General features: G+C 35.9%; 8 protein-coding genes across 12 annotated transcripts; 2 read left to right on the forward strand and 6 right to left on the reverse strand.

Annotated features, from left to right (window-relative positions):
- Window positions 1-23,659: 23,659 nt before the first annotated feature.
- Window positions 23,660-33,567, forward strand: LOC113732480 (uncharacterized). Of its 4 annotated transcripts, none has more exons than XM_072080465.1 (7): window positions 23,660-24,122; window positions 24,463-24,595; window positions 24,869-24,960; window positions 29,225-29,330; window positions 32,164-32,282; window positions 32,568-32,689; window positions 32,975-33,567. In XM_072080465.1, the coding sequence occupies exons 2-7, from the start codon at window positions 24,478-24,480 to the stop codon at window positions 33,270-33,272; spliced, it is 855 nt and encodes a 284-aa protein (XP_071936566.1). In that variant the 5' UTR covers window positions 23,660-24,122; window positions 24,463-24,477; the 3' UTR covers window positions 33,273-33,567. The 4 variants fall into 4 exon arrangements, with proteins under 4 accessions (XP_071936566.1, XP_027114059.1, XP_027114060.1 ...); XM_027258258.2 differs by having other exon boundaries at window positions 23,661-24,122; window positions 24,458-24,595; XM_027258259.2 differs by lacking the exon at window positions 24,869-24,960 and having other exon boundaries at window positions 23,662-24,122; window positions 24,458-24,595.
- A 2,388-nt stretch (window positions 33,568-35,955) lies between these two features.
- Window positions 35,956-38,968, reverse strand: LOC113732482 (uncharacterized). Of its 2 annotated transcripts, XM_027258262.2 has the most exons (3): window positions 37,293-38,920; window positions 36,240-37,214; window positions 35,956-36,119 (listed from the first exon to the last, which is right to left on the reverse strand). In XM_027258262.2, the coding sequence occupies exons 1-2, from the start codon at window positions 38,656-38,658 to the stop codon at window positions 36,250-36,252; spliced, it is 2,331 nt and encodes a 776-aa protein (XP_027114063.2). In that variant the 5' UTR covers window positions 38,659-38,920; the 3' UTR covers window positions 35,956-36,119; window positions 36,240-36,249. The 2 variants fall into 2 exon arrangements, with proteins under 2 accessions (XP_027114063.2, XP_027114062.2); XM_027258261.2 differs by having other exon boundaries at window positions 36,240-38,968.
- A 6,937-nt stretch (window positions 38,969-45,905) lies between these two features.
- Window positions 45,906-46,679, forward strand: LOC113729015 (uncharacterized). The gene has a single exon (XM_027253345.2). It carries the CDS (start codon window positions 45,906-45,908, stop codon window positions 46,677-46,679), a length of 774 nt encoding a protein of 257 aa, XP_027109146.2.
- A 31,572-nt stretch (window positions 46,680-78,251) lies between these two features.
- Window positions 78,252-87,195, reverse strand: LOC113732483 (uncharacterized). Its single transcript, XM_027258263.2, has 7 exons — window positions 86,540-87,195; window positions 85,791-86,125; window positions 84,369-84,521; window positions 83,374-83,466; window positions 80,711-80,769; window positions 79,050-79,143; window positions 78,252-78,709 (listed from the first exon to the last, which is right to left on the reverse strand). The coding sequence occupies exons 1-7, from the start codon at window positions 87,051-87,053 to the stop codon at window positions 78,488-78,490; spliced, it is 1,470 nt and encodes a 489-aa protein (XP_027114064.1). The 5' UTR covers window positions 87,054-87,195; the 3' UTR covers window positions 78,252-78,487.
- A 23,405-nt stretch (window positions 87,196-110,600) lies between these two features.
- Window positions 110,601-111,338, reverse strand: LOC140036259 (uncharacterized). Its single transcript, XM_072077600.1, has 2 exons — window positions 111,139-111,338; window positions 110,601-110,937 (listed from the first exon to the last, which is right to left on the reverse strand). The coding sequence occupies exons 1-2, from the start codon at window positions 111,336-111,338 to the stop codon at window positions 110,601-110,603; spliced, it is 537 nt and encodes a 178-aa protein (XP_071933701.1).
- Window positions 111,339-111,602: 264 nt separating this feature from the next.
- LOC140036260 (uncharacterized) lies at window positions 111,603-114,592 on the reverse strand. The gene is made up of 3 exons (XM_072077603.1): window positions 113,775-114,592; window positions 112,919-113,364; window positions 111,603-112,477 (listed from the first exon to the last, which is right to left on the reverse strand). Exons 1-3 carry the CDS (start codon window positions 114,590-114,592, stop codon window positions 111,603-111,605), a joined length of 2,139 nt encoding a protein of 712 aa, XP_071933704.1.
- A 6,052-nt stretch (window positions 114,593-120,644) lies between these two features.
- On the reverse strand, window positions 120,645-123,634 carry LOC140036261 (uncharacterized). Its single transcript, XM_072077604.1, has 3 exons — window positions 122,817-123,634; window positions 121,961-122,406; window positions 120,645-121,519 (listed from the first exon to the last, which is right to left on the reverse strand). Exons 1-3 carry the CDS (start codon window positions 123,632-123,634, stop codon window positions 120,645-120,647), a joined length of 2,139 nt encoding a protein of 712 aa, XP_071933705.1.
- A 6,052-nt stretch (window positions 123,635-129,686) lies between these two features.
- Window positions 129,687-132,677, reverse strand: LOC140036262 (uncharacterized). Its single transcript, XM_072077605.1, has 3 exons — window positions 131,753-132,677; window positions 131,003-131,491; window positions 129,687-130,561 (listed from the first exon to the last, which is right to left on the reverse strand). Exons 1-3 carry the CDS (start codon window positions 132,675-132,677, stop codon window positions 129,687-129,689), a joined length of 2,289 nt encoding a protein of 762 aa, XP_071933706.1.
- Between the last annotated feature and the right edge of the window lie 11,502 nt (window positions 132,678-144,179).

The raw sequence follows: 144,179 nt of genomic DNA on the forward strand, positions 1-144,179 counted from the left end.
GGAGGAAGAACACTTTTGGAGACAAAAAGCTAGAATTAGTTGGCTTAGGGAGGGGGATAAAAATACTAAGTTTTTTCACACCTATGTCAAGGGTAGAAGAGTAAACAATAGAATGAGGAATTTGAAGAGAAATAATGGTTCTTGGACTAGTACTGAGGATGAGGTTGTGAACGAAATTTCTGATTACTTTAAGGATCTGTTTAGTAGTGGAGGGAGAGGTGACATGTCTGAAATTCTAGATGGTATTCCTCACTCCATAACTCAGGAAATGAATAATAATCTGACTAAGGTAGTTGAGGAAAAAGAAATTCATGATGCTCTCCTTTCCATGAACTCTGAAAAGGCTCCAGGTCAACATGGGATGACTCTACTTTTTTTTCAGAAATTCTGGAGCACCATCAAAAGGGACATTATCCCAGCAATCCAAGCTTTCTTCTCATTAGGCTTCATGCTTAAATCCATTAACCATACGGTTATATCCCTCATTCCCAAAATCCAGAATCCTATCAGTTTAAAGCATTTCAGGCCTATTAGTCTTTGTAGTGTGCTTTACAAAATCATCTCAAAAATCTTGGCTAACAGATTAAAGATCATCCTGGACAAATGCATAAGCAAGACTCAATCAGCCTTTATCCCAGGTAGACAGATTTTAGATAATGTGATGGTTGCTCATGAGTACATGCATTACTTGAAAAATAAAAGACAAGGAAAAGATGGATACATGGCTCTTAAGCTTGACATGGCAAAAGCTTATGATAGGGTGGAGTGGCACTTTTTGCTTGCAATGATGGAAAAAATGGGTTTCTGTACTAAATGGATTGAATGGATAAATAGCTGCCTGACAACAGTCAATTATTCCTTCAATTGTAATGGAGAAGTTAAAGGTTTTGTCTCACCAGGGAGGGGTATTCGACAAGGAGATCCACTGTCACCATACCTGTTCTTAATATGTTCTGAGAGATTTTCCAATTTGTTAAGGCAAGCTGAAGAAAGCAAGAGGATCACAGGATTGAAAATCAGCAGGCAAGGTCCTCAACTTACCCATTTTTGTTTGCTGATGATTCGCTCATCTTTTGTAAGGCAAACAAGTAAGAGGCGGCTGAAATAATGAAAGTCCTAAAAGTCTATGAAGCAGCCTCAGGGCAGTTGATCAACTTTGACAAATCTGCAGTCTTCTTTAGTAAAAATATGGAAGATGAACAAAGAGGAGTGGTATGCCAAGCTTTGGGAGGGATGGTGGAAGCCAAGCAAGGAAAGTATTTGGGTCTTCCTATGGTGATTTCTAGAACAAAGAATCAGATTTTTGGCTTTATTAGAGAAAACATTAAGCGTAGACTTCAGAATTGGAAGAACAAATTTCTGAGCTTGGCTGGAAAAGAGGTCATGTTGAAGGCAGTTGTAATGGCCATGCCTACATAAATTATGTCCTGCTTTAAGTTGCCAAGAACACTCTACAAAGACATTAGCAATATGATGTCCAATTTCTAGTGGGGTGAAACTGAGGGAAGGAACAAAATGCACTGGATCTCTTGGGATAAAATGGCAGTACAGAAGAACACAGGTGACCTTGATTTCAAGGATCTGGAAGCCTTCAACAAAGCACTTCTGGGTAAGCAGTTATGGAGGTTACTAACCAAGCCAAATCTTCTGGTCAGCAAGGTATTAAAGTCTAAGTATTTCTCTCAGGAATCCATACTGCAATGTACCCTCCCTAAGAATGCATCATGGATTTGGCAAGGATTACTGGGAGCAAGAGGTTTACTAGATGAAGGACTGATTAGGAGAATTGGAAATGGTAGGAATACGAAAATCTGGGACCATAAATGGTTACCAGAGACACTCACGGGGAAGCCTTCTATATGCAGAACAAGTAACTGTGAGTTGAAGATGGTAGATAAGCTCATATGCCAGCAGAGATGGAACAGGAATGTTATCTTCAGAAACTTCAACAAAGAAGATGCTGAGAAGATTCTCTGCATCCCTCTAAGCCTATCAGGGAGGAAAGATAGCTTTTACTGGAAACCAAAAGTTGGAGGGGAATACACAGTTGACTCAGGATACAAAATATTGATGGAGAAAGGCAGAAGCAAAAGGAGGTACAACCAGGAGGGAGCTGGAACAAGCGTTTCTAAAGGAAGCCAGCAAATGGTACAGATGTGGGATACATTATGGAGGCTCAACATTAAGCATAAGATCAAACACTTCATTTGGAAGTGTATTAAACGAGCTTTACCAATCAGGGAGGCAATGAGAAAACGAACAGGAGTAGGGGATCCTATCTGCTCAACCTGTGGTAAGGCACAGGAAACCATAGAACATATGTTACTAAACTGTCCACACGCACTGGAAGTATGGAAATCAGCTCCCATTCAGTGGGATAGAGCAAATGATCAGAGGGGAGACTTCAAGAGATGGTGGCTGAGAATTACAGAGGCAAGAACTAGACAGGAAGGAAAGGATCATATTGGCCTGACGGCAAATATATTATGGCAGGTATGGAAAGATAGGAATAAGAAGGAATATGAGAACTCAGTTAGATTAGCACCATTGAGAATAGTAGAACGTGCGCATAAAGAGTGGATGGAACAAGGGGTAGAGTTTAAACAGGGGATAGAAAGAGTACAGAAGAAACAGTCCATATGAATGATCTCCAAAGCCAGAGCAATGGAAATGAAGGGGCCTTAATCATACAAGTGGCAACAGCAAAGAAACAAGGACAGAACGCCTTTGGCATAGGAGCCACAGTAAGGAATGAGGCAAACACTAAAATTGCAGATTGGATGCTGAAAGAGAGAAGTTTGGGGAGTAACATTTTAGATGATGCACTGGCATTAAACCTGGTTCTATGCAAAGTTATACAACAGCAGTGGAGGAAGGTACAACTCAACTTTTGCAACAAAGAACTATGAAAACAACTAACACAGCAACGACCAACAGATAGCAAGATGGCTACTTTGCTGGAGGATATTTTAAATCTGAAGAGACTGTTTTGTATGTGCTCTTTTGGCTTGGAAAGGGAGGAAAATATGTTAGACAGTAGACAACTGAGTGCAAATGCTTTAAGCATAATTGTGGATGAGGAAAGAATTTTCCTCAGTGTTCGCTGAACACTTTTGAACAGTTACTTCGAGCCGTTGCTTGTACATGTATTATGGTTCTTTTGATAATGAAATTTCCTATCATTTCGACAAAAAAAAAGAGGAACAAGAACTGAGAGAGAGGAGGGGCATCTGAGCAAAGGGAGAAAGAGAGGAACAGCAAAGAAAGAAACAAAAAAGGAAGAAACGGGCTGAACAGAAAAAGGAGCAAGAAAGGAAGCAAGAAAAAAGAAGAAAAGGAGCTGCGGGGGAAAAAGGAAAGGAAAAGAGGAAAAGAAAAAGAGGGAAAGGAGGGAAAGGAGGATCTGGGAGAGTGAGAGGGAAGGTGACGGCTGAAGGGAGAGCAAGAAAGGGGCAGAGGGGTGGCAACTGAAGAAAAAAATAGCAAAAAAGAGAGGAAAAAGAAAGGGGAAAGGAGGAAAGGATAAGAGGGTTTTGGTTGGGGGAGAAAGAGAGGAAAATCTGGAATAGAACCGAAAACAGACAAGAAACAAAAATGAAAGAAAAAAGGCAAAAGAAAGTGAGAAAAATCAGCGAGGGAAGAAAAATTTTCTGCTAAGAAAATTTCAAGATCAGGCTGATTCATCAGCCCGTTTCATCTCCAATTTCCGATCATATTTCGGATTTTTAGAAAGGTTTCTTCATTTCTGCAATATCCTGGACTGCAATGGAGAAGTTTTCTTTCAGGAAAAGTTTGGGGAAAACAACTCCAGACCATTGAATTGAAGCTTCAAGTTGCGGTACCATCAATCCCTGAAGAAAATTTTGCAGCTTCAAACTTGTCATCTAAACTCATTTCTCCAGATTTCTCATGTGGATTCAGTCCCAAACTGCTAGCAGGTAATGCCTACCTTTAAAGCTTGCCAATGTAACGTTTTTATGAAGTTTCGATGGACCATCGCATGAGTTTTTTTGTTGTTTCGTGGTTACGCTTGCACCTGTCATTTCCTCCTTTTGTGATCCTAGTTGCTTCAAAGATTTGAATTTTGATGATTTTAAGATGTGCTAAAACAGTGTTAGAAAGGCTTTAATGTTTAATGTTTGGGTGATGTGGTTGGATCCTCAGGTCTTGATAAGTTCTACGATTTGTTTCACCAAAAGCTAACTTTGGTTTCCTTTTCTCGCATTGTTTAGCTGATTTTCTTTTGATCTTCGATGGTTTAATGTTCATGATTGGGTTGTGTTAATCAAAGGGTGTTGAATTTATTAAAGGGTTTAGGTTGATAGGTTCTCGGGCTTTAGTTTGAGTTTGCACTGAATAAGCTTCCAATTGCAGAGCTTTCCGTTGTAGGAAGAAGAAACCTTTTCGAAGCTATGCATGCAAAATTTCCAAAAAAGTTCATTTTAGCCCCTTGAGTTATACATAATTCTGTTGTTGCCCAAAAATTTCTGAAAATAATCAATTTGACCCTTTGGAAATTCAAACATTTTTTTGATGTTTTAACCATGTTGTGGGCAAGTTCATTTTTTGGGTTTAGGAGATAATTAGAGTTTAATTAGTTTATTAGAGCTTTAGTTCGCTTTGATTTTGACCCCTAATATTTGTAAATAATAATGATTTGACCCCTCAAACTTCTTTAATTCTTTCAATTGGGTCCTTGTTTGTTTTAATATGTTGAATATGGGTTGTTTACTTTCATTTGAATGCTTTGATTGATTCAATTTCGTGTTTATTTCCATTTCTTGTGATTATTTGTTAATTAAAATGATGCCTTGACCTTTTTCTTTGTTTTGGAGGGTAAATAAGAAAAATTTCATCACTTTAGATCACCAATTCAAGGGAGGTACACTCTACTCCTTTATTTTGATTTTGCTTGATCCTATGTGCTACTATGTGATTTTATGTATGAAATTGCATGCTTTTTTTGAATGTTTTATTATTTCATTTATTTCTTTATTTACTTTATTTATTTTAATTTTGTATATCTATTTAATTTTGGTTATTTGAAAGGCATTTAAATGCCAAGATGTAATAGTTAGGTATTTATTTTATTATTTATTTTATTTTCCCCCTTTAGATTATAGTTAGGACCCCTAATGTAATAGTTAGATTTTTATTTATTTTATTTGCTTTGTGTGTTTTGCATGCCTATGTGTTTACGTGTTACTCGCTTTCTTAGGGCCTTGCATCTAGATATTATGATTATGTACTATGTGTTTTTTGTGATTTATGTGTTTATTTGTTTTATTATGTTTTATATGATTTATTTGATTATAATAAATGCATGACGTCACCATACTAGTCCAACGCTAGTTGTGGCCCTTTTTTTCGATTTCTCACTAGTCCAATGCTAGTGAGAACTTATAGACATTGGCTAGTCCAACGCTAAATCCTTAGGGACCGTCCATACGTTAGATCATGTTTGTGTGACAAATCACTACATCATGCATATTTTCCCACTTTTTAGGATTCTTATCACTTTTGCATGATATTTCCCTATGTATATCCCCTATCCCTATGCATAAAACATAACATTTAGATTTGCATCTCACTTAAGGAAAATTAGAACTAGGTTAGATCATTTGCTTGATTAGATAGGAAATACCTCTCGAATATGGGATATGAACGAGTATGATTTTTTTTAGCCTTAGCACACTCGTATTCCCTCTATCAAAGGGAAAATTGAGTCATGAATTTTAGCCTCCCCGCACCCGTTATGATGCATTCCTTTAGGTCATGTATATTTGTATAATTATTATTTTCTTTTCTTTTCTTCGAGTATCATATTTTTGCATATTCATGACCTCTTCAAAAAGTCACTCTTGGGCATCACAATTAATGTGATTTGTACCAATTAAGTTTTGAAGAGATATTCCGACCCCCCGATATCCTCCTAGGGTTAGGTTTTGCATCCATATAGTGACATCCAAATGTAATAAATTCTTAGATTAAATTAAGAAAATTTTTTACTAAATCATGCAACTAGCTTTGGCTAGATTTAAAGGGTGCCTTGGATTTTATCCTTGCGTTCCCTTTCTTCAAATGTGATTCTCGACCCCTTTTCTCCTAATTTTCGCAGACTTGGAGTCGTTTAAAAGGGTTTTCTCTACTTTTTCTTTATAAATTCATTTTAGGTGACTTGGTACACCTTAACTCAATACCAAGTGGCAACTCCTATTTTTAATTAAAAATCCTTTTTAAACTATTATCTTGGGTCAAAATCGTCACACTTTAAGTCCCATTTGGGCCCATTTTCTTTATTTATTTTCTAAAAATCAAAAACTCCTTTTTACTCAAAATAAATCAAAAATCATTTTCAATCAAAATTAAATCAAAAATCATTTTTTATAAAACCCGTGATTTTATTTTTCATTAAAAAAGGGGCGCGATAGTAATAGATAGGGTTGATAGGATTTTTTATTTCCCCATTTTAGATTGTAGTTAGATTCTCCACTGTAATAGATAGGTTTTTGCGTGTTTATATGGCTTATGTGTTATGTGCTTTATCCGCTTTCCTTAGAATTTTTGCATCTAGATATTATATTTATGTGTTACGTGATACGTGCTCTTATGTGCTTAACTGCTTTAATGTATGCCTTATTTGTTTTACTATATATCATGAATGCATGACGTCACCACACTAGTCTAACGCTAGTTGTGACTTCTCCCTCCGCTTACTTGCTAGTCCAACGCTAGTAAGGATTTTTAGAAATGAATTAGTCCAACACTAGACTCTTAGATCGTTCATGCGTTAGATTTATTTTTGTGTGACATTCATTACATTTTCATGCATATTCTTATTTTAGGATCTTTTCTCATTTGCATGATATTTCCTATTATATTATCCCCTACCCTCTATATGTGTTAATCATATCATTTAGAATTGCACCTCATTTAAGAAATTGTAAAAAATAAGTTTGTTCATTTGCTTGTCTAGATTAGGAGCATCACTCTTTGAACATGGGAAATGGGCGATTATAACTTTTTTAGTTTAAATATCTCATTAATCCCTGTATAAGAAAATTATGTCATGAGTTTTTGCCTCCCGTACCCATTATACTGCATTTTTTTTCCTTTGCTCACATATACCTATGTATATAATTTAATTTAATTTTCTTTTCTTTTCTTTTAATTTCATCATTCGCATACTCGTGACCCCCTTTAAGAAATTATTTTGACCTTCACAATTAATGCGATTGGTATCAATTAAACCCTTGAATGGATATTTTGCCCATTTCGATACCTTCTATAAATTTAAATTTACATCCATGTAGGAATCATCTTAACGTGATAAATTTAAGGGTTAGATTAGGAAAATTTTGACTAAATCTCGCAACTAACTTAGACTAGTTTGAAAGGGTGCCTTAGGTTTGAGTTAATCGAACATTTACCTTCCCTTTCTTCAACCGTGACTCTCGAACTCATTTTCTCTGGTTTTCAAAAATCTAGAGTTGTCGAAAAGGTTTTATTTTATTTTATTTTTAAATTTTATTTAAATTTTGTTAGAAAAATATTTTGGGTGACTTGGTGCACCCAAACTCAATATCAAGTGACGACTCCTATTTTCCTTAAAACCCTTTTTAGACTAAATTTTGGGTCCAAACTGTCGCATTCTTTAAAGTCTCATTTTAAGCCCTTTTTCTTTATTTATTCTCCAAAATTAAAAACGCATTTTTTCACTCACCTTTTAATAAAAATTCATTTCTTTTGTAAATGCCTAAATCTTATCTTTCGAAAAATGGGATGCATAACTTAAAAAAAAGAAGAAGTTTGGAGTTTGGAGGAAGTCAGGAGAATCGAAAATAGAGATGCAAACTTGATAAGAAGCAAAAAATGAGATGAAAGTGAGTGGTTGTGGCATTTGATAATTAGTTTTTAGGGTTAAAGAAAAATAATTCTTTTTTTAATTTTTTCAATTTAGTAGACAAAAACAAAAGATGGAAGAAAATTTCAATAAATTAAATCTAAAAAAGTTGGATTAAAGAGGGGGTGACAAAAGAAAAGAGGAGAGAGAGAGAGAGAGAGAGAGAATTGAAAACTAGAAAAAAAGAATTATGAGAGGATGAGATTTTGTAGGGAAAATGGAGGAAAGAAAGATGGAGGTTTGTTATATATAAATGTGTTATCATAAGAAATTAATTGGATGTGATGGTGCAATGGTTACTATGCTGGACTTCAATAGCAAAGGTCCCAAATTTGATCCTTAGCTGCGTTTTGCAAAATTTAAAAAAATATTGAAGGGAAAATTGAAAAATTGGGAATCACCGGTTCGATCAAGTTTACCAATCTTGACCAGTTATTTGACACTTTCAACTTTGATATAGAATCAGACCGGTGTCATTGCCGATTCGCTGTTCAACGGGTCTAACTGGCCGGTCCGGTCTAGTTTTCAAAACATTGGTTAGGTGTCGCCTTCTCTTCTCTCACTCACTCTCCATTTATTCCCTCTTTTCACGTAACTCTCTCTATAGTCTTTTCTTTATTCTTCTCTCACACTTAGGACTTAGGAATGTGTAAAATCGAAAAATTTCGATTTATCTACTGAATTCAGAATTTTCGAAATCGGTAAATCAGAATTTGGAATGAAAATTGAAATTTTCGTTTTCGAAATTACCAAACATGATACAGTTTACATTCAGAGAAGCCCTTTGGCAACCCTTACACCAAAAGAAAGAGCTTTCCTTCTTCAAAGAGAGATTCAGAGAAACACTATTAGAATTCAAGTTCTGCGAAAAACAGGGAGAAATGAAGAATTTCTTCAACATTACAAAGACCAAAATAAACAATTATCTAACCAACTTAAAGATGTTGTTTATTGATTTTGCAGGAAAATGGATTCAAAAGCAGGAAGTTCTAGACCCAAGACTCCTCAAGATTATGAGATGAGTCTTACTCCTGTAACTCAAAATAAATTCCAATTACTATCAGACTTTCCAGCACTGACCTACAGTCAAGCTGCTTGTACTCCAATTTCCTCTCAAATTAGACCAATCCAACAAATACCAAAATCCCCAGAAAAATCCACAGAAAATACCTATTTTACAAAACCATTTCCTCAACATATTACTTTAACCAAATTCCAAGAAATACCAATATATTCTACACTCAATCAGCTTACTCAAAGGATCTTTCCTCAAAAATGTTTATTGGCAACCCGATGATCCTTCAAAAAATTTGGATTATTATGAACTAATTCTTACAGATACTCAATCTGTAGAAATATTCCCCATTCCAGACAAAAAGAATCCAAATATAATTAGCCATTCTAAGTGTATAATAAAGAAAGTTTGTTCACCAAATGAATGGACTTCTCTTTATTCCAAAAAATCATTCTCAGTCAGATTCATTCCAGATGGATTCACATATCAAGATTATAAAATGGCATGGTATCGTGCTTTTTTATACAGACCATTCAATCATTCATGGTTCTTCACATTCAAAGAAAGTTGTGCCAGAGAATTTCCAATTTGGTTCAATCATTGGTGGCAATGGTTCGGCCCTCAAACGGAAATACTACCTCCAACTGTGTTAATGGGATTTCAGACTTATCTCAAAAGAGCAAAGGGGGAAGAGTATATAAGACCTATATTATTCCATATGGAGTTCAAAGTACCATGGATATTTTGCTTGTAAATTTTCTCCATTTGCTGCCATTAATGTTTCATTTGTTCTTTCACAATATTTAGTAGGAATTATTCCTTCTTTAATACAACTTGAATCAGCTCCACTATCTATTAGAGCTACATGCGTTTCTTTAAAATCTTCTACAGTAATGGTTACTAAAGCATACCATTTTTGAAATGTCATTTTTTCTATTGTATTTAAATATTGAACTTCATCCACTGGTTTTTCGGATATAAATATTTCTTCTGTTTTAGAATTAGAAGTTGATGGTTGATTATCTATTAAGGTGATTTTTGCTTCTATTTCTAAATCTTTTATTTTTAATTCTATAATCTCTTGTTGCAATTGTTTTATCTGTGTTTTAAGATTATTGATTTCTGTTTGAAGATCTTTAGTCGTTTCTTTTTTCATTATATTTATATTTGGATATTTATCTATTAATTTCGAAATGCTAAAGGGTTCTATTATCTTTGGCATTTTATCTTCTTGAATAATTAAACTTTTTAATCTTTCCAAGTATTCTTTTTTAGCTATTGGATCATTAATCTTTTCTATTATGTCTAATAAGAATTCTTTATCTTCTTTTTTAGTTATAACATTTATATATTTTGAAATATTAGAACAATTACAATCTTTTTCACTTTCTGAACTAGTTAAATCATTATAAAAATCATCTTCTGAACTTTGATCTTTTTCATTTATTAATAAGTTTATTAATTTATTTTTAATCTCTTTTTCTTCTGCACAAATTTCAGTAATTTTTTCTTTTAAATTACATTTATTTGCTTTATGTCCTATTTTCCCACATTTGTAGCAAATAATTTTCTTTTTAATAAATTTTTTTTTCAGGTTTATTTTCTTCAGTTCTTTTGTACCTTATTTTCTTATTATTATATTTTTTAATTTTCTTTTTGTATGCAGAGGGTGATTTAATTCTTTTAATTCCAAATGCATCACAAAATGATCCTACTTCTTTTGTTTTTGAACCATATTTTATTTGTAGTTTTAATTCTGAGCATAACATTAATCCTTCTTTTTTCACAAAAGCAAATAATTGTCCAAAAGTAATATTTTCAAATGAAATTACATTTGTTCCCATTTCCTTTTGTAAACTATCCATTATTCTTTGTGAAAATAAGCTTGGTAATTCTGTTATAAATCTTTCTTTCCAGAATGAAGCATTACAATCAGGTCTTCTTAATACATTTGTTAAAAACATATCTTTATACCACCTAAAATCTGATAATGTTGGACATCTTAAATTTGTTAAAAATGTTTTATTTGAATTTAATTCTTCTTTTGGATTTCCTATGAAATACATTACTATTGTTACTATTAAAAAGGGTAAAAAACAAAAAAGCCCCCTGTGATAAACCTAATACACAGAAAAACTCCCATGGTTTCAAAATATACAACACGACCCCTCATGCTTTGAATTAAATTGTAAAGGTGACGGAATCCGTTAAACTTAACAGAAATGGTCAAAATGACCAAAATACCCTGATATAATTCAACAAAAAAATAGCTCAAAAAATCATTTATTTTATTTTCTAAGTAGAGAGAATTGAGAGTTAAGGGGTAGAATAGGTATATTTGATAAAAATTAGGTATAAAAAAATTTTTTTAGGTTCCAATATGTCATTTCCGTTAAGTTTAACGGATTCCGTCACCTTTACAATTTAGTTCAAAGCATGAGGGGTCGTGTTGTATATTTTGAAAAAAAGCCCCCTGTGATAAACCTAATACACAGAAAAACTCCCATGGTTTCAAAATATACAACACGACCCCTCATGCTTTGAATTAAATTGTAAAGGTGACGGAATCCGTTAAACTTAACAGAAATGGTCAAAATGACCAAAATACCCTGATATAATTCAACAAAAAAATAGCTCAAAAAATCATTTATTTTATTTTCTAAGTAGAGAGAATTGAGAGTTAAGGGGTAGAATAGGTATATTTGATAAAAATTAGGTATAAAAAAATTTTTTTAGGTTCCAATATGTCATTTCCGTTAAGTTTAACGGATTCCGTCACCTTTACAATTTAGTTCAAAGCATGAGGGGTCGTGTTGTATATTTTGAAACCATGGGGGGCTTTTCTGTGTATTAGGTTTATCACAGGAGGCTTTTTTGTTTTTAACCCTATTAAAAATTCTGCCGCATCTGATTGAATTTGAATATTTCCTTGATCATCTTCAATTTCTTGTGTATGGTCTAATATTGATAACTTATCTTCAAGTGTTAAAGCGTTATCCCACCAATTTTTTAATTGTCCAGTAAATCCTGAAACTAATAATGTTGCAATATTTCTTTCTTGAATATTTTTTATTTTGTAAGCTAATCTAGCCATTCCCATTTCTTGTAGATTATTTAATACTTCATATTCTGTTTTGCCATCAATATTCCATTCATAAATTGAGTCTCCATCATATTTAGTGGTGCGAAATTTTGATCTTTCTTCATATTGAATATTTGGAGGGCTAGGTTTTGGATAATAATTCTTTGTACTTACCATTTTCCAATTTTTATTATTATTTCTATTATAAATTCTTCTTCTTTTAATTTTATTTATTTGATTATCTTTGGTTTCTTCAAATTGTTTTTCTATTGGTAAAATTATATTTTCTTCGATTTCTGAATTTATTGATTCTTCAGATGAATTATTTATATCTTCAGATGAATTATCTTCTATTATTTGGTCTAATGTATTTATTTTAGGAGTTTGAGGCTTAGATAAATTCTGTAATAATTGTGATATTTTATTTAATATATTGTCTGTAGTGTTTATTTTTTGATTATTAATATTTTGGATTAACTCTTGTTCTTTTTCTCTTGTCAAACTTCTAGGCTGGAAATGTGGTGCTGAAATATCATTAGGGAATTTTAATTCTGGTTTCTTTAGTGTATCTATTTTTGTATTTAATACTTCCATATGTTGAGATATTGTATGAAGAATTTGATTTGTATAATTATTTTGTTGGTAAATCTTTTTGATATCTTCTAAATTTATTGTATTATTATTTGTACTTGATTCAGCTTCTCTACCCTTTTTAAAAAGTGAGGCTATTATGTCTCCTTGACCTATATTTATTTTTACTTCTTGTAATGGAGGATGTATAGATGTTATTATTTGATCATCTTTTAATTTCCATTTTTTATATAAATTAGTTTGAACATTAATTTGAGGTGTATGAAATATATCATTTATTCCTAATTTTGAAGTATAGAATGATAACCAAGTAAAGAAAGGAAAATCAAATTTTTGTTTTTCTAATTCATTTTTCCATTATATAATTAATTTTTCTTTATACTTAGGGTCTAATTGAAAGAACCAAATTCTCTTTTCAGTATTTTCTTCATCTTCAAAATCTTCTTGCAAATATTTATGATTTATTTTATATGGTTTATTTATAACATTTATTTCTCCTTTCATTTGTGAATGGGTTGGAGAATATTCTGATTGAGTCTGATTTATAACCTCTGGAATAGGTGTTTTATATTTAAAATTTGAGGTACTTTCTAAGGGAAAATTAATTTCAGTAGATTCATAATTAGAATGTCTTGCTGGTAACCAAGAATAAGTTGAATCAGGTTTTTCTCTTAATGATGAAAATCTTATTAGGGTATTACCATCAGGTTTTTCTATAATATCTTCTGCAGTTGTTTGTTCTATATTTCTTGCTATTTGTGGATTTTTAATTTCAAATTCACTAGGTATAGTTATCTCATTCCATTTTAGTCTTTTTGGAGTATAAGTTGTAGGTCTATCTGCATCTACTTGTAGTAAAGTTGTTTCTTCTTTAAGAGTTGGAGTCATTATAAATTTAGGATTTAGATGAGAAGATAAGGGTCTATAATATATTCTATATATTACTGCAAAATTCTTTGTATGTTTTTCAAATTCATTTCCTTGTAGGTGAATATCTAATATTACTGAGTTCAGAATATGTGGGTCTGTTAAATCTATTGAAAAGTTTGGAGCACAGTTAAAATATATGGGTCCATTACATACATTTGTTTGAATCATAGAAAGTAAAGAAGTTTTATATCTTTTGAGTCTAGTATCTCTTAATGCTAAATATATTGGAGCGTCTACTCCTAAATGGAATAGAGGTTTTGCTGCAATTTGTATTAAACCTATATGAATATATCGATATCCTTTACTTAAATATTTCTGAATTGTACTATGATTTAGTAATGAAATTGATTGATATTCTTCTTGAATAGATATTGTTTCTTCATGTGTTTTAACTGATAAAGCTGTTTTGAAATCTAAGGGGCCTATTCTATAAATATGTTCTATTATTTCTTCTGGGATTGTCCAGTCTGAATTATTTATAGGCATATGATATTCGTGACTTTGTACTATATTATCTTGCTTTGAATTAGATCCTATTTTTAATTGTCTAAGAAATGCAGCCATGTTTAATATTTATTTAAAGTTTTACCTAATCAGGAACAACTGAGCACTATGCCGGGAACATTCTATCCTGGACTTACCAACGGTCTCACAAGGCTTCAAAGTCTTACCAATGATTTTAGTAAAAGTTTAATAAAATATGTAAACATAAATGCATGAATTAGCCAAATCAAAATAGAGAATAATTCAAATAAGGTAATAATAATTCAAAGTCTTAAATATGCATGATATGTGTGGCTCTGATACCACTTCTACCCAGGTTACTTGAAATGAGCATAGACTGTTATCTAAATAACGGAACTTACAAAATTTTTGAGTTGCTAACGGAAGCTTGAATCTGATAACTGTGGAATTCTTCCAAACTTTGTTCTTCTTATTAAAATATTGAAAGGATACAAGAGTGGTTGAATACAAAGGGATTGAATAAGAGAGATTGGGATGTTTGCTAATGGTTTAACACAAGAGGATTGCTTGGTTATTCACCGATGCTTCTTCCTCTGATTTTGAATCTATTTATAGGGACGTCTGCCTTTGCATTTCATCTGCATTTGAATTTCATTCTCTTTTCTTGAATTGTGGCCGACATCTTTTTTCAAAAGTCATTTGGGTCTTGTCCGCATGGTCCACCAAAGGGATCAAAAGTGGATTCGGATGACTCCTCAATTTTGTCAGTTTCTTCTTTCTTATCTTGCTTTTGCAAATAATTCAAATATTCTTTGAGCATCTCGGGATTCTGCATCATTTGCTTTATCAGAAAGTTGCTTGCAATTTCCTCGGATGCCATATCTGTCATCTTTTCTTTATCTTTCTTTGGAGTGGTTGGAGTAGGTGTAGTTGTTGGAGTAGTAGTTGGCTGTCTTGTCCCTTTTGGAGTAGTGGTTGGCTGATTTGTCCATTTTAGTTTGTCTCCAGTAGTCAAGAATCTTATCACGTTGGTTTGATCTCCAAATTCTTGATTGAATCCAGTTCACCATTTGATTTTGAATTCTCTGACTAGTGACATTGGAAGGGGTTTTTCTAATTCTTGATAAATTTTGAAACTCCAGCAAAATATCCATGGTACTTTGAACTCCATATGGAATAATATAGGTCTTATATACTCTTCCCTCTTTGCTCTTTTGAGATAAGTCTGAAATCCCATTAACACAGTTGGAGGTAGTATTTCCGTTTGAGGGCCGAACCATTGCCACCAATGATTGAACCAAATTGGAAATTCTCTGGCACAACTTTCTTTGAATGTGAAGAACCATGAATGATTGAATGGTCTGTATAAAAAAGCACGATACCATGCCATTTTATAATCTTGATATGTGAATCCATCTGGAATGAATCTGACTGAGAATGATTTTTTGGAATAAAGAGAAGTCCATTCATTTGGTGAACAAACTTTCTTTATTGTACACTTAGAATGGCTAATTATATTTGGATTCTTTTTGTCTGGAATGGGAAATATTTCTACAGATTGAGTATCTGTAAGAATTAGTTCATAATAATCCAAATTTTTTGAAGGATCATCAGGTTGCCAATAACATTTTTGAGGAAAGATCCTTTGAGTAAGCTGATTGAGTGTAGAATATATTGGTATTTCTTGGAATCTGGTTAAAGTAATATGTTGAGTAAATGGTTTTGTAAAATAGGTATTTTCTGTGGATTTTTCTGGGGATTTTGGTATTTGTTGGATTGGTCTAATTTGAGAGGAAATTGGAGTACAAGCAGCTTGACTGTAGGTCAGTGCTGGAAAGTCTGATAGTAATTGGAATTTATTTTGAGTTACAGGAGTAAGACTCATCTCATAATCTTGAGGAGTCTTGGGTCTAGAACTTCCTGCTTTTGAATCCATTTTCCTGTAAAATCAATAAACAACATCTTTAAGTTGGTTAGATAATTGTTTATTTTGGTCTTTGTAATGTTGAAGAAATTCTTCATTTCTCCCTGTTCTTCGCAGAACTTGAATTCTAATAGTGTTTCTCTGAATCTCTCTTTGAAGAAGGAAAGCTCTTTCTTTTGGTGTAAGGGTTACCAAAGGGCTTCTCTGAATGTAAACTGTATCATGTTTGGAAATTTGATAGGCTGGAATGCTTTGTCTTCCATTGCTGGTTGGAATAAAATATTGATATCCTCTGGATTGGAGAACTGCTTCTTTGTTTAGAAGTTTAGGAGAATCTCGTTGGGTTCTTAAATAATTTGTATATTCTCGATCAGTTCTTTGGGTCATCATTTCACGATCCATGTCCTTGTAAAAATTCTCTAGTAAGAAAATCTGGTAATGAATTATTTTCTCCTTTTATAAATTCAATTTGAAAATCGAAAACAGATAAAATAGCTTGCCATCTAGCAAATATTTGTTTTGAAACTATATTTTGAACGTCTTTTTGTAAACTTTCTTTTGCAGATTTACAATCTATTCTAATTAAAAAAATTTTATTATACAAATCATCTTGAAATTTTGATATGCATAAAACTATTGATAAAATTTCTTTTTTAATAGTTGAATAATTCTTTTGAGGGTCAGACCATGTTCCTGAATGAAATCTAACTAATTCTTCTTTTGATTCTTCTATTCTTTGTTTTAATATACCCCCATATCCTAATTCTGATGCATCTGTTTCAACTATCATGAATGCTTTAGGATGTGGTAAACATAAACATGGTAATGATTCAATTTTTTCTTTTAAATATTTTATTTTTTGAGTATGTTCTTCTATCCAAGGTTTTGGGTTTTTCTTTAGTCTATTAAATAGTATAGAACATTCTTGTCTTAATTTAGGAAAGAAATCTGCTATATAATTTAAACAACCTAAAAATCTTTGTAATTGATTTTTATCTTTTATTTCATCTGGAAATTTAGTAGCAAATTCTAAAGCACTATCAATTGGTTTTATTGTTCCTGGACATATATTGTGTCCTAGAAATCTTATTTTTGTTTGGAATAATTTCATTTCTGGGGCTGATACTACTAATCCATTTTTCTTAACTGTTTTTAGAAATATATTTAAATGTTTAAAATGTTGTTCTATTGATTCAGAAAATATTAATACGTCATCTATATATACTATGCTGAATGAACTATAAGGATTAAAAATATCATTCATTATATTTTGAAATTCTGATGGTGCATTTTTTAATCCAAATGGCATAACTTTCCATTCATAATGGCCAAAAGGTGTTGTGAACTCAAACTTCCGTTAGCAACTCAAAAATTTTGTAAGTTCCGTTATTTAGATAACAGTCTATGCTCATTTCAAGTAACCTGGGTAGAAGTGGTATCAGAGCCACACATATCATGCATATTTAAGACTTTGAATTATTATTACCTTATTTGAATTATTCTCTATTTTGATTTGGCTAATTCATGCATAACTTATTACATATTTTATTAAACTTTTACTAAAATCATTGGTAAGACTTTGAAGCCTTGTGAGACCGTTGGTAAGTCCAGAATAGGATGTTCCCGGCATAGTGCTCAGTTGTTCCTGATTAGGTAAAACTTTAAATAAATATTAAACATGGCTGCATTTCTTAGACAATTAAAAATAGGATCTAATTCAAAGCAAGATAATATAGTACAAAGTCACGAATATCATATGCCTATAAATAATTCAGACTGGACAATCCCAGAAGAAAGAATAGAACATATTTATAGAATAAGCCCGTTAGATTTCAAAACAGCTTTATCAGTTAAAACACGTGAAGAAACAATATCTATTCAAGAAGAATATCAATCAATTCCATTACTAAATCATAGTACAATTCAAAAATATTTAAGTAAAGGATATCGATATATTCATATAGGTTTAATACAAATTGCAGTAAAACCTCTATTCCATTTAGGAGTAGACGCTCCAATATATTTAGCATTAAGAGATACTAGTCTTAAAAGATATAAAACTTCTTTACTTTCTATGATTCAAACAAATGTATGTAATGGACCCATATATTTTAACTGTGCTCCAAACTTTTCAATAGATTTAACAGACCCACATATTCTGAACTCAGTAATATTAGATATTCACCTACAAGGAAATGAATTTGAAAAACATACAAAGAATTTTGCAGTAATATATAGAATATATTATAGACCCTTATCTTCTCAACTAAATCCTAAATTTCTAATGACTCCAACTCTTAAAGAAGAAACAACTTTACTACAAGTAGATGCAGATAGACCTACAACTTATACTCCAAAAAGACTAAAATGGAATGAGATAACTATACCTAGTGAATTTGAAATTAAAAATCCACAAATAGCAAGAAATATAGAACAAACAACTGCAGAAGATATTATAGAAAAACCTGATGGTAATACCCTAATAAGATTTTCATCATTAAGAGAAAAACCTGATTCAACTTATTCTTGGTTACCAGCAAGACATTCTAATTATGAATCTACTGAAATTTTTGGTTTCCATTTCTCGCATTGTTTAGCTGATTTTCTTTTGATCTTCGATGGTTTAATGTTCATGATTGGGTTGTGTTAATCAAAGGGTGTTGAATTTATTAAAGGGTTTAGGTTGATAGGTTCTCGGGCTTTAGTTTGAGTTTGCACTGAATAAGCTTCCAATTGCAGAGCTTTCCGTTGTAGGAAGAAGAAACCTTTTCGAAGCTATGCATGCAAAATTTCCAAAAAGTTCATTTTAGCCCCTTGAGTTATACATAATTCTGTTGTTGCCCAAAAATTTCTGAAAATAATCAATTTGACCCTTTGGAAATTCAAACATTTTTTGATGTTTTAACCATGTTGTGGGCAAGTTCATTTTTTGGGTTTAGGAGATAATTAGAGTTTAATTAGTTTATTAGAGCTTTAGTTCGCTTTGATTTTGACCCCTAATATTTGTAAATAATAATGATTTGACCCCTCAAACTTCTTTAATTCTTTCAATTGGGTCCTTGTTTGTTTTAATATGTTGAATATGGGTTGTTTACTTTCATTTGAATGCTTTGATTGATTCAATTTCGTGTTTATTTCCATTTCTTGTGATTATTTGTTAATTAAAATGATGCCTTGACCTTTTTCTTTGTTTTGGAGGGTAAATAAGAAAAATTTCATCACTTTAGATCACCAATTCAAGGGAGGTACACTCTACTCCTTTATTTTGATTTTGCTTGATCCTATGTGCTACTATGTGATTTTATGTATGAAATTGCATGCTTTTTTTGAATGTTTTATTATTTCATTTATTTCTTTATTTACTTTATTTATTTTAATTTTGTATATCTATTTAATTTTGGTTATTTGAAAGGCATTTAAATGCCAAGATGTAATAGTTAGGTATTTATTTTATTATTTATTTTATTTTCCCCCTTTAGATTATAGTTAGGACCCCTAATGTAATAGTTAGATTTTTATTTATTTTATTTGCTTTGTGTGTTTTGCATGCCTATGTGTTTACGTGTTACTCGCTTTCTTAGGGCCTTGCATCTAGATATTATGATTATGTACTATGTGTTTTTTGTGATTTATGTGTTTATTTGTTTTATTATGTTTTATATGATTTATTTGATTATAATAAATGCATGACGTCACCATACTAGTCCAACGCTAGTTGTGGCCCTTTTTTTCGATTTCTCACTAGTCCAATGCTAGTGAGAACTTATAGACATTGGCTAGTCCAACGCTAAATCCTTAGGGACCGTCCATACGTTAGATCATGTTTGTGTGACAAATCACTACATCATGCATATTTTCCCACTTTTTAGGATTCTTATCACTTTTGCATGATATTTCCCTATGTATATCCCCTATCCCTATGCATAAAACATAACATTTAGATTTGCATCTCACTTAAGGAAAATTAGAACTAGGTTAGATCATTTGCTTGATTAGATAGGAAATACCTCTCGAATATGGGATATGGACGAGTATGATTTTTTTTAGCCTTAGCACACTCGTATTCCCTCTATCAAAGGGAAAATTGAGTCATGAATTTTAGCCTCCCCGCACCCGTTATGATGCATTCCTTTAGGTCATGTATATTTGTATAATTATTATTTTCTTTTCTTTTCTTCGAGTATCATATTTTTGCATATTCATGACCTCTTCAAAGAGTCACTCTTGGGCATCACAATTAATGTGATTTGTACCAATTAAGTTTTGAAGAGATATTCCGACCCCCGATATCCTCCTAGGGTTAGGTTTTGCATCCATATAGTGACATCCAAATGTAATAAATTCTTAGATTAAATTAAGAAAATTTTTTACTAAATCATGCAACTAGTTTTGGCTAGATTTAAAGGGTGCCTTGGATTTTATCCTTGCGTTCCCTTTTTTCAAATGTGATTCTCGACCCCTTTTCTCCTAATTTTCGCAGACTTGGAGTCGTTTAAAAAGGGTTTTCTCTACTTTTTCTTTATAAATTCATTTTAGGTGATTTGGTACACCTTAACTCAATACCAAGTGGCAACTCCTATTTTTAATTAAAAATCCTTTTTAAACTATTATCTTGGGTCAAAATCGTCACACTTTAAGTCCCATTTGGGCCCATTTTCTTTATTTATTTTCTAAAAATCAAAAACTCCTTTTTACTCAAAATAAATCAAAAATCATTTTCAATCAAAATTAAATCAAAAATCATTTTTTATAAAACCCGTGATTTTATTTTTCATTAAAAAAGGGGCGCGACAGTAATAAATAGGGTTGATAGGATTTTTTATTTCCCCATTTTAGATTGTAGTTAAATTCTCCACTGTAATAGATAGGTTTTTGCGTGTTTATATGGCTTATGTGTTATGTGCTTTATCCGCTTTCCTTAGAATTTTTGCATCTAGATATTATATTTATGTGTTACGTGATACGTGCTCTTATGTGCTTAACTGCTTTAATGTATGCCTTATTTGTTTTACTATATATCATGAATGCATGACGTCACCACACTAGTCTAACGCTAGTTGTGACTTCTCCCTCCGCTTACTTGCTAGTCCAACGCTAGTAAGGATTTTTAGAAATGGATTAGTCCAACACTAGACTCTTAGATCGTTCATGCGTTAGATTTATTTTTGTGTGACATTCATTACATTTTCATGCATATTCTTATTTTAGGATCTTTTCTCATTTGCATGATATTTCCTATTATATTATCCCCTACCCTCTATATGTGTTAATCATATCATTTAGAATTGCACCTCATTTAAGAAATTGTAAAAAATAAGTTTGTTCATTTGCTTGTCTAGATTAGGAGCATCACTCTTTGAACATGGGAAATGGGCGATTATAACTTTTTTAGTTTAAATATCTCATTAATCCCTGTATAAGAAAATTATGTCATGAGTTTTTGCCTCCCGTATCCATTATACTGCATTTTTTTTCCTTTGCTCACATATACCTATGTATATAATTTAATTTAATTTTCTTTTCTTTTCTTTTAATTTCATCATTCGCATACTCGTGACCCCCTTTAAGAAATTATTTTGACCTTCACAATTAATGCGATTGGTATCAATTAAACCCTTGAATGGATATTTTGCCTATTTCGATACCTTCTATAAATTTAAATTTACATCCATGTAGGAATCATCTTAACGTGATAAATTTAAGGGTTAGATTAGGAAAATTTTGACTAAATCTCGCAACTAACTTAGACTAGTTTGAAAGGGTGCCTTAGGTTTGAGTTAATCGAACATTTGCCTTCCATTTCTTCAACTGTGACTCTCGAACTCATTTTCTCTTGTTTTAAAAAATCTAGAGTTGTCGAAAGGGTTTTATTTTATTTTATTTTTAAATTTTATTTAAATTTTGTTAGAAAAATATTTTGGGTGACTTGGTGCACCCAAACTCAATATCAAGTGACGACTCCTATTTTCCTTAAAACCCTTTTTAGACTAAATTTTGGGTCCAAACTGTCGCATTCTTTAAAGTCTCATTTTAAGTCCTTTTTCTTTATTTATTCTCCAAAATTAAAAACGCATTTTTTCAATCACCTTTTAATAAAAATTCATTTCTTTTGTAAATGCCTAAATCTTATCTTTCGAAAAATGGGATGCATAACTTAAAAAAAAATGAAGTTTGGAGTTTGGAGGAAGTCAGGAGAATCGAAAATAGAGATGCAAACTTGATAAGAAGCAAAAAATGAGATGAAAGTGAGTGGTTGTGGCATTTGATAATTAGTTTTTAGGGTTAAAGAAAAACAATTCTTTTTTTAATTTTTTCAATTTAGTAGACAAAAACAAAAGATGGAAGAAAATTTCAATAAATTAAATCTAAAGAAGTTGGATTAAAGAGGGGGTGACAAAAGAAAAGAGGAGAGAGAGAGAGAGAGAATTGAAAACTAGAAAAAAAGAATTATGAGAGGATGAGATTTTGTAGGGAAAATAGAGGAAAGAAAGATGGAGGTTTGTTATATATAAATGTGTTATCATAAGAAATTAATTGGATGTGATGGTGCAATGGTTACTATGCTGGACTTCAATAGCAAAGGTCCCAAATTCGATCCTTAGCTGCGTTTTGCAAAACTTAAAAAAATATTGAAGGGAAAATTGAAAAATTGGGAATCACCGGTTCGACCAAGTTTACCAATCTTGACCATTTATTTGACACTTTCAACTTTGATATAGAATCAGACCGGTGTCATTGCCGATTCGCTGTTCAACGGGTCTAACTGGCCGGTCCGATCTAGTTTTCAAAACATTGGTTAGGTGCCGCCTTCTCTTCTCTCACTCACTCTCCATTTATTCCCTCTTTTCACGTAACTCTCTCTATAGTCTTTTCTTTATTCTTCTCTCACACTTAGGACTTAGGAATGTGTAAAATCGAAAAATTTCGATTTATCTACTGAATTCAGAATTTTCGAAATCGGTAAATCAGAATTTGGAATGAAAATTGAAATTTTCGTTTTCGAAATTACGAATTTGATTCGAATTCAATAATGGGGTTTTCTGAAATTGAAATTTTTTATTTCGATTTCAAATTATATATGTATATTATATGTAATATAAAATTTATATATTATAATAATATATCTAACTAATAATTATATTGTTTAACAATACAATAATAAGTCTTATTAAGTTCATTGTATATTATATATGTATATTATATGTAATATAAAATTTAAATATTATAATAATATATCTAACTAATAATTATATTGTTTAACAATACAATAACAAGTCTTATTAAGTTCATTGTATTTTATGTTATAATTATAAACATCTATTATACAAAAGTTAGCATTTAGTTCAGCAAAATTTTTATATAATTATAATAAAATTAGAAATACAAAACAAAACTTCAGAAGGACAAAAAAGCAAAACCTGCTTTTTGTGATGTGATGTATATAAGATAAAAAGGTAATTGAAAAGATAAAAAGGTGTGTTGGAAATTGTAATGGTGATGTAAGCAAATAAATTTTGGTAAATAATATGCTGTCCAAACACACTTGTCTCTAAGGGTCTGTTTGTTTGGAAGGATAATCTTTTCTAGGAAAACATTTTCTATATTTTCGGTTGTTTGATTGTCAATTAATTTGGGAAAATAATTTCTGACAGAAAATAAGTTACACCCAGGGTGAAAATAACTTCCTGATCTAACAATGTGAAGTTATTTTCCTCAGCTTCTTTTCACAGCCTCGCAAGGGAAAATAACTACTCCGGCATCTCTCTCTCTCTCTCTCTCTCTCTCTCTCTCTCTCTCTCTCTCTTATTTTTTTTTCCTTTCATTCCCGAAGAACCCCATTCCCGCTTCCTCCGGCGTCAGTCCTCGGTGGCGATCACCTCCTCCGGCGACACTATCTCGGCGGCTACCACCACATAATCTATATACTCACAAGCAATCATCCAGGCGTATCTAATCTGGCCTTCTCCCTCTCTCTGGAAAACTTGTCGCAGGCGTATCCCCTAATCACTATCGGATCTCCCAAATTTCGCGTCATTCCAGCAAGCCCTAGCTCGGATCATCGGAATTTTGTAGCTGTAACCGATTACAATTGCTGCCAATTCGAATTGAGGATCGAAATCTACATACCTTCCACATACGTTTACGTCTACCCATTGCGGAGCCGCGTATGCGTATGAAAAGAACCTGATCGACTCACATAATTCAGGCTCAGGTAATGGATGCTGACAATCCTTTTGTATTTCCTTTTTTTAATAAATATTTTTTCTTCAACTCAGTCCTGCATCTTTTTGGTTTTAATGCTGTTATGATCTGTCTGAAGTGAAATAAAACTAGTTATCGTTGTATAAACTGAAAATTAACATTCCTCGCCGCTGGATTTTGTTTTCTGCTTCAAATCGACTGATTCAATTCAAAGGATCGCTTTGCCATTGTTCTTATTTAATGTTATTTTATCTTAATTTTAAAAAAATTCTTGAGAAGAGGGCTATTCTGGCATTGTTGTTAAAGTTTTACAGAAATAACGTTTGTAGGTCATTTGTCTTGTAGGATAGAGTTCCAGAAGAAAAATGGTGAAATTGACTATGATTTCTCGTGTTACTGATGGCTTTCCATTAGTGGAGGGGCTGGATGATGGCCGAGATATAGAGAATGGGCAAGGAAAAGAGACACAATTGCACATGCTATGTATGTAGATTACATGCAAAGAAGACAAAGTAGATAATCTAGATAGTGGTTGTAGTTTCTTTTTTAGTTTTGTTTTGTTTATGATAATGCTGGTTCGTTGGATGCCATGTAAGGTTGTCTTTGGCTCTATATGAGTGATTTATCTATGTAGAGCTCTCGGCATTCTGCCTGCATATATATGAATAAATCTACCTGATCATTGAAAGATTGCAGAAATTTTACATCCCTGATTGTGATTATTTTCATTTTTCGCTTTGGATGAATGACTTGAAGCTCTTAGAAACTCTTACAGTGTTGACAAGAAGCTCTTAGAAACACAGGATCATCAAACTGCAGCAGACATAACAGTTTCAATTCAGTTTGAGGTTGGTGATTTTTGGCATATATGTTTTTCTAAGTTTTTGAGTAGTAAGGGTCATTTAGGTCTGCAAAGATTAGAACATGCATTTTGGCCAGCAGAGATGTTGTCACTGTCAAATGGTGGTACAATTGTTTAACTACTCTTGAACATGAAGTGAATTGAGCTTTGCTAGATTCCAATATTTATCTGCTAGGATAGAATTCACAATTTTCTATATTTTCGGTTGTTTGGTTGTCAATTAATTTGGGAAAATAATTTCTGACAGAAAATAAGTTACACCCATGGGGGGAAAATAACTTCCTGATTTTGTATTGTAGTAAAAAGCTAAGACTATTGAGAATTTTGCTACAATCTGGTTTCCACTTGCTGGTCATCAGATTATAAGAGCAGCTGCTTATTCCATGGTACATGGGTTTAGTATGCAATCTGAAGTGCATGTAACTGAATTTTGTTTTCTTTAGGAAGAAGTTATTGGACAATTTTTGCTTATGGCCTTTAACAGATATGGTGTGGCATTATGAGGTCCAATCTAAGATCTGCAATAGTCGCATGCATTGCTGTTTTGGGAGGGGGTTGCATCTTAACAGGCTCTGGCACAGGTTAACATTGAAAATCCTCTATCCGTTAGTCTCTTGGCTAGTTCTAGGCTGGGAGATATATGGCCATAAGCCAGTCATGGAAACATGAGAACCTTGAGCTGAGAAGTAACAGCAACTGGCTCTGTACCCACAAATCCTCTGTTTTCTGCAAGTGCTTTGTGTCTTGGCGTTCAGTGTTTTGGTTTTTGGGAGGGGGAGGGGTGGGCTATGAATTTTCTAACCGAGTTTGCTGTTATCTGTCAAATACTCATATGCTTGACCTTGGACTTTGCTAATCGAAAGATCCATTGGTCGGCAGCAAGAATTAACAAATTATGAATAAATCCAAGATTCCATTTAAGAATTCATGGTATAATATGAATAAATATTTATAAAAATGATAATATGATTATAATGGATAGAAACTAAAATTAGTTTGTAATGAAATGAATGTTTTGAGAGTAAAAAAATATTTGCAACATATCAATAAATATATCAGAAAATATTTTCATTGACAAACCAAACACCGGAAAATTATGAAAAAAGAAATTTGGAAAATATTTTCACTTAATAACCAAACACTGGAAAATTATGGGGAAGGAAGTGATTTTCCAGGAAAATAACTTCGATGGAAAATATTTTCCTAGGGAAAATATTTTCAGTCCAACCAAACAGACCCTAAATCTCATTGGCTCACTGGTAGTCTACTGCCGTCCTAGTTTCCACTTTCCTCCGCTGCTTCCAGCCGAGAAGGAGCTTCATCTTTTCTCGGCCTTCATCTTCTCTCTCTCACTCTCAGCCTTCATCTTCAAGCCATCATCAGCTAGCCATCTTCAGCCTTCATCTTCAAGGTTTGTTCACATATTGAAGAAATTTCGGTACAGACGTACAGTTTATAGGGAGTGCATTCATTTTACTTAATCTTTTCTCGGCTATTAATCTGTGTTTCTAGTTTATTTCTTTTAGGCATTTCATCGAACAGCTTCTGCATATGTATTTTTTATTAAATTGTTGTTGGGATCATGGTAAAGTTTCCATTTTTATGGGATTGTTGTGACTTGTGAGTATTCCAGTAGTTGCAAAATTTACCTACGACTATTTAACTGGTGAGTGAATGTTAAGTCACTAGTTATGATTAGATTGTGACAAATGGTTGTATTTGATTCTCATATGACAGTGGCTATGACTTGTGAGAAGTTGTTTTAAATGGTTTAGTTTATATCCATGTTTCTATGTTTCAAATCAAGTAAAGGGAAAAAAAAAGGGTTCCCCGGTGAAATCGGAAATTACCGAATTCCAAATTGAATTCGGAATCGAACTTGAATTCGGAATTGATGAAATCAAAATCGAATTCGGTCGGTTTTCCTGATGTCAAAATTTCAAAAAATTCCGAATTCAAAGTTCCGAATTACCGATTACGATTTCGATGCACACCCTTACTCCTAACTGAATTGTAAAAGGCATGTTTGTATGGAAACTAGGAAGAATTAAACTCCATCTCTATAAGTCTTGACTTAAACTGAGTTTTTTCCCTTTTTTTCGTATTTTTTTGGGTATCCAACCGTCCTAATCCTACGTCTTGCCCTCGCAGTTTTCCCATATTTTTGTTCTTCCCCCATCTCCAGTTCTCCTATTTTACTTCCCACTTGTCTCTTCCAATCTCGACTTAAACATTGCCCTTTATAGAGCTTCTCTTCATGTACGCTAGTTTTTGTTAATAAACTTCTTGAATTTTGTATTCTAATCATCATCTTATCTGTACTTGTTATTTGTCCAATTTTATTCTGTCAATTCCATCTATCAGATTTCTTTGGGTTGACTAGATGTTGTTTTTGAGGCTTTACCAAGATGGCTTCTTGATTAATATATAATTCAGTTTGATTAATTTCCATTATTTATAGTGTTATTGTCCTCATAATGCTGTTTATTCTGTAAAATTTTGATTTCTTGAATAATCTCTGGTGTATTTGTGTTCCATGTAAAGGAAAAAGGAAACAGAAAAATGGAGAATGCATAAGTCTTTGAGTAAAAATTTTCCTGAAGATTTTTTTTGGTTTTTTTTGGTTGGGGGGGGGGGGGTTGGGTTGTCTGGCCCTATTTAAATATTTTGAATCTATACTCTTAGCAGAAACAAGGATAGAAATTAGATGTATAAGATGTCTGATTCCCCATAGAGTTCTGGTAAGGCGTGCAAAGTCAAATGAGAGTAGGGGGATTGTGGCTACAAAAATTGGCATATGCATTTAGGTCTCCATTGCAGGGGCGTCGGAGTATTCCTTGTCTTGCATATCTGAGCTTACAGTGGAATTTTAATTGAGAATTTGAATGTCATATGGATTATCAAAGAGTTTTAAATGAAGGAAAATAGCGTTCATTCTTATTGGTGGAGAGAGATTTTTCTGAAAAGTGATGAGTCTGTAAGCTAGAAGCAGTACTTGCATATGCTTATAGCAAGTGGAGCATATTGGCATGGGATCATTATTTCCTTTCTCATGCCATTGCTTGCTGATTTTCCTCTTCTCCTCCCAACCTTTTTTTGCTTTTTGTTGTTTTGTGTTGTATGTAGATCAGCCACCTTTTCATTCAAAATTTCTTTTTTGGCATGTCTGTGCGTATCCTCAGAGTTTCTTGGCTTAACAGAACTATTCATGGTACTCATATATTTGGACTGTCTTCTCAACCTGATGATTGATATGCATTTTAGACTGGTTTCCTCCAATTATTCTCAATTTGTTTCAGGGAGATTTTTCTCAACATTCTGGATTCTTTTATATCTATAGATGGATTACCATGCAATAAAGGAATTCTCATGTTTTCTAAACCTAAAAAACGAGTTCTAGGTTGCAAATTTCTTGTTTTTTCTGAATAAAATGAAGGCAATAACGTTTGATCCGATAGCCAATTTGGCCTATTAGCTTGTGTAAGATATATTTACAATCATAAGTCCGATTCAAGATTGTGTATTACACACATTATTCCTTGTTGTTCATATTGGGCATTTTGAACTTCAGGAGTCATTTTGTCTGATTTTGTTTCTAAGTTTGTGCAATGGCAAATAGGTACATGGGGTATGTGTAGTTCTGAGAGAGTACTGCAACTCTAGTAGAGCATGATCGATAGTCTGTCCTAGGTTCTTCCTTTTTATATAGGTTTGATCAAGCCGAATTTCTTTGAGTTCTTACACTTTGTCTGTTCTGAGCTGACTTGGGATCACGCTTTGAGTCTAGGATACAAGACTTTCTGCAACCATGGATTTGTTGGACTTGATGCAGTTCCCTTGTTCTTGCCTTTCCAGCACCCACCATCTCCCCACCCCCCGGCCCAAAAAAAAAAAAAAGAAAAAGAGAGGATCCCTTCCTCCTTTGCTATAATTCTCTCTATCACTGTGCATGTTGGAGTTCAGATATTTTCCTAGAGATGCTGTTTTGCCCTGAATCTTCTGAAGTCTTGGTCCATCAAAAGTTCTCTTCATTTTTTGTATTGTTGTCTTTTTCATTTATGTGCTACTTTCTCCGCATCATGCCATTTCAATTATATTTAAGTCCCTTCCTCCCCACTCCCCTCCCCTCCCCCCCACCCACACCCCCCGCACCCCCCAAAAAAAAGTTGCATTCATTCCACTGTCTCGTTGGCAACCCTGATTTTCAATGTTACATAAAATTTTTAACATTTCACCTACTTGTTGAACAGATGGAAAGAAGCATAGCAGATGAGCTCTACTGTGATCTATTGAATGTGTCCAATATTCATTTAGATCCCAGGTCAAATGTTGATGGTGCAGTACATAATTCACATGGTATGTTTTTTACTCTGAGCATTTTTCTTCTGTTAGCTATTAGTCAATCTGTTCATGTATTCTGGAATTGAGAGCCACTTAATTAGTACAATCAATTCAAAATTCATGATAATCTATTGGTCTTGTGTTCTCAGAAAACAACCTAGGATTGAATGCTTTTGTTGTTTTAAGAAATGATCCATGATGGGGGGGAGGGATGGGTTGGGTTGTTCAGGGCCCAAAATTGTGCCCTCCCACTTACACTATAAATATAAAAAAAAAAGATCCATGATAATGTTTGTTGAAGGGTATTGTTAATGAAACCATTCCCGAATGACCTTAGTATGGTTACTAGGAAACAAGTAAATGAAGCCTAAAAAGAGAGATGAGTGTTCCTTGTTTTCTTGCATTCTAATCTATCCAAATAGCAGTTTACATCATTGAACAGGTAGATAAAAAGTCCCATGATAAAGATATATTTCATTAACTTCTTTGGTAAAAGTGTTAGTTTTGTCTTATACGGGATATGAAGTACAGTCCCTTTGCATCCCAAAACGTGGGCCAGTTCTACTCCTGCACCTGCTGGAATCCAATTATTTTTTCTTGAAGTTCAGTTTCAGCCTTGAAATTGCTAATACCTCATAGGAACTTGTCTAAACTATGTAACGTGTTCTCCTCCTGCTTCTTAAAACATTAGTGTCATATGCAGTGACTATGCGAGATACTGCTGCACCTTCATGATCTCTTTCTATATTGGGCATTACTGCACCTCTATCCATTCTTAAATTTTCTGAGGAAACCTTTATATGTCCTTTCTTTGATAGTTTGAATCAATTTGACTAGTGATCAATTGACTATACCAGCAAAAGTTACGCTTGACCTGCTTAATTAATTACTCTATCTACTTCTAGCACCATTTTTTTCATTTATGTAAGAAACATAGCGGCCAAGCATAGGCATTCTGAAAGTCTAGTTCAAATAGCGCACCTTTCTCAATCTTGCCTATCGAGAATCTACTTTTCTAATCAATCGAATTGCATCTAGTATCTGCCTTCACTCATGAAGATGTTTTGAAAGTAGGAATTTCCACTCTCCTGCAACCTCTCACCCACATACTTCGAGTGCATGCTATTATCCTTCGATGCTGTGAACTGGTCTTGGGGCCTAGTAGTTCTTTTTATACAAAGATGAATGCTATTTGGGAGTCGCTTTAATAGTTTTTTAGAAGGCATTTTCTTTAGAAAACTTCTGATATTTCTGTTATATTTTCCATCAACCTCCCAGGAATTCTGAAAAAAGGCAATAGAAACAATGACACGGTCGTGCTTTCTGTATCATCAGAGCTTCCTATAGATTCAAATTTATTCTTATCTGGAAATAGTCCACTTTTGCATTTTGGTGTCAGATAGGAATCATATTGCCGTCAGATATGTGTTATAGGTCAAACGATATGCTAAACCCTTGAATGGTTCTTATGTACCAGCAGACCCTATCTTTTTAAAAAGCTTACTCCTGATGTGCTTGATTCCAGTTCCATTTTTCCAGTAGAGTTCCTTCTTCTTGTTGCATAATCTTGACAGTGGTATGGTTCTGAAGCAATACTAGTAGGATGACATATTACAGTGGAGCCGGATTTCCTATAAAAGTAACTGTCTTATTTTTATCTCTGTGGTATTTATGCTTTAAAAATTGGTGGACACTGTTGAGTTGTTGAAAAAACTAGAAGAGAATTCATGTACCTCGAGTTTGCAAAACTATGCTAAAGCTTGGAGCTTAATCTGGTTTATTTGATTTTTCAAGCGCATGGTTCATTAGTATTTTCTTTGGACTGCGGGATAGGTCATGGCTGTGCTTGGGTCTGTAAAAGCGTCATGCATTTGGTGCTTATATTTCAGGTTACGAGTTGAATATGTTTTTGTTTGATTAGTATTTTGCATGAGCAGACAAATTAGTAAGGATTTAAATATAATAGTTGGTGGAGGTTAAAGATGATTGAACAGTTCCCATGGTTTGATTGATTCGCCATTTCGATGGATATATTAACTCTTCTAAAGAGTTAATATGGTTCATGCTATAGTCCGTTATCAGATTCATCTTTAGGAGCTAAGCATGATAAATAGACAAGATCAAACTCTTGTGGTTGGAACTTTTGTTGTTTCAGGGATGTGCAGTTTGCTGAACCATTGAGTTTTGCTGGTGCGTGAAATCCTATTTTTCAATTGTGAGAGCAGATATAATATCAAACTAAGTTCTCATTGTCGAAGCCCTTGAAAATTAGTGTTTTTTAAAAACACCACACTTACCTTCAGGCTGCATTGCCTTTGTTTACTTGGTGGTCCTACCCTTATATAAAGATGCTTGAAAGTTGAGATGCCATCACCATCAGGTTAGGCAGGATCATTATGGTTGGTAATTGTGGTTTTGGGGCTTTTGTTGCGCTACGAGGTTCTGTGATGCAGGAAATAGTGGCAACTGCTAAGGATAAAGATTAACGAGGAGAGAACACATTAATCTACAAGAAAAGGAGGATTAGTCAACCCCGGAGAGCTTAATTTGATACCTGAATCACATGATGAGGAAAACGTATTGCTGCAGTACACAAATATGTCCATTAACTGGGGGGCTATAGAATCTAATGTTGCCCTAGATTGTGAAAAGTCCAAATAACTTTTTTAAAAAATTCCTGCCTAGTGGTCCAACTGTTAAGACTGGCAATTCTAAATAGCTACTGCAGCACTTAAGTAAACCCCTGAGGAGAACTTCTTGTCTAAATAAAATCAAATTAATTGCTTATCAATTAATAGTGCATCAATGTGTTCTGTGAGCCTGACATTTTATCAGTGTCTAATTTCAGATAGTGATGGGGATGAACTATGGTATGATGATGGAGCTTTACCCTATGAGACAGACAAAGTTGAAAAAGCATTTGATATGGAAAGGGAGTGGCAGAGGAGGCGCGAGCAATTTCATACAGTATCCTTGTTCTAATTGGCACGTTAGCAAGTTTGTGATTGTGCCTCATTTAATGCTGATATAGCCTGATAACCGAAACTCCTAAAATAATAATCATGTGGGAAGTCTGTTCATGACTTTAAATAAGAATATCAGAATAGGTACATGGAGGTGAGAATGAAATTTGATGCTATTGAGAGTTTGGGATTAAGAAATATGATGAAGCTATTTCACATCCAGTTTATGTGTGTGTTCTATTTTTTTTTAATAGATAATAAATATTTGTCAATCCTGATGAACTGTCAGATTGGATATCGTGACGGTCTGGTAGCTGGAAAAGAAGCATCTGCTCAAGAGGGATTTAACATAGGCTTTAAGGAATCTGTATTTGTTGGCCAAGCATGGGGTCTTGTCAGAGGCGTTACCAGGTAAATATAATAAGACAGAAATTATTGAACTTTTACTGCACTGCCTTTAGAGGTCTTGGGTTCAAATCCTCATTCCCAGCCACCACCCCTCCCCCTGCTCGAGCACTTGTTAAATCCCACCCCTCCCCTGCTTTTGCTTTTAAGTTCCCTTCCACCACTTTTAGCATCCCAATTCTTTTTCTTCCTCACCTCAAGGAGGGAGGGGAGGGGGGGGGTGACGAAGAAATGGAGTATGAAATGAAAGTCTCCTAGAACTAACAATTTTCCTTCCATCTCTTGATGAAGTGCTTGGGTTTGTCTTCCTGATGGGGTAAAAGAGAGGTTGGTTGAGACAGAGGAGAAAAGAAACAAGTTGCGGCAGTTGCATGAATCAGTGCGTGGTATTTCGGCAACAGATGCACTTAGGTTGTTCCATGATCACCTTAATAACAATTTGATGGAGCATGGGGAGAATGCAGAAACCAGTTCCAATGCAGGAGATTTGCATGCCCAATGTTCTGGTGCAAATGTTATTGAACATTATGTCCGGGAGTTTAACTTGCTTCTTGTTCAATGTTCTGCAATGGATGTGCACCTAGAATGACTTAAAATTGTCATGTAATGCGTGGAATATGCTTAGGTGTATGTGCATCCAAAGGAAATATATTTGGCGTCTTTTGGATAGCGACGCAAAACTAGGCATCTGTCGGATATATCATTTCTGTTTTGAAGGGTTTCTCATCTGCCTATATTGAGCCTGGACGTTGAAGCATTCCTTACAAGCCAGCTGCTTGATTGACTCTGCTTGATCTCAATAGTTGAATCGTGTTCTTCTTGGCAACCTTGAAACTCTGTGAACTTTGACAATACCACTTTTGTAACCGGAGCTTTTATGGTTAGTATTGTTGTATAGTAAAATTTGTTTTTGGTAGGACTGTCAATGGGGTTGGGCCAGCCCGAGCTCAGCTCGTTTGGCCCGACAGAAAGCCCAATGAGCCCGACTATTTAATTAGCCGATCTGAGTTCGAACCTAAAAATTAGGTCCGAATTAAATATGAGCTAAGATTGGACCTTATTAGTCTCAAACTCGATATAGGTCCCGCCCTTTAATCACCTATATATATAATATTTATATTTTGATATTATGTATAATTATATATCCAAATATATTATTACTAAATACTAAATATATATATAAATTACAAAATACAAAAATACATCTAAAGACTTTCATGAGCTTTCTTGAGAGCCAATATTAGTATTGCATAACTAAATCTCTAACTTTTCTTATTGGTTGAGTAAATTTTTGTATTGGCATAATATTGGTTGATTTCTTTTTGGTCTACAAACACAAAAATCATCAAGCATATTTGGATTTAAATCACAAGATTATAAAAAAAGTTTCAACTTTTAAAGATGTATTGGCTTATGATCGCATGTTTTATTACTATTTTTCATGTATTTTGAACGAATTAAATATAAATATTGTTGAAAAAAATTTTGGTTTATATACTTTTTAAGAACTATTATTTGTTCATGTTTAGTTTTAATATTATAGTCTTGCAAATGTTAAATTAGTTTTACAACTTAATAGTTATAGTAATTATATTAAGAAAATTAAGGGGTAATAAGTGAGCTTGAGCTAAACCCGATTAATGCTTACAACCTGAATATTATATAAGATGAGTATGAGCTTTACATTTATGAACCCGAAACTCATAGCCCGAAACTCGAAAATGTTTCAAATTAAATGGGCTGAACTTGAACTCCTCAAACCCCGGCTCATTAGGCCCGATTGACAGGCCTAGTTTTTGGAGATAAATGAAAAACATATTTTTAGGGTTAATTACACTTTACTCCTCAAGCTTTTGCCTGAATTGTACTTTACCCCTTCTGAACCAAATTAATGGGCACTTATCTCCTTTGAAAAATTCCACTGTACAAAAATATACAAATACATGATGTGGATTTTTCCTTTAACAAAAATGCCCTCCTTGAGAGGGTATCCCTGACGTTATTATTTTTTATTTTATTTCTATTACTGTTTTTACTCCTTTCGTTCTGCTTCTTGACTAAAAAGATGTTTGTAGATGTAAACATTTTTGCCGTTCAACTTATATAGCATTTCTGTTCGTTCTTTTCAGCTAAATGCATAAGGCCAAAAAAAAAAAAAAAAGAAAAATTCAAATGTACTTTCCATTAGTTTTTGAGTGCTCAGTAGCCAAACAAGGTAAATTGAAAATTAGTATGCAAAATATTTTGTATGGTATAAATGTTTAATCAAGAATTATGTCATTTAAGTAATGTGTAAAATTAAGTGTTTTTTTTTTGTTGGTCACATAAGTCCTGTTTGACAAGTAAGTTTTTTAGATGTTTATCTAAAACTTTACTGTAACTTACTGTAGAAGTTGTAAAAATTTTTTTGAAGTGTGTAAATTTTTGGATATTTTGAAGTGTATAGTTTAAAATTTTTTAGAAGTTTTTTGAGATTACTATAGTTAAAATTATTGAAAAAAACGTGTAGCAGACAAACTTTTTCAAAAACCTGCTTGTCAAACAAGTCATAGTCTGACGCACGCACAATTATTTATATATCAAATGTTTTTTGGTGAGTATATGATGTTTAGTAGCTTTTTGAAATTTTCATTTTATTAGAAAGAATCATTTTTAAAAACTTAAACTTTTTATTTAGCCTAGAACTAGTAAGATTCAACCTTCTGACTCATTTACATATCCAAGCATTGAACTTATCACATTTCACTAGACGTTGCCAATTTATTACATGTTTGTTTATTTTTTCTTGAATAATTTATTTGGTTGCTGAAAAAATTGAAACAAAATGAAAAGGGTCAGTTCATTCTCGGGATGAGTTTAATCGTACTTATGCTTGTTGAAATAGATATAAATGATAAATAAATTAGAAAAGGCAAAGTGGATGAGTTTTAGAGTATTCTTGGGGTCACTAGAAGTCATGATAAATAAATAAGACCGTGGGGTAAAGTTGATAATTTCTGTTATATATTGGCCTGAAGTAGAAATTGATCATTTCTGTTCATGTTTATTTCACAGGAGCAAGAGGCAAGGTAGTCTAGCGATGTAGTAATTGTTATGTGAAGTAGAAATTGTGAATTGCCATAAGATTCAGTTGTTGAATTTTTGGAAGACGCATAAACTACTCTTGCACATAAATAAAATGGTGAAATTACCTTTTCACCAACAACAAAAACACTGATAAGGCTGTTTAACACAATAAAAGTACCACACGAACTTCAAACAAATGGCTCAACTTGAAGAAACGGTGATATATCATTAATATTCTGACCCAACAATTCAAGATATGAAGCTGCTGCTTCTCTGGTAAAGCTGGATCAATCAACTACTAGCTTCTTGGTGTAAACCTTCTTCAGTTTGTCATCTCCCAGGAGTACGTATAATTGCAGATGTTTCTTCTCTGTTCACGAGAATAAGAGAAATTGTCATACGTTAGCAGAATTTGAACTGTGAATGGATCTTTTATGAGTAAATTTCAGAGATGAATAAGTTATCAAAGAGAAAAAGTTTTAATCGTCACCAGAGTGGTATCAACTGCAAGCTTGAATTGATCTTGCATGACTGAATGAGAATGAGCTGTGACTCGGTTGGGTATCATATCTGGGTACTGGCATAACTGTTTCAAAAGCTTCAACAAGCAATGCAACCTTCTTCTTGCGCGCTGGACCAAGTTTGTTGACTGCCTTTTGAATAGCATAATCCAGCATCCATTCGTCTGCATTTCTCCTTTCATCGATTGTTTGATGCCTGAGATCAACCTTCTCTGCTTCCGGGTCAGGCTCCAGTGGCAGAAAATTTGGTGCTTTTGGATTGAATTCTTTCAATTCCTGGTACTCTTCAGTAGATCTTTTGCATCCAGTTCTCCAGCTCCTCCTTTTGCATGTTTCAGCCAATTCTTGACATGAAAGGCTTCTCTTACGGTCATTTTGTGTACCGCCACATGCATTCTTGGGTGTGGGGTTTGCTTTTTCTCCTCCTAAATCAGCAGATGCTATCGTTTTGAAGTTCCCAGCTTCATTTTCTTCCAAGCAATTTAGATTTTCGCAACCACTGCTTATGGAGTTGTCATGAGCTGATTGATCTGGAGCTCCTTTTGTTAGTTCCATATTTGCCAAAGTTCGATCTGATTTTCCACCAATTCGAATGTCCTCCAGGTTATTGTCCTTGCAATCCTTTGCTGACATGTCCCCGGTGGCCTCAGCTGAACTATGCAGAGAAATGCAAATTTCAATCTTGGTAGGTGCTTTAAAAGGATCACCTTGCTCATTCTCTTCCATCCCATCTTCACAACTTTCTTCAATCATATCATGAAAATCTTGCGAATCTGGGCCCCGTACCTGTTCGGCTTCAACATCATTCTGCACAATTCCATCCTTGAGATAATCAATGAGATCCTGTGTCTTGATAGGCTCGAAAGATTCATCTTTAAACTGAAGACCTAATTCATCATGACTTCCATCATCAAGCCCTTCAACATAATCCTCTGCCCAATAATCTGAAAATGAACTTGCTTTAGAGCTCACACTTTCTCTATCAATGGATTCTTCATCAGATGATTGTTTCAGGATCGTACCTGCCTGAATTTCCCCAAAGCACCTATTTGTAATAGCTGATTTGAAAATGGATACTTCAGGAATTATACAGCTTCCAAACTCAGGTGAATCTCGTCCTAAATCAGAATCTTGGATGCTTTGCAGTGAACTGTCAGGTTCATAATCAAGATCCATAGTTGAGTAACTCTCTGCCTCACAATAATCAGCCACTTCAATGACTGATGAAGCAGCATCAATGATTTTGCTGCTATCATCATGAGAATCCATCTCAGAGAAAGGGGATTCATCTGATGGTATTGCAAGAACTTGTCTGTTGTCAACTTGTGTTGGTGTTTCACCACCACTTGGTCTTCCCTCAACTGCAGGCCTGATATGGTTGAGAGAAGAATCAGTGATATCAACTTTAGTTTCCCTTCCTTTACCGTAAATCTGAACGAAGAAATCAGTTTGCTTTTCTTCTATGACTGGGCTACTCATTGAACTGTCCCATGGTTCTTGAGATGAAGATTTCTCATGGTTCTGCTCAACCTGAATTTCTTCCGTACTGCTGCTAACCGGCTTTGATCGTCGTGGGGAGAGACATCCCAGTTTGAAACTTCTTTGAGTATTCAGCAGGCGCCTTCTTGCAGACAAGAAGCTTTTTAATGGTGGTAAAGGAGGATGATGATGACCATTCAAAGAACAGTAAGTATAGGGGCAGACTTTCATGACAGAGGTTCCTTCTGCTTCTGTTGCTCCGGAACTAAGTGCAAGGTAAGCTGGAAATTTTGAGTCCTTCAAAGTTGAAGAACAGGTTGTTCTCTGAACATTTAGATTTTCACTTAGGACAAGAGGGGAGCATTTTTTGGCTGAAGCTCTTGCTGGTTTAAAACTAGTTGTTTTTGTTAGTGTCCTAACTAATTTTGAACTGGATGTCCTACCTAAAACTCTTGCTGCCTTGTGAACAGAACCTGAGCTCATTTTTGAGCTATTTGAATCCTTCCTGCCTGAGCTTTGACTATCAAAGAGAGTTTGAAGGTTCCTGGAACTCACCTGAGAACGTTCTTTCCTTGCATCAGAACTGGTAGTTGCCTTCATATAGTTTGGTGTTGTTTCTGATGTTTTGACCGGGGACTTCTGTGGGGATGCAGAGGTGTTTGGAAATACTGGAGGTGGTGGTGGCTTTCCAGGCTGAGGTACTTGCCTTCTCATATTTGGCGAACCAAGGCGTTCAAGATCAGAAAGCTTGATTGGTCTTGATTTCTTCATTTTCTTCTTCAAATCAGCTCCTTTGTTTTTGGCATCCTGATGCTGCAGAGTTGATGGTTTGAGGTTCACCAACAGCTTGTTGGATTTATCCTGATCAGCATGGATACCAAGCTTGTTGCTCACCTTTCTTTGCACCATCTTTAGAGGAAATCTCAAAGCAGAAACATGAGTTTTGATAGATTTCAAGGGAATTTTTTCTTCCCCTTGAGACGGAGATTTCTGCCTCCAGAAGAAAAGAAAACGGGTTCCCTTTTGGTTTTCTGTTGTCAGCAGAACATGAATAGAGACATCTTGAAATCCCAACAACTGGAGATTCCAAGTCTGCTGGTTTACTGTGGGTGGCTTTTCTTTAGGTGTATTTCCAAGTTGTTTTCTCTGGTTTGGCCTATGAAATTTGAACAAGTTTGAGATAAGTTTATGATGGAGACCTGGACTATAAGAAAATGTTGGGGTCCTTTCTTAATGAGCATTTTCAGGATTAAATTGTTGTCCTAGATGACGAGAAAACTGTACATTTGGCACTGTCTCAATCTTCATTGCTTAAGCACTCATTAAATTAAATATTATTACCCAGCCCCATAGAAGCAATTGCATTAAAAAGTAATACCTTTACCCTGCGTGCGGATCTGTCTAAGGAAATCTATTAAACGCTCGTTAAAATATGTTTCACATACTAAATTTTTAGAAAGGTAAGATTAATTAAAATATATATCTAAATATAAGAAAGAGTAATATTGTTAATATATATATATATACATAATAGGTTACGTGAAATTGACGCCCACTAAAAAAACTCATATATAAAAAGATTCCAATGTATATGAACATATGAAGAAAGGTATTGGATGGCAGTTAGAAATAAAGTTGATGGCCTGACACTAAACCAACTCCATTAATTTGTGAGTTAGAATCTTATCCCAGTAAGGAGTTAATAATTAGGGGTAAAATTGTGTGTATTCTTTACAAGGTAATGATGGCTGAAACATTTGATGAAAGCTTGCACCCAGTAAGTAGTTAAATACTGTTTCATTGTTTGTTGGGTTCAATTTCCAGGGTATGATTGTGTTTCTTCTAAACTGAAACCAAAGAGCAACAAGAATACCTTAGAAGTTCATGTAACAAGAATGACTTAACTGAAATGACAATGATTCATGTTATCTTTCATCTTTCTATGGATTATTGCCAAATTGCTAATCACTTGATTAAGAGAAAAGCGAAAAGATTATTTATGGGGGTTAAAAGTACTACTTAGTACGTAATGCTGTGAAATGTTATTATCAAATCAAGAATTATTAATTTAGGTGAAACATCTAGCCCCACTAAGCCACATATAGAAAGATTACATCAATTTATTAAACATAATCAAAATTCGATTTATAGTAAGACTACTATGTAAATATATACATTCACATTTATTCTCCGATTCCTGGCATTTAAATATTCCCTTCGTATAACTTCAACTTTTCAAAAAAAAATAGTATTTTATAACATCTCTAAATGAGATAAACTCGGAAAAATTTTCTAAATAAAAAAAAAGAAAGAAAGAAAGAAAATTTTCTTTTTTATTTTCAGAAACACACGAACCACGTCTATTATACCCATATAAAAAGAAAAAAAGAAAGCAAAAAGAAAAGTAAAAAAAGAATATGCAGAGGACAAAGTTTGTATTCTGTGGTACATTGTTGATCGTAGACCGACTAGACCGAGTAGCCAAAGTGGTTGGTCTAACGTGTGCAGTGCTTTTCCAAAAGTCTGATATCATGGTCGGCCAAAAAGGAGTCGGCTGTAGGACCTCCAGGAGCGTCCGGGTGCAGTAAATGATACGCTCCTCCTTCTTAATCTTAACGCCATTTTTTTTTTTTTTGAAAAGTATGTTGTTTGGCATTTGGAAAAAGGAAAACAGTTTGAGCACTAACTCGTGTCTTGTAAATTGTAATTGAGGTCCTTCACCCGTGTAAACTGGAAAAGTGAAAGCACCACTGAGATGACTAATTGAGGTATGAACTTTTTTGGCTTGCCATTCATTAATTACGGAGAATCTTTTTTATATTTTTTAACGTTTAAAACTTTTTGGCACTTAATTTTGTACAGAAGCAATAGAAAATTGACTTATTTGTAGGCAAATTTTTATTAGAGAAAATCGAAAATTTTACCAATAAACAAGAAAATTGAGCTCAAAAGTCAAATCCGCCTACTATTGGATGTTCGCTTGTTACTTTGCTTCCTAGCAGGAAAATGCCTTTATTGGTATGAAATTTTGCTTTGTTTGGATTGTGTTTTATTTGGAATATTTTTACTGTAGCACTTTTTGTGACGTGATGTGTGTGAGATAAAAAGGTAATTGAGAAGATAAAAAGGTGTATTGAAAATTGTAATGATGATGTAAGCAGATAAAATTGGAGAAATAAAACACAATCCAAACAAATATTATGCAGCAGGGGATGAGTGTGACAAATTAAAGAACTGTCTCTTAAATTGATGGCTGTGACTTTGCCATAACACAGGAAATTTCAAAGTAAAGCTTAAATTACGTTACAAAATTTTGGCATAATTGTATATTTTGTTAGGAAAATAGTAATAACTACAACAATAAAATACGGCTTTGACGTGAAAATTCACTTTCCTTAAGGAAATTTGTTCCCACTATTCTACTACCGGGTTTGCAGCAACTCCCTCTAGAAATAACAAAGCCAATCAGAATTTTCACACAGTAGTGTGCAGAAACTCTCCCAAGACGATTTAGAGAATATTGTCTTGAACGAAAATAGAAGAATAGTAAGAAAGTAAAAGTGAGGCCTCTATGATCTGGACACTATTATTTATAAGATTCAGATACCTCAAAAGAAATGTCATGTCTTTTGAAAACGTATTTCTTCATGAATAGGTACCTTTTGCAAATGAATGGACACTTAACGGTTGTATGTGTTGTATCATCAGATGCAACCCCTAAAAGGAAACCGTTTAGTTAGGAAATCCCAAGTGCCAATCTTTTGACCATTAAATTTATATTTTAATTTAATAGTCAACATGACAAATGCATATGAAATTTTGAAGTTTTCCTCCAAAATTTCCTATTATCCAAATTGATTTGAATAGGTGTGCACTTGATTATAAATCTCTTATATTCTTCATGTCTTTTCGATGTGAGATTCATTACTAACTATTTCCAACATATTTTTCTCATAAAATTGCATCCATTTTACAAATTTTTACTAATTATTTGTGATTAATTACTACTTTTAATCTATTTAAAAGGTTGCAGGTTGTTTGTAATGACTGTCAATGCAACCGTTTACTTCCTCCCCCTCCATAGATCACAATCGACTGGGACAGTTTGACCCGTCGGCATGCCCTAAGCGCAAGGAAGGTATAACTGAATTTCGCCATCGGAATTGATATCTCACGGCCCGCGGATGGTGAGCCAAAAGTACGAGGTTTTAACAAAGTAGTTTTCAATCTCACATTTGGAACTTCGAAACTTAGAATTTATTTGAAATTTGTAAATTTTTTCGGTTGTAAAGAACAAATTCTTTCTAGAATAAACTCTTATTGACTTGCGTAGCTCAGTAAGAAAACAATTAATTCAATGTCAGCCAAAGGATTAGAAAAATAAAAGAATTATCATTCTACTTCTCCCATACGGTAGCATCTATAGTTGAAAAAGGTTGTAAATATTTATTTAACCAAGTAATATTACCATTCTTTCTAAAACTTTTTTCTCTCCCTTCTCTCTAGAACGCTTCCAATCAAGATTTTCTTCATCTCTCCCATGGGAGAGAGACCAAATCTGATCTTTCTGCATGGGAGGAAATACTCTTTATAGTTTTTAGTTTCTCTTATTTGAATAAATTCTCTTCTAAAATTCCTAATGAGAGATTCTTCTCTTCTAAGATCTCCTAATGAGAGTTTCTTCTCTTCTAAATTATTTTAATAAGAGTTTTATGCTCTTATGAGTTTTTTCCTTGTGAGAGTTTTTCATGTTTTTATCTTTGTGAAATTTGAGATTTTATAAATTTAGAATCTAGTTTCTCAGAACTGCAATTTTTCCATTATTGTCAAATTTAAATTTCTTTTTGAACTTGAACCAGTTTTAATCAGATCTGATTATTAGCAAACATATACTGATGTATTGGGTTACAGTGATTCATCCGAATAGAAGATATATAGGAGTATAAATATTATCTTTATTTGTATTATTTTCTTAGATCTGTTATATCAATATTATCTTTATTTGTATTTTTTTAGATCTGTTATATCTATTGATATCAGATCTATATGTATATGTCTCATATTTGTGGACTCTTTTTCTGTGGCGGATCTTCTTTATTCTCTTATCTATATCCAAACGGTTTTGGTGTGGTGGTGAAATTTGAGATCTTAGAAAGTTTTTGGTCCAAAAACTTCTTCCTCACTCCCATTTCTTAAATCCCATGCTAAAGTTTAAAATCTCAAAATTTAGAGATTTTGGATCCAAATCCTCCTTCGTCCATTCCTTTGTTTAAATTCCATCCTTCCATTGCTTAAAAATTAACAGTATGGATCCATTGCTATGGATTACGTGTTCCATCTCTTAAATCCCATCTTTTCACTTGTTTAAAAATTAACGATATCGATCCATTACAATGGATTGCGTGTCCTAGGTTTTCTCGGATAGGGATGCGACCGACAATAAGATATCAAATGAGAAAAGAACGTTTATTATAATAATAAGAATTGATGTCCAATATTTCTCATTCATGATAACATCAATTCATCTAATTTAGAGAAGGGATTCAGTTGGGGTATCCATGAATTGACTGGCCTTGAAGCATTTTTTAAAGGACTCATAATAAAGCAATTAAGAACCAGTATACCATACGCAAACTATTTGAAAGTTATTCCACATTTTCACTTATTGAAGGCTACAAATGATCAATATCTGATATTTTATCACTAAAATAAAGTCACAATTTTTTATCTCTTTTTTTTTCCTTTTTTATTTTAACCTTTTTGAATGTCTTTTATAAAGCAAAGAGAAGGATAAGGATGTGTGGGAAGCGAAAAATGGGTAATTAGAAAGCATAGAAGATAGAATATTCGTTTTAAACAGATTAATGAATTAGTGGTAAGGACCCTATAAATCTTTCTTTGGATGTGTCGTAGTCCTTAAGCTTTTACTTTTTTTCATTTGAAAAATTAACGTAAGTTTTATATGGTTAAAAGATGGTTCCCCACTTGAAATTTAGGAGCTATCATGTTTGTATTTATCGATTAAACATAACTGTCCTTGATTTAAAATGAATCAAGCACTTTAAACAAATTTCCAGTATACTAGCTATCGCAAACCGTCTATGAAACGTCGCTAAAAACCAATTCCAATCTTTTACTCTACTCTTTTCACTATATATATAATCTCTAGAGAGCTAAATTGGCATGTTATGGAATTTGTGAAGCTTACTTGAGAAAAATGGAAGTTCAAATTTATATTTAAGTAGGATAACTTTTATACTTTAATAACTGAAATATAAGATTTCATACTTTTAAAAAAATTGAAGTAGGATAGCTTTTATAATTTAAGAACTAAAGTCAGATGGTCTTAAAATGGGACGCATTTTATATTTTCAGAGACTAAAATATCTCATTTTAAGTTTAGAGACCAAAGTGCAAATTCAAGTATAATGGAAGGGTGAAAAGTGAAATAAATCCTAAACTTATTTATTTAGTTAACTTTTTGTCATATATTTGCAATGACATGTGGATTTGACATACATCTTTGGCATGATGAAGTAATCCCATGCATAATTATTGTCTTAAATAAATGAAATCAACTTTGAAGAAATAAAAACGCACGCAATCAGTGCCACATAGTTGACGACACGTGTGAACTAAGTACACTTCTATCTTAATCATCATGCTTTAACGGGAGGGAAAATAGAGGTCCATTGCATGCCCCAACTAAAGCAGTTGAAAGGTAAAGGTTGTTGACCTAATGACGATTAGACAGCTCAATTGACTTTTAATTATAAAAAAGCAAGCCAGTTTTTACGACAATAGTGAAATATCATCTTCTCCTTTTAATGACAGCTGAATCACAGAAAGAAACTAAGAAAGTACTTCAACGAAAAGTTTCAAGTATCCTTCGCTAAATTTTTTTCCTTTAGTGGTCCAGTTTAGTTCGATTTGGATTCCTAAAAGTCAATATTAAGAATCACAACCGGTAAAAACCTAATAACTCTATTGAAAAATGGAAAGAAAAAAATTATTAATTACCGATTTCATGTTAAAGATTAAAAATTTGAGGTTCTAATGTCCATTGTCCAAGTTGACAAACGAGTAGAAAATTGCATGTATGTGTAGAGGAAGGGATGAAGCAAGTGATTCAAAAAGAGAATGTAAGTGAGAGATTTCAAATTCAAACCTCTCCACTTATGGTAAAAAAAAAAAAAAAAAGATTGTATATAGGTGCACTAAATTATTGATAGGAGGTCTTGAAAGGTTTACCATGCCTTTCCTTCTAATTAATTGCACAGTATTAAGCACCATTCACCATCCTTTTCCTCAATTGCTCTTTTTGCTTACAGACCCTAAAATAAACATCTTTATATATATATATATGTGTGTGTGTGTGTGTGTGTGTAAAATTCTCCATCTTCTCTTGTTTCCCTATCTTCTTTAATCAAGTATTTCATATGCAAATTTTTCCAAAAAAAAAATGAAATAGGTAATTATCGTACTCAGAATTCAAAGAATGCCCACAAAGATTGCATTTCTTAGAGTTTCACTATCCAGACTTCGAACATAAGTATGCAAAATATGAAATAATTTGAATTAAAACAAGTCAGTAAAAGAAGCTTAAATGGCTTAAATTTATGCTTGTTAGACAATGGGCCTGCATGGCCAAAAATTTGTATTTGGAATACAAATTTACAATAATACTCACAAAAAACACCTCAAAATATAACCCCACAATTCTCCAATACAACCCATCTCTTCCCTCCCCACCACTGGACCGCCACCCTCCACCCTTGTCTCGAGCACCCACCAGTGGCTCCTCTATATGGAAAATCTCTCCATTTCCCTCAATACACTTGTAAATGTGTTAGATATCTGTTGAATAAGTCTTTTAGTCGTTAGCAGTACTGGAGGTTTGTTTCCTTAGTTCTAGCCGTGTAGTTGCTGGGGATCAGCAGAGTAGTTTAGATATTGATTTGCCATCTTTTTAGGATTTGCAGTTGTAAGTTCTCCTATTTATATGTTTATCTGGCACATGAATAAGACACTCAATTCCCTCAAACACATACACTTCAGTTACATAAGGCTATCTTCCTAACATTCTGGTACCAGAGCCTGGTTCAGGCCTGATACGTCATAGCAGCAGCTAGGTAAAAATTGAGTGAGAAAAAGTGATGGCAATAGAAAGTATGTTCGTGCAACCTTCAATTCCCAAGTTCAATGGATGCTATGACCATTGGGCAATGCTGATGGAGAATTTCCTAAGGTCAAAAGAATACTGGCACTTGGTGGAAAAAGGTGTACCAGAAGTACCTTCTGAAAAGGCAATCACGGAGGAGCAACAGTGCCAAATAGATGAACAGAAGCTAAAGGACCTGAAGGTGAAGAATTATTTCTTCCAAGCCGTGGATCGATCCATTCTTGAGACAATCCTCAAGAAAGACACGTCCAAGGACATATGGGACTCTGTAAAGCAGAAGTATCAAGGTTCAACGTGCGTTAAGAGAGCGCAACTCCAGGCTTTGAGGAAGGAATTTGAGACACTTCACATGAAGACTGGAGAGACGGTGAATGAATACTTTGCACGAACACTTAGGATTGCAAACAAGATGAAGGCCAACGATGAAAACAAAGGCGACATAGCAGTGGTGGAGAAAATTCTGCGATCTATGACTCCGAAATTCAATTATATGGTCTGCTCCATTGAGGAAGCACAAGACACCAGTAACATATCTATAGATGAACTGCAAAGCAGTTTGCTCATGCATGAGCAAAGAATGAGCAGCTTGGACGAGGAACAAGCCTTGAAGGTGACTCACGAGGGGATTGCAAATCGAGGCCGAGGTCGTGGAGGCTATCGAGGACGAGGACGTGGACGTGGAAGGACAAACTTTGACAAATCCACTGTCGAGTGCTACAACTGCCACAAGTTAGGGCACTTCCAGTAGGAATGTTAGAGCAAGGAAAGCAACCATACAAAAGTTTCTGAAGAGATGCCACTGATGGCCCAGGTTGGAGACAAACAATTCAAGAGTGATGTTTGGTTCCTGGACTCCGGCTGCAGCAATCACATGTGCAATCGAAAGGAATATTTTGCAGACTTTAATGAGCAATTCTCTGATAACGTGAAGCTCGGGAACAATGCAAATTTGGTGGTAAAAGGAAAAGGAAATGTGCGGCTGCAAATCAACAATCAAGTACAGGTTATAACAGAAGTATTTTTTGTGCCTGAATTGAAAAACAACTTGCTAAGTATCGGACAGCTCCAAGAGAAGGGTCTAGCCGTGCTTATTCAACGCAACAGTTGCAAAGTATATCATCCTGAGAGATGTGTTATTATGGAATCAGCCATGTCCTTCAATCGCATGTTCAAGGTTGCAGCAGTGCCTCTACCAACAGGAACGACTTGCTTCAATACGGTAACGGAAGATATTGGCCAACTATGGCATTGTCGATATGGTCACTTGAGTTTCAAGAGTCTTTAATGCTACAACAGAAGGAGATGGTGTTGGGGCTGCCGCAACTAACAAAACCATCAAGAGTGTGCAAAGACTGTCTACTCGGGAAACAACACCGGGATCCCTTTCCTAAGAAGAGTACATGGAGAGCAGAGCTGCCACTACAATTGATTCACTTCGATTTATGTGGTCTCATTTAACCAATCTCAAATAGCAACAAGAGATACTTCATCACCTTCATCGACGATTGCAACCGAAAGACATGGGTGTATTTCTTGCATGAAAAATCTGAAGCATTTGCAATCTTCAAGGAGTTCAAAGTCACGGTTGAAGCAGGACTGCCAATTAAAGTCTGCGTACAGACCATGGTGGCGAGTTCACCTCATCAGCATTCTTAAATTTCTGTGTTGAACATGGGATAAAAAGGCAGCTTACGGCTGTCGCGCCCCATTTTTTTATAAAAATAAATATAATATAATAAGTGAGTGAGATATGGTTTGAAAAATAGTGATGTGTGTGAAAAAGAAAAAGGCCATGGGATTTTGAAATGCGACGGTTTGGCCAAAATAGTAATCTAAAAAGGTTTTGATAAGAGTGTAGGAGTCGCCACTTGGTATCGAGTTAGGGTGTACCAAGTCACCCAAAAAATGTGAATTTAAAAATGTAAAAAAAACCTTTTTAGATTGACTCCAAAATCTACGATAAATCAGAGAAAATGGTTCGGGGGTCGCGGTTGAAGAGAGGGAAGGCAAAGACAATGTCTAAGGCACCCTCTCAATCTAGCCTAAGCTAGTTGCATGATTTAGTCATGATTTTCCTAATTTCTAGCCAAAGATGCATCGCATTTGGATGTGACTAACATAGATGCAATCCTAAATCTAATGATGAATCAAAAGGGACAAATATCTCTTAGAGGCTCGATCGGACTAGATCACATGAGTTGTGATAGCCAAGGATAAGCCCTTTAAGAGGTCACGAGTAATGCTAATGACGAACAAATGAATGAAATGAATGTACGCAATGTGAAAACATGAGCTTGTGTGAAGTGAGCAAAATATAAAAGATAATAGTGTGTAAGTGGGAGTGTGTAAATGGGTGTGCAAGGTGAGGTATGTACAGTGATAACGTGAAGTGCATGTGTGCTCAGTAGTAGTATGTAAAGTGCAAGTGCTAAAGTGAAAAATGTGCAAAATAAGAGTTGTGTGAAGTGAAAAATATGGGAAAAGGAATAGAATATGAAGTGAGAGTGCAAAATGATAGTGGATGAATGAAATGCATGAACCCTAGAGGAATGCAAGCAAGATGGGTACGGGGAGACCCTAAATCGTGACTTTTGATTTGCCTTTTGGTTAGAAAAAGAATGAGCGTGCTAAGGCTATATGTAGCCAAACTCGTCCATTCCCCTTACCAGAAGGGTGACTCCCTAATCTAATCAGGCAAATGACCCTAATGACTGGAGTGAAATGCAAAATCCTAAAGATCATACTTTGAATGTGGGAAAGGGGAAAGGATCACGCAAAAATGTAAAAATACTAAGAAAAATGCATGAAAATGTAGTGAGGGCATGCGAGTATGTTCTAGCGAGGGACGGCCCTATTGGGTCTAGCATTGGACTAGCCTTTTACTAACGCTCTCTCACAAGCATTGGACTTGTGAGCGATCGGGAATAAGTAACCATGACTAGCATTGGACTAGCCACGATAACGTGCATTCCATCCACATAACAAGTATAATACTAAAAGCAAGTAGACATGCAAAACACCTAGTTCCACATAGCACGTAGCATATAAGCATGCTTATCTAGATGCAAAAACCTAAGGAAAGCGATTAAACACATAGCACATAAGCATGCAAATCATGCAAAGCAAATAAAGCAATAAAGCCCTAACTATTACATTGAGGGGGGGGAGCCTACTACAATCTAAAAGGGGGAAGGAATTAAATGAAATGATATAATAGCCTAACTATTACAATTGCGGCATTCAAGTGCCTTTCAAATGACTTGCTTAATTAAAGCAAGCGAAATAACGAAAACGAATCAAGCAATTAAACCATTAATAAAAATAAAAAAAATGAATTAAAGCATGCATATTCACACAAAAACATATAGGAGCACGTAGGAAAAATAAACTCAAGGAGATAGAGATTACCTCTCCTTGCAATGGTAGCCAAGTGAAGCGAAATTACTTTTTACCCTCCAAAAACAAAGAAAAGGTCAAGGCATCTCAAAAAACCACGTAACTATGAAATTGAACCATTAAAAGCATTTAAATAACCAAACAGTCCATATTCACAAAATGGGGATCCAATTGAAAGGAAAAGGAAAGTTTGAGGGATCAATTTGATTGATTTTTTCAATTATTCGGGCCATAGTGGAATTATGCGGAAATTGAAGGACCAAAACGAAAATTCAAAAGGATCATGCAAATCAGAATCGAAGCTTTCTTCTTCATTCTACTTTCTGCACTTCCGAACATGTAAGATTCAACAGCTTTACATGGCCACACCACAACATTGCAAGATACAAGAACCGCAAAATGGACGAAATCAATTTCAAAAAGCTCATGGCTACTCTTCCTCTTCCTGACTGGCAAACGCACAGATTCTGGCCAGCTTCAAGCTGGCCAGGTTTTCCCTTAAGTCGCATACAGAAAATACACACGACTCATTTTTTTTGGTTCAAAATTTTCATTCGGACATTCTATCAAACAACCAATGGGCATTAAAATTTCAGCAATTCTTTGTTCAAATTGAAGGTTGCGACTAGCCCAAAATTTGTCAGAAACGCAAGATAAATCAGTCCAAATGACACATAGAGCCTATATACCATAAACAATCAACAAGAAAATTGCATTAACAAGGACACAAAAACATGCTTTGAAAGCTCCGACATTTGTGCTTGAATGGAAACTGAAGTTCAACAAATCGTCTTTCAAACACAATATTCGGTTGGGCATTTTATCGAACAACAAACGGGTATTAAAATTTCACCAAATTTTTGCTCAACTGAGGTTATAATCAGCCCAAAAATTGTTCAGAAAACAAAGATTTCAGTCCAAATCAAACACATACATCGTGTGTATTCAGAAATTGGGACCAATTAACAGGAAAATTACACTAAAAAAATGCCATGGCAGACCCATTTCAAAAGCTTGACAAGAACTGAAATTTGAAGAGGAAAAACTTACAATGCTCTTGTTCGGTGAAATTCTGCAGGCGATGATGGTAGATTCTATGAGGTGGCGGCAGCTATGAGCGGCGGCGGTTCTGGCTGCTATTCAGATGGAGTTCCCTTGCTCTGTTTTCCCTTCACTTCTTCCCCTCTGTTTTCCGTTACTCTGTTTTAGCTGAGGCCTTTTCTCTGTTTTTTCCGTTCGTTTTCTTTCCTCTTTCATCAGACGAAGCCCCCTGTTTCTTTTCCAGAGGAAGCTTTCTTCTTGTTCTTCCTTTTTCCTCTGTTTTTTCCTCTTCTTTTGCTCTGTCATTTTTTCCAGCCGAAGCCTCCCTCTTTTCTTATTCTTTCCTTTCTTTTCCTCTCAGACGAGGCCCTCTGTTTTTCCTATAGCACGGCCGAAAAACCCCTCTTTTGCTCCCTCTACTTTTTCCTTGTTTCGCCGTCCGCCGCCCGTTTTCTTTTCTCTCTTTTTTCCAATTTTCCTTGCCTTTTCCGAAGCCTCCTCCCTCTGGCTTTTCTTCCTTATTTCTGTTTTTCGAAGCCCCTTCAATTTTTCAGCACCCGCTGCCCTTTTCTTTCTCTCTCAGATATCCCGCCGTCACCCCCTCTATTCTTTCCTTTGCTCCCTTTTCTCCCTAAAACCCTAGCATCCGTTCCTTTCTTTTTTCTTTTGATTTTCTTTTATTTCCCAATTGATCCTAACACTACAAGTGTCTAGACACCTCACCCTCTAGGTAATGTGTTGTCCAAGACAAAAATGGACACTTGTCCCAAAGCATGCCTCCCACTTGCCATTTTTATTGTTTTTTCCTTTTTTTTTTCTTTTTCCTTTTCTTTTTCCTAAAATTTAGTGTAAAATGCTCTTAAATCGATTAAAATAAAATGAGAGACACGAAACATAAATAAAATAAAATAAAATAAAATAAAATAAAAAGCTAAAATTGAATCAAATAAGTCTAAAAATCAAAATTTGGTGTCTACAACGGCTACATATTCACCACAGCAGAATGGCATTGCCGAGCGAAAGAATCGTACCTTATGAATATGGTTCAAAGCATGATGTTCGGGAAAAATATCCCAAAAATATTTTGGCCGGAAGCTGTTAATTGGGCAATACACATTCTCATCAGGAGTCCGACGCTTGCAGTGAAGAACAAGACACCAGAGGAAGTTTGGAGTGGACAAAAACCTTTAGTTGGATATTTTAAAGTTTTCGGATGCATAGCCCATGTGCATGTGACAGATAACACTCGAGGGAAATTGGATCAACGAAGTACAACCTGTGTTCTATTGGGAGTCAATGAAGAATCCAAGGCTTACCGACTTTTTGATCCCATCAGCAGAAAGATAATTGTTAGTCGGGATGTTATATTTGAAGAGGATAGATGCTGGAATTGGGAAGAAGAATGCGCACCATCGATTGCAGCTGATTTGGATTGGAATGAAAGTAATGGCGAAATGTGCGATGATCAGGAGTAGGAAACAGAAAAAGACGAGGCACAGCAGCAGCAGGAAGCTCCAGAATCGCAGCTTCCACCCACCATATCGCAGCGTCCTCCCTCAATAAGGCAACGGACTTCACCAACATGGATGCAGGATTATTTCACAGGTGAAGAGCTATCTGAAGAAGACCTTGAATTAATAGCGGGAGAGATGATCCTGTACATTTTGAAGAAGCTGAAAAGAATCCTATATGGAGGAAAGCCATGCAAGAAGAAATTGAAGTTATAGAACAGAATGGTATGTGATTTTTAACTGATCTCCCAGCTGGGGCTAAAAGGATTGAAGTCAAGTGAATCTTCAAAACTAAGCGTGATGAGAATGGAGAGGTCAGCAAATACAAGGTACGATTGGTGGTCCGAGGATATACTCAAGAACATGGTATAGATTATACAGAGGTGTTCGCCCCAGTAGCTCGCATGGAGACTATTCAGCTAGTCATTGCCGTAGCTGCTCACCATGGATGGCCCATCTACCAATTGGACGTAAAATCTGCCTTCCTACATGGGGAATTAACTGAAGATGTCTATATCGAACAACCACAGGGATTTGAGCGGAAAGGGGAAGAAGGTAAAGTATACAAGCTGAAACGTGCTATATATGGATTAAAACAGGCCCCTCGGGCTTGGTACAGTCGCATTGAAGGGTATTTTCTCAGCCATGGGTTTGAAAAATATGAATACGAACCCACATTATTTACTAAGGTGGAGAAGACGAGTATCCTGGTGGTAAGTTTGTATGTGGATGATTTGATTTATGCAGGGAATGATGATAAGTTGATGATGGAGTTTAAGAGGTCCATGAAACTGGAGTTTGCTATGACCGACTTAGGAAAAATGAAGTTTTTCCTCGGTCTTGAAGCAACACAGAAGGATGATGGTATGTTTGTGTGTCAAAAGAAGTGCATGGCAGATCTTCTACAGAGATTTGGGATGGAAAACTCGAAATCAGTCCATAATCCAATGGTTCTAGGAGGTAAACTAAGCAAGGATGAAGACGGGAAAAGAGTAGACAAGATGCTTTACAATCAAATGGTCGGGAGCCTAATGTATGCCACTGCCACGAGACCAGATATCATGTATAGTGTGAGTAAAGTCAGCCGATTCATGGATAATCCCAAGAAGCTTCATTTCCAAGCAATAAAGCGAATCATTCGCTACCTCAAAGGAACAAGTGAATATGGACTGTTCTATCAGAGAAATAGAGGAAGAGAACTGGTGGGCTACACAGATAGTGACTATGCCAGTGATGTTGAAGACAGGAAAAGCATATCTAGCTACGTGTTTATGCTAAGTGAGGCTACTATCTCATGGAGCTCAAAGAAGCAGCCTGTGGTGAGTCTATCAACCACCGAAGCAGAATTTATAGCCGCAACAGAAAGTTCATGTCAGGCAGTATGGCTCAGAAGAATACTTGAAACTGTAGGAAGAAATCAAATAAATCCCACAGTTATCTACTGTGATAATAGCTCAACTATCAAATTGTCAAGGAATCCAGTTCTGCATAGGAGAAGTAAGCACATAGACGTACGCTTCCACTTCCTGAGGGAACTTACAAGGAACGGAACGGTTGAGCTACTACATTACAGTTCACAAGAACAAGTTGCAGATGTCCTGACCAAACCACTCAAGTTGGAAGACTTTGTAAGAATGCGAGACAAGATGGGAGTCGTAACAAATGTAAACTGAATGCATGGGATAATTCAGCTTATGGGAGGGAATGTTAGATATCTGTTGAATAAGTCTTCTAGTCGTTAGCAGTAGTGGAGGTTTGTTTTCTTAGTTCTAGCCGTGTAGTTGCTGGGGATCAGCATAGTAGTTTAGATATTGATTTGCCATCTTTTTAGGATTTGCAGTTGTAAGTTCTCCTATTTATATGTTTATCTGGCACATGAATAAGACACAATTTCCTCAAACACATACACTTCAATTACGTAAGGCTATCTTCCTAACATTCATGTTCGAGTCTCCCTGGCTGTTGTTGGGGGAGGGATTGTTGGCCTAATCAGCAACATCCCTCAGATCTCGACTCGAAGGGACTAACCACCCAACCCGTGGCGCCCAGGGGTGTAGCTCCTCATGATGGCCGAGTGTGGTACGGTGCTTTGCGCTGCCATTGTGGTTAAGGAAATAAAGTTGCACTTTCACTAATAGCTATAGCTTTTGGTGCAATGGTAAGCGCTTGATCCTGACAAGTGGTATCAGAGCGAGATCATGGGTTCGAATCTCCCTGGCTGTTGCTGGGGGAGGGATTGTTGGCCTAATCAGCAACATCCCTCAGATCCCAACTCGAAGGGACTAACCGCCCAACCCGTGGCACCTAGGGGTGCTGGCCAAGCGTGGTACCGTGCTTTACGCTGCTATTGTGGTTAAGAAAATAAAGTTGCACATTCGCTAACAGCTATAGCTTTTGGTGCAATGGTAAGCGCTTGATCCTGACAAAATGTGCAACATGTGTCACACTTATGAGGAAGGGTCAGGATCATTTTGAGTTAACCATATCTAGTAACCTTGGTTATTTGATGTTAACCATATCTTGCTCTCTTGACTGTCAAAAAACATAGAAATCCAAATTTTTCAATATGCTGCCAAAAGCTCCAGCCACGGAGTAAATTATCAAGTGCCAAAATCAGAAATTTTTATAACTTATTATTTGTAAAATTTTCAATTTTCAATTGCCAAATGCATTTGTTACTCGTACTCATAAAGGGAGTTTTTCATGAACTTAAAAGTATTTCATTCACAATTCATATTAAGAGACAATTTTTATAATTGAAAATAATTAACCTTACTGAGAAACTCGTGTTTGATTGTGAAACAATTAAATTTGTACTCCTTTTTAATATAAAAGGTACCATATTGGAAGAATAAACTTTTTTCTTGCTTCCTATCAGGTAATTGTAATTTGTTGATTTTAGTCCCTAACTTTTGATATTTACAAAACAAATAGATGATACTAATATCTCTTCAAGATATACTTTCAGTTATGAAACAAATCAGATTCAAAGATCAAGTGCAATTGAAAGAAACAAAAGTTGCTGAAAACTGTCGGACGCTTGTGAAGACAGGATCGGACGTCCGATAATCATTGCGCAATTTCGGACGCATGAAGAACTCCATCACCGGACGTCCGAAGGAAATAAGACATTCTCCCTAACTCACTGACCTCGATCGGACACAAGCATCGGACGTCCGAAAGAATCTTTCAAACTTTTTGTTTGCTATCGGACGGAAGTACCGGACGTCCGATAGGATCTTTCAAACTCGACGAAAGCTGTCGGATACTCACAAAGACAATACCGGACGTCCGATAGAATTGAAGAAAATTTCTCAAACTCATTCCCTGCTGTCGGACGCAAAAAACAGGAGTACCTGACGTCCGACACTCCCAACAGCTAGTTGACTTTTCAACTACTTTCTATTCGTTGAAAGCATTAATGAAGCACTTTCTTGGTTTCCTATAAATAGAGTATGGTCAGAAACTCCAAATAACTTTTTCACACTGAAGATACAAAAGATCTAGAGTCATTTTAGTGAGAAAATATTCTTCAAGGAAGATTTGTAGTTTTGGTGGTGTGGAGTTCGTTGTAAACTTTTCATTTGTGAGCTAATACTTCAATAGTGTAACTCTGTGAGGGTTGTCTTGAGGGATAATAAAACTTCCTAACTTGACCAAGTGGAGATTGGGGCAAAGAGGAAATAAACCTTCATTTATACACAAGATTGGTTATATTTCGTTAATTTGAAGAATCTTGTTTGAATTGGTCTACAAGTTCAAGAGGAACTTGGTAGTCAAATGGTTTGCAATTCTTCCCTTCTTATTTATTTATTGTTATGTTGTGATCCTTAAATTGCTTATCTCTTCTACTTCTCTCAAATGATATTGTTCATTCATTGATTGATTCATTGTGTAATCATTTAAAAAAAAGGGTAAATTTCATATTAAGCAAAAAGTGCCCCCATAACTTGATTAGTTTTCTAATCAACCTAATTCACCCCCCTCTTAGGTTGTCTTCGCGTCTTACAATTGGTATCAGAGTTTGGTCTCCTAGAGATTAAGTTCAAGCGGCTTAGGAGTAAAGATGACAACCAACAATGCCATATTTTTGGAAGGACAATCTGTGATTAGACCACCTATGTTTAATGGGTCGAATTATGTGTGTTAGAAAGAAAGAATGATTATCTTCTTGCAATCGATTGATATTGAATTATGATTTATTGTTAATGAAGGTCCATATGATGCCTCTATAGTAGATGATATTACTCATAGATCAAGACCAAAAACTAAAAATGAATTGACTGCAGTTGATAGAGCTCATCTCACCTTAAATATAAAAGTCATGAATGTGTTATATAGTGATTTAAACTCAAATAAATTTATTAGAGTCAAAAGTTGCAAGTCACCTAAAGAAATTTAGGACAAATAGAAAGAAATTCATGAAGGTAGTGAGAATGTTAGATAACAAAAAAAATTCATCTTAGTTACAAAATATGAGTCGTTTAAGATGAAATCTCATGAAAATATTGATAAAATGTATTGTAGATTCAATGATCTTATTAAGGATTTAGAGATTTTGGAAAATGAATATATCTTAGGAGAGAAAATCAGAAAAATCTTGAATGCTTTGTCTAATGATTAGGAAAGTAAAGTGACTAGTATTGAAGAGGCAAAAGGTTTGAATTCTATGCCTATTGAATCTATTATTAATTCTCTAATATCTTATGAGTTGAAACTTAAGTCTAAGGTACAAGAAAAAGAAGATGCAAAGGTAAGAAGGAGCATTGATCTAAAAGCATCTCAAGATGTAGATGATTCGGTTTCATTAGATGGAGAAGATTTGGATGTTGATGACAATAATCTTGATCTCATCACACAAAGTTTCAAGAGAATCCTCAACAAAAAGAGATTTACAAGAGAAGGATCTAGCAATTCAGATTCTAATCAATTCAACATTGTAAGAAACAAAGGAAAGCATAAGGCCAACATTTGATAAAGTGACAAATGCTATGAATGCGACCAACTTTTGATACATGAGTGAGTGTCCAATGAATAAGAAAAAAGAAGGAAGAAAATGAAGATTCAACAACTTCCAATTCACATGGAATGAGTGCAACTCCGATGGTGAAATTGAAGAGGAAGAAGAATCTGCTCAATTGGCTTTTATGGCCATTGAAGATAATGAGGTAACAACTTCTAACTCTCAATTTGAAAGTGATGATGAAACTGATGATGAACTTGAATCTTTCGTTAAAAAGTTTCATGATAGTTTGAAAGAATCTTTTGTTAAAAACAAGGAATTAAAACACAAAATCAGTTTTCCTCTTCAGGATAATACATGCCTTTTTAAAAAAAATAAAAATCTGAAAACTGAAAATGATTTCTTGAAAAAGAATGAGATTGATTTACAAAATAAGCTTGATAGAAAAACAAGACTTTGTGAAATATTCAAAAAGGAACAAAGTGATTTGAAAAAAAGAATAGATAATTTAAATGAGTTGTTCCAACATAAAAAATAAGACTGTTTTCAAAGGAATGAATCAAAGACTCATCTTGGCACTTATGAGAAGAAGATAAATTCTGGTGCAAATGATTTTGCTGTTTATAAGAGAAGACAAGTAAGATTTATTAAATCTGTTTATACAAATAACTCGTTGGTTATGTGTAATTTTTGTTGTCAAAAAGGTCATATGAAAAGCAATTGCTATGTGAGGAGGAACATGAGAAGAGACATGAAATACATGTGAATAATTAAACATGATACTAACTTTTAAGAACCCAAAAGTTTTTGGGTACCATATATTAGTTCTTGAACTCTTGAGTAGGTGAACTTGGTGAACATTATTAAGGAATCAAAGTGGTTCATAGACAGTAAATGTTCAAGACACATGACCTATGATCCATCACAATGTATCAAAACTTAAGTCAAAGTCTTGTGGCAAGTGACATTTGGAGATGCATGAAAACTAAAACAATTGAAATAGGAGATATTGGTAAGATTGGTGAGATTTTTGTTCATAATGTTCTTTGTAATTTTCTTTTGATGTTTCTGATGCTTTGAACTGAATTTTCCTTGATATTTTTGGATATTACTGAATTTTTACGATGAAAAAAAGGGAAAGAAAAAAAATAATGTTGATCTAATGATGATTTGCTTTATAATTATTTTGATTGTTATTTCTCTGTTTGGTATCAATTTTCTATTTTTTCGCTGATGATTGTTGAATGTTAGTATGTTGATAATTGCTGAATTCTGGTATCATTTTTCTATTTTTGTTTGGAATATTGGATTCTCTGTTATTGTTACTGGATTATGGTTGCTGTTTTTTACTCTCATCTTATGATGACAAAAATGGGGAGAAATAGATGCAATGAGTAAGGGGGAGCTTATACTCAATCTTTTTTCTTTCTTCCATTTATTATTTTGTCATCATAAAAAAGGGGGAGAATGTTAATTTTAGTCCCTAACTTTTGATGTTTACAAAACAAATAGATGATACTAATATCTTTTCAAGATATACTTTCAGTTATGAAACAAATCAGATTCAAAGATCAAGTGCAATTGAAAGAAACAAAAGTTGCTGAAAGCTGTTGGATGCTTGTGAAGACAGGATCGAATGTCCGATAATCATTGCGCAACTTCGGACGTATGAAGAACTCAATCACCGGACGTCCGAAGGAAATAAGACATTTCCCCTAACTCACTGACCTCGATCGGACACAAGCATCGAACGTCCGATTGAATCCTTCAAATTCTTTGTCTGCTATCGGACGGAAGTACTGGACGTTCGATAGGATCCTTCAAAATCGACCAAAGCTGTCAGACGCTCACAAAGACAATACCGGACGTCCGATAGAATTAAAGAAAATTTCTCAAACTCACTGCCTGTTGTCGGACTCAAAAAATAGGAGTATCGGATGTCCGACACTCCCAACGGCTAGTTGACTCTTCAGCTACTTTCTATCCGTTGGAAGCATTAATGAAGCACTTTCTTGGTTTTTTATAAATAGAGCATGGTCAAAAACTCCAAATAACTTTTGCACACTGAAGATACAAAAGATTTAGAGTGATTTTAGTGAGAAAATACTCTTCAAAAAAGATTTGTAGTTTTAGTGGTATGAAATTCGTTGTAAACTTTTCATTTGTGAGTGAATACTTCAATAGTATAGCTCTGTGAGGGTTGTCCTGAAGGATAGTAAAACTTTCTAATTTGATCAAGTGGAGATTGGGGTAAGGAGGAAGTGAATCTTTCTTTGTACACAAGATTGGTTGTATTTCGTCAATATGAAGAAACTTGTTTGAATTGGTCTACAAGTTCAAGAGGAGCTTTATAGTCAATTGGTTTGCAACTCTTCCCTTCTTATTTACTTATTGTTATGTTGTGATCCTTAAATTGCTTATCTCTTCTCCTTCTCTCAAGTGATATTGTTCATTCATTGTGTGATCACTTAGAAAAGAGGGTAAATTTCATATTGAACAAAAAGTACCCATAACTTGATTAGTTTTCTAATCAACCTAATTCACTCCCCTCTTAGGTTGTCTTCGGGTCTTACATAATTATTTGAATTTGTAAAAAATAGAAATTCTTAATAATTTGAAAATAATTTCATTCAATTCATTCACCATCCATATCAAAAATAAAATTATATTAGTGCATACCAACTTTGCTTAGTGAAAGAAAGTGTTAAATTGTATCATCATTTAATACGAAAAGTAGCATACTAAAAATTTAATACTTTTGGCTATCTAACCAAAATAATTTTGTCTATCCATTTTTTTAAAAAAAATTTCTAGTAGAGAAGGGGTGAAATTTAAAAAGCATGGAATTGAAAGGCAGATTTGAATGCAAGACCTCTTTGTCCTATTATCAACACATGTGCCTATCTATACTCATAAATTTAGCGAGTTTTTAATTGGAAAAAATGTAGTGTTGGCCTCCAAAATTTGACATAGGAACTATTTTAGTCAAAATTCAGGATCGAGTTTTTTGTTACTCTAGTTTAGTGAGTGAGTTTAAAAGAGAAATTGAAGAGACATTCTTGCACTTTACTTATTTAAGGGAACAACTTATAAAGGAGTTCAAGAATTCAATTTCAAGAAATTGAATAAGAATTCTTCTTCCTATACTCTTTTCCTCTTGTGCTTATTTTCAATGTTTAGTTGCAAGTGTTATTCATGTTTGGACGTGCTTAACATGATGTTTAGCTAAACTTTTCATATTTAATGGTAAAAATGAACTTCTTGTTTGTGAGACCCTAAAAATTTTCTTATTTTCTAGGCATTTATTTTAGGCTTTGGGCTTAATTTTAGTGTTTTCTTTAATGTGTGCATTTTCTGGAGATTTTTATGAGAAATAGGAATTTTAAATCATTTTCCTGAAATAAAACATTTTCTGTGGTAATACGGGTGTACAAAGGTTGGTGCAGAAAAATGGGTTGGAGGAAAATTTTACATACGGAGATTTTATTATCTTGTATTATGAGCTAATTAGAGGTTAGCTAGTGTAATTAAGTATTGGAAGACAAAGGAATGAGATAAACACAAAAAAGGCCACTTGTCATAACCCTAATGGAAGTTGGACTTTTGACTACTTTCTTTACCTTTCTTATTAATCAATTTTGACCCAAAAATCCCCTCATTTTCTCCTTCTCTTGGCCGAACATCCTAGAGAGAAGAAGAGAGAAAACTTCCAACCTTTGTTCTTCATTTCTTGCCAAATCTTGAAATTCAACCGTTAATCTTTCAAATTTCTCCACAAAAGTGAGTTGAGAGGTGAGTTAAAGAGGATTGGTGGAGCCTTTTGGGAAGAACAAGCCCTAGCTATCTTGTTTCTTGAGGTTACAAAGGTGAGTGGTTAGGAAATTGTCCCTTTGTTGGTTATGATGTGAAATTAGTAGAGGTTGGTAGTTAAAGATGCAATTTTGTGGAGTATTTCACGAATTATGGTTGTGTTGTCTAATTTTCCTATTTATTGGGAATTTTTCTATTTTATATAGTTTCTTATGGTTAGCTAAGGTATGATAGCCTTATATTGGATAATTTAGAGCTTCTATGTGTTAATGGTGGTTAATTGCGAAAAATTTTCGCTTTTGTAGGAAAATTCCAGATTTTAGGGGTTTAAACATTTTCATTCTGTCCGGTACGGTTTCTCCTAGTTAGAGATCGAATTGGCCTTGCTGTAAAACATGAAAGTTGTATAGAATGATGTTTTATAGTTGCTTGCAAAATTTCAGCTCAATCGGAGCAACGTAGCCTATGAAAAGATCGAAATACCCCTGCTGCCCTGTTTCTGTCCGAAACTGATAATCAGCTTGTCTAATTGGTTAGTTTGACCAGGAATATTACCGAATTGGTTGTTGGTGTCTTCTTAAGAATTATATCCTTGTATCTTAGCTTTCAAATGGCTTTGGAATTACCTGATTTGGAGTTGTGTGTGCTGAGATAAGAGTGAATGAATCAGGACTGCCAGTTGAATTCCGCGGTGAGTTTCGAACTGGAAAATCTGGAGTTGTTTTGGTGAATTTGATCTAGTTAGGGTGAGAACTGGACTTAGTAGTCTTCATCAAAGTTATAGCTCTCTGTCTTAGCTTCGAAACGGTGTAGATTGCGCCCTAATCCGATATGTGTAACCCCAGTTGTGCCCGTTCTGATAAATGACGTCAAAACTGTCTTTTTGTTTTAGGGCATAAACTTCATTTCGGATTCTCCCTAGCTTGGTTAGGCACTTATACGTTCTATTGGGCCTTATTTTTTTGTAAGGTGTGGATTTGCTTTGACTAGTATTCGAGTCTTAATTGTGATGTTCTTGTTGTATAGGTCGTACCGGTGCTTCGACGCCTACGCCTGAAGCTAACTTGTGACCTTGTTTACTTACCTTGGTGAGTATACCATTATATGGTCTACTGCTTCATTGGTTGATTATACTTGCTATGTGAACTTGAATGGGTTGAATGAGACGAGGGTGTACTTTATCGCTCTCGATCTCTTATCTGTATTCCTGTTACTGTCAAAGTGTGAAATTGTCTACATGTATGTTTTCACATGGCTGAGGGCTTTGCCCGACAACTTAACTGTGCTATCTGAGCTCATACCCCATTGGTCCTTAATCGAGTCGAGCCGGCCAGGGCTTGGGCGAATCGATAATGGACCTTGGGTTCACTGTAGTCGAGTGGAGTGTTAACTCCTCGACCTTATGGTATACTCGAGTATTACCCTCTCTGTTACTGTGAAGTATTCGGGCCCGGTAAGATGGTGACCGGTGGAAGGGATATGGAGTAAAGTGGGGTTCTACGGAATGTTTTTCGCTTTAAAGGTTGACGGAGTGTCAACGGGTTGGTGATCAAGTGCGGCAAGTGGAAAGTGGCTCTTGAGAGCCAATTGTATCCTTTTATATTGACTTGTTGTATTTATGAGCTTTGGGGTCACTATGTGATAACATGTGGTTACTGGTGTGTCGTGTTGGTACCTCACGAGCGTAACTCACCCTCGTTACTTTGTTTTCCTTACAGGGAATAAACTTTTGAGATCTATGATGTGGTGAAGCCGAGTTGAGCTAGTTTCCATATTTTTTTTTTGTATAGCTCCTCGATAGTTGGGAAATCCATACATGTACTTGGATCCAACATTTCTTTTGGAATGTAAATTTGTAATTATGCGTATATAAAAGTGTTTGGTAATGTTCATGTGCGGCCCCATTTTTTTTTTTCCATTTTCGTTTCGTGACTTTGATTTATTTGAGCGCGCTAAAATATTCTGGAACGTTTTAGATTATGTTTAATCGTCTTTGTAGTTCTGGTGAGAGTTGGGCAGGCAGTCCGCTAACCCCTTTGGTATGCCCTAGGGAAAAGTGGGGCTGTCACATTGTTGCTTTGATATGAAGTAGTTAGAAATGATTATGCTATTTCATGGTTTGACTAGTCTAAGAACTTGTGCTTACAATTTATGGTTGTTGGCCACCAACTATGAATTATTCGATGATTGTATGAACAATGAAAGTTGTCTATATATAAATCTTGGTTCTTAGATCCTAATTTTATTCTCACAAAAGTAGGGAATAGAGTTGGGTGGATTTTCATGTAATAATTTCATTGAACTTATTCAACTTGTATTTAACCTTTTCTCTATGAAAATAGGTTAAAAAAGGGTATAAATAGTTGAGAAATTGGAAAAAATAATTTCCAACAACATCATGTTCATTGGCTAAAGTAAGGACACGCATTAGGAAGTTATTTCCTTGGTAAATCATGAAAGCCAGTGAACAAAATCCTAGTGCTTTCCTTAGTCCCTATTCAAACGACCTTAATACTATATATTCGTTGACCCGTATACTTGCGGATAGGGTAGTTAGGTAAAGTTTTGAATTCTAACTAGCGATCAGATTCACTTTGGCTCAAATTTTAGGGACTAAAATAGGTTCTTAGCCAAACATTGCGGACCAAAACTACATTTTTTTCATTTTTCATTATTTGAAAAAGTCTCACAATCCTATCCATATTTAAATCCAAAATAATTCATACTAATTTTTTATAGTACAAGAAAGTGAACAATCAAAAAATCATCTTGTACTATGAAGTAGTTGAATTATACCATTGCTTATTATAAAGGGTACCGCATGAAAAATAAATTTTTTGGCTATTGAACCAAGTGACTAAGTCTTTAACTATTTCTATCGGTTGGAATTTTGTATCATTTGAAAAGCTTTTATTTACAATACATATATTTAAGAAAATTACAATAGTTTATAGCAATTTTCCTTAGTAAAAGAAAATGTATAATCGACAAGCCTTATTATGTAATCAAATAGTTAATTAATACCCACGTTTTATGTGAAATGTACCATTCCAAAAAAGTAATTTTTTTTTGCTGCTCATCAACATAATTTTGCATATCTATTCTCATAAAACTAAGAATTTGCTATTATTTGAAAAGCTTTTATTCACTAGCCATATCAAAACATGCAATTATAATAATTCATATTAACTTTTTTCAGCTATAAAAGGACAAGATGAAAATGACATATCGTACTACTAATCACAATGAATTGACTCTTAGAAACACGTTGCTAATGTAAATCCTTAGCAACTATTTGTTTTGATTTTTAGTAATCCAAAATTTTTGCTAATGTAAATCTTTCAATTGTTGCAGTAATAATATACAGTCAGCTTCCAAATCAACTAATTTCACTACAATTTCAAATTCAATAATACCACTGCTTTCTAACAATATCTAAACTAAGTGAGTCAGTTTTGAAATTTGACAGTCAGCTTCCAAATCAACTAATTTCACTACAATTTCAAATTCAATAATGCCACTGCTTTCTAACAATATCTAAACTAAGTGAGTCAGTTTTGAAATTTGACAGTGAACATCATCTGGAACCTCCCATCCTTATGTTTCACACACCATGAGAAGAACCCGATACATTTCATTCCATAATGACAAGTGAAAGCAAAGGAACAATGAAAAGGAAAAACCAAATAAATAAAAAAGAACCTCATTCTATTGCATGTAGCATGGCATACCCTAAAACACAACTAAAAGCGGGAATTTTTAAGTTAATTTACCTGTAAATTTCTAAATCTTATCCTTGTAGATTTTTATTCAGACCATAGCATGAAAAACCCTACAAATGATACACAAAAATCTATTTATATATGCTAGTTTTCACTGTTGTGAAAAATCTCCAATTATTTTAAAAATTATTTGCATAGACCCTTAGAAGTAGAGAAAATTCTCCTTCACATGGTAATTGACATGGTTTTGAAAGCCACCAAATGTACCCTAATTCTTTGTCTGCATCATCTATGGCATTAGTCTCAACATCAATAACAGCTGTCTTGGGACTACTCCAACTACCTACAATCCAAACATTCAATTGATTAGTTACTAAAATGTATTGAGAATTGACTTATGACATACTAAACTTCCTTAAATACAGCAACAAAAGATTTCAAATTTTTAAGATGAGATCCGGCAATCTAGAGTCACATATTATCCTTTTGCTATTTTATCCACATGGAGACAATTTCTTGATCTCTCTGAATATATTAGAAACTGTATTGTAAACCAAGTAAAAAGGGAAAAATCACTTAAAATTATGAAACTATTAAATTATTCAAAAAAAAAGAAAATTATTGCAATACATACCCTGGAAGAACCTTCTTTCTGAACTTGACAAGTACTATTAGGACTTTTGTAAGAAGCTGATTGCTTGACAATATTCTTATTTGCAGGTACCTTTGGAATTTTCTTGTTTCTTTGGAGCTCTTTCCAAGAAATTCTTTGTTCATGTATTTCCTCAAAATTTTGGCTCCTTTCTTTTCAGACCTTTCACCTTTCAGCCATCTTTAGTAATAACATCTACTTCATCCCTTTCAAAAGTTTTTGACAATCCCACTACATTATTTCTGTTCTTAATATCCTTTAATTCAGTCGTTAAGATACTTACATACTTTGCAAGCAATTGAGATCCTTCTTTGGATTGAGATGCTTAGCTAGTTAGTTAGTATAAGTAGAGTATAAGTTTTGATACCTCATGTTAACTTCCAATTCTTCATTGAATTCCTTGATATGCACTTGATCAATGTTGGTTGCATGTTTGGTCCATCTCTCTAAGATGTAGTGCCTCAAAACTAATAATTTAATATTCATTGCATCTAACACCTTCAATGTATGTCTATAGAGTATTTTGAGAAACTCAAATAATTTACAACTGCAGGTTACCTTTGTTTTACATGGTTCCACTATTACGGTATACCCTCTAGTGTTTCCCTCTATGCAAACTTTGCACAAAAAATGGTCCCTTCAAGTTTGCAGTCAACAATCTTAGCAAGTAAAGATTTATTCCACTACTTTTGAAACTTATCAAATATTTTGAAAGTGTAAATATCCCTATCATATCTCAAAAGAGGAATGTCAACTTTCATGGCAGACGACCTTTGTGACATGTCAAAATTTGATTCTTTGTCATTGCACCACTTCTCATCAACTATCCTCTCAAAATGTTCAGAGAGTTGTACCACATCCAAGTTATACCTTAAATATTTTCTTAGTGAGGCATTGAAACTCTCACTTAATTGTGTACTCCGCACGCCAGCTAAAAATGTACTTCTTTCATATGCAAGAGACCACTTTTCTGTAGTGGTAAATTTTTCCTTTAGCTAATTATTCTCTTCAAGGCCACATGTCTAAATCAAATTATTCCAAACATCTAAAAAATCTTCCTCATCCTATCTGGACAGCACTAGCGATTACTGAACATTCATATGGAAGAAATGTCTTCAGTTTCTTCTCACCCATTACTCTAGTAAATGCCTCAAAAAGCCATTCGAATGACTTTGTAGATTCTTCATACATCAAAGTATCACCAAAATGATCATTTCTTTGTGATTATCATACCAACAACTAATGCCAATGGTCTGCAATCTTTGTTTGTTCTGTAGATTGTGTCAAATGATACCACGTTCCTAAAGATTCTGTAATCATTAATCATTTTTTAATATGCCCAAAAAGCATTAGCAATCAAATTGTTGTCATCCAACTAAAGTAAAGAATGAAATCTAGGATCTTCTAGTGCCTTTCGAAGTAGTCTAACATACTTCAAGCTACTCCGTGTTTCAAGTCATTTTTTGACTTATCACAAATGTAATTTTTGTGATCGCTTCTAGTATATCCTTGACATTCTCGACCTTCAGCTTGTCAACAAGCATACTCAAAAGAAACTTTAACTAGTATTCCTGAATCATCAGCCAAGTAAATGCCAATTGCCTGAACAATTTGAATCTTCCTTAATGATGATAACAAGTGAGCAAGTTTTGGTGAAACAAGATGATGATTATGTTTCTTTTTTTTTTCAAAAGAAGTAACCCAATATCTTGCATTCTCTTGACACCTAATAACGACATGTGCTAGACATCCCGTTCGGGTTTCTCTTCTTGGTTTCTTTACAAAAATACCACATTTGTCTTTCCCTTTGAAACCTTCCTTCCAACACATCAACTTTCTTGATATTACACAACCATGCACTTTATTCTTGTTAGCATATTCTTTTTGAATACTAAAAGCAATAGCACAAGCATATCTATTATAATATGTATATGCATCTTCTTCTATTCTGATTCCATTCCTAAACTCATTAGCAAGATGTCAAGATCATCGTAGTGTAGTTCATCGAGTGGATCAATATTATCATGGACTAGTTCATTTGATGGATCAATGTCATCATGGTCAAGTTCATTTGGTAGATTATCCATGTACCAAGAAATAAAGCATAAGATGATTGAAGATTGTCACACGTCATCTCCTACATAAAATTTTAATCAAGGAGAAAACTTTGTGATTTTGCACATAAAAGACAGGACACAAGTTATCCTCAAATGACTAATAAGCATGAGACATAATACAAATATACCAAGTTGCCATATACAGAGTGAAATAAATTTGCTACCCTATTATTAAAAAAAAAAATTCAATGTAGCAACTTCTCATATCAGATAATTTAACAATCAGATACCTTTGTTAATATTCATTCTATGTTAATGCTTTTGAAAATCATGTTCCAAAGACAATATCAATACCTACTTTGTCTCATAGAATTTTAGCTTAAATGTACACAAGGAATTTCAAACTAGAATCCTTTGATAAACCTGGTCAAATTTAGGTTTTGTTATTTTTTAACTCTAGATGGATTAGGTAGGCCTCAACTAGCGTACAATCCCAAACTCTTTTTTGTGGGTAGACATATATTAGCTTCTAAACTCATACATATTACGTCTGAAGTACAATTTGTTTGAGAAAATTAAGTAGAGCTATAGTTTAAGGCACTATAAGTTATTCTAATTATTTTGAAGAAAATCTAATGAGCAATTCATGTTCTAGTTCCTTGACGATACTGATTTACAAGTTTATCCTTTATACTTTACCATTTCAACTAGAACTAGCATCCAAATGCTTAATTATGCATAGCCATTATAAACAAATGTACTAGTAAAACCTTTGTATTCATTAACATACTCTAGATAACAATTTTTCACCTAGGCAACTTATCAAACATCTTCTAGGCAACCAAAAAACAAACCTCAAATTTTCTATTTCTTAGTTCATCGATCACAAGTGCATGCAAGCCAATACATTCTTTATCCAACGGAATTTCACTTATTACATATAGAAAAAATTAGAAACATACCATTACAAACCTATTATTTTGCAAAATAGGCCAAAAATCTCCTTCTTGCTCTCTTTATTCTTATTCGGGTTTCTGCACTTGGATACTCTTCTTGTGATTCTGCTTTGTGCACTTGAATAATTTAGTTGAGGTCCTCTAATTTTTTAATTTTGGTGGCATATTGAAAATTTGGATTTTTATGTTTTTTGATGGTGAGAGCAAGAAAATAAGAGTAGTAATGGTGTTAATTTTTAGTTATTTAACATCAAATAACCAAGATTACTAGATGTGGTTAAGTCAAAATGATCCTGACCTTTCCTCATAAATGTGACACATGTCGCATATCTAGGAGTGTATTGAGGGAAATAGAGAGATTTTCCAACGGAGATGAGTTGCTTCCCCCACCACCCCTATCACTAAATCCAATCCACCTCTTCAAACCATCTCTCTCCCTCTACTGCCTCAACCAACTCTCCTTCCTCCTTTTTACCTTTCTCTTTCTTTTCCCTTTTCCTTTTCCTTCTTCCTCCTTTTCTACCCCTCTCTCTGCCTTCCCTCCCTATCTAGTTGAAACTTGCCACCTTCCTTACTCTTCTCCTTCTCTCTCTTTTTCCAACATCTCACTCCCCTGCTTCCCTCAAGCCCACTCCTCCCTTTTCCCCTCTAATAGATTAGGGCTGCAAACGAATGAGCGGCTCCAATACAAGCTCGATCAATATTGAGCTTGAGTCGAGCTCGAGCTAATCAAGTCGAATTCGAGGTCGAGCTCAAGCTCAAAAACATAAAGCTCTACTCGCGAGCTCGATTATATTTTTTTATTTTTTATTTTAATAGTAAAATAATTATATCCCTAATATTTTATTATTTATTAATAAAATTATTATTTTATTTATTTTTAAAAATAAAATAATTATTATTTTTTTAAAGCTCGAACTTGACATTTTGAGTTTGTCGAGCTCGAGCTCGAGTTCGTGCTTCATAAAATTAACTGGAGACTCGACTCAATTAGATCAAAACTCAACTCGACTCAACTCGTTTGCACCCCTAATTGAGATATCTAAAAAAGTGAAGGCGTTGATGTAATTGATATACAAACACACAAAAGTGTAGAAATTTGTATTATGCAAATTTCAATAAGATGGTGGGGTTGAAGATGATGCTCTTGAGGTGTATTTAATACTATCCTTAAAGTTTTATTTGCCCCCACTATCATAGTATTTGTTACAGGATTATGGCAAATTACCTCTAAGATATAACAAAATTTAGAGAAACTTGATAGGAAATGTCAAGTTTTCTCTTACAAAGAAAAAGATTAAGATTCTGGTTGGTTGATTTGTTAGACTTATTATGTTATAATGAAAGACACGACCCAAGAGTCACAAAAATTGTTCAGCCATTATTTTACACGTTTATGGACATTAAAAGTTACCATTTAAGTTTCTTCAATGGATAGAAAATGCCAAAAATGTTTACAGAAACTTTTTGACTCTCAATGGACCATTAAGTTTCTAGTTTCTTTGTTCTAACAAGCCTTATTTCTATTTTATTCACAAACTATTCCAACAATCCCCACTTAGTTTGTAAATGAAATAAATAAACTAACACATAAATACCATGCATAAAAAAAGTATCGGTAGATTTAAACTTTTCTTTTAATGTAAGTACATCACCAAATCTAACCAAATCAAGGTTGCACATAGTATTAAATCATGACTTGAAAAATAAACTAAATATACTACACACATGGTATTATAAACATTGATCAATTCACAAAGGACTTTAGCACTATTACTGGCCATGTACTCCATCTTAAATTCATGATTATAAACAAAAGCAAACCCAACTTTTTCTGAAAGTGGCATCATTTCTAAGATCATGTAGGTGAAGAAATTTTCAAATTTTATAGGACCAAGCACGATAAGAGGATTTACACTTCATTAAGAGTATAATTTCAGTATATACTTATCCTCTTATAACAACATGCATTAGTGGGATAAGAATGAATATAATAGTACCTAATGCTCAAAACCACTTAATAATTTGTTATTACCCCTTTAACCTTTTCATCTAGTGGTAGCGCAAGAATCAAGGTAGGGTTTCTATTACTAGTGATTTTAGATCAAGATTTTCAACCTCATACATAATGATGTTAAATTTACCAAATTCCTTGACAATCGTTTAGCTGACAAATATCCTTAATTGTTGCATGTTCTTATTTATACAACTAGCACAACATCATTTTTATGACGTTTGCTCAGATACTAAGGTATTAGACTTAAAATGTCTAGATTTACTATTATTCACCTTGTTCAAGACTCTAGATATGCATGGTAGGTGCACATTACAAAATAAAGAGACAAGAGGCATAAGTTGCGCCATAATTTGTTATCAAGTAACAAACCCTAAACCACTTCGCCTTTTTACATATGCAGTAGCTAAAGTTTTAACTTCAATAATTAGCATGTTATGATCACAACATAGTCTCGACTAAATTTAGAACAAATGCATTATCAGCATTTGTAGTACCTGAATTCACTTGAGAGTAACATAGATATGCATATCTCATGCTATTGTTTAGGCGTTTTGCCTTAAATACACATGCACAAGTATTGAGCAATTATTAATCAAGATAATAAAATACTTATTACTACATTTGACTGCATGTTTTACACTTCTTTTCTTAGGTTATGTTTTGACATAAAATACTATATTCTATATTCACATGTTATAAACTATCATGCCACAAAGAATAAGAAGATTCAATCAAATAAGTACAATTATGACACTAATTAATATCTAGGTTAAACATGTCACATAATCTTGCTTGACGAATATGCTATTCTTGGACAATATTAATTCTCCTTGTCCTTGAATTTAGTATTTGGTCTAGAAATTTTTTTTCTTAGACCCTCCAATGAAGATGTTGTTGGTATTCTTCTACTTCTCCATATTATTCATCACGGGATCAATGGCAACTTCCCTTTTTAGAGAATTCCAGCATCTTCCTCTATACAAAAATGATTCTGAGCATGATCCACCATAAATGTTTTAGTAGTGTAGAGTGATTTTCTTTGATTGTCATTTCAACTAGGGGTAATTTTCAGTAGTTACCCCCACTATGAAATAACACAGAAATCTCCACTTTATGATTTTCAAATTACATATAGATCATTACTTGGTCAAGGAGAGAAGAACCATCATAAACACAAAATTCAAATCATGTATTACAAGAATTTTTTTTTGCATCTTATTTGAGTTTTCTTGTACTCCAATGCAGTCCAAACTTCTCTAGGTAGTTTGATGGCAGTGAATAAGTCATAGAAACAACTCAAGTTAGTGTTTATCACTTTGTCCTCTTCATGTTTCTTTCTCTCTGCCTTCAAGACCTTTCTTCAATGTCTTGTTATCATCATCTTGTCAAATAGAGATTGGTGGCTAGATTAACACCTTGATTGAATTTTCGATAGCAAGCCCATTTGCACTAATAACCCACAAATAGCACTTTAACATTGTTAATGTAATTGATACACAAGCATATGAAAGTGTAGAGATTTGTATTATGCAAATTTCACTAAAAAAAGTGGGTTAAAGATAATGATCTTGAGGTTGTTTAACATTATCCTTAAGGTATTATTTGCCCGCACTATACCAAGTTTTTGTTATAGGATTTATCTCTACGATATAACAAGATTTAGAGAAACTTGATAGCAAATATCAATTTTCCCCTTACAAAGAAACGATCAAGATTCTAGTTAGTTGATTTGTTAGAAATTTATTATTCTATAGTGAAAGACACAACCTAAGAGTTACAAAAATTGCTCAGCCATTATTTCACACATTTATGGACATTAAGAGGCATCATTTAAGTTTCTTCAATGGATAGATAATACAAAAAATATTTCAGAAACTTTTTGGTTCCTAACAGACCCTTAAGTTTTCAGCTTCTCTGTTATAACAAATTTTATTTCTATTTTATTCACAAAGAATTCCAACAGAAGGAAGTATAAGGGAGATAGGGAGAAGAGAGGGGAGGAAAGAGGTAAAGGGCTAGTGAAAAAAAGGGATGGAGAAAACAAGAGGTGACAAAAGAGAGGAGAAAGAGGAGGTCGAGGGTAGGGGTAGAAAAGAAAGGTAGGTAGTTAGGGAAGAGAAAGGGAAAGGAGTGACGTTTATCACATAGTTAAAAAACTAAAAAAAAACCCCTAAAATGTATTTGTAGTAAAAGCTTGTACCAATATACACAGTTATAATAAATTTTTTGAAAATAACCCTAAAAACACATAAACTTTTGATTAGAGGTCATCTACATCAATATGTAAACTTTTGCTTATTTGAGTTAATAAAAGAATAATTCTCTACTTTTGTCTATTTCTCTCTTGCCTATATCTCTCTATTTTATTCTATTCTACATTTTGTTATTTCATTACTATTCATTTTACAACACCATATCAACACTAGCCACTACTTTTGAACAAAAGTGTAATAGGAGTTTCTACCTTGAGCAAAAGTAAAGCTCAAGATTCTACTTGTGAACAATCAAGTGCAAGTGTCTACTATTGAGCAAAAGTATCATACAATTGGAAAACTTTGGGGTAACATTTCCTTTTGAGTTCAATTTATTTCGTTATCATTTATATTACGAAAGTGTACTTGTGCATCTTAATATTTTTTAGAAGAATTTTTCTTACTGAGGAATAAATGGATGCCAAATACTTGGGACCAAAGAATGATGATGATGATATTTGTCTCATTGTTAGTGCAACTATACACACCATACTTAAACACAAAATAGGAGAGACAAATATCAATACTATAAGTGGTAGTATCAAATTGATTGAAGGCTCCAAAAAAACCATTGTATTTCTCCCTAAAGGAACAAAATTTTTCATAAATAATGCACTGCTCTCTTTTAAGTCTGGAAGAAATTTGTTGAATTTTCAAAATATTTGCTGAAATGGATATCATATCAAAACACTAAATGAGACAAATTGGCATACCTATTAATTACAAGTACCATTTATGGGAAGAAATATGTATTAGAAAAGGTGCCTAAAGGTGCTTTCACTCTCTTCTGGCTTATATTATGCAAAGTCAAAAGTTTACTGATCTCAATGATTTTTTGAATTGGCACGATTACCTAAGTCATCCTGGGTCGATAATGATGTGAGGAATAATTGAAAATTCACATGGCCATTCATTGAAATGTCAAAAAGTGTTGAATTCTAATGAATTTTCTTGTGTTGCTTGCTCCTAAGGAAAATTAATTATTAAATCATCACCATCTAAGATGGGGACTGAATCTCCTGCATTTCTAAACCAAATTTATGGTAATATATGTAGACCTATAGATCTATTATGTGGACCATTTAGATATTTTATGGCACTAATTAATGCATCGACAAGATGATCACATATATGTATATTATCTTCTCGCAGCCTGATATTTGCGAGATTGCTTACTCAAATAATTAAATTGCAAGTACAATTTTCGGATTATCTGATTGAGAAAATTCGTCTGGATAATGTTGATGAATATTCATCACATGCTTTGATGATTTTTGCATGTCCATTGGAATAATTGTTGAACATCCTACCGTTTATGTTCACACACAAAATGGTCTAGCCAAATCATTTATTAAACAGCTACAATTAATTGCTAGACTGCTGTTAATGAGGTTCAAACTTCCTCTATCGATTTTGGGGAGATGCTATATTACATGTAATAATACTTGTGAGAATTAGGTCAACAATTTATCATACTTATTCTCCCTTGCAATCACATTTGGTTATGACCCCAATATTTTCTCATTTAAAAAATTTTTTATTTTGAGGTTTATGTTCCAATTGTGGTGCCTCAACGTACTAAAATGGGCTGCAAAGAAGATTGAGGATATATGTCCTGTACGAATCACCTTTCATAATTAAATATATTGAACCATTAAATGGTGATTTATCTATTGCAAGATTTGCAGATTGTTATTTTGATGAATTATATTTCTTGATATTAGGAAGAGGCAAAGATGTGAACTAAAACTTCAAAGGATTATACATTTGCAAAAAATTGCAAATCAATTACTGGATGCATTAATGACTCTAGAAGAGTTATTAAATCAAATATTCCTACAAGAAATACTCTGGTTAAAATTGATGTCCCTAAATGACATATACAAATACTACAAATGAGTTTAAGGCTAGGCCACCTAAATTACGTTGGACATTTTGATTTCCAATATCTTTGGAGATTAAATAAATGTTAATGGCAAAATTCAACCTCCTGAAAAAGAATCGGTCCTAAACAGCTAGGTCATGAAGAGTATACTCTTGAAGAGGATGAAAATATAGAAAATTCAAAAATGTTGGAGCCTAAACGATCAGAAATAAATATTTTTACATATAGTCTAGCAGTTGGCATAATTGAAACTAATGAGGATCATGAAAATATATCGATTGATGCATGTCGGAGTAGAAATGATTGGTTAAAATAGAAAGCTGCGATCCTACAAAAATCGAATTCATTGGCAAAAATGAAAAGTCTTTGGACCTATAATCCAACACTAAAAGGTGTAAAAGTAGTTGAATACAAATAGGAATTCATACCATATGTATTGATGATTTCAATGTGATTGTAACTTCTAAAGAGTTACTAAAATCTGATGAATATTTAAAGAAAGAATTAGAGATAAAAAATTTTGGAAAGACGACATTTTTCCTTGGTTTGCAAATTGAACATTTACAAAATAAAATTTTTGTCCACCAAACTGCTTATACCTAGAAAATATTAAAGCAATTTTATGTAGATAAAATACATCCATTAAATACTTCAATGGTTGTTCAGTCACTTGATCCTATTAAGGATTCTTTTAAACCAAGAGATGAAGATGAAGAGATTCTTGGTTCTAAAGTACTATATCTTAGAGCAATTGGAGCACTAATATATTTTGCTAATTATATAAAACAGAATATATAGCTCCTCTCCGACAAAATGACATTGGAATGGTATCAAGCATTGTTTTGGCTATCTCTAAGGAACAGTTGATCTTAGCCTATTTTATTCGAATAAATCTCGACATGAATTGCTTGGTTATGATGATGTTGGGTATTTATCTACTCCACATAAAGCAAGGTTTCAAACTGGTTGTATATTTATATGTAGTGGTACAATTATTTCATGGAAATCTACAAAATAATCAATAGCTGTCACTTCTTCAAATCATATTGAAATAATAGCAATTCATGAGACCAGTTGAAAATGTGTTTAGCTAAATCAATGACCCACAATATCTGGAAGAATTGTGGATCATCATTTGAGAAAGAAAATCCTCCAACTATATTGTATGAAAATAAATTAGCTTGTATAACTCAATTGAAAGAAGGATATATTAAAAGTGATAGGACGAAATATATTTCTTTACTCATAAGTTACAAAACGAATGGTGAAATTGATGTGCAACAAATCCGATTGAGTAATAATTTGGTAGATTTATTTACCAAACCATTGCTGACTACAACATTTGAAAAATTGGTGAAAATTATTGGAATGCATCTATTGAAAGATCTCAAATAATGTTTGAATCAGGGAGAGAATTTGATACATAGTAATAGTATACTATTTTTCCTTCATTTACATTTTTTTTACTGATTTTTTCCTAATAAGGTTTTAATAAGATATATTCTTCACGTAATGGACATCGAAGGGGGAATATTATGAAACAACTAAATGAGATGAATGTCCATTAAATTCTCCTATGTCCATTGGGTTTTCCTATGTCTATTGAATTCCCCCAAAATATGGAAGGATAAAAGAGTTGATGTGGATGACCGTTTAGTTTCCCTGTACAATTAATTTTGTAACCTCTCTTATAATTAGAGATTAACCTTTTAGTTTCCTTATATTCAATGTCTCTATAAATAGAGGTCATTCAACATCTTTTTGTAAGCATTTGATCATTTGAGTTATAAAATAATAATTCTATACTTTTCTCTTGTCTACATCTCTCTATTTTACTCTATTCTATATTTTGTTATTTCATTAGTATTAGTTTCGCAACAACTCTCATTTTCTTCCACTAATTTTCATTTATATATTATCTGAATGTACTTATTCCATTGCATGTAAATTAACAAAGAGTTGCACTTTAAACTTATGGATAGTGTAGTATCAATATGAGGTGTTATTAAAATTTTTTAATAAGAAACGTAAAACTTTATTATGATGGCTGAAAATCAGCCATTTGAAAAGGGAGTACAAATGAAGGAGCATAATGCTCCCAAATAGATTGATTGCTAGCAGATTGGGCATATCTAGCAAAAGAGTGAGCTACATTGTTACAATGTCTATCCACCCACTTTAAAAATTATGGAGTCAATTCTGCCAAGATTAGATTGCATGTCTTCAATTTTAGTCATATATTTAATTTAGTTCACATTTTATCTCATTTTTAAATCATAATCATATTCATTTGAAGCCTAAAGGACCATATTGATTGAAACTCCAAATATTAGGGAACAAAAGCACGAAGTTTAAACTTTTGACTGCAATTTGATTTTGAGTGTTACTTAATGTGATTTTTCCTTTGTTGTCATGAATTTGCATAAAATTAGAAACTTCAGGGATCAAATTTATTTGATTGAAACATTAAGGACCAATTTGAACACTTGCGCCAAATATTAGGAAACAAAATTGTATTTATGCCTATAAAAAAAATAAAAAATGAAGTTAACTAGGGTACTCACCACACTAATTCAACAGAGAGAGTGGAGATAAGCAATTTCTGCAAGAGCTGTACCGAACCTAAAATCAGTAGGGCTGATCTCTCAGTAGTTCACCAAATCCATTGCCTTGGAAGTTGAAGTATTCATGTAATGTTTGGTATGAATTTTTAAGAGTTGAATGGATACATGTCAAATAAAATTATTCTTAGTCGGACTTGCTCCTAATATTTACTCTTAGAACCATAATATCATAGAATGTAAGAATGTGTATTATTGTTGATTTGACACAGAAGATGGACTGTATATTCATCAAGAGATGCTGATGCACTGGTCATATCATCAAGGATTATGAAATAATGGTTTTATAAAAAAAAAAGTCAGCAAATACTAAATAAACTAAATCTTACAATTAAAGAAAATGAAGTTTAAATAATTAATCATATCGCATAGTATTTTCCCTTGATAAATTCTTTGGTAATTATTATTGATCATTCATGAGGAACCCTTTCTTAAATTGGAATCTGCTTTTTCTTGATGCCTTTTGTCCTTTTCATGTTTTTGTAGTGCCAAACAAATGGTGAATGAAATTACTAGACTTTTTTTGTTCTTCGTTTTATTCTGATGCTGATTTTGTAATCATATGATTCTTTGCAACGCACATTAAATCTGATTATTGGGACATTTGTAACGATCTCACTACCAAGTAATTTATTTGGACTGTCTACAGGGAAAGAAAAAAGAAAAAGCAACTAGTTGGGACTCAAACATTTCTATGTCATAAAACAAATCCTGATATATTATCCCCAATTCGTTTTTCTTTTTCTTTTTTTTTTTTCTAATATCTATTGTCATTTTCGTTGCATGATATCCAGTGCCCAACGTAACTTGCCAACAATACATCCAAAAGTTCCAACTTAAATCATTAGTAATTTTGCCTACAAAACAATTTTGCCTCCTTGTCAGTATTGGTCATCGGTAGTTGGACTGAAGTATGAGCAATCAGTTGATCAATTTGTCTGCCTCAGCTTTTCCACAATTCAACTTAAATCTAGGTGGACTTATTGATTAATTTGTCATTAGATATCTTCCTTTTATCATTTTCTACTATAAAGTTTTTCAGGTTATGAAGAATCTACCCCTGAAATGGTCCTCTAAAAGCTGGAAATCGGTTTGGGTTGGTCACCACTGCTCCAGTTTCAAATGAATAAAGCAAAGGAAAAGATACAAATGATGAGTATTTAGTTGCGTTTAGACAAGAGGCTGATGGACCTGTCAAATGACTAAACGAGTACCGCTCATGGGATCAAGATAGGAAAGAACTGAAAATCCAGTTGAATTGCTCTGGCCACAAAGCGAAAAGAAGAAAAAGACCAGAGGTCGAAGAACCTGTCAAATGACTAAATCATGCCATCCACTACCTGGAGAATTCCCACTTGACAGTTGTGAGCATGGTAGATTTTACTTTTTAGTGCTGGCTGATCCAAAACTGTCTCCAGATATAGAGTACAAAATGTGTTTCAATGAACAATCCAGATAAAAGTTTATATCACAACTCTGAATAAATTGTTGGCTTGCTGTAATCTCTTTTTTCTTTTTCTGGACAAAAAAAGAATTCTTGGCATTGATGACTGCAGAGCTAACTTTCCAAATCTAATATGATTAAAAAGTTGACTATGAAATTGTCCAAAAGAAACACTTTTGTGACAAATTTACACTTTCAAAGAGAAGCCTCTCCCTTGCAACAACATTTTTCAACTTTGCAGGCCCTTTTGAGCAGCGATGAGTACCACAATCAGAATAGGAGAAAGAAGAAGGATCATATATGGTAGGGCTTGGCTCAATACAGCTTCATCAACTTCAGCCTCTTCGAGAGGATAATTAGTTTTATCCCTGATAAAAGCATCAAAATAATTCTGATAACCTGTATTTTTAGGAGAAAGTGTAGAGTTTGTAACCTTCATCATCTCCATGGCCTGCCATATGCCACATGAAAAAAATTAACTGAAAGCCTTCCAGAAAAAATCGCATTAAGGAGAAGGTTCCAAAAGAAAAAAAAAAGTTTCCTAATTAATACAATTTACAACTAGCAGTGTTGGAGTACAAGAAGATATCATGAGTATTGCAATGAAGTAATCATTAAGTTGGATGTACGTCAACAAAAGCATCCCTTTGAGGCTCAAAGTGGTCACACTAAAGACAGATGTGAAAACACATTTGTAGTTTCTAGATCAGATAAAAAAAAAAAAACAAAGAAGAAGTCTTCAAGTGTTCAAAGTAAACACTATATTCAAGTAATGAACTGCTTCCCTTTACCTGAAAACCAAAATTCATCTGCCTAGCTTTCTTGCTCACTTGTGGATTTGGGTGAGACTGCAGCTTTTCATACATTCCTCTGGCTTCATTAGACCTGCGAATCATTTCAAATGGGCAAATCAAATTAATGCTACAAATTTAAGATCCAAGAAAATAAAGAGCAGACAAAGACTGGAATGGTAAAGCCAGTCAAATCCAAACGTATAGCAAAGAGCTTTGTAGACAGAAAGTGAGAAACAAGTAAGTGCTATACCCTTGAAAGGAAAAAAAGAAAAAAAAAAAAGAAAAGAGAGAGAAGCTTTCTTAAACTATTTGATATGAACGAAAAATTTGAAAAGATAGAAAGTCTTTCTATGATATATAATTTGCTGGCAATGAGTAAATTTGTTGAATTTCTACACTATGACATCAGAATACCCAAGTTAAAGGGGCCCACAAACACAAATTGATGCCAGGGAACACTTAAACTAGATGCAAGAGATATTTCACCACACGCACTATAAAAGATAGATGAGTTATTACCTGACACAAAAATCAGCTGTAATATGTATATAAGGACATTTATGATATAATAAGCATTATGGGACAATACAGAAAAAGAATCCTCAAATAAACTTGCTACAAGGTGAAAAACAAAGAGTCAAAGATCACTTGATAGTAGTTACATGCTGACTCTCGTGCAATGTAAGTATCAGTTATGCTATATACTTTTGTTACCCAGAATAACTACATATGTTTTTACTGGATCTAGTTATAAACAACTCCACGATTAACATAACCTTCTTTTCGAATGAAGCACAACCTAGTGAATTTGTATCTCAACCTCACCTCCTCCAACAAATATAACCATCTTATGGATTTCTTTCGCATGCTTCATTTGTTCTACGGATATGAATGCTGGCACCCAAAGAAACAGTTCCTAGGAAGCTAATGTTAGCTCTTTTGTTTCATGCTCTTTCAAATTGGAGCTCAAACTAATGTTCATGAAGCCAAATCAATCCACGAACATTATGTTCATCTACATTTAGCCCTTATTACCCTGGCAAGAGGCTGTCCTTTGTATTCGTTCAATTATCTGGAAACAGCAAAATAAGATGCTTTTTAGTTTGAAAAAATAATAGAAAATAAGGTTTCTGATTTCCTGAGTCCAAGAACTAGGTAAACTTCTACGTCTTTATGTAGGTTTTACTTATCAATCACAGTACTCATGAGCCAATTTATATTACAGATAATTTTAGTCATAAATCTTTGAAAAGCACACGTCATATACATCAAGCCAAAATTTTCAACTGACTTCCATGGTTCACCAAAAAAAAAAAAACCATTGCATTGAAAATAAGGTTTCTGATTTCCTGAGTCCAAGAACTAGGTAAACTTCTACGTCTTTATGTGGGTTTTACTTATCAATCACAGTCCTCATGAGCCAATTTATATTACTGATAATTTTAGTCATAAATCTTTGAAAAGCACACGTCATATACATCAAGCCAAAATTTTCAACTCACTTCCATGGTTCACCAAAAAAAAAAAAAAAACCATTGCCTTCATCCCATCCTGAATTGTATGTCATATCAACAATTGTTCTTGAAAAAGATACAAATGCTCCAGGATAGTGTATTCCAATGAAGGGTTATAAAACATGATAATGGTTAGACATATACCTATCGAGTGAATCTTGGCAAATAGACCACTGCAAAGCTGCTAATCCATAAAGTTCAGTCTGAAAATAAATTTGGGCAAAAGAATCATCACAAAATGTTCATAGAACAGTGAACTAAATCTAATAATAACTAAATCTGTTTTACAGTGTTGTGAATAATATCCAAGACTACTTTCCAATCTTGTTTACATTTTACCCAATCAGCTTTAGGACTTCAACCAAACATGAACAGCTCATCAGATAATGCGTAAAGTACACAAAACCCCCCCTGTGGTATGGCAATCATTTAGCTTACCTAATTATGGATTCGACACCTAGAATTTACATCGCTATGGTTTCAAAGTAAAGTGAAAAAATTAAATTTTCTGTTTTAGTCATTGTCAAAAAGTTTAAAAATTTTGACTCAAGGATTACAGTCATAATTTAAGAGTATGGATGATTTTTGTTTTAAACCAAACCAAACAGAATAGCTCTTTTTTTGACAGAAAATAAGTTATGACAAAATTTTGGAGTCCAAAAATTTTGTATTTTGTTTCTCTGTTCTTTCTTCCTTTTCATCTTTCTTTTTCGTTTTGTTTATCTTGTTTCTTCTCTTTTCTATGTTGTAAAACTCTAAGCTACCAGCCTGTACACCCTCTTGCCTATTGGCGGTCAACTGACAGGAAACTGCTGCTGGCCATACCCTTATCAGTGTTTTTTTTTTTTTTTCCCGTTTCCAGCAAATCATATAACCACAATCCAGATTTTCAAGTAAATTATCAATTTCAAACCCAAAAACAGACTAAATCTACCAGAGATCATCAGTGATTGTCTTCAGATGCCTTAGTTGAATATGTGCCCTAACTGCATACATCTATTTAAATTATCTTTCAGATCTTCAAATCATTATTCGTCCATTTGGGTTGTTTTCATATTCATTTCTCCATGGATTTATTTCTAGTTTTTTTCCGCAAGTGTTTTGGACAATTATTAATGGATTTGCAGTTAATTATTGAGTTGAATTTCTGAAGCTGTCATTTTTGCAGCAATTTTAAGCTTTTTCTGGTTGGATTCTGGTGTTTGCGATGCGAAAACAGCATTCCTATGGGAAAGAAAATTGAGTTTGGGATGGATAAAAGTGACAGTGAAGGTATCGGTCAGTAGCTGGCTATTGCTGCCACCTGCTGGAAATGACGGGTGGCACTGGCAACCATGGCTGCTACTCTTAATGTTTATCTAGGGTTTTGTTGAGGAGGAAGAAGAAGAGAGCCAATACTACAGCTTAAAATTAATAGGAAAGGAAACAAAAGGGTATGATAATCATTTCAATTGTTTTATTGGAAAGAAGTTTGACTTTTCTATGTTGACAGGTAAAATGAACATAAAATCAAACTGCTTAACTGCACTCCAAATGACAAGGGGTAAATTCTATGATTTAAATCACTAGGGAGGTAACATAAGCAAAATTCTTCTATGGACCTGGTCCTTTGTGCTCTTTAAAAATCCACCTAAGTCTCATTAAATCACTTTCTTAATCAGCACATAATTTAACCAATGTGGCTCTTGGTTAGACTACAAAATTCATGATTTTTTTTTTTTTGGGAAAGAGGGGGGTGTGGCCTAGGAAAACTTCAATGACATAAAGCTAATTTCTTCCACATCATGTCTCACTCCGAGGACAGTATCCATGGTATCTAGGATTATATTAGGTTGATGTTGAGGAAATGTGTGAGCATAATTAGAGGTCAAATCTCCTTGTAAAAGGCTTGGTATAGCCCAGAGTCCATAGCATGCTATGGATAGGAGAGAGTATGCCAATGTCATAAAGGACACATAAATTAAAGATCACAGAAGTGTAGATGGAAAAGCCAGGCCCCACAAACTTGAATGGCGATGCTTAAAGAAAACATAAACATATACCTATTAAGCACTTCATCATAAATGCTAATACTGTTTAGTGAAATTCCCATCGAAATTTCCTCATGTCGAAATCATTTCCTTTCTTCATATCATGCAAAATCACTTGAATAGATTAGTTACACTTGTTTTTCATGGTTTGTAGAGAGCTCTACTGCTATCAGTACAGGCTTTCAGTTGTAATCACAAAGTTAATTAGTTGGTACATCTCAGATAAGAAGGTTTTTTAAGAGGTTAAATCTCTTCTGTTTTATTTATATTAAAACTAGAATGCACCCCCTTCTCTTTGTTCATTGTTGGTGCCCTTCTATACAAACAGACCATATGACTCAAGTCAACTTCTATACAAACAGACCAGAAAAATTAAGCAGAAAAATTAACAAAACAGAATTTTGAACTCAAATTGCAAATAGAATTTGTTACACATAAGTACGGGGTTAAAAAACCAAAAGGAAAGTCATCCTAGAGAAATCTTTTGAAACAAAGAGAACACTGAAGGACAAAGGTTTAAAAGATATATATTCATAGAACTTGCACTGCTGTTACTGAACAAATTCTTACCAAAGAAAACTGATCTATCTTACCATATCAAAAGAAGAAGGGAAAAAATAAAAAAATAAAAAACTAGTTAGGAAAATGATACTGTGTAAAATAGCACTTCATACTTTTTGCATGCATAATCATAATTGAAAGACCATGGTAAGCTTCAGACCAAGGCCTTTAGCAGTTTTACTACTATTTTAGATATTATTGACAAATGAAAGATACCTGGAAAGCCAACTTGTCCATGATCTGCTCATAAAAAGGTAATGCTTCTTTGAGCTTCCCAAGATCCATCAATGAATCCCCTTCCTTCAGAGCCTAGTATGAGAGCACTATAATTAAGAAGAAAGCTCTCAATCACAAATCTGACTGAGGAATTTAGAGCAAGATGTAGGAAAAGAAAAATAGAAGTATAATGCATGATCACTCCAGAAATCAATCCTGAGGAACAATTCATTTGCTTTTCTTTTCCACTCTGAGATATACAATACTTTAGAGAAAACTTTTAAATGAAAAAAAAAAGAAAAGAAAATCAAGCTGAGACTTGGAGGTAATGAGGTTCATTTTAGCTAAAATCCCACAATGTATCCTTCTCACACATTCCCAAATAAGAGAGAAAGAAAAAGGTGAAATATATTCACAAGTTTCAAACACCATTTTGGTTTCCAATTATCTAATGCACCAACAGGGGTAAATTTGCACAAGGAGTATTGGTATTTGGCACATCTATTTTCTGGAAGCTTCGTGCCTTTCATTGACCAAAAGAGAGAAGATTACACAAGTGAATGGGCATAGCCCTTAAACAAATACAGCACAAAATACATGGAAATTTGTACCGTACTAACCGGAACACAGACAAGGTGTATGAGCTTTATCCTCTTTGTACCAGTTTACTATGTAATATGAAGCATAGAGCTAAACTGTCACCAAACAATGAACTATTTATTGCAAATCATTCTAGGTAGTTTATTGACAGTATTGTAATTTAAACAATAACAAATAGGAAGAAAAAGTTTCCAAGAATATTGCTAATACATCAAAAACACTATGAGACTATCAGTTGCAGCTAAATTTTTTTATAAATTACTGAAACCAACCTCACTTGTAGAATAATATCATGACACTTAATATACCTAGGTTGCAGAGCCTAATAGAAGTGGAAATAGCAAAAGATTATTTCATAACTCTGTCAATCAAGATACCGTGCACTTGAAACATGCCTGTTCACATTCAGATTTCAGCTTTGGATGAATGCTCAATCCAATTTTGCTCTCATAGGCAGCAAGTAGCTGTTTTGTCCGTGCTTCTTTAGTAGCTCGATCAGCAGCTGTTTCAAGTACTTCCCCAGGGCGTATATTTTTTCCACCACCATACTGAAGTCAAGTGAATAAGTAAAGGCATAACCATAGTTCCAGAAAGAATCCAATTATGTAAGCTCATAGTTTGATAATTGCAGTGGTGAAACATCAATTGTATTAATAGATGAATGAAAACTGTACCTACTAGAGACCTGATCAATACAAAGTGAAGCTCAGTTTTGGATGTCTCACAAAATGCTTTTAGCTTAAGAAGGACGAGGGATCCCTTATAGAAGACAAGTAAAATGACTTAAACAGTCCAGGAGACTCATCAAAAGCACGGAAACCCAATAATTTATTTTTTAAAAACTTAAAAGTGAATGGAATTTCTAGAGGAACAACCCTTTTTACCATTCTTATTACAAATTTGTACCATGTCACTAAAAAGACCTAGCAATAGTGTAGGGATACTTCACCAATCAAAACCACCATCAATAATTGTACTACCAACATCTAAAGTCTATGTTAAGATAGTTTTTAAGCAAGAAAGAATCATCATGGAAAAGGATTAAAAATGAAGAGCATTGACAACTATAAAAACTCAGAAGCACATCTAACCATGCCATTCAAAGGATTGTAAATGGGGTAATGTTTCTTCACCAGTGAAACAATAGAGAAGAATTATATTGCAGACCTCTATATATTTTTTAACAATATGTTTTGGCAAAGTCTTACAGTTTGAAATAAAGGGGAGAGGATCAAGATAAAAATTACCATAGCAACATTGGACAACAGCGAACTTCAAAACGACAAGGACAATTATGATGCTTTTTCCAAAATTTCTCATGTCCTTGTGTATAGCTTGGGTTAATAATTAGGAAAAATTAGAAATCAAGAAGCCCAATATAATGCATGTTAACTTTTGTTTTTTATTGCTGAAAAGATGTAGTAACTATAATTCACAGAAAGAGCAGCCAGGGAGCCAGATGCTTGATGGTTTTCCATTTTGACCTGTGGTAATATTAATCAGTAAAGAAAGCAAAAAAGCCAAGCTTTTATTCAATGACTATGGATAGATACAAAAGTACGGTCCATCACTCTGCTTGAAAACATACATCTCATTCTTTTTTTAAGTATACACTAAAGTCCTGGAGGCCTGGGAGGGGGGTGTTAATAATTCAGTTTATGTTAGAACATGCCTTGACATTAGTTTTCCTAAAATATGTTCAGAAATTGCACCAAATTCATATTCAGAACTTGGTCTTATCTCAAGAATTTACTTTTTATGAGGATTTAATCATAATGAGCATTCTAATAGATAATCAAATAGGTGAGGGAGCTTACAGTTTTTGAGATATTGCTCGGTCTAGGAAAAACTCCCCAAGTGGATACCTTGGGTTTATAAACATCCATATCCTCTTCCTGAATTGGCTGTGGTGCTGCTGCTCCAGCTCCAAACTTGCTAGCATCTCCAATAAGTATCTCCACCTCAGGCAAGTCCTCCTCAGGAAATGCGTCCACGGCTGGAACCAGCCCAGCTGGCAAAGCCCTGGTGCTCTTCTTCTCCGAGAAGTCAAGCCCCACAAAATCAATACTCGAAATCTTCAACTCTTCCTTCTTATCATCATCCTTTCTCAATACTGAACCACCAAGACTTCCCTCATTTCCTATCTTAATCCCTAAGGTCCAATTCAAACGAAAACTTCTTAGTCCAGAACCACTTCAAACTGTTTTAGTACAAGTTCCAAGCAAAAAGACGCCTGGAGGTATTCACAATAACATACAATACTCAAATTGGGAAAAAAAAAAGTTCTTTTATCTTAAAATTAATTGACAAATTGGGTATTTTCCTGATCAAGACACAAATCCACATATTTACAAACAATTACAATGCTTTACTAGAAATAGTGCATAAGTACTAACATGCTATTTTCATCAAGAAACAAGTTTAATATAATGATAATCACATGATACACATATGCAATAAAAGAGAAAATTCACAAAACTACATATTAGAGAACCACTGAAGAATTATCTGAAACACGAATTCACAACAGCTCAACAAACAAACACAAAAATCCCAGTAACCATACCTGAATTTTGCTCACTCCCCTTCACAACTCGACTTTCCTCCACGGCACTTTTATTCTTCCTATACTCTTTTGCTTTCTCTAATGCCAATTTAAGAGTCAATGGAACCTCCTCCTTCCCATTGCCCTTATCTTCTGGCTTCAAAGCTTCCAACTTTGGCAGTTCGAGCTTCAATTCCTCACTCTTTTCACTTCTTCCAGCAGATTCTTGAACAGGACTCTGAACAATTTCTGGAGTAGGGTTAGATTGTTTTGTTTTCTTATATGCCTTAGCCTTAGCAAATGCAAGTTTCACAGGGTCAGTCTCACCCTCAGACTGGTCAGTTTCTAAGGGCTTTTCTGATGAATTTGGTGACAATGGTTCTGCATTGGAAGGACCTATAGAGGATGAAACTTTAAGGTTCTTGGATGGTAATGCTAAAATTATGCTTTTGTAATGCAACTTTTGAGCAGGAGAGGCACTAATACTGATGGATTTGAGTGGAGAAAAAAATGGTGGTTGTGGTACAGAAACCATAATAGTTTATTGGTTTGGAGATCAATTAAGGATCATATGGGAACTGGGGAGCAAGCGGTTGCCAATGGAAGCAATGTTAGACTTTGCCATCTGTTTTATTTTTTGCTGAAGATAAGAGAAGGCCCTGAAATTAGGATTTTGTCAGTTTACACACCTCAACTGAAATTTGATAAGGAATTCCCTCAAAAAAAAAAAAAAAAGATAAGGGAAATAGCCCAATTAGTCCTCATAGTTTTTCACTGAAACCAATTTAGTCTCTCTACTTTTAGTTTTAATTGTTCGACCTAAGCTTTTGTTTATGGGAAAAAAAAAAGAAAAGGATGCACTTGTAAGTTTAATCAATAAACAGGGAATAATTTTTTAATATTATATTAAAGAGCTCTACAAAATGTAGAAATAGTAAACCAATTTTTCATTTTTAATTACTTGACTAAGTGTTGTTCATACTTGGTCTAAAGCTTAGCTAGCATATAATTCATGTATATTTGATTGATGAGTTTGTGAATCAGTTAATATAAGATTATTTCGAATAATTTTTTGAAAAAGAAATATTATAGTACTTTTTTTATCTGATATATATAAAATTAAAAAAATATGTTTATGATACAAATAAATAAATTTGTACAAAAAATCCACTGGCCAAACAATTGTGTAGTTTACCTTGTGACTAAAGTGATATAGACTAATTAGTCGATTTTGACTTTTGACTAATTTAGGCTATCAATAAATAGGATCAGGTATCCTGCTGTTAGAGCTAGTGATAACAGAAGAATGCAGTGCAAACACTAACTAACGGAATGTAGACACTAATATAACAATTATACGTACTAACACAACAAGGAAACTGATATGTCCTTAATTGGTAACATCATTCACGGTATTAGATCAATGTTAGATGAATTTGCTTCTTTAAAAGTTTCTCATGTGAGGAGACTTAACAATGTTGCAGCCCATATGATGTCTAAATTGTCATTATCTCTGGAAGGCAGTAACGTCTGGTTTGTAAACTTCCCTGATGAAGTACCTGTAGCCGCACTTGCGGATTTATCTTAAATGAAATTCACTTCTGTTTCTTCGGAAACAAAAAAAAAATTACTAACATAACATGATGAAAATATACAATAAAATTTTTTAACACATCAAAATTGGAGCCCCCATTTAATCTCCACCACCCAATTTGAAAATACATCATCTCTGCCATGAAAAGCACTCTGCTATCAACATTGTGACAGCAGAGAACCCTAATCGAAATAAATATGTGTAGGACTACATCAGATGTATGAGATTAAAAGCTCTATGAAATTTAAAAAAAAAAAAATTTTTGATTGTTGCCTCCCAAAGCCTTGTGCTGTTTCTTTCAAGTTTGTGCTACGTCGCTTTGTTAGTATGATTTCCACTGCCAATATTTATCTTGTCTGAGATTGGCTTCGTTTCTTTGTTATTTGAGTGGATTCATTCCTACATATTAAGTTGTTCATATGCTAAAAATCAATGGGAAGGCATCTATAATCTCCACCAAGAAGACACTATCAGTTGCACATGCTCCTGAAGAAGGCTAGGAAATGTAAAAGTTTATATTAAAATGTTCTTATTTTAATGCATTTAGGATTTATCTTTTACTTGGATCACTAGGTGTTAATGAAATCCAAGCTGAAATTGGGGGAGTGGATTAGGCGCGAAGCTTGTGTAAGGACTATTGCCATTTCTTTACTTTATGCCCTAAATTTTAATTTTCAACATTTTATGTTCTAATTCTCAATTTTAGATACTTTGTGACTTAAACTCTCAAGTTTATTTTATTTAAGCCCAATTAATAATAATATTAGCAAAATTAATGAGATAAAGGACAGTGCAAATTAATGACAATATGTTATTTTGTTTTAACTGTAATCTTTTGACTTTTATTTTTTATCACTTTTAGCACAGTGTCAATGACTTGTATGCCCCAATCACTAATACTACTATTAACAAAATTAATTAGATAAATGTGATTTCTTGACCCCTTCCATAGGGTCGCCAACCCAAAGCTGACCAAAACAATCATGAGTCACACGCGTGTTGGGTGTCATCGTACTCTACCTACTCGTCTTTTAATCGGTCTATGTGTACCCACCTACAATCTATTCCATTAGGCCTAAGGGCCCTTGGCCAATTGTCACTTCACAGCTCCGTTGTTGACTAACTTGGTTGATCTGATGAGATCGTTACTTTTTTCTCAGCAACGGTACTGTTTACAGTTCAATCTATAAATTTGCTTACTTCCAAGCTATATTTTGAAACTCCGACCGGATCGGTCAGCCGGTTCAATCGGATAGGCATCCGGTCCAAGTTGCTTTAAAAAACTGAAAAACAAAAATTCGGTCAAAATCCGAATTTGACTGAAAAATCGGAAGAACTGCTTCAACCGGAGTAAAAGGTCTAAAATGAAGAGTAAAGATGGATGGTGTGGGGACCACTTAAAAACTAAAGCCATGCGGCATGTGCTACATAATTTCTCGCCAAGAATTAACATCTCTGTCTTGTGTGCCGTTTCTAACCTTGACCGTTGTTGTATTCTGAGCTTTTTTAATTTTTTCCGTCTTTTCCTATTTTACCTTTTTTGTTTTCTTTTTCTGATTCTTTCTTTTAATTACTCTCAAATCTCTTCACATGTCCTACCATAAATCTCTCTCAAACAACTCCAATGGAAGATCTAAGTTAAAAAAGGGATAAAACATTAAAAAAAGAAAATAAAAAATTCACCTAGAAATATTTTATCAATTTTATGATTTGACCCTTAGAGTACAAGAAAACTATTATTACACCTAAAAACATTTTAGAACTTATAGCTATAGCCCTAAATTCTTGTATTACTTTTCAAATAAGCCCTCCAATTTGGTTCTAAACCTGTTGAATATGCATTAAATTGTAAATTACATAAATTGCTACTTAATTATACTACCTTATTTGTATTTTCCTGTAAAGTATCTTAGATATATCAAATATACATTGAATCTGCATTTCTTAGTATTAATATGTTTTTAGAAAATTTACATAATATATTAATTTTAAAATTAAATATATTTATGACGTCATTCGGTTCTTGAATGGTCGAACCCATTGACTCCTGACCCCTGACCTCGACCGAGTCGATGGTCGGTCTGAGTTTCAAAACATAGCTTCCAAGTGGTTTAGACCTCCCAATATCTTTCTTAGAGGCATAGATCTAATGGATGGAAGAATGGTGGAAGCTCTTATATTGGTATTGTACTTTTTATTAGGGACTCATGGGTCCACTTCGAGTTTCTTATTGATGGAGCTCCAATTAATTTTGCAAACATTAACACTAATTGGATTAAAAGAATTAATTTTCTATACAATGATAGTATATACGCTATCATCATTGAATACATAACATATAATTTGAATTTAAATTTGAAAATCAAATTTCACATATGTGTCGTACATCCAACCGTAACAGTGTATATAAGATTTACTTAGATATAAATAGGATAAACTTGAGAGTTTTATGGTGCAAGTGTCTAATATTATAGTTTAGGATGCAAATAAAAAAAATAATACAAGTTTAGGGTGCAAAGTGGAGTAAGTCCCCCTATAATGTTGTCCTGCAAAGGTGACGTGGATCTACATCGACAAAGACTTTCTTTTGGGCCCTAGGAGCATAGTTATTAAACCCGGTCCGGCGGTCGAACCGGTGAACCAGATCATTTAAGTAATCAACCCGTTGATTAGTCAACGGACCGGCGGTTCGACCAGATTAAACCGGGAACCCGGCCGGTTTTGTCTAAGAACCGGGTTTCATACAAAAATTTTATGGCAGTGCTGAGAGTCAAACCTCTACCTCTGGTACAGAGCAACAACGACGAAACCGCTAGACTACTTCGCGAGATGGTAGTAAAGCCGCTTACGTATAATATATAAACATTTTATCAATTTTATCATTCTGTTTTATTTCTCTAAAACAAATTTATTTGGAATCTTTTAATAAAAATTTATGACCCCCAAACTTATGAAATGGACTTAAAAAATAACATGTTACATAATTCATTTTAAAAACATATATTATTTTTAATAATTTTTGCATTTAAAATTTATAAATAAGTTAGATAATTACACTAAACATAGATAAAATTTTATACTTGAGTCTTGAAGTTTGGTGTATTACTAAATAACTTTATATTTTATTGATTCTTATATGAATTAATTTTTTATAGCAAATTATATTATATGAGCATTTGTTATGACATTATTTATTATAATTTATATCACATATCTTATATTTAAAATTATAAAATATAATATTTAAATATATTTAGTGACCCACCGGTTCAACCACCCACCCACTGTTAAACCAGTAACCCGTTGACCCATCTCGTTCGCCGGGTTCCCTTCCGGGTTGGGTTTAATAACTATGCCTAGGAGGGAAAAAACCAATTTTCCTTGGAACTGGATTTCTATATATGTTTGGTTAAAGAAGAACATACTATGGAAAGAAAACTACAGAAATTAATGAAAAAAGGTTTTAGTAGCTTAATTTGGCAAAAAACCGTTTCTCAAGTTTCCAAGATGAGACACTTCTCTCTAGAACTCTTTTTCTCAAAATCTCCTTCATCTCTCCTATGGGAGAGACCAAATCTTGTCTTTTCCCATGGGAGGGAGCACTCTCTAGTTTTTAGTTTCTCTTATTTAAATAAACTAGTATTTTGACCCGTACTATGAATGGGATTATATTTCAAATCAAAATAATATTGTATATATTTATATATTGTGGTACAGAATAATATATATATATAGACTAAAAATTTTAAAGAAGTGTATGCTTAACATGTTGAAAAAATTTTAATTTATAATGATTTACATGATAGAGGAATTGTTAACGCATTTAAGGAGAGAGTTAGGTTGGGTAGTAAGGTGAGAAGAGTTTTCTAAAAAAAAATCAATTTATCAGTATCCAACAAAATATATCATGTTATACCCATATATCAAAACTTATAATATAAAAAAATAAATTATAACCAATTTATTTTCTTCCATTTTTAGAAAAAAAAAAAAAATCTTTCTCCTATCTTGTACTGCTAAAATTGTTGACTGCATTTAGATTAGCATTTTTCATAAACTTTAATGTATATTTAAAAAAATCTCTGTAATATATGTTTTTAGAGTTCTCAAAACTATTAAAAATCACCATCATTTCCCTCTTCTCTTATCCACCAGCTAGTCATCAGATACCTCCTAGGACTTTCATATTTTCTATCATGGTACCACTCTCTCTATTATTTATTTTTTGTCATCTCTATCATATCCCTGCAATCCCCTTTCTTCTTCTCTCCATTCTCCGCCCATCCTTGTAACCCACATTTCTTTTTCAACCTTTCTCGCCACTTTTCAACTCCTCACCATTTTCTTCCCTCCCTGCTCCCCCCATACCCAATCTCTAAATTCATATCCTTGCGACCCAATATATTTAACTTTACCTATCATAATGAAAATATAAAATTGAAAATTGATTACAATGGTTGCAATTATTAGTATCTAAAAATGGAAATGAAAAACTGATAATATCTATAATATCCTCAAGTACTACAATCAATATATATATTTTTTAACATAGCAAATACATATTTACATATGAAGACAACAATAAGAATACATAAAATAATTAATGATACCAAAAGTTATCCTTAATGTTTGGGTTTTGTACTCTTATTCAAATCCAATTAGGGTCGAATTTGGGCCAGATATATACAAATTAAGTAGTATTTTAGGGTCGAATGCTCTATATTTTTCTCTTAAACTATAATGTTACTTTTTAAAAATTTTTGGTAGAATTGGTGTTGTTATTATCATTATTTTCTTTTATCAAAAATGAATATTTTTATAAAAAGTTTCCACGTTAAAAGGCCAGTAGTACTTTGTTTTTTATTTAGAGATTTCATAATTTAGATTTCATGAATGGTACCATTCTTGATTTTTTAAATCCACGACATTATTTTCTTTTTTGTTTTCTATTTAATTTTGCTCTTTTACTTAGGATTACTAAGTTAAAAGATAAAATATTATCATTTACTTTTTTACTTTTACTAAGTTTGGTAATGTTTTCTCTTTGTTTACCCACCCACTAATAAATTTCAAACCAAATTTCTATATAAGTGGAGCCACTTCTTACTTATTTAAATTAGAACAGCATGGAAGCCACTTCTTACTTAGGAAAATGTTATTTGCACTCCATTTTTTATTACTTAGGAAAATGTTATTTGCACTACATTTTTTATTATTTGCAATTTCACCATTTGTTTTATCATATAGTCTAATTAATGAAAACTATATGATCAAAATGATTATTGAAGTGTGCATAACAAAAATGGAGTGTAAATAATCTTACTTATTTAAATTAATAAGAAAGTATGAAAAGAATGTTATATTTGTTATCTCTTGTTACGGTCTTATAGAAGTTTTAATTGGAGTAAAATCATAAATAACGCAAGGTAATCGGAAACGTGATGGGTTGAAGTTCAAATAGGATAACATGCACATTAACCAACAATTTGAAATGGAATGATTTTAAAAATTAACCAACAATTTCAAATGTGAAAAGTAGATGTGGAAGTTAAGAGAAATATATTTTATAAATTAAATTAAATGTGAAATGCTAGAAAAATGGAATTGGTAGTGGAAAGATGTATGGAGGCTTGTTGCTAAAAATCCCTTCTCAAATTTATATAGATATAGATTCTTTTCTAAAATTTTGTAGTGAAAGACTCTTCTCTCTTAGAATTTTCAAGTGAGAGTTTCTTCTCTTTTAGATTGTTTTAATAAAAGTTTTATTCTCACCTTAATTTTTCTTGTCAAAGTTTTTTTAGTTTTTATCTTTTTTGTGGGAAATTTGAGATTGTGTATATATAGAATCTAGTTTCTCATATCTGCAATTTCTCGATTATTGTCAAATATAAATTTTTCTTTGGACTTGACCTAGTTTTAATCAGATATGACTATCAAAAGAGATGCACAAATGTATTATATTACAATGATTCACCCGGATGGAAGATATGTGGGAGCATCAATATTTTCTTTATGTGTATTGATTTTTTAGAACTATTTTCAAATCTACATATATCTGTGTCATATTTGTTTAATATATTTTCTACCATTAGTACAGTTTTATTGATTGAAATATTCTTTTCTATAAAAAAAAAGTTTCCATGATGAGACATAATTAAGAATGGATTAATATGTAAATCTTTTTAGGTAAAAATTAAAGTGTTAAATGCACTTAACCCCCCGAATGTTACCTTCAGTTGTACTTTGCCCCGTTAACTCAATAAATAGGTACTTTGTCTGAATAGTTGATGAGAAAAGCACTCCTTCCATTTCCGTGTTATTTATTTTTTTATTTCTTTTTTCCTCCTTTCTTGCCGTTTTTCTACTTGTCCTTTGCAGAAATGTCTTATCCCGCATGAAGCCGTGGCAGAGGCCATCCAGTCAAAGAAGTGGGATATCAAATAGAACCCACTTAAATATGTATTATCCTTCTTTGAGATATCCTCCGCTGGCTTAGGATCAAATTAGCCAAAGTATTACTCACCACTTTTCAAATTCTCCTTTACAGATCTAAAAATAGATCATTTGACAGTTTAAATCAGTAAGTCAATTTATCCTTAAATCAAGATGATTATTCTTTCATTGTTTCCAGAGAATCTGACAATTCATATATTTATCTGAAATCCAATCTCATGTCTACTTCAACCAACCTGAAGACCTAAAAATAAAAAATCCTCTTATTATTGTAGACAAATACATCTCCTATTCAGATCAATCCCAATTTTGACTCAAAGGAGCTTAACCGGTCAAAACACTGCATACCTATCCTGGATTCTTTCACTCCTTTGAGCCAAAATCATTTACTTAATTTTTTTTTTGTCAACTCCAGTCAAGACTTTTGTTGATTAATTAACCTTAATCCCAGATTGAACGCCAAAAGCTGGCAACTCTTGAAACCAACCCAGGGACTTAACTATCCAACCCAAACCCCTCCCAGAACCGATGTGGGAAACTAGCTAAGGGGGGCACCTGCTGCTAAGTGGCAACTACCAACCCAATACCCCACCCAGGAGCTAGTTGTCTTTTTGTCAACTCCAGTCAAGACTTTTGTTGATTAATTAAACCTTAGTCCCCATTTACTTACTTAATTGATAAGCCCAAAGTTGTAAAATCCACTCTTAAATAAAAAAATGATTCACCCTGGCATCCTACCATTAATGATCATGAAATTACTATTTCCTCATTCTTTATTCAATGTGTTCCAACAATAACTCAGTGGGGAATATCTCCTTTTCAAATCCATAAAGTCATTTTCCAATTTTGATGGTTAAGAGTATTATTTAATTATTATGGTATGGTAGATGCATTTTCTAATGTTTTCTTTTACAATAACAAATCTAGAAAACATATTTGGTGGATTCACCTCCAAGAAAAAATTCTTTTCCAAATCCTTCTGAAATGCCAACTTGGATTTTCAATTAGTTTAGGTATTTTGGACCATTAGAAACATTCTTCCTAAATGATCTTAAAATACAAGATTTACATTATCAAGAAATTCATTCAAAATATACTACAAAATTTGATGAAATTCCAAATAGTTGACTTCTGCATTTTTTTAGCAAAGTTTGAAATCCCATAGCTTTTTGCCTGGTCTTTTGAAATTGGCGAAGCAATAAATGCTCTCTCTCACTTGTGGAGACTTCATTTCACAAATTATAGCCTAATTATAAATATTCCATCAACCAAATTGCTCAAGACATTGCAAGTGAGGAAGTTGAAATTTTTCAATCTCAAATACCAAAAATTCCTTGCCCCATGGATGTGAAGAAAATTCTTCAATAGATCCAAGGATAGGAAGGAAAATATGAAAACAAATAAAAAAAAGAAGTGATAAAAATGATTGCACAACAACTTTATGATGCTTTCTTTGAGGAAAAGAAAATGACGAAACCAAAAGCTTGATGAACAAATTTCGTGAAGATTTGGCCAAAATAAATTCCACCACACAAATACAACAGTTAAAGGAATGGCTGGACAAATCAGAAAAATCTTCCATCAGATCGAAGAAAAAATTGAGAAAATTATTTTCTTTTGAAGAAGTATCTACACATGAAGATATGGAAGAATCCAAATCAGAAAACTCAAAATCAAAGTGGAGACCTACAGGAATTATGCTTAGGAGATCCACATGGAAGAAAAAATGACGACACTCAAGTAGTGGAATGCCGGTCACAGCTGCTTAAATTAGCTAGCTAGAAAGTTGACGTATACTATGATAGAATTCTGAGAAAAGGATAAATGACTTATCTATTATTTTGAAAAATATCGGCATAATCGCAAGATGACTCAGCACCATTATTCGGAAGAAATCAGCTGCTCAAATTATGATCATCTAAAGAAGACAACCGGAGGTCATTCCAAAGAAGAAATGAAATGAAAAGGAAACAAAGTTTTGAACTGCAATCGCCCACTCCAATTAATGTAAAAATCATGACAATTGTTCAAGCAGTATCCAAATGGTCTTATAAAAGGGCATTCATTTGATAAAACAAATTCAAGCCTCAAGTCTGCACTACAACAAAAATGACCTTTCCTAACATGCCTATAAGGACACTTGCTGGTTTGTGTCATTATAGTAAACATATCATGACACTTATTAATAAACTCAATAATATGTACTATAATTTTTTTATTTTATCATGATATACAAATAATAATGTGCCTTTACGCTACCTATCATGACACTTGGGAAAATGTGAGATGAACCAAAAAAAAAAATCGAAAAAACACAGAAAACGACATCGTTTTATTTTGGCTCCAAAACACTTGGTGAAGTACTCTGAAGTTTCATTTTGCCGGCAAAAGGACTTGGTGAAAATTTTCTTCTTCTCATCTCTCTCACCTCTCCGCATACAGTCTATCTCGGCCAATCCAAAATGCTGGTAGGAATCCAAGCTATCTCCGCAAATAACCATCTTCATCTTTACGGGCCTCAACTTTAAATCCCTCGGCTAAGACATCTGGAAGGGCAGGCAGGGAGTAAAATTAGAAGATCAGAGCTGTACATTGGGAAAGCTGGAAGATACCTCAGGCGCGCATATGTTGTTCCAAAATCGAAGTGGTAAACACAATGAAGCTCTGTTGCCCAAATCCTGTTCGATAAAATGTCAATTCCCCCCTGTTTTTTTTTCTGTGAATCTCCTTTAATGTTAGCTAAGAATGTTGCAGAATCCATCAGTTGAATGCTACATTGCAACTGTAACAAACTGTTAGTGGAAGCTACCTTTTTTCAGGGTCGGTATATGCAGCTATGCACCTCTCATTTTTTTAATCTTAGCAAAACCGACCAATTCCATTTAGAGAATGGTATTTCCGGTGAGGATATGTGGAGAGTGCATTGGTGGATTCTGAAGAAGAAAAAAAGGGTGTGCGCTGCATTTGTTGGTTTATCAGAAAGTAATCATTGTCGTATAAAATCTATTAAGATATCCTCATCAACTGCTGAATGCATGCCCTCCCATTGCTTCCACTTGCCCTGGTCCCCGAAGTTTTCATCTTTTTAAGGGTGGCCTGGCATTCTATTAAAAAATGATGGTACCTCTATGACTGCACTGCACTTTCATTTCAGAAGATTACTGGCTTAGGTTTTTGGTTAGATGATGTGAGAACTCGACAAAATCATGTGTGTGCTTTGCATTTATTTTATTTTATTTACCTTGATATTAGAAATATTACACATAATGAAAAAGTGGTTAAATTAAATGCCTAATTGAATTTTTATAAAAAAATTGAGAATTTAAAAATATCCTGATTTCCTTAAGAATAACGGTGTAAGGGGAAGAGAATGTGGAGCCTGAAAAGTTTATTCTTTATTTAAAATTTAATAAATGTTCCATTTTCTTTTATCTACCACAATACATGTTTAAGGGGGAAAGTATGTGAAAGCCCTAGAAAATTTTTGTGTAAACCATGCATGTATTATTTCCATTTTTGCCATTAGAATTATTATATACCAATTCATAGATTAATTAAAACGTTTAAATTTAAAACTTATAAAATAAACTGTACAAACCAAACAAAAACATGGTGTATACCATAATTGGTATGAATTAAACATATGTTAGTGCTAAGCAACTTGTTTAGTTAATTTCCTAAAAATAAAATATGTGAGAACCTTGAATTATAGATATACATATGTACATATGTACGTGTTGCATGTGCATTTTAGACTTTTAATAAATTCTATTATTAATTGATCTTAAATAAGTGTGTAAAAATAATTTGTTTTAGGTTACGAATAATATAATTGTGCTAAAATATTAAATTACTTGGTTTTGTTAAGTTAAATTAACATCTCTTGGGGTAGATTATTTCATAGTCTTAAAATAAATTCTTTGTATTCCGACAGCTAATCTTAAGCGTTTATAATAATTAAGTGTTAACAGGAATCTTAGCGTCTAGACGAAGTCAATATATTTTAGACAAAACCATCACAAGTACGCTTAGCATACCTAAGACGTAAAAGTCTCAAAAATTGAATTTTGCGAGGTTAGTATACTAGCAGGCATTCGAATTACATTTGGGATAAATCTTGGATTTAGTTTAGGATTGAGGGCTTAAGTGGAAATTCAGATGAAATGTGAAAAGACCAAATTGGCCCTCCTCCAATTTAAATTCACCATGCAGCCGGAACAATTCTTGAACAAACTCAATTTCAAACACTTCCCAATTTCTGCCGGTACCATTTTCCACTTCACATTCCAGCACCTTCTATTCCTATTGCCGGCTCCACTCCACTTAAATCACTTCAATATATACTCTCCACCCACCACAATATTTTCATTCCCTTCGTTCTTCTGCCATAAGCCGTGAGTGACCAACTCTTTGGAGTTAACGACCGAGAGAAAAAAAAAGGGGTGAGGACTTAACTTCATTCCTAGCTTCACCTTAAGACTAACCGAGAGAGAGTGAGCAAGAGGAAGGGTGCGAACCGTCTGCCTTCATCTCCTCCACCACTGCCGAGCTACCATTTCCTTCTTCATCTTCCATCAGCTGAGCTCAACCACAACCACCAACTCCACAGCTTACACAAACCGAGCTCAGTCCAGCCATACCTGAGTTCCATAGCCAGCCGAGAGGAAAAATTTTGCAGCTGCCTGTCGTGTGAGCTAAGCCTTAAACTGAGGTAATTTCTGGAATTAAACTAGTTGATTATGGGTTGATGAAGCTGTTTATAAGCATGCATGTGGGGTTGTGCGGTTGGATGACAAAATTAAGTTGCAAGAAATCTGGTTGTGAAGGAATTGGAATTTGCCGAGAGCTTGAGCTGGAAATTTCAGCTTTAACTTGTTACTTTGTGATGATCCGAGCTTAGTTGTGTGTTTAGTTAATTAATAGCTAGATGATTGTGTTTTGCATGAAGCTAATTAACTTGGATTAAGCAGGAAATTTAAGGAATATCAAAATCTGGTTGCATGCATGTCAACCGAGAGAATTGGGATGAATTTCTGGTTAAATGGTGATTTTTGATGACATTTGAACTTGATTTTGGATCCAATCTGATAGATAGTTTGTTATTTGGTCTTGCATGTGATCTTTATGGCTAGGAATTCGGTTGTATGGCTGGAAAATTTTATTGGATGTTGCTGGATTGTTAAACCAATTTTCCAGCTTAGCCGATGGAGTTGTTTTGGGAATTGTATGGGTATTTTAGTATGAAATTTGCTGGAAAGTGTTTGATTCTCACTTAGTTGTGTGTTTAACTAACTAAATACTGGATGATTAAGCCCTGCATGAGATTAATTGGCTGTGTGTAAACCAGAAATTTGAATGAAACAAAAATTTGCCGCATGCATGTCATCCGGGAATGGTTGAACAAAATACTGGAATTGTGGATGATAAAAGTTGCTGTTCGAACTTGATTTAAACTAGAACTGACAGTAATTCCATTAATTAGTCATGCATGTTAGTTTTGAGTACAAAATACAAAGATTTAGCCAAGGAAAATCCAGATTAATGACCAACCAAGTGCTGGAATTTTGGATGTACAAATTTTGATAAGAGGTTGCTGGAAATTTCTCAGCTTCATCCGAGAACAATAAATGAAGAACTACCAGCTTCCTATTGTGAATTTTGGTTCTAAAATTCTGTACTAAGCTGTAAAATATTGTATAATGTCTTGATTTCATCCTGCATGAAAGACTTGTATTTAATCTGAGGGGATTATTGGAGAAAAGTTGTGTTTTAAAACGGGTTGCTGTTAGAGTTGAAAACATGGCTGAGGGAGAGGATTAGAACCTGGACCAGCTTTGCCCTTCGACTTCCTTGGCCGTAAACTTTATATATCACTGCTAAAGATACTCTGTAGCTTAATAACCATCCTCTGCATGTCAAGTTAGTGTTAACAAAGGAGAAATTAAGGAAGTAATTGTACGTTGAATTGCCAATTGATGACCGTCATACTTAGCTGATGACAGATTAGTATATATATGATTTCTTGGCTGAACCATTTACTGGAATTAAGCGTTATTTGCCTTGGTAGATGCTGGTATGAATGTCATACTGAGATGTATGGATGGTTTGAATAAAAGTTTTATGGTTTTAAAAGAGAAAAATGAGTTTTTCACAATTGAAAAATGAGTTTCCAGATTTTCGGAGTTCACTGACCAGTCTCAGCAAAATGCTTATATCTTGGTGTAGAAAAATCCGATTGAGGTGCCATCAGTGGCATTTGAAACTAGAATCATGGGCCTTTGTTCTGTAAAAATTTCATATTTTTCCTCCATGTGTACTGCTGTCCGTGACTCCTCAAAGTAGGCTGTCTTGCTTGAATGTCCTGTTTCTTCGGGGAAATGAATTTTGACTTGGAGCGAATATTTGGCCTATTTGTGATTTGAATTTCTGAATTTCAAGTGAAGCTTACATGCTAAAATTGTCTTGTGTGTGAATGACATTGAGCCTAGTGAAAGGCTATTGTGGTAATCTGAATTTCTAGAGTTATTTAAGAGTTAAGTTAGCCATGACTTTCCTCTTTGTTTTGAGTTGAATTTCTGGTTGAATTGTGGTTGGAAGTGATTGATTGTTGTCAAGAGCTAATGATTGATGAAGATCTTGGCCATTTGAGTAATTTTTGCAAGGGTTAAATTCTTGGTGGAATTGTTTAAGTGGTTTGGCCAAAAATGCATTTGGAAGGTCCACGATTTGTGATTTGGAATTGTTTTAATACTTTGGACTTCCTTTGGTTGATTTTGATTAGAATTGAATCTGTTGAGACCTAGGGCTAATGATTGATGAAGCCCTAGTGAAATTGATGTTTGAATTGTGTTTTTGCTATATTGGCGACTTGGAATATAATGTACAAATGAATTGGAATCGTGAAGTCCGTTTTGGTCCCTTGAATTCGAATACTTTTAAATCAAGCTTTGTGGGAATATTTTGCCTTAATATCAAGTTATATACATTGAGTATAGTACGTTAATATTAAAATCTAGATATCGGGACTTTTAAAACCTTGCCGATTTGTTAATTCTTTTCTTTATTTAAACTAGTGTTTCACCTTTAATAAATAATTGCATTAACTTCCAAACTTTAAGTCTTTCACAAAATTATCCTTGACCAATTGTTTTAAAGGAAATTTGTTAAAAACATTAGATTTAAATAATTTCAAATAAAAGATATAGAAAACGTGTTCGGCAAGAAAACTTGTACAAATTGATTTGGCTCTAGTTTGCCCTATAGAAGAAAAGTGTTATAAAGAAAGCCATATGAAACAATTCACTACTTTTACTAAGTTTTATTCTAAGTGGATTGTCGAATTGTTTCGAGGAAATAAACTAGTAATATACCAGATAACCTTTTATATTTATATATACCTAGAATTTGAACAGAAAACTTATAGTGCTTAAAAAAAATTTGGTTTTCTAGGGTATAGCAAGGACGTGGAATTTTGAATCCCAGCTTGACCTTTGAACTTCACTCGTGGTGAGTGTCCCTGCTTGTTCTACACCTACTTGATTAAAGTGCTTTCTTGACTTGATATGTGATAATCGGAAAATGGTTTTTCTGATCCATCGAAGTGGGCAGTGTGTACTTTATCGCACTAGTTCTTTCGAGTGGTGACTTGCTTGAAATACTTTCGTGAAATATCTTGCTTGCACTTGCTAAGTACTGAGTAGGGGAATGTACTACACCTGAGGGTGGGAGGGCCTCTTATCCTATCTCAAGTACTAAATCACCAGGCAGGGGAATGTACCACACCTTAAGGGTGGGAGGGCCTCTTATCCTGACCTGGTAACCATGTGTTGTGACGTCGCTGGGTGAATCCCTCGACCAATTTCCTGAGGGTATACGCAAGTATACTGCTCCCAATTTCCTGAGGGTATACGCAAGTATACTTCTCCCAATTTCCTAAGGGTATATCTCGAGTATACTGCTTCCTTTATTTTGTCGTGCGGGCCCGGAGCTGGGGTATGTCTGGTGGCCGGAGTAAGAAAAATAAGAGAATCTACATGGACCGTAAGTAGTGAGAGTTGACGGAGGGTCAACTACGATAACTTTTGATCAAGCGAGGCAAATGGCTCCTGAGAGCCCCTGTATCCTACCTTGTGCTGTTATTCGCTTTCCTATTTGTTTACGTTAAACGAATTCAATACTTGCTATTTGTTTATTTGATTGCATGTTTTGGGGCACCACTGAGCTTTAGCTCACCCCACGTTCATTTGTTTTCCTTGACAGGTCCTGGCACTTGAGCAAGACTTGAAATCTAATTCCACTTTTATGCATGTAGTTTGAGTTAAACATTGTATCTTCTATTTTGGTTTGCCACTTGAAGCTGGAAAATGTGTAAACCCTAATTTTGTCATTTGGCTGGTGTGTATATATATTTTTGTTGTGTAAAAATTATATGTTTTTGGGATGGTATGGCTTTAATCCTTGTAAGTAACGCGTGAAGTGTTTAAGAGCCGTCGATTGGCTATCTTATAAATGTTGTTATCTTTGAAGTTAATGAGGATTTAGTTATCAGTCTGTCTGGAAGGAAACGGTGTTGTAACAGCTTAGTTTATTCTTCGGAAGGATTTGGGCTAGATTGCTTGCGTGAGTCCTGGCGAGAGCTAGGCAGACGGCCCGCCAACCCTCTGGTTCGCCTTAGGGGAAAGTGGGGTCGTCACAGATGATTAGATAACTTGGCATTTCCTCATGCGAAGAGTAATTTCAGAGCAAAATCTGACTCGTGCCTTTAGCATTTTAAGAAGTTTAACAGAAAACTATGAACTAATCTGGAATTATTAGCACAATGAATCCAAGGTAGGTTAATAACATGTACAAAATCTTGATCATTATACATTTGCTAATTTGCCAGTAATGATCAGTCAATAGATACAGAAGTGACAAAAAAGATATTAGTGTTATAGAGGTGACCTTTGCTGCCTTTTGGCTTTTGTCACAAAGGTGGTCCTCCGGCTAAGTGCATATTTCACCCAATGCTATCACTCATATGACTATTGCTTTTTTCTATGTTAAATTCTATGTAGTACTTGCATCTTTATAGCTTTTTTCTGTTTTAAATTGTATGTCTAATCAGTACGTGAGTTGCTTGAAATATATAGTATAACGGTTGTACTAATTGTCTTCTGCACTTGATCAGTCTATTATAGTGCAAATTTTGAGCCCAAAAAAGGTGACTTTTAGATTTATAAGACAGAGACATGGGTGCACTTGGGTCGAAGTTTTTTGACATGTTCATAAGGATCTTCATGGGCAGGATTAGAAGCTAGGGGACTTTTCTGTCATTCATTTTTTCCAATTACCTATGCCGTCAGTTGCATGCCTTTCTAAAGAGATGACTTATAAAATTAATCACTACACACCAGAGATGTATGTATACTTTGATGGAAATTTAGTAAGATTCTTGAATTTCACCTTTCGTCTTCACGCTCATGTGTTTATTTAACCGTTGACATTTCAGATTGAACTTAGGAATTTTGCGAAGACGCGAGCGCAGGAGTTGGTACGAAGAGCTTTATTCTGTTATTAGGTAATAAAATAGCTTCCAACGAGCTTGCAAATTCTGTTTTTACAGATTGTTCAGAAATTTTGCATTTTGTTGATTGGCAAGTGGTTATCTCTACCACTGCAAGAGCTGGATATAACATGGGCACAAGCATGGATGTTGAGACATATTTGCAAAGTGATGTTGGCAATCCTGTTGTTGAGAATGAAAATGAGGAAATTAGTTGGGTTCGTGAGGATGGACTTGGGATTGAAGTTGATTTGTCCCAATATAATCTGATTTAGAATCTTTTATAGCTTTAAAGCTTACTGGCCCTATTCTTCTCTATTTCAATTGCTAGGCCTAGGCTTTATTTCCTTTTGTCGATGGGTTTTGCATTTTTTTTTGTAGTTTACTAATATGACCGACATTCTTAGTTTTGAAGGCCACTGTCAAAAGCTGTATGCTGAAGGTGATTCCAACAGGCGCCTCCTGGGGTGGAAAGAAGGCATTTACAAAGCTTTGAGTTTAGTGCTCTCGGTGTCATGTTAAGCATTCTGACAAATGTTGTCAAGACTTTGTGCTATTAGTTAAAACTTGTGTATTAATTTGCCTCTTTAAGGCTTAAATTTTTGATACTCCCATGGGCCAGTTTTTGGATTTCTAGTCTTGGTTAGTAATCGTCAGTCTTATTCATAAAAATGGTATTGGAATGATTTTTCTTTTAATGGCATGATAACAATTGGCAACTGAGGCTATGATTTGGGGAGAACAATTGGCAACGTACGGAATTGCAGCTCATGGTGTTTATTCAAGCATCTTCCCGTACACCATACATAGCCTCAATTCTAGTCTTGGTTATTGTTTTTTATAATAAGAATAATCATTTCTTTGTTTTGTTGTTTAAACTTTTGAGTGGAAGATATAATGCAATTTTTGCAAATCAATTCAGGCCAAACATAAAACAACCCATTTCTGTCAAGCACCTTCTCCGTTTCTGAGAAGCACATTTCTAGGTAGAGTGTTTGCTTTGGGGGGTGGTGGTGGTGTGAAAAATCCAGAGTCTAATGACTTGGGGAGGTATTCACCTCTTGCAAGCAGGTGAGCCTGGTCGAATGGAGACTGCTACTGTGAACTGAATGTACAATTTCAACCATCTGCTTTTGGTGGTGGGTTCTAGTTTCAATTGAGTTCTTCATTAACTGGTCCTGGCTGAACATGAATTAATGACCTATATACTTATTACCTTTAGAAAACAATCACTGTGCTACTGAATATGATGGTTTCTGATTTGAGTTGATTGATAGTGTTTCATTGTTTTTGAGGAATGACAAAGTTCGTAAAAATCCTAAACTGTGCCTCATGAATTGTTAATGGCCATCTCGTTATGCACAACACTTGGGTAAAGTATTATACCATTGACTAACCGCCCATGTCCCATGTATATTCTTGCAGTCACTTGAGCATGTAGCTTTCATTTAATTTCCAATTAGTTGCTGCATTGAATCGTATATTCTCCATTTGTTTCTCTGTTCTGTTGACAACTCCATAGTCTTCCCCTGGTTTATTCTTGGAGAATGCATTTGTTACTTGTCATGCCAGTTTATTGTTCAAGTAGTACTTCTTTATAATAGCATTTGTAAGTTAAAGAAACTATAGGTAGAGTGTTTGCTTCAATAAATTTTAAACATTTACATTTGTCCCTTTCTTCATCCAAAAAATATATATATGGTGGTGGGCCTGGTATCAAATAAATGGTGAATTATGCAGGTATGGCCCGTAGAGATCGAAAATGTAAGCGCGCTGCAAATGGATTGAGAGATGAACCAATTGAGCAACCTCCCTCATGTCATGAAACAAGGCAGCAGCCTCCACTTGGAACAAGCCATGAAAATGTAATTGAATAAGTGCAAGGAGAAGCTGCTCGAGCACCTCAATCTCCAATTCAGAATTCTACATTGGGAATAATGCATGAATCAGGCAACCAAGTTACTCAACAAGCTGATGGAGGTTCCCAGTCCCATGAGCAGTGCCAGAACTCTCCAATTCAACAATCTCCACTTGGAACAAGGCATGAACCAACTGAAGAAAATCCAAATCAGAATTCTCGAGGTCCACATTCCAGTGACTCCACCTTTATGTCATGCAACTCGGACAATGCAGGTATTACTAACTGTTTTGAACCAATTCCAGAAGTGCATTTTTTTATGTTCATAACTTGCACCTTTTTCTTATTTTATATAGGAAAAGAAACTACAAATGATTCAAGTGAAGTACATCAGAAAACCCGAGACCCTACATTTATGAAAGAAATTTGGAGTCGGCCTAAGGAACTTCCACGGATTGAGATTAAACTCGATGACAATGGGATCCCAATAAGTGAGAAAACCTCTTTCTCTGAATTCTTGGGCAGTTTGGCTAGGAATGGTATGTATTGTCCAATAGATGTTGAAAGTTGGCTTAAGATGCCAAGGAAACTTAAAATGGACATGTTAGAAGTGATAAAGGTAATGGTAGCTTTTGTATTATGTATACTTTGTACAAAAATTACTGTGAAGTTATGTTGATTTTCTTGTTGCGAACTACGTTTTAGGAAAGGTTTGCTTTGCCTATGGGACTGGAAGCTTGGACCTTAAGATCTATTGGCAAAAAATGGAGAAGCTAGAAGGCAGATTTAAAGGCTACGTATTTTGATCCTGCCTTGCCAAATGCTGAAGCTCGGTTTCAAAAGGACATAAGGGTATGGGAAGAGCAATGGATCAAACTTTGGGCATATTGAAAAAATGAAGAAGCAAAGGTACAAATCAGCTACAACATTCTTCATAAAGTTGTGTTTATTCAATGTTGTGATGGTCTAATGATCCCCTTAGTTCTTCATAAAGGTGAGATATGCACTTAAATACATTGCGGATTTTCTGAAATTTTAGTTCTAGCTATGATGGTCTAATGATCCCCTTGGTCTTTGTGCACAGGTGGTGTGACGACCCCACCTCCCCCTAATGCGTACCAGAGGGTTCGACGGGTCGCCTGCCCAACTTTCGCCAGGACTCACTCACTCGAATCACGTGCATACATCCATGTACCATAAATAACATCGCAATTACAACTTATAATTTATATTGATACCAAATCAAGGTACAAAGCCTCAATATACCCAAACGGTTCAAAGTATATACAATCCCATAATAAAACATTCTATTCGAGGAATAGCGCGAGTACAAGTCAAAAGTCAAAATAACTAGACTACGCTAGTCTTTACACGTCTCACGCGTCACTCGTACTCCTGTAAGGAAAACAAAACTAATAGGGTGAGCCAAAGCTCAGTGATGATCCAGATATCAAATTGTCCAGCAAACAAGATAATAACAAGGTAATAGTGAAATAGCGAGCAAACAAGTTCAAGTAAAGAGATAATACTTCAAGTAGTCAAGAAATGTGTGGATCATGTTCACAAGTAAGGATACAGTTGCTCATGTCTCGGCTCCATCCCAACTTGATCAAATAGTAGTTGACACTCCGTCAACTTTCAAGTAATAACTAGTCCAGAAAGAAAACTCCACTTCTCGCCGGTCTCCGTCCACCAATCAACCCCCTTCTCCGGGCCTGCACGCTACACGAAACACGGGTGGTAATACTCGAGTATACCGAATTGCCGAGGAGATAACACTCCACTCGACCTTACTAGTGACCCAGGGTTTGTTATCTAATCGACCAGACCCTTGCCGGCTCGACTCGATTAACTAGCCACAGGATTTCTGGAATTTCAGGCATAATACAATTCATGTGCATGTAGAGCAAGTCAAGTAAAGTCGATAAACAAGAACAAATTTGGATAGGGCAAGTACGATAAAGTACACCCTTGCTCTATCAAATCACATATATATCATGTATTCACGTTAATCAAAGATAAATGGCAAATATCGAGTTCAATCAGATATTTGGAAGCACTCACCAAAATAGTGCCTCTATTGCTCGTGTCTGGGTGGTACTCCGGGTTTGGAGTCCAAATCTGCGATAAAACTTAACTTGAAAACTTTGAAAATCAACTAAGGTTCGAAACTTAAGCGTTTCGTTCATTAAGAATCAAGAAATTGAAATTCACTTGAGAAATAGTCGTGAAATAGTTGCTCGCTTTTCAAACTGAAAAATTTGATAACATGTTTGTTTGGAGATGACTTTTGAGTCAAAAGTGCAAGTAAAACGGTTTCATAGTGATTCATATCGTTTTCCTAAGAGTACAAGTTCGGCCAAGTCCTAACGTATAACCCTCGATAAACAAAGTAGCAAAGGTCCTCGATAGTTCAAGTGATAATCACTTCTAACCTTTACTCAAGTTGCAAGTATAGTTTTCTAGTCCTCAAGCGTAAATTTGGGCAGTATGCCCTTTGTTTTTACCTAATTTTCCAGCCATTTATGGCTTCATTATTTTTTCTCAGCCAATCCCAAAGTTATACATATCATAGATTCAAGTAAATAGCCGTTCCATAGGCTCATAACAACATAAGAACAAAAATCAAAGTGATAACAAGTGCGGAAATGTTACGTAGCAAAAGACAGATTTGACGTGGGGTTGCGGAAAGAACACATCCGAGGCTACGCTTGTCAGATTGAGGCGTAACATATACCGTTTCGAAGCTAAGACACAGGGCTACAATTTTTATGAAGATCACTTAGTCCAGTTTCCAATGCAACCTAGTCAAATTCCCAATTTACAGAACCAAAATCCAACTAGTCGGCTAATTAACCGCACTACCTTTAAATGACTATATCTCAGGTTACCAAGGTCCGATTAAGGTGTTCTTGGAGGTGTTTAAAAGCTAAGACAGAATACGAAAACTTTCATGTGTTGGCAAATAGCTAAATCAGTACGGACCATAGTGAATAAATACGATTAACTGGATGAATTGTCCAAAACGGATCATTGGAATGCATCCTAGGCAGCGAGAGTATTTTGGCCTTTTTACAGTTTACATAGCTCCGATTGGGCTGAAATTTTGTACGAACCTATAAAATACCATTCTATACAACTTTCATGTTTTAGGCCAAGCCTAATTCGGCCTCTATCTATGAGTACTAAAACCGTGCAGAATGTAAACATGAAATTCCAGAAATCTGGAGTTTTTGGGATTTCATGACCATCTATTTATTTTCTTGCTTCCAACACTACCAAAGCCCTTTATATAATCTTATATACAACATATACTAACTATACAACAAGTTTAGGCAGAAATTTATTAAACCCTAACTTGCATATATCATCCAAAATCATCACAACAACTTGCATATCTTGTAATCAAGCCAAAACATGAACTAGATAACATCTTAAACCAAAATTTAAAAGAACAAGAACCATGATCAGATCTTATACCTCAAAGACAAAGCTTGGAAGAGTGATACTCCACCTCCTTTGGAAATTTTTAGTTCCCCTAACTTCCCAACTCACAACTCACTCTTTAATCGGTTTAGAATTTTGATTCCTCACTGGGATAGTGCAAATCAAGAAGGAAATGGTTTTCTCTTGCTCTCCCTTTCTCTCTCTCTTTTCTCGGACAAGGATCAAAAAAAAATGAAGAAGAAAGGCTGCTCTTATGGTGTTAAGAAGACAAGAGGATTAGGATTAATCTTGACCACAAGCTTGCCAACACTTGGCACCTTCAACACCACACAAAATTTTCTTTTCTTTCCTTGCATTTTGGCCCCAAAATTTCAGCCAAGAGATGACCATGAGGGGGGGGATATTTTGCTCAATTAGTAATGAGCTTGTATGGTAAGAAAGTGGTGATCAAGTGGTGGTTAAATCGGTAGTACACGGTACACGTCGGTTCGCGCCGTTTTTCTTAAAAACACACGTACTAGGATTTTTTTTTTTTTTTTTACTTCCTATTCACTAACTTTATGTCATTGCTCCTAATCACATATTATTTCTCACTTAAAAGTCACTTTTAATCACCAAATTTGATCCTTGCTCTGTACCGAAAATTCATCCGGCGGAAAATCGCGAAAACCCTAATTTTGCTCCAATCTTGAAACCAAAAGTGAAACCCTACTTTCTAGGTTTATTTACACTCATTGTGGAATGATTGGGTAGTAGGGTTTTAATAAATAATAATTTCCAAATAAAAGGCATTTTTGAGAAAAATATAAGAAATTTGCGAGTCCTCACACTCTCTCCCCCTTAAAAGAATTTCGAACTCGAAATTCATACCTTTCATCGTGAACAGGTCAGGATATTTTTCTTGCATGTCCTTTTCTAGTTCCCAGGTTGCTTCTTCCACTTCATGATGCTTCCATAGAACCTTTACTAAAGGAATCTGCTTGTTTTTCAGGTCCTTTACCTTCCGATCCAATATTTGAATAGGTCGTTCTTCATAGGTTAAGGACTCGTCAAGTTCAACATCTTCGGGTGGCAAAATGTGAGTCAGATCCGGATGGTATTTCTTAAGCAGAGAAACGTGGAAGACGTCATGGATTCTAGACAAATTAGCTGGTAACTCGAGTCGATACGCCACCTTTCCTATTCGTTAGAGTATTTTGAAAGGTCCTATGTATCGTGGTTGCAACTTTTTCCCTTTTCCTGCTCTAATTTTTCCTTTCAACGGGGTAATTCGAAGAAACACCTTGTCCCCTATCTCAAACTCCAAATCCTTTCTCCGATGATCGGCATAACTCTTCTGTCGGCTTTGGGCTGTTTGAAATCTCTGGCGGATCACCTTTACCTTCTCGTAGGCTTCCTCAACCCATGGTATTGTAGCCGGATCTATAATCTTTCTTTCTCCTACTTCCTCCCAATGGATTGGGGATCGACATCGTCGTCCATACAAGGCTTCATATGGGGCCATTTGAATAGAGGAATGATAACTATTGTTATAAGCGAATTCAACCAAGGTTAAATATTGACTCCAACCTCCTCCAAAATCCACAATACAGGCTCTCAGCATATCCTCAAGAGTTTGGATGGTTCTCTCAGATTGTCCATCAGTTTCTGGATGATACGCTGTACTATAGTTCAACTTAGTTCCTAGAGGCTCTTGCAATTTCTGCCAAAATCGAGATACAAACCTGGGGTCTCTATCTGATACAATACTCACTGGTACCCCATGTAGTCTCACTACCTCATCCATATAAAGTTTAGCAAGTTTCTCCAAAGGATATTTCATGTTCACTGGCAGAAAATGTGCAGTCTTAGTTAATCGGTCCACTATTACCCAAATTGCATCATGCCCCTTTTGTATTCGTGGCAACCCTAATACAAAATCCATCGTTATGTGCTCTCATTTCCATTCAGGGATCTCTAAAGGCTGTAATAAACCTGACGGCTTTTGATGCTCAACTTTCACTTGTTGGCACGTAAGACACTTTTGTACAAATTGGGCAATCTCCGCCTTCATATTCTCCCACCAATACAGACTTTTAAGATCTTGGTACATCTTATTATTCCCTGGGTGCACTGTATACCTAGAGCGGTGTGATTCCTCCAAAATCTCCCTCTTTAATTCCTCATCCTTAGGTATAACGACACGATTTCAGAATTTTAAGATTCCATCAGGACCTATGTTAAAGTTAGGCAACTCCCCTTTCTTCATTTTTTCCACCCATTTTTGCACCATTGTGTCCTTTGCTTGGCCCTCTTTAATCCGATCCAACAGTGTCGACTTCACCTCAATATTTCCAAAAATCACCTTCTCCGGTTCCAGACGAGGTTTCCACTCACAGACATCTTCTAACAGGCTCCACTCTCCCACTATGGAACTTGCTAGTTGAGCCTTTCGGCTTAAAGCATCTGCTACAACGTTGGCTTTTCCAGGATGGTAGTTAATTGTACAGTCATAATCCTTTAAGAACTCTACCCACTGACGTTGTCTTAGATTTAACTCCTTCTGAGAAAACAGATACTTAAGACTCTTATGATCCGTATAAACCTCGAAAGTTACACAATAGAGATAATGTCGCCATTTCTTCAAAGCGAATACTACAGCTGCAAGCTCCAAGTCATGGGTCGGATAATTCTGTTCATGCGGTTTTAACTTCCGAGATGCGTAGGCAATCACATTCTTATTCTGCATCAGCACGCACCCTAGTCCCTCTCTTGAAGTATCGGTATAAACCGTATAACTATCACTCCCACTGGGCAGAGCTAAAACTGGAGCCATAGTCAATTGTTTTTTAAGCTCTTGGAAACTACCTTCACACTTGACATCCCAAATATACTTTCCTTGTTTCTTGGTCAAGTTAGTCAAGGGTCCTGAAATTCTCGAGAAGTTCTTTATAAATCGGCGGTAGTACCCTGCTAGATTTAGAAAACTTCGCACCTCTGTGGGATTTTCTGGCCGCTTCCATTTGACCACAGCTTCCACTTTCGCCGGGTCTACAGCAAGGCCATCTTTTGAAATTATGTGACCTAGAAATGCCACACTTTCCAACCAAAATTCACACTTACTGAACTTAGCAAACAATTGGTGTTCTCTTAGGGTTTGCAGCACTATCCGCAAATGTTGTTCATGTTCCTCCCTTGACTTCGAATACACTAAGATATCATCAATGAACACCACTACAAACCTATCCAAGTAAGGTTTGAACACTCGATGCATCAAATACATGAATGCCGCTGGGACATTGGTTAAACCAAAAGGCATTACCGCAAATTCAAAATGCCCATATCGAGTGTTGAATGCCTTTTTTGGCACATCCTCCTTTCTAATTCTCAATTGATAGTACCCTTGTCGCAGGTCCAATTTAGAAAACACTACAGCCCCTTGTAACTGATCAAACAACTCATCGATGTGGGGCAAAGGATATTTATTCTTAATAGTTACTGCATTCAGCCCTCGATAGTCAATACATAACCTTAAACTTCCGTCCTTCTTTTTAACAAATAACACTGGAGCTCCCCACGGGGACTCGCTCTCATGAATAAACCCTCGTTCTAGTAAATCTTGCAATTGCACCTTTAACTCCTTAAGCTCAGCAGGAGCCATACGATAAGGGGTTTTCGAAATAGGAGTAGTTCCGAGTACTAGGTCAACCTTAAATTCAATCTCCCTTTCTGGTGGCAGAGACTCCAACTCCTCCGGAAATACGTCCGAGTATTCACTGATTACTGGCATGTCTTCCAACTTAATCTTTTCTCCCGGAGTGTTAATCAGGAAAGCTAAGTAACCGCGTGCCCCACGACTAAACAATTTCCTAGCCCTTATTCCCGAAATAAGCGCAGAAGAGGCTATCATACCCCTCACGTCTAACTTTAGAGTTGCCTCCCCCGGTATACAAAATTCGACCACTTTCATCCTGCAATCTACCCGAGCATGATAGTGAGCTAACCAATCCATACCTAGAATGACATCGTATCCCTTGATGACTAGACTAATGAGGTCAACTACCAATTTCCGTTCACCAACCCAAATATCACAATTCCTATACACCTCATTCGCAAGCAAGATTTGATTACCCGTAGGTGTTCTTACCTCTAAGTCATAAGGTAACCTTTCAACTTTCAAGTCAATTCCAAGCATAAATGCAGGATTAACAAAAGAGTGAGTAGCACCGGGGTCTATCAAAATTTTGACTAACCGGTGAAAAACAGGGATCGTACCTTCTACCACCTCCGTTGGTTCAGACACGGATTGTTGGTCCAGTGAATATACTCTGGCCGGAACCCTCGACCTAGCCCCCCAACATTGGTCGGCCTTGGGTTTGACCTGGCAGTCGACTGGGTATCACTGATCAACGGGCAGTTGACTATCTGGTGCTCCGTACTTCCACACCTTAAGCACTTCCGAGCCTTTCTCCAACATTCATCCTCAGTATGGTTCGGTTTTCCACAATATCCGCATGTTACTCGGGGAGTAGAGGTCTGACCTCCCTGTGGAATTCCTCTACCTTGTCCTCTACCACTTTGGCCTCCCCTCTGGGCACCTCCTCTCTGAGTACCTCTCCTCGGAGCACATCCCCTAGACGCACTCGAAAACCGTCCATCTCCAGCCCCACGACCGGACTTGGCAGGTGGTACGTTTTGATCACTCCGCACTGACCCTTGGGCTCCACTAGATCCCCCTTTTCGTTTGGTGTGGAAAATTTTCACCTGTGCCCTGGCAATCTTTATCCGTTGGGCCTTTTCCAACACTTCCGTAAACGTATTAATCTGAGCTGCCGCTAAGGTCTCATGTATCTCCACATTGAGCCCTTGCATGAATCTCCGTACTTTCCTTGGTTCTGTAGCAATCAGCTCAGGAACAAATTTTGACAGTTTCGTAAACTGGGTCTCATACTCAGCTACGCTAGAAACTCCCTGTCGAAGTTTAATAAAATCGTCCTCTCGCTTCTCTTGGACGATAGGTGGAAGGTATTTCTCATTAAACTCCCGTACGAATTTTAACCAAGTCCATGCAGTTCCTTCTCTCTCCCATTTGGCCCTAATTACATTCCACCATGCCCTAGCTGGACCTTCAAATTGGAAAGCAGCAAACTGCACCTGCCTCTCCTCCGTATAGTTTAGGGCGGTGAAAATGTTGATCATAGCCTCTAGCCATTTCTCTGCTCCTCCGGGTCTGGTCCTCCCAAGAACTTGGGTGGAGAGAACTTCTGGAATCTCTCTAAAGCTCTATCTTGTCCCATATCGGGATCCCTAGGCTGATTTATAGGGGCTTGACCCTGTTGTTCCACTAAACGGGTCAAAATATTGGTCATTTGCTGGATAGCAGTTGCCACTTGATCTCCCCTTGCAGCTTGGGGTTCAGGTTGTGGCTCAATCGTTGCCTCTCTCTCTTCCCTTGGTTCTTGCATAGGTTCTTGTGCGCGTCTATCCCCACGGCCTCGACTAGGACCGCGTCCTCGGTTAGTTCCCCTGGTTTGACTTCTTCTACCCTCCATGTTTTGGATTTAACCAACTATAAATATATAAACAAAATAAGGTATGGCTCGTGTAACATGTTGCAGAAGGATAAATAGAGGCATTAGAGCACATAATAAACAAATACTTTATACACATAGCAAACAAGTCATATATACATGTCAGCCACGGCAAGTCAGAGGCTATAACAGCCAAGGAACATAGAACAAAAGAAACCCTATTTACATCCACCATGACACGTCAAAGTCAAAAACAAAAGGAGACGTGCCGTCCCACTATGTCCCTAACTATCCCACAAAAATCTCCTCAAACTACAATCCTAAAAAGTCGCTCGGCTAGACGCCGACCCAACCGACTCCGAGGATGCACTCAGCTCCTCCTCTGGGTCCTCCTCAGGATCCTCATCCGGATCCTCCTCAGGAGTACCAGGAACCTCAGGAACTACAGGCGCTTGACCCTCCTCAGCCAAGTCCTGTAGCACATCCTCTACAAGTGCCTCGCACTCGGTCAGGATGTGGTCGGTCCGGTCTCGTATATCCCCAACTACTCGCATCAGACGTCCAGTCGTCGCCTAGGCCTGCTCGTGGTAGGCATCTGTCCGCTGCTACTCCTCCAGAATTGCGGCCTCCAACTCTCGGATCCGGGCTCCCTGATCTCGGAGAGTAGCCTGAAGACGCTCTATCTCCACATAGCACCTACGATTGGTGCTACCCAATCATCTCCGATCGTCATCCACAGCGAGCACGACTCGGTTAGGGTAGGAGTAGGTCTTCCAGCAGTCGCAGCGTCGGATCTTGCGCGCTGGGAACCATCGCTGCACTGGCCCACCGGGGCTCTCCTGGTATGTGATCACGCGATAGACGGGCCCCTCCAGATATGGCTCGTCAGCAGGAGCGTCAGAAGGTAAGCCAGTAGGTACATCAGTAGGCGCATCAGTGGGTACATCAGTAGGCGCATCAGTGGGTACATTAGTAGGTACGGGCTGAGACGGCCCCGCATCCCCAGAAGCGTCAGAGTCTGCCATCACCTAAGTTTGCAAATAACATTGCAAAAGTAAGTACTCAACACGTAGAAAACAAGGCTAAAGGCTAAGTTCAAGGATAAAACCCTAGCCTATCATATCAAGCACTCAATCTATCCAGATCAATTCACAATCTAGGCTCTGATACCACCTGTGACGACCCCACCTCCCCCTAAGGCGTACCAGAGGGTTCGACGGGTAGCCTGCCCAACTCTCGTCAGGACTCACTCACTCGAATCACGTGCATACATCCATGTACCATAAATAACATCGCAATTACAACTTATAATTTATATTGATACCAAATCAAGGTACAAAGCCTCAATATACCCAAACGGTTCAAAGTATATACAATCCCATAACAAAACATTCTATTCGAGGAATAGCGCGAGTACAAGTCAAAAGTCAAAATAACTAGACTACGCTAGTCTTTACACGTCTCACGCGTCACTCGTACTCCTGTAAGGAAAACAAAACTAATAGGGTGAGCCAAAGCTCAGTGATGATCCAGATATCAAATTGTCCAGCAAACAAGATAATAACAAGGTAATAGTGAAATAGCGAGCAAACAAGTTCAAGTAAAGAGATAATACTTCAAGTAGTCAAGAAATGTGTGGATCATGTTCACAAGTAAGGATACAGTTGCTCATGTCTCGACTCCATCCCAACTTGATCAAATAGTAGTTGACACTCCGCCAACTTTCAAGTAATAACTAGTCCAGAAAAAAACTCCACTTCTCGCCAGTCTCCATCCACCAATCAACCCCCTTCTCCGAGCCCGCACGCCACACGAAACACAGGTGGTAATACTCGAGTATACCGAATTGTCGAGGAGATAACACTCCAGTCGACCTTACTAGTGACCCAGGGTTTGTTATCTAATCGACCAGGTCCTTGCCGGCTCGACTCGATTAACTAGCCACAGGGTTTCTGGAATTCCAGGCATAATATAATTCATGTGCATGTAGAGCAAGTAAAGTAAAGTCGATAAACAAGAACAAATTTGGATAGGGCAAGTGCGATAAAGTACACCCTTGCTCTATCAAATCACATATATATCACGTATTCACGTTGATCAAAGATAAATGGCAAATATCGAGTTCAATCAGATATTTGGAAGCACTCACCAAAATAGTGCCTCTAGTGCTCGTGTCTGGGTGGTACTCCGGATTTGGAGTCCAAATCTGCGATAAAACTTAACTTGAGAACTTTGAAAATCAACTAAGGTTCGAAACTTAAGCGTTTCGTTCATTAAGAATCAAGAAATTGAAATTCACTTGAGAAATAGTCGTGAAATAGTTGCTCGCTTTTCAAACTGAAAAATTTGATAACATGTTTGCTTGGAGATGACTTTTGAGTCAAAAGTGCAAGTAAAACGGTTTCATAGTGATTCATATCGTTTTCCTAAGAGTACAAGTTCGGCCAAGTCCTAACGTATAACCCTCGATAAACAAAGTAGCAAAGATTCTCGATAGTTCAAGTGATAATCACTTCTAACCTTTACTCAAGTTGCAAGTATAGTTTTCTAGTCCTCAAGCGTAAATTTGGGCAGCATGCCCTTTGTTTTTACCTAATTTTCCAGCCATTTATGGATTCATTATTTTTCCTCAACCAATCCCAAAGTCATACATATCATAAATTCAAGTAAATAGCCGTTCCATAGGCTCATAACAACATAAGAACAAAAATCAAAGTGATAACAAGTGCGGAAATGTAACCTAGCAAAAGACAGATTTGACGTGGGGTTGCGGAAAGAACACATCCGAGGCTACGCTTATCGGATTGAGGTACAACTTATACCGTTTCGAAGCTAAGACACAGGGCTACAATTTTCATGAAGATCACTTAGTCCAGTTTCCAATGCAACCTAGTCAAATTCCCAATTTACAGAACCCAAATCCAACTAGTCGGCTAATTAACCGCACTACCTTTAAATGACTATATCTCAGGTTACCAAGGTCCGATTAAGGTGTTCTTGGAGGATTTTAAAAGCTAAGACAGAACACTAAAACTTTCATGTTTTGGAAAATAGCTAAATCAGTACGGACCATAGTGAATAAATACGATTAACTGGATGAATTGTCCAAAACGGATCACTGGAATGCATCCTAGGCAGCGAGAGTATTTTGGCCTTTTCACAGTCTACATAGCTCCGATTGGGCTGAAATTTTGTAGCAACCTATAAAATACCATTCTGTACAACTTTCATGTTTTAGGCCAAGCCTAATTCGGCCTCTATCTATGAGTACTAAAACCGGACAGAATGTAAACATGAAATTCCAGAAATCTGGAGTTTTTGGGATTTCATGACCATCTATTTATTTTCTTGCTTCCAACACTACCAAAGCCCTTTATATAATCTTATATACAACATATACTAACTATACAGCAAGTTTAGGCAGAAATTTATTAAACCCTAACTTGCATATATCATCCAAAATCATCACAACAACTTGCATATCTTGTAATCAAGCCAAAACATGAACTAGATAACATCTTAAACCAAAATTTAAAAGAACAAGAACCATGATCAGATCTTATACCTCAAAGACAAAGCTTGGAAGAGTGATACTCCACCTCCTTTGGAAATTTTTAGTTCCCCTAACTTCCCAACTCACAACTCACTCTTTAATCGGTTTAGAATTTTGATTCCTCACTGGGATAGTGCAAATCAAGAAGGAAATGGTTTTCTCTTGCTCTCCCTTTCTCTCTCTCTTTTCTCGGACAAGGATCAAAAAAAAATGAAGAAGAAAGGCTGCTCTTATGGTGTTAAGAAGACAAGAGGATTAGGATTAATCTTGACCACAAGCTTGCCAACACTTGGCACCTTCAACACCACACAAAATTTTCTTTTCTTTCCTTGCATTTTGGCCCCAAAATTTCAGCCAAGAGATGACCATGAGGGGGGGGATATTTTGCTCAATTAGTAATGAGCTTGTATGGTAAGAAAGTGGTGATCAAGTGGTGGTTAAATCGGTAGTACACGGTACACGTCGGTTCGCGCCGTTTTTCTTAAAAACACACGTACTAGGATTTTTTTTTTTTTTTTTACTTCCTATTCACTAACTTTATGTCATTGCTCCTAATCACATATTATTTCTCACTTAAAAGTCACTTTTAATCACCAAATTTGATCCTTGCTCTGTACCGAAAATTCATCCGGCGGAAAATCGCGAAAACCCTAATTTTGCTCCAATCTTGAAACCAAAAGTGAAACCCTACTTTCTAGGTTTATTTACACTCATTGTGGAATGATTGGGTAGTAGGGTTTTAATAAATAATAATTTCCAAATAAAAGGCATTTTTGAGAAAAATATAAGAAATTTGCGAGTCCTCACACTCTCTCCCCCTTAAAAGAATTTCGAACTCGAAATTCATACCTTTCATCGTGAACAGGTCAGGATATTTTTCTTGCATGTCCTTTTCTAGTTCCCAGGTTGCTTCTTCCACTTCATGATGCTTCCATAGAACCTTTACTAAAGGAATCTGCTTGTTTTTCAGGTCCTTTACCTTCCGATCCAATATTTGAATAGGTCGTTCTTCATAGGTTAAGGACTCGTCAAGTTCAACATCTTCGGGTGGCAAAATGTGAGTCAGATCCGGATGGTATTTCTTAAGCAGAGAAACGTGGAAGACGTCATGGATTCTAGACAAATTAGCTGGTAACTCGAGTCGATACGCCACCTTTCCTATTCGTTAGAGTATTTTGAAAGGTCCTATGTATCGTGGTTGCAACTTTTTCCCTTTTCCTGCTCTAATTTTTCCTTTCAACGGGGTAATTCGAAGAAACACCTTGTCCCCTATCTCAAACTCCAAATCCTTTCTCCGATGATCGGCATAACTCTTCTGTCGGCTTTGGGCTGTTTGAAATCTCTGGCGGATCACCTTTACCTTCTCGTAGGCTTCCTCAACCCATGGTATTGTAGCCGGATCTATAATCTTTCTTTCTCCTACTTCCTCCCAATGGATTGGGGATCGACATCGTCGTCCATACAAGGCTTCATATGGGGCCATTTGAATAGAGGAATGATAACTATTGTTATAAGCGAATTCAACCAAGGTTAAATATTGACTCCAACCTCCTCCAAAATCCACAATACAGGCTCTCAGCATATCCTCAAGAGTTTGGATGGTTCTCTCAGATTGTCCATCAGTTTCTGGATGATACGCTGTACTATAGTTCAACTTAGTTCCTAGAGGCTCTTGCAATTTCTGCCAAAATCGAGATACAAACCTGGGGTCTCTATCTGATACAATACTCACTGGTACCCCATGTAGTCTCACTACCTCATCCATATAAAGTTTAGCAAGTTTCTCCAAAGGATATTTCATGTTCACTGGCAGAAAATGTGCAGTCTTAGTTAATCGGTCCACTATTACCCAAATTGCATCATGCCCCTTTTGTATTCGTGGCAACCCTAATACAAAATCCATCGTTATGTGCTCTCATTTCCATTCAGGGATCTCTAAAGGCTGTAATAAACCTGACGGCTTTTGATGCTCAACTTTCACTTGTTGGCACGTAAGACACTTTTGTACAAATTGGGCAATCTCCGCCTTCATATTCTCCCACCAATACAGACTTTTAAGATCTTGGTACATCTTATTATTCCCTGGGTGCACTGTATACCTAGAGCGGTGTGATTCCTCCAAAATCTCCCTCTTTAATTCCTCATCCTTAGGTATAACGACACGATTTCAGAATTTTAAGATTCCATCAGGACCTATGTTAAAGTTAGGCAACTCCCCTTTCTTCATTTTTTCCACCCATTTTTGCACCATTGTGTCCTTTGCTTGGCCCTCTTTAATCCGATCCAACAGTGTCGACTTCACCTCAATATTTCCAAAAATCACCTTCTCCGGTTCCAGACGAGGTTTCCACTCACAGACATCTTCTAACAGGCTCCACTCTCCCACTATGGAACTTGCTAGTTGAGCCTTTCGGCTTAAAGCATCTGCTACAACGTTGGCTTTTCCAGGATGGTAGTTAATTGTACAGTCATAATCCTTTAAGAACTCTACCCACTGACGTTGTCTTAGATTTAACTCCTTCTGAGAAAACAGATACTTAAGACTCTTATGATCCGTATAAACCTCGAAAGTTACACAATAGAGATAATGTCGCCATTTCTTCAAAGCGAATACTACAGCTGCAAGCTCCAAGTCATGGGTCGGATAATTCTGTTCATGCGGTTTTAACTTCCGAGATGCGTAGGCAATCACATTCTTATTCTGCATCAGCACGCACCCTAGTCCCTCTCTTGAAGTATCGGTATAAACCGTATAACTATCACTCCCACTGGGCAGAGCTAAAACTGGAGCCATAGTCAATTGTTTTTTAAGCTCTTGGAAACTACCTTCACACTTGACATCCCAAATATACTTTCCTTGTTTCTTGGTCAAGTTAGTCAAGGGTCCTGAAATTCTCGAGAAGTTCTTTATAAATCGGCGGTAGTACCCTGCTAGATTTAGAAAACTTCGCACCTCTGTGGGATTTTCTGGCCGCTTCCATTTGACCACAGCTTCCACTTTCGCCGGGTCTACAGCAAGGCCATCTTTTGAAATTATGTGACCTAGAAATGCCACACTTTCCAACCAAAATTCACACTTACTGAACTTAGCAAACAATTGGTGTTCTCTTAGGGTTTGCAGCACTATCCGCAAATGTTGTTCATGTTCCTCCCTTGACTTCGAATACACTAAGATATCATCAATGAACACCACTACAAACCTATCCAAGTAAGGTTTGAACACTCGATGCATCAAATACATGAATGCCGCTGGGACATTGGTTAAACCAAAAGGCATTACCGCAAATTCAAAATGCCCATATCGAGTGTTGAATGCCTTTTTTGGCACATCCTCCTTTCTAATTCTCAATTGATAGTACCCTTGTCGCAGGTCCAATTTAGAAAACACTACAGCCCCTTGTAACTGATCAAACAACTCATCGATGTGGGGCAAAGGATATTTATTCTTAATAGTTACTGCATTCAGCCCTCGATAGTCAATACATAACCTTAAACTTCCGTCCTTCTTTTTAACAAATAACACTGGAGCTCCCCACGGGGACTCGCTCTCATGAATAAACCCTCGTTCTAGTAAATCTTGCAATTGCACCTTTAACTCCTTAAGCTCAGCAGGAGCCATACGATAAGGGGTTTTCGAAATAGGAGTAGTTCCGAGTACTAGGTCAACCTTAAATTCAATCTCCCTTTCTGGTGGCAGAGACTCCAACTCCTCCGGAAATACGTCCGAGTATTCACTGATTACTGGCATGTCTTCCAACTTAATCTTTTCTCCCGGAGTGTTAATCAGGAAAGCTAAGTAACCGCGTGCCCCACGACTAAACAATTTCCTAGCCCTTATTCCCGAAATAAGCGCAGAAGAGGCTATCATACCCCTCACGTCTAACTTTAGAGTTGCCTCCCCCGGTATACAAAATTCGACCACTTTCATCCTGCAATCTACCCGAGCATGATAGTGAGCTAACCAATCCATACCTAGAATGACATCGTATCCCTTGATGACTAGACTAATGAGGTCAACTACCAATTTCCGTTCACCAACCCAAATATCACAATTCCTATACACCTCATTCGCAAGCAAGATTTGATTACCCGTAGGTGTTCTTACCTCTAAGTCATAAGGTAACCTTTCAACTTTCAAGTCAATTCCAAGCATAAATGCAGGATTAACAAAAGAGTGAGTAGCACCGGGGTCTATCAAAATTTTGACTAACCGGTGAAAAACAGGGATCGTACCTTCTACCACCTCCGTTGGTTCAGACACGGATTGTTGGTCCAGTGAATATACTCTGGCCGGAACCCTCGACCTAGCCCCCCAACATTGGTCGGCCTTGGGTTTGACCTGGCAGTCGACTGGGTATCACTGATCAACGGGCAGTTGACTATCTGGTGCTCCGTACTTCCACACCTTAAGCACTTCCGAGCCTTTCTCCAACATTCATCCTCAGTATGGTTCGGTTTTCCACAATATCCGCATGTTACTCGGGGAGTAGAGGTCTGACCTCCCTGTGGAATTCCTCTACCTTGTCCTCTACCACTTTGGCCTCCCCTCTGGGCACCTCCTCTCTGAGTACCTCTCCTCGGAGCACATCCCCTAGACGCACTCGAAAACCGTCCATCTCCAGCCCCACGACCGGACTTGGCAGGTGGTACGTTTTGATCACTCCGCACTGACCCTTGGGCTCCACTAGATCCCCCTTTTCGTTTGGTGTGGAAAATTTTCACCTGTGCCCTGGCAATCTTTATCCGTTGGGCCTTTTCCAACACTTCCGTAAACGTATTAATCTGAGCTGCCGCTAAGGTCTCATGTATCTCCACATTGAGCCCTTGCATGAATCTCCGTACTTTCCTTGGTTCTGTAGCAATCAGCTCAGGAACAAATTTTGACAGTTTCGTAAACTGGGTCTCATACTCAGCTACGCTAGAAACTCCCTGTCGAAGTTTAATAAAATCGTCCTCTCGCTTCTCTTGGACGATAGGTGGAAGGTATTTCTCATTAAACTCCCGTACGAATTTTAACCAAGTCCATGCAGTTCCTTCTCTCTCCCATTTGGCCCTAATTACATTCCACCATGCCCTAGCTGGACCTTCAAATTGGAAAGCAGCAAACTGCACCTGCCTCTCCTCCGTATAGTTTAGGGCGGTGAAAATGTTGATCATAGCCTCTAGCCATTTCTCTGCTCCTCCGGGTCTGGTCCTCCCAAGAACTTGGGTGGAGAGAACTTCTGGAATCTCTCTAAAGCTCTATCTTGTCCCATATCGGGATCCCTAGGCTGATTTATAGGGGCTTGACCCTGTTGTTCCACTAAACGGGTCAAAATATTGGTCATTTGCTGGATAGCAGTTGCCACTTGATCTCCCCTTGCAGCTTGGGGTTCAGGTTGTGGCTCAATCGTTGCCTCTCTCTCTTCCCTTGGTTCTTGCATAGGTTCTTGTGCGCGTCTATCCCCACGGCCTCGACTAGGACCGCGTCCTCGGTTAGTTCCCCTGGTTTGACTTCTTCTACCCTCCATGTTTTGGATTTAACCAACTATAAATATATAAACAAAATAAGGTATGGCTCGTGTAACATGTTGCAGAAGGATAAATAGAGGCATTAGAGCACATAATAAACAAATACTTTATACACATAGCAAACAAGTCATATATACATGTCAGCCACGGCAAGTCAGAGGCTATAACAGCCAAGGAACATAGAACAAAAGAAACCCTATTTACATCCACCATGACACGTCAAAGTCAAAAACAAAAGGAGACGTGCCGTCCCACTATGTCCCTAACTATCCCACAAAAATCTCCTCAAACTACAATCCTAAAAAGTCGCTCGGCTAGACGCCGACCCAACCGACTCCGAGGATGCACTCAGCTCCTCCTCTGGGTCCTCCTCAGGATCCTCATCCGGATCCTCCTCAGGAGTACCAGGAACCTCAGGAACTACAGGCGCTTGACCCTCCTCAGCCAAGTCCTGTAGCACATCCTCTACAAGTGCCTCGCACTCGGTCAGGATGTGGTCGGTCCGGTCTCGTATATCCCCAACTACTCGCATCAGACGTCCAGTCGTCGCCTAGGCCTGCTCGTGGTAGGCATCTGTCCGCTGCTACTCCTCCAGAATTGCGGCCTCCAACTCTCGGATCCGGGCTCCCTGATCTCGGAGAGTAGCCTGAAGACGCTCTATCTCCACATAGCACCTACGATTGGTGCTACCCAATCATCTCCGATCGTCATCCACAGCGAGCACGACTCGGTTAGGGTAGGAGTAGGTCTTCCAGCAGTCGCAGCGTCGGATCTTGCGCGCTGGGAACCATCGCTGCACTGGCCCACCGGGGCTCTCCTGGTATGTGATCACGCGATAGACGGGCCCCTCCAGATATGGCTCGTCAGCAGGAGCGTCAGAAGGTAAGCCAGTAGGTACATCAGTAGGCGCATCAGTGGGTACATCAGTAGGCGCATCAGTGGGTACATTAGTAGGTACGGGCTGAGACGGCCCCGCATCCCCAGAAGCGTCAGAGTCTGCCATCACCTAAGTTTGCAAATAACATTGCAAAAGTAAGTACTCAACACGTAGAAAACAAGGCTAAAGGCTAAGTTCAAGGATAAAACCCTAGCCTATCATATCAAGCACTCAATCTATCCAGATCAATTCACAATCTAGGCTCTGATACCACCTGTGACGACCCCACCTCCCCCTAAGGCGTACCAGAGGGTTCGACGGGTAGCCTGCCCAACTCTCGTCAGGACTCACTCACTCGAATCACGTGCATACATCCATGTACCATAAATAACATCGCAATTACAACTTATAATTTATATTGATACCAAATCAAGGTACAAAGCCTCAATATACCCAAACGGTTCAAAGTATATACAATCCCATAACAAAACATTCTATTCGAGGAATAGCGCGAGTACAAGTCAAAAGTCAAAATAACTAGACTACGCTAGTCTTTACACGTCTCACGCGTCACTCGTACTCCTGTAAGGAAAACAAAACTAATAGGGTGAGCCAAAGCTCAGTGATGATCCAGATATCAAATTGTCCAGCAAACAAGATAATAACAAGGTAATAGTGAAATAGCGAGCAAACAAGTTCAAGTAAAGAGATAATACTTCAAGTAGTCAAGAAATGTGTGGATCATGTTCACAAGTAAGGATACAGTTGCTCATGTCTCGACTCCATCCCAACTTGATCAAATAGTAGTTGACACTCCGCCAACTTTCAAGTAATAACTAGTCCAGAAAAAAACTCCACTTCTCGCCAGTCTCCATCCACCAATCAACCCCCTTCTCCGAGCCCGCACGCCACACGAAACACAGGTGGTAATACTCGAGTATACCGAATTGTCGAGGAGATAACACTCCAGTCGACCTTACTAGTGACCCAGGGTTTGTTATCTAATCGACCAGGTCCTTGCCGGCTCGACTCGATTAACTAGCCACAGGGTTTCTGGAATTCCAGGCATAATATAATTCATGTGCATGTAGAGCAAGTAAAGTAAAGTCGATAAACAAGAACAAATTTGGATAGGGCAAGTGCGATAAAGTACACCCTTGCTCTATCAAATCACATATATATCACGTATTCACGTTGATCAAAGATAAATGGCAAATATCGAGTTCAATCAGATATTTGGAAGCACTCACCAAAATAGTGCCTCTAGTGCTCGTGTCTGGGTGGTACTCCGGATTTGGAGTCCAAATCTGCGATAAAACTTAACTTGAGAACTTTGAAAATCAACTAAGGTTCGAAACTTAAGCGTTTCGTTCATTAAGAATCAAGAAATTGAAATTCACTTGAGAAATAGTCGTGAAATAGTTGCTCGCTTTTCAAACTGAAAAATTTGATAACATGTTTGCTTGGAGATGACTTTTGAGTCAAAAGTGCAAGTAAAACGGTTTCATAGTGATTCATATCGTTTTCCTAAGAGTACAAGTTCGGCCAAGTCCTAACGTATAACCCTCGATAAACAAAGTAGCAAAGATTCTCGATAGTTCAAGTGATAATCACTTCTAACCTTTACTCAAGTTGCAAGTATAGTTTTCTAGTCCTCAAGCGTAAATTTGGGCAGCATGCCCTTTGTTTTTACCTAATTTTCCAGCCATTTATGGATTCATTATTTTTCCTCAACCAATCCCAAAGTCATACATATCATAAATTCAAGTAAATAGCCGTTCCATAGGCTCATAACAACATAAGAACAAAAATCAAAGTGATAACAAGTGCGGAAATGTAACCTAGCAAAAGACAGATTTGACGTGGGGTTGCGGAAAGAACACATCCGAGGCTACGCTTATCGGATTGAGGTACAACTTATACCGTTTCGAAGCTAAGACACAGGGCTACAATTTTCATGAAGATCACTTAGTCCAGTTTCCAATGCAACCTAGTCAAATTCCCAATTTACAGAACCCAAATCCAACTAGTCGGCTAATTAACCGCACTACCTTTAAATGACTATATCTCAGGTTACCAAGGTCCGATTAAGGTGTTCTTGGAGGATTTTAAAAGCTAAGACAGAACACTAAAACTTTCATGTTTTGGAAAATAGCTAAATCAGTACGGACCATAGTGAATAAATACGATTAACTGGATGAATTGTCCAAAACGGATCACTGGAATGCATCCTAGGCAGCGAGAGTATTTTGGCCTTTTCACAGTCTACATAGCTCCGATTGGGCTGAAATTTTGTAGCAACCTATAAAATACCATTCTGTACAACTTTCATGTTTTAGGCCAAGCCTAATTCGGCCTCTATCTATGAGTACTAAAACCGGACAGAATGTAAACATGAAATTCCAGAAATCTGGAGTTTTTGGGATTTCATGACCATCTATTTATTTTCTTGCTTCCAACACTACCAAAGCCCTTTATATAATCTTATATACAACATATACTAACTATACAGCAAGTTTAGGCAGAAATTTATTAAACCCTAACTTGCATATATCATCCAAAATCATCACAACAACTTGCATATCTTGTAATCAAGCCAAAACATGAACTAGATAACATCTTAAACCAAAATTTAAAAGAACAAGAACCATGATCAGATCTTATACCTCAAAGACAAAGCTTGGAAGAGTGATACTCCACCTCCTTTGGAAATTTTTAGTTCCCCTAACTTCCCAACTCACAACTCACTCTTTAATCGGTTTAGAATTTTGATTCCTCACTGGGATAGTGCAAATCAAGAAGGAAATGGTTTTCTCTTGCTCTCCCTTTCTCTCTCTCTTTTCTCGGACAAGGATCAAAAAAAAATGAAGAAGAAAGGCTGCTCTTATGGTGTTAAGAAGACAAGAGGATTAGGATTAATCTTGACCACAAGCTTGCCAACACTTGGCACCTTCAACACCACACAAAATTTTCTTTTCTTTCCTTGCATTTTGGCCCCAAAATTTCAGCCAAGAGATGACCATGAGGGGGGGGATATTTTGCTCAATTAGTAATGAGCTTGTATGGTAAGAAAGTGGTGATCAAGTGGTGGTTAAATCGGTAGTACACGGTACACGTCGGTTCGCGCCGTTTTTCTTAAAAACACACGTACTAGGATTTTTTTTTTTTTTTTTACTTCCTATTCACTAACTTTATGTCATTGCTCCTAATCACATATTATTTCTCACTTAAAAGTCACTTTTAATCACCAAATTTGATCCTTGCTCTGTACCGAAAATTCATCCGGCGGAAAATCGCGAAAACCCTAATTTTGCTCCAATCTTGAAACCAAAAGTGAAACCCTACTTTCTAGGTTTATTTACACTCATTGTGGAATGATTGGGTAGTAGGGTTTTAATAAATAATAATTTCCAAATAAAAGGCATTTTTGAGAAAAATATAAGAAATTTGCGAGTCCTCACACTCTCTCCCCCTTAAAAGAATTTCGAACTCGAAATTCATACCTTTCATCGTGAACAGGTCAGGATATTTTTCTTGCATGTCCTTTTCTAGTTCCCAGGTTGCTTCTTCCACTTCATGATGCTTCCATAGAACCTTTACTAAAGGAATCTGCTTGTTTTTCAGGTCCTTTACCTTCCGATCCAATATTTGAATAGGTCGTTCTTCATAGGTTAAGGACTCGTCAAGTTCAACATCTTCGGGTGGCAAAATGTGAGTCAGATCCGGATGGTATTTCTTAAGCAGAGAAACGTGGAAGACGTCATGGATTCTAGACAAATTAGCTGGTAACTCGAGTCGATACGCCACCTTTCCTATTCGTTAGAGTATTTTGAAAGGTCCTATGTATCGTGGTTGCAACTTTTTCCCTTTTCCTGCTCTAATTTTTCCTTTCAACGGGGTAATTCGAAGAAACACCTTGTCCCCTATCTCAAACTCCAAATCCTTTCTCCGATGATCGGCATAACTCTTCTGTCGGCTTTGGGCTGTTTGAAATCTCTGGCGGATCACCTTTACCTTCTCGTAGGCTTCCTCAACCCATGGTATTGTAGCCGGATCTATAATCTTTCTTTCTCCTACTTCCTCCCAATGGATTGGGGATCGACATCGTCGTCCATACAAGGCTTCATATGGGGCCATTTGAATAGAGGAATGATAACTATTGTTATAAGCGAATTCAACCAAGGTTAAATATTGACTCCAACCTCCTCCAAAATCCACAATACAGGCTCTCAGCATATCCTCAAGAGTTTGGATGGTTCTCTCAGATTGTCCATCAGTTTCTGGATGATACGCTGTACTATAGTTCAACTTAGTTCCTAGAGGCTCTTGCAATTTCTGCCAAAATCGAGATACAAACCTGGGGTCTCTATCTGATACAATACTCACTGGTACCCCATGTAGTCTCACTACCTCATCCATATAAAGTTTAGCAAGTTTCTCCAAAGGATATTTCATGTTCACTGGCAGAAAATGTGCAGTCTTAGTTAATCGGTCCACTATTACCCAAATTGCATCATGCCCCTTTTGTATTCGTGGCAACCCTAATACAAAATCCATCGTTATGTGCTCTCATTTCCATTCAGGGATCTCTAAAGGCTGTAATAAACCTGACGGCTTTTGATGCTCAACTTTCACTTGTTGGCACGTAAGACACTTTTGTACAAATTGGGCAATCTCCGCCTTCATATTCTCCCACCAATACAGACTTTTAAGATCTTGGTACATCTTATTATTCCCTGGGTGCACTGTATACCTAGAGCGGTGTGATTCCTCCAAAATCTCCCTCTTTAATTCCTCATCCTTAGGTATAACGACACGATTTCAGAATTTTAAGATTCCATCAGGACCTATGTTAAAGTTAGGCAACTCCCCTTTCTTCATTTTTTCCACCCATTTTTGCACCATTGTGTCCTTTGCTTGGCCCTCTTTAATCCGATCCAACAGTGTCGACTTCACCTCAATATTTCCAAAAATCACCTTCTCCGGTTCCAGACGAGGTTTCCACTCACAGACATCTTCTAACAGGCTCCACTCTCCCACTATGGAACTTGCTAGTTGAGCCTTTCGGCTTAAAGCATCTGCTACAACGTTGGCTTTTCCAGGATGGTAGTTAATTGTACAGTCATAATCCTTTAAGAACTCTACCCACTGACGTTGTCTTAGATTTAACTCCTTCTGAGAAAACAGATACTTAAGACTCTTATGATCCGTATAAACCTCGAAAGTTACACAATAGAGATAATGTCGCCATTTCTTCAAAGCGAATACTACAGCTGCAAGCTCCAAGTCATGGGTCGGATAATTCTGTTCATGCGGTTTTAACTTCCGAGATGCGTAGGCAATCACATTCTTATTCTGCATCAGCACGCACCCTAGTCCCTCTCTTGAAGTATCGGTATAAACCGTATAACTATCACTCCCACTGGGCAGAGCTAAAACTGGAGCCATAGTCAATTGTTTTTTAAGCTCTTGGAAACTACCTTCACACTTGACATCCCAAATATACTTTCCTTGTTTCTTGGTCAAGTTAGTCAAGGGTCCTGAAATTCTCGAGAAGTTCTTTATAAATCGGCGGTAGTACCCTGCTAGATTTAGAAAACTTCGCACCTCTGTGGGATTTTCTGGCCGCTTCCATTTGACCACAGCTTCCACTTTCGCCGGGTCTACAGCAAGGCCATCTTTTGAAATTATGTGACCTAGAAATGCCACACTTTCCAACCAAAATTCACACTTACTGAACTTAGCAAACAATTGGTGTTCTCTTAGGGTTTGCAGCACTATCCGCAAATGTTGTTCATGTTCCTCCCTTGACTTCGAATACACTAAGATATCATCAATGAACACCACTACAAACCTATCCAAGTAAGGTTTGAACACTCGATGCATCAAATACATGAATGCCGCTGGGACATTGGTTAAACCAAAAGGCATTACCGCAAATTCAAAATGCCCATATCGAGTGTTGAATGCCTTTTTTGGCACATCCTCCTTTCTAATTCTCAATTGATAGTACCCTTGTCGCAGGTCCAATTTAGAAAACACTACAGCCCCTTGTAACTGATCAAACAACTCATCGATGTGGGGCAAAGGATATTTATTCTTAATAGTTACTGCATTCAGCCCTCGATAGTCAATACATAACCTTAAACTTCCGTCCTTCTTTTTAACAAATAACACTGGAGCTCCCCACGGGGACTCGCTCTCATGAATAAACCCTCGTTCTAGTAAATCTTGCAATTGCACCTTTAACTCCTTAAGCTCAGCAGGAGCCATACGATAAGGGGTTTTCGAAATAGGAGTAGTTCCGAGTACTAGGTCAACCTTAAATTCAATCTCCCTTTCTGGTGGCAGAGACTCCAACTCCTCCGGAAATACGTCCGAGTATTCACTGATTACTGGCATGTCTTCCAACTTAATCTTTTCTCCCGGAGTGTTAATCAGGAAAGCTAAGTAACCGCGTGCCCCACGACTAAACAATTTCCTAGCCCTTATTCCCGAAATAAGCGCAGAAGAGGCTATCATACCCCTCACGTCTAACTTTAGAGTTGCCTCCCCCGGTATACAAAATTCGACCACTTTCATCCTGCAATCTACCCGAGCATGATAGTGAGCTAACCAATCCATACCTAGAATGACATCGTATCCCTTGATGACTAGACTAATGAGGTCAACTACCAATTTCCGTTCACCAACCCAAATATCACAATTCCTATACACCTCATTCGCAAGCAAGATTTGATTACCCGTAGGTGTTCTTACCTCTAAGTCATAAGGTAACCTTTCAACTTTCAAGTCAATTCCAAGCATAAATGCAGGATTAACAAAAGAGTGAGTAGCACCGGGGTCTATCAAAATTTTGACTAACCGGTGAAAAACAGGGATCGTACCTTCTACCACCTCCGTTGGTTCAGACACGGATTGTTGGTCCAGTGAATATACTCTGGCCGGAACCCTCGACCTAGCCCCCCCAACATTGGTCGGCCTTGGGTTTGACCTGGCAGTCGACTGGGTATCACTGATCAACGGGCAGTTGACTATCTGGTGCTCCGTACTTCCACACCTTAAGCACTTCCGAGCCTTTCTCCAACATTCATCCTCAGTATGGTTCGGTTTTCCACAATATCCGCATGTTACTCGGGGAGTAGAGGTCTGACCTCCCTGTGGAATTCCTCTACCTTGTCCTCTACCACTTTGGCCTCCCCTCTGGGCACCTCCTCTCTGAGTACCTCTCCTCGGAGCACATCCCCTAGACGCACTCGAAAACCGTCCATCTCCAGCCCCACGACCGGACTTGGCAGGTGGTACGTTTTGATCACTCCGCACTGACCCTTGGGCTCCACTAGATCCCCCTTTTCGTTTGGTGTGGAAAATTTTCACCTGTGCCCTGGCAATCTTTATCCGTTGGGCCTTTTCCAACACTTCCGTAAACGTATTAATCTGAGCTGCCGCTAAGGTCTCATGTATCTCCACATTGAGCCCTTGCATGAATCTCCGTACTTTCCTTGGTTCTGTAGCAATCAGCTCAGGAACAAATTTTGACAGTTTCGTAAACTGGGTCTCATACTCAGCTACGCTAGAAACTCCCTGTCGAAGTTTAATAAAATCGTCCTCTCGCTTCTCTTGGACGATAGGTGGAAGGTATTTCTCATTAAACTCCCGTACGAATTTTAACCAAGTCCATGCAGTTCCTTCTCTCTCCCATTTGGCCCTAATTACATTCCACCATGCCCTAGCTGGACCTTCAAATTGGAAAGCAGCAAACTGCACCTGCCTCTCCTCCGTATAGTTTAGGGCGGTGAAAATGTTGATCATAGCCTCTAGCCATTTCTCTGCTCCTCCGGGTCTGGTCCTCCCAAGAACTTGGGTGGAGAGAACTTCTGGAATCTCTCTAAAGCTCTATCTTGTCCCATATCGGGATCCCTAGGCTGATTTATAGGGGCTTGACCCTGTTGTTCCACTAAACGGGTCAAAATATTGGTCATTTGCTGGATAGCAGTTGCCACTTGATCTCCCCTTGCAGCTTGGGGTTCAGGTTGTGGCTCAATCGTTGCCTCTCTCTCTTCCCTTGGTTCTTGCATAGGTTCTTGTGCGCGTCTATCCCCACGGCCTCGACTAGGACCGCGTCCTCGGTTAGTTCCCCTGGTTTGACTTCTTCTACCCTCCATGTTTTGGATTTAACCAACTATAAATATATAAACAAAATAAGGTATGGCTCGTGTAACATGTTGCAGAAGGATAAATAGAGGCATTAGAGCACATAATAAACAAATACTTTATACACATAGCAAACAAGTCATATATACATGTCAGCCACGGCAAGTCAGAGGCTATAACAGCCAAGGAACATAGAACAAAAGAAACCCTATTTACATCCACCATGACACGTCAAAGTCAAAAACAAAAGGAGACGTGCCGTCCCACTATGTCCCTAACTATCCCACAAAAATCTCCTCAAACTACAATCCTAAAAAGTCGCTCGGCTAGACGCCGACCCAACCGACTCCGAGGATGCACTCAGCTCCTCCTCTGGGTCCTCCTCAGGATCCTCATCCGGATCCTCCTCAGGAGTACCAGGAACCTCAGGAACTACAGGCGCTTGACCCTCCTCAGCCAAGTCCTGTAGCACATCCTCTACAAGTGCCTCGCACTCGGTCAGGATGTGGTCGGTCCGGTCTCGTATATCCCCAACTACTCGCATCAGACGTCCAGTCGTCGCCTAGGCCTGCTCGTGGTAGGCATCTGTCCGCTGCTACTCCTCCAGAATTGCGGCCTCCAACTCTCGGATCCGGGCTCCCTGATCTCGGAGAGTAGCCTGAAGACGCTCTATCTCCACATAGCACCTACGATTGGTGCTACCCAATCATCTCCGATCGTCATCCACAGCGAGCACGACTCGGTTAGGGTAGGAGTAGGTCTTCCAGCAGTCGCAGCGTCGGATCTTGCGCGCTGGGAACCATCGCTGCACTGGCCCACCGGGGCTCTCCTGGTATGTGATCACGCGATAGACGGGCCCCTCCAGATATGGCTCGTCAGCAGGAGCGTCAGAAGGTAAGCCAGTAGGTACATCAGTAGGCGCATCAGTGGGTACATCAGTAGGCGCATCAGTGGGTACATTAGTAGGTACGGGCTGAGACGGCCCCGCATCCCCAGAAGCGTCAGAGTCTGCCATCACCTAAGTTTGCAAATAACATTGCAAAAGTAAGTACTCAACACGTAGAAAACAAGGCTAAAGGCTAAGTTCAAGGATAAAACCCTAGCCTATCATATCAAGCACTCAATCTATCCAGATCAATTCACAATCTAGGCTCTGATACCACCTGTGACGACCCCACCTCCCCCTAAGGCGTACCAGAGGGTTCGACGGGTAGCCTGCCCAACTCTCGTCAGGACTCACTCACTCGAATCACGTGCATACATCCATGTACCATAAATAACATCGCAATTACAACTTATAATTTATATTGATACCAAATCAAGGTACAAAGCCTCAATATACCCAAACGGTTCAAAGTATATACAATCCCATAACAAAACATTCTATTCGAGGAATAGCGCGAGTACAAGTCAAAAGTCAAAATAACTAGACTACGCTAGTCTTTACACGTCTCACGCGTCACTCGTACTCCTGTAAGGAAAACAAAACTAATAGGGTGAGCCAAAGCTCAGTGATGATCCAGATATCAAATTGTCCAGCAAACAAGATAATAACAAGGTAATAGTGAAATAGCGAGCAAACAAGTTCAAGTAAAGAGATAATACTTCAAGTAGTCAAGAAATGTGTGGATCATGTTCACAAGTAAGGATACAGTTGCTCATGTCTCGACTCCATCCCAACTTGATCAAATAGTAGTTGACACTCCGCCAACTTTCAAGTAATAACTAGTCCAGAAAAAAACTCCACTTCTCGCCAGTCTCCATCCACCAATCAACCCCCTTCTCCGAGCCCGCACGCCACACGAAACACAGGTGGTAATACTCGAGTATACCGAATTGTCGAGGAGATAACACTCCAGTCGACCTTACTAGTGACCCAGGGTTTGTTATCTAATCGACCAGGTCCTTGCCGGCTCGACTCGATTAACTAGCCACAGGGTTTCTGGAATTCCAGGCATAATATAATTCATGTGCATGTAGAGCAAGTAAAGTAAAGTCGATAAACAAGAACAAATTTGGATAGGGCAAGTGCGATAAAGTACACCCTTGCTCTATCAAATCACATATATATCACGTATTCACGTTGATCAAAGATAAATGGCAAATATCGAGTTCAATCAGATATTTGGAAGCACTCACCAAAATAGTGCCTCTAGTGCTCGTGTCTGGGTGGTACTCCGGATTTGGAGTCCAAATCTGCGATAAAACTTAACTTGAGAACTTTGAAAATCAACTAAGGTTCGAAACTTAAGCGTTTCGTTCATTAAGAATCAAGAAATTGAAATTCACTTGAGAAATAGTCGTGAAATAGTTGCTCGCTTTTCAAACTGAAAAATTTGATAACATGTTTGCTTGGAGATGACTTTTGAGTCAAAAGTGCAAGTAAAACGGTTTCATAGTGATTCATATCGTTTTCCTAAGAGTACAAGTTCGGCCAAGTCCTAACGTATAACCCTCGATAAACAAAGTAGCAAAGATTCTCGATAGTTCAAGTGATAATCACTTCTAACCTTTACTCAAGTTGCAAGTATAGTTTTCTAGTCCTCAAGCGTAAATTTGGGCAGCATGCCCTTTGTTTTTACCTAATTTTCCAGCCATTTATGGATTCATTATTTTTCCTCAGCCAATCCCAAAGTCATACATATCATAAATTCAAGTAAATAGCCGTTCCATAGGCTCATAACAACATAAGAACAAAAATCAAAGTGATAACAAGTGCGGAAATGTAACCTAGCAAAAGACAGATTTGACGTGGGGTTGCGGAAAGAACACATCCGAGGCTACGCTTATCGGATTGAGGTACAACTTATACCGTTTCGAAGCTAAGACACAGGGCTACAATTTTCATGAAGATCACTTAGTCCAGTTTCCAATGCAACCTAGTCAAATTCCCAATTTACAGAACCCAAATCCAACTAGTCGGCTAATTAACCGCACTACCTTTAAATGACTATATCTCAGGTTACCAAGGTCCGATTAAGGTGTTCTTGGAGGATTTTAAAAGCTAAGACAGAATACTAAAACTTTCATGTTTTGGAAAATAGCTAAATCAGTACGGACCATAGTGAATAAATACGATTAACTGGATGAATTGTCCAAAACGGATCACTGGAATGCATCCTAGGCAGCGAGAGTATTTTGGCCTTTTCACAGTCTACATAGCTCCGATTGGGCTGAAATTTTGTAGCAACCTATAAAATACCATTCTGTACAACTTTCATGTTTTAGGCCAAGCCTAATTCGGCCTCTATCTATGAGTACTAAAACCGGACAGAATGTAAACATGAAATTCCAGAAATCTGGAGTTTTTGGGATTTCATGACCATCTATTTATTTTCTTGCTTCCAACACTACCAAAGCCCTTTATATAATCTTATATACAACATATACTAACTATACAGCAAGTTTAGGCAGAAATTTATTAAACCCTAACTTGCATATATCATCCAAAATCATCACAACAACTTGCATATCTTGTAATCAAGCCAAAACATGAACTAGATAACATCTTAAACCAAAATTTAAAAGAACAAGAACCATGATCAGATCTTATACCTCAAAGACAAAGCTTGGAAGAGTGATACTCCACCTCCTTTGGAAATTTTTAGTTCCCCTAGCTTCCCAACTCACAACTCACTCTTTAATCGGTTTAGAATTTTGATTCCTCACTGGGATAGTGCAAATCAAGAAGGAAATGGTTTTCTCTTGCTCTCCCTTTCTCTCTCTCTTTTCTCGGCCAAGGAGTAGAAAAAAATGAAGAAGAAAGGCTGCTCTTATGGTGTTAAGAAGACAAGAGGATTAGGATTAATCTTGACCACAAGCTGGCCAACACTTGGCACCTTCAACACCACACAAAATTTTCTTTTCTTTCCTTGCATTTTGGCCCCAAAATTTCGGCCAAGAGATGACCATGAGGGGGGGGGATATTTTGCTCAATTAGTAATGAGCTTGTATGGTAAGAAAGTGGTGATCAAGTGGTGGTTAAATCGGTTGTACACGGTACACGTCGGTTCGCGCCGTTTTTCTTAAAAACACACGTACTAGGATTTTTTTTTTTTTACTTCCTATTCACTAACTTTATGTCATTGCTCCTAATCACATATTATTTCTCACTTAAAAGTCACTTTTAATCACCAAATTTGATCCTTGCTCCGTACCGAAAATTCATCCGGCGGAAAATCGCGAAAACCCTAATTTTGCTCCAATCTTGAAACCAAAAGTGAAACCCTACTTTCTAGGTTTATTTACACTCATTGTGGAATGATTGGGTAGTAGGGCTTTAATAAATAATAATTTTCAAATAAAAGACATTTTTGAGAAAAATATAAGAAATTTACGAGTCCTCACAGGTGGAACCAGTTGAAGAATGATGGGGACTTCATGGTTATGCCTGAGGACTCTCAACAAAATGGAAAGTTTGGAAGCTACTTCTACTTCTTTCAACTTGTTAGGGATGAGAGTCTTTTAGTTTGTGCATAAGAAAGTCTTTCAAGTTATTGTAAATGAGAATCTTCGGTACTGGTTTGGGATTTTAGTAATTGCTTTTAGCACTTGTTTGCGATTTTAGTACTTGCTATGTTTGTACTTGTTATCGACTTTTAATTCAATGAATTATATTTGAGTATCGACTTCTTCTTTTACATTGCTATATGCATTCTGCTCCTTGGAATAATTTTACAAGTCCCTTGGGATTCTGGTTGATGGAATGTACAGCAGGGAGGACTAATTGCAGGTTGCTTCCATTTAAAAAAAACTAGGGAAAATTCTCCTGGCAATTAAAAGTGTCAGCATAGCTTAGCTTCAAAAAACACTAATAACAAATGGGCATGTCGTCCAAAATATTGTAAATTCACATGGCTACGTGTCCTTAAAGCCATATATTAAGAAAACTCAAGATGCCTTCATAAATTGGATATCCTACTGATCCGCTACTGATGTCCTAACGCTATACAGACACTTTCGATTATCACAAAAAAAGGATTTTGTCGGTAGAAGGAATGATATAGCAGCTTGGTTTTCCTGACACATTTGAATGCTACTAAAGATTTGAGGCTATCCCCACATTGGAAGGGACAACACTCGCCCTGGGTGTGAAGATAGATAAAGTGTCAGGTTAGATTATCTATACTGACACCTTTAAATGCCTCTAAAGGCCATTTTTGTTGTAGTGCTGGTAGTCTTTAGTTTAAGCAAAAAAATTTCCTCTGTAGTCTCTTAGAAAATCTTGAAATCATCTCTATTTTATATCACCCTATTGTACAAATATTATCAATAAGAATTGAAGTTTTGAAGAATTAAGACTTGTGCTGAAATTTTACAAGTAAGCTTCTGCTCCCTTTCATTAATTTTCTTATGAAATTTTATATCCTAGGCATAGTTGGTATCAGAGCTATGGTAGGCTAAAACTGTTGTGGGAAGGTTAGTTTTGTTCAATCTCTTATAATGGATTTAAAATCTAGTTTATTATGCAAATAATAAGACTGTGGTATGAAAAAAGTAGTCTATATCATGGATCAAACATAGGACTTGTGTGCAGCAATACGACTGTGATCTCCTGAACTGTGTGAGCAATATGACTCTGGTATCATGAGCTCATATTCATCGGAAATGATGATATATTTATGTTAGTCAATGGCCTGGTATGGTTTGGATTAGGGTCTTGAGAGGTTATTTTGTTGTTGTTAAGACCGTTATATCTGCCTTGGACCCCTGTAACATCCTCGACCTTCCACTATTGCATATCTCGCTCTTATGAATATGAGTCCAAAGGATTCATGTGCTTAATACACTCACAGAGGCATTGAGATAATGTGCTCAATATGCTCGTAGAGGCATTTGTGTTTGTCCAAGATATAGAGTAATTATTCTTCAAATCATTTGATCAACACGTTTGTACAAGGAGCTAGAATTTATTTTCTATTATGAGAATATTTGAATAGGGTTAACCATTCCTACACTGGCTATAGATTTGCTCAGCTTTTTTGTCTAAAAAATTGCCTATAAACTTGTTTGTTAAAATATTGTCAAATTTATTACCTTTTGCATCTTCATCAACATCTTCTAAATCTATTCAAAAGAAAAATATGTTTACTAAAAAGGAAAATTTGCCAAATTGGTCCCTAACATTTGCCAAAAAAACTTTTTAAGTTCCTATCATTTAAAATCAGCCAGAATTGTCTCTAACATTTAAATTATGATCCATTTTTGTCCTAATGCTCGTATTTGCTCATTTCTTCGACTGAAAATACGACGCCTCTCTCACGTGGGCATATTTTCAAGGGCAAAATCTGAAAACACACTTCATTTCCAGTTGAGTAAAGCCATCTTTCCTTCATATTTCCCCATTTGTGTCCTAATTGCCTCACTGAAAGAACGAAATTGAAGAGAAAAAACGTAGCTGCAACTGGATGGCTGTGTAATGGAGGAAGAGAATAGCAAGAAAATGTGAAGAAGATGCTATTTTCAGTTGGAGAAATGAGTACATACGAGCACTAGGACCAAAATGGATCAAAATTTAAATGTTAGGAACAACTCTGGTTGATTTTAAATGTTAGGGACTAAAAAAATTTATTTGACATATGTTAGGGACCAATTTGCCAAATTTTCCTACTAAAAATGTTTAAATATTAGAATTTGAAGAAATTGAACAAGAGATACAAAATTGGAAATTACCTAAACATGAACCTCATTTAATTTATCAAAGGGGCAGATTTGACCCAAAAACTATACTTGCAATTAAAATTGTAAAAAGGACAATTCCTACCAACGATAAATTTGCTGAAACTAAACTTCTTAAATTAGAATCTAAAATAATAAATAGTGCTCATAAATATTTATATATAGGATTATTTTTTTCCCCAAGTCTCGAAAAAATTTATTAAGTTTTAGAGATATTCACAAAAATAGATATCAGTTTTTTTAAAAGTAACTTTTTGTTTATCAAAATAAGCGAAAGTCATACAAATCTCCTACGAAAGTTAGGGCAACCTAAACGAGCCATGGTAATCTCCCCGCGGACAATGGCAGGCAGGTCACCTTGGTTATTGAAAATGCTCTCCTAACCCGTATCCGCTCCCTAGTTGGCTAAGTAATCCGCGGGCTTGTTTGCCTCTCTATAACAATGAGTAATTTGCGGAAAATGCTGCTTATACCTGAGCAAATCATCCACCTCACGCTGCAACTTCCACGGACAACGTCGCCGCCCTTGCACAATCTGCACCAAGCCGAGCGAGTCAGCCTGGACATGCAACACATGTAAGCCATGAGCCACACATAGCCGCACCCCAAAAAGCATGGCCTTGAGCTCAGCATGTAAGCATGTCAAAGAACCAAAGAAACAGGAGTAGCCAAAGTGTAGCTTCCCTTCACAATCACGAACCACACCCCACCCCCACTCGTCCCCGGGTTTCCTCTAGCACAGCCATCGGAGTTCAGCTTACATCCGGCCATAGGAGCCACCCAACTAACCGGAAGGATTGAAACCCTCCGTCTCAGCCCAGACACAGAAAAATCCTTAAATCCTTACATATAGGATTAGTAAAAATTGCACTTCAACCCTTAAATCCTCAAGGGATAAATACTTCAATTTTGGAAACCTTAAGTGACTGCAGGCACCTACAATTTCGAAATTCTTTATTAGAACTAGTTGAAACAATTTTATGTAATGGTACAATATATTTTAATTGTCATCCAACTTTTTCTATCTCTCTCACAAATAAAAATTTAAAAGATGTTTTAACAATAAATATGAAAACAAAAGGATATAATATGAAAGTAGGATTTGAACACATAAATTTGGCATATAAAATTTAGTACAGAAAATGACGACACTAAGTTCCGATGCTCAATCTTATGATAAACTGAGTAGGCAAACTATAATTGGAACAAATCCAAAAAGTTCAAATTTACCATTGCCAAAATATATAAATTGGGATGAAGTTGAATTCCCTCTGATCTTGACATTACAAAAAAATTACAAATCCTCCTCCACCTTAAATTACAAATATTTCCTCTATTTCTAAAAATATAACCGGTGACATAAAAATTATTTTTGATAGAAGACACTGTTATTCTTGGTTTTGATGATCACAATGTACTTTGAAATGTTTATCTAACTCTCTTCAAATATAAGTGTTTTTTGCCTATCAAAGAATCAGGTACGAATATGTCAAGAAATGAATATCAACCAAAAGAAGAAGCAAAAACAGGACACTCATATCGGACGTCCGAAGGAATCTGTCGGACGTCCGAAAGGATGAAGAACATCAAGAATGAAATACTGTCGGACGCTCGTAAGGAAGCATCGGACGTCCTGAAGGATCGGACGCATGCTTCGGACGCACATCAATCTCATCGGACGTCCTAAAAATTCCACAAAGCTTTGATAGCTCTCTGGACGACGTTCGGACACAGAAGCTCGGACGATAAAATCCCATCGGACGTCCGAACAACAACTTGACTGATTTACGGACGATGGGATCGGACGATGACTAAGCTGTAGGACATCCGATATCCCCAACGGCTAGCTGACTCTTCATCTGCCTTCTATCCGTTGGAAGCATTAATGAAACCCATTTTAGGTCCCTTTCAAATACAAACGACTCTGAACAAGACAAGGACTTTTGCACACTTTGTTTACAAGATCTCAAGAGATATTTTAGCTAGAAAATAGTCTCCAAAGCTAGATTTGTTCTCCAAGTGGTGTGAATTTCTTGTGAGCATTTCTTTTGTGGTTGAAAGTTTCTTTAGTGTTGCTTTGTTGAGGGTTATCTGAGTGATTGTAAAACTTCTTAACTTGACTAAGTATGGCTTAGGGCAAGGAGGAAGTGCTCCCTCCATTGTATATCTAGTTGATCATCTTTCATCAAAGAGAAGTTACTCAACCTAGTGATTGGTCTTCAAGTTTGAGAAAAGCTTGGTAGACAATCGGTTTGATATTCTATCTTATTCTTTTTTGTTTAATAAAATTCTCATTGCTTATCTATACTTGTTTTTCGAATCAATATTGCTCTCTTCTTCTAATCTACTTGATTGATCATTACTAGAAAAGAAGGTAAATTTTTATTAAGCAAAAAATTGCATAAATTTGATTAAGATTTTAATCAACCTAATTCACCCCCCCTCTTAGGTTGTCTTTGGGCCTTACAATTGGTATCAGAGCTTGGTCTCCTAGAGATTAAGCTCAAACGGCTTGGAGTAAAGATGACAACCAGTCATGCTATGTTTGTTGAAGGGCAATCTGTTACTAGGCCTCCCATGTTTAGTGGCTCCAATTATATTAGTTGGAAAGAAAGGATGATTATCTTTTTGCAATCTATTGATATTGAGCTATGGTTTATTGTGAGCGAAGGACCGCATGAAGCTAACTTTCTTGATGCAGAAACAGGTTTGCTTCGGCCAAAAATGAGAGCTGAAATGAATGCTCAAGATAGGACTAATCTCACATTGAATGCCAAAGCCATGAATGTTCCTTATAGTGCCTTAGATTCAAATGAATCAATTAGAGTAAAAGGCTGTAAATCGGCCAAAGAAATGTGGGATAAGCTAAGAGAAATCCATGAGGGTGGTGACAACGTGAGAGAACAGAAAAAGGCTATCTTGGTCACAAAGTATGAATCATTTAAAATTGAACCTCTTGAGGATATTGACAAAATGTATTGCAGGTTCAATGACTTGATCAAAGATCTCGAGGTGTTGGGCAAAGAGTACACCTTGGGAGAGAGGAACAGGAAAATTCTCAATGCATTGGGCAAAGAATGGGAAAATAAAGTGACTGCAATAGAGGAGGCTAAGGATTTAAATTCTGAGCCTATTGAATCTCTCATTAACTCACTAACCTCTTATGAGTTGAAACTAAAATCTAAAGTGCAGGAGGAAGAGGATGCTAGAGCAAAGAGAAAGAGAAATATTGCTCTAAAGACTACTCAAGGTGAAGATGATCCACCTCACTTGGATGATAAAGACTCGGATGGTGATGATAATGATCTTGCTCTCATCACAAGAGGCTTCAAGAGAATCTTGAATAAAAGAAAGTTTAGAAGGGGAGGACCTAGCAATCAATTTCAGAATTATTCATCAAATGCAAGGAACAAAGGAAAACAAGAATTCAACAAGAAGCAAGTGGACAAATGTTATGAATGTGGACAGCCTGGACATTATGCAAACGAATGCCCCATGAAGAAAATGAAAGATGGGAAAGCTGATCGAAAGCCAAGATTCAACAACTTCCAGATTACTTGGAATGAATGCAATTCCGAAGGGGAAGTTGAAGAAGAGGAAGAATCAGCTCAAATGGCCTTCATGGCTATTGGAGATAATGAGGTAACTTCCATACACTCTCAATCTGATAGTGATGATGATGATGATGATGATCTTGAATCCTTTGTTGAAAAATTGCATAATGCCTTGAAGGAATCTTATGATAAAAACAAGCAGCTAAAACAGAAAATTACTTTTCTCATTCATGAAAATACAAGTCTTCTTCAACAAAATAAACAACTAAAGACTGACAATGATTGTCTTGTAAGAGCCGGATTTAATGTTCAAAATGAGCTTGATAGAAAGACAAATATTTGTAAAATGCTGAAGGAAAGACATGGTGATTTGAAGAAAAGAATGGACAACTTGGATGAGACTTTGAAAGCAAGAAAACAAGATTTTCTCAAAAAGAACATGTCATCTACCTTTCTTACTGCTCATCAAAGAATATTAGCACGCAACAAAAATACACATGGTTTCACAACATATAGAAGAAGTGGATTGAGATATGTCAAACCAGTACATGTTAAGGACTCTTCCATTATGTGTGATTTTTGTTGTCAAAAAGGGCATTTGAAAGGAGATTGCTATGTGAAAAGAAATCTGAACAAAGGGATGAAATGCATGTGGTTAGTGAGATACAATGCTAACTATTGTAGACCCAAAAATTAAAAAGGGTACCAAACATTTTCTCTTTTCAGGAAAAAGGCTCAAACAAGTCCAAATGATTTATTGATAGCGGCTGCTCAAGGCATATGACCGGTGATCCCTCTTTGTTCATAAAGCTAAAATCAAAATCAAGTGGAAAGGTGACATTCGGTGATGATGTGAAAGCTAAGACAATTGGAATAGGTGATGTTGGTAAGGATGGTGAAACTTTTGTTCATAATGTGCTCTTAGTTG

Source organism: Coffea arabica, chromosome 2e (assembly GCF_036785885.1).
Source record: "Coffea arabica cultivar ET-39 chromosome 2e, Coffea Arabica ET-39 HiFi, whole genome shotgun sequence".
NCBI classification, from domain to species: domain Eukaryota; kingdom Viridiplantae; phylum Streptophyta; class Magnoliopsida; order Gentianales; family Rubiaceae; genus Coffea; species Coffea arabica.

Coding starts and splice junctions, on each gene's coding strand:
- LOC113729015 (XM_027253345.2), top strand. CDS start 45,906: ATGGCAATAGAAAGTATGTTCGTGCAACCTTCAATTCCCAAGTTCAAT.
- LOC140036260 (XM_072077603.1), bottom strand. CDS start 114,592: ATGATCAACATTTTCACCGCCCTAAACTATACGGAGGAGAGGCAGGTG. Junction 113,365..113,774: donor GATACCCAGTCGACTGCCAG/GTCAAACCCAAG, acceptor GGTAGATTGCAG/GATGAAAGTGGTCGAATTTT. Junction 112,478..112,918: donor GGACGGAAGTTTAAGGTTAT/GTATTGACTATC, acceptor TGGCATTTCTAG/GTCACATAATTTCAAAAGAT.
- LOC140036262 (XM_072077605.1), bottom strand. CDS start 132,677: ATGATCAACATTTTCACCGCCCTAAACTATACGGAGGAGAGGCAGGTG. Junction 131,492..131,752: donor ACCAACGGAGGTGGTAGAAG/GTACGATCCCTG, acceptor ATGTCATTCTAG/GTATGGATTGGTTAGCTCAC. Junction 130,562..131,002: donor GGACGGAAGTTTAAGGTTAT/GTATTGACTATC, acceptor TGGCATTTCTAG/GTCACATAATTTCAAAAGAT.
- LOC113732482 (XM_027258261.2), bottom strand. CDS start 38,658: ATGGTGCAAAGAAAGGTGAGCAACAAGCTTGGTATCCATGCTGATCAG.
- LOC140036259 (XM_072077600.1), bottom strand. CDS start 111,338: ATGGATTTTGTATTAGGGTTGCCACGAATACAAAAGGGGCATGATGCA. Junction 110,938..111,138: donor GTATCAGATAGAGACCCCAG/GTTTGTATCTCG, acceptor TTATAACAATAG/TTATCATTCCTCTATTCAAA.
- LOC113732480 (XM_072080465.1), top strand. CDS start 24,478: ATGGTGAAATTGACTATGATTTCTCGTGTTACTGATGGCTTTCCATTA. Junction 32,283..32,567: donor GGCGCGAGCAATTTCATACA/GTATCCTTGTTC, acceptor ATGAACTGTCAG/ATTGGATATCGTGACGGTCT. Junction 32,690..32,974: donor CTTGTCAGAGGCGTTACCAG/GTAAATATAATA, acceptor CTCTTGATGAAG/TGCTTGGGTTTGTCTTCCTG.
- LOC140036261 (XM_072077604.1), bottom strand. CDS start 123,634: ATGATCAACATTTTCACCGCCCTAAACTATACGGAGGAGAGGCAGGTG. Junction 122,407..122,816: donor GATACCCAGTCGACTGCCAG/GTCAAACCCAAG, acceptor GGTAGATTGCAG/GATGAAAGTGGTCGAATTTT. Junction 121,520..121,960: donor GGACGGAAGTTTAAGGTTAT/GTATTGACTATC, acceptor TGGCATTTCTAG/GTCACATAATTTCAAAAGAT.
- LOC113732483 (XM_027258263.2), bottom strand. CDS start 87,053: ATGGTTTCTGTACCACAACCACCATTTTTTTCTCCACTCAAATCCATC. Junction 86,126..86,539: donor GGGGAGTGAGCAAAATTCAG/GTATGGTTACTG, acceptor ATTGGACCTTAG/GGATTAAGATAGGAAATGAG. Junction 78,710..79,049: donor AGATGAATTTTGGTTTTCAG/GTAAAGGGAAGC, acceptor GGCATATGGCAG/GCCATGGAGATGATGAAGGT.